Here is a 142,204-nt window from a genome sequence, read left to right on the forward strand (position 1 = left end):
GAAAAACCGAAATATTAAATTTCTGCAGAGAAAAATGCTTTAAAAGCAGCGAGGATATTTAGCACACGTTACAGGCAACGAGTGGGTAGGTCACATAAATAAGAGCATCAAAAAAACTAGATCAAAACTGCAGTTTCAGCTGAAACTGTGTGGGGATGCTAAGAGCTGAATTGTGAAAGAACTGCTGAAAATAGCCAAAAGCACAAAAACTGTTGAAAATAGCATAAAATGGCACAGAAGTAGCTAAAAGTAGGATATAAATAGCTGAAAATAGCCTAAAAATAGCTGAAAGTAGCCTTAAAATAGCTGAAAATAGCATAAAAATAGCCAATTTTGGCCTAAAAGTAGCTGAAAATTGCATTCAATTACTAAAACAGCATAGAAATAGCTGGAAATAGCATGAAGTAGCTATAATATAAAAATTATAAATGTGAGAAATGAGAAAAGTCATGTCACTCAAATGACGAAGAAACTGAATTTTTTAAAGTTTAAATGGTGTCAATACAACAAAGTATGAAGGAGGAGGTAGCCGGCGCAGAAGAATAAGAATAAACAAAATGGCTGATGCAAATATCAGTAGTGTGGATGCTCAGCATCCCCACTAATTAAAACATTTATGTATAATTATGTGAAATGAAATTATTATTAGTGTTATTATTATTACTACTATTATTTTTTTATTATTATTACTATGCCATTGACATAAATGGGAAATTAAGTGACGGGGTAAAACTTTTAAACTGTAAAAAATCAGTGTAAAGACAATAAATGACATGCAGAGGCTGAATTAAACTGAAATAGTAAAATGCTTTGTGATTATTTCAAAGTTTGAATTGAGTTTTTAAGTGAAAGTAAGAATGAGTTATGCAGGTTCACTTTCATTTGAATAGTTAAAATTTTTTATGGAAAAAAATGCTGAATATCTTTTAAAGTTCAATGATTATAAATTTGAGAAGTATTATTTTGATATTGGCAGCTGAATTTTGTGGAAGGGACCAAAGCGAACCAAAAAAGTGGGAGGAACAATATTAATAATAATAAAAATAATACTATATAAAGATTTTTATGCAGAATAACAGTACCGCCTTAAATCATTCAAAGCAATTAAAATGAATGATCAGATGTTAGAGGGAGGAGGCTAACTTTAAAAATGTTTTTGGTATTACAACCCAAATCCCAAAAAAGTTGGGTCAAATCCCATGAGCCCAGATTTTATTCACTATAGAACATAAACAACATATCAGATGTTAAAACTGGCATTTTACCACTTTTAGAAAAAATCATGGCTCAATCTGAATTTGATGGCAGCAACTCTTTTCAAAAAAGTAGGGACTGGTAGGATAGTGATTAATTGTTTGATAGCGCTAAACGTGTGGGTGTAATGGATTGATATGGCAGCAACCAATCACCTCTGTCGATTATGTTTACCTGTTTTCCAGGAGATTTTTAAAAAGTGGAACTCGAAAAATAAACCCAAAGAAAACCTGTATCATTGCATGAAAGCACCCATAAAAAGATTATTCTTCAAGTGTTCCTACTGCTAAAACAGTTAAAAAAAGGTAAATAAAAGAGGTCACAGACTGGTTGAGTAGGGGAAAGAACTGCTTTATTCAGTCAGCTGAAATATAGAAAACATACAAAAATCAGAATTTTAAAGTAGTATCCTTTAGCTGGTTGTACATCCAATGCTTCCCTGACTCCTTTTTCATATAGAAAGAAGGAATAATGTGATAATAAAATCCCCTTAACACACGTCAGACTGAAACAACTGCAGGGAACCATGTACCATGATCCTCACTGACCACACAGCTTCTCTGTGTATCATTATAACCTTAATTAAACAGGTATACGTTTACCTGTATGAGTAAATGTGCACACATCACAGCCTCCCCATCTCTTTGAACCTGCTGAGCAGGCCGTCTTCAGCCCTCAGGGGGAAGTACAGGGTCCGGGTTCTGTAGTACTGGGGGTCAGACTGGAGGTTTTGAATGATGTCAGCCAGGAGGTGGGCCCGCTCTACGTTGCAGCCAGGAGCCTCATATCCCAGCATGGTGAAGTGGACGTGAAGGTGGTAGTAGGATGGCTGGTAGTGCAGGTAGACTCTCAGCTTACTGGCTGGGATGTTGTATCGCTGCATGATAGCCTCCTTAGAAACAGGAGAAATAAGGTCAGTCTTTGCTGTGATTGTACCAGCAGGTCCACGGTAGTCTCTTTTTTATATCAGTAAATGTACTTTCCTTTCTCTACTATCTTTTAAATTAATTCTTAAGGCAAAAAAATTAAGGCTGCCTCTAAATTAAATGCTTTATTACCTCTTTTTTTTATCTAAATTACCCTGAGAAGCACTGGATCAGATACAGGCTTATGCCCTATTCGCACAGGACCCAAATCCTAACTAGGGATGTGCACGGTTAATTGCTAAAGCGGTTAATTCGTTTACCAAATTAGCTGGTGAGGGATTTGCGAGTTGTTTAAACTAATTACCTATCATTTCTTATAAACACAGGCTTGAAATCTCGGTCTACAATGCTCTTTTAAACTGTAATGAACCTCCTGCCACTAGAGGCCGCTGTAGCTTCAGTGAAGTGAAAAGAGACCTCATATCAGAGCACCATATTAATCTACAAAGAGGAACGAAGGCTAACGGCGCTAGCTTGCAAAGTTAGCCAAGCTGTAGAGAACATCATTAACTCAATGACCCTGTGAGGAATTTGACTGTTTTCTAGGAATTTTCTAGACTAGTTGATTAAATTCGGTGAATTGAAATGTAAATGAGCATTTAGCCGAATATGTAAATAGAGGCTTAGGACCATCCTTAATCCTAACCCTCATAATATTGTGGAAAGTCTCTGTAATTAGGGGGCATTTTATTCAATAATTTCTTAGAAATAATATGATAATTTTCTATAAAAGTTGTTTAAAATTTCCCGGTTAATTTCTTCATTTTGGCCCACTAAATTACAGTGAGTCCTTCCTCAATAATTTTCAAATCATTTTTAGGGTTAGAGAGTTAGGGTAAGTTACCGCCTAACTGCCACATAATCAGAGGTGTCAAAAGTATTCACATTCATTCCTCAGGTAGAAGAATAGATACTAGAGTTAAAAAGATTTCAGTAGAAGTTGAAGTATCAACTCAAGCTTTTTACTCAAGTAAAAGTGTAAAAGTACTGGTTTCAAAACTACTTAAAGTACAAAAGTAAAAAGTAATGTAAGGGGGAAAAAAGCCATTAAGGACAAAAGCTTAGGCCGCACCGCAGGGTCCTAGAGCACTACCCCACCTCCCCAATAAACAATTTTTCTAAAGGCCATAATAACTATAATGTTATATTAAAAATGTCAACGTTGAAAAATTTGGGATGCACCTGTTTCAGCCGCATTTATGCCCATTGAAAATGAACGCATTTTTACTACAATGCAAATACATTCAAGAACCACATATGTGTGCTACTGAGCAGTAACATGTGTTTCATGGAGTGGAAGATATGATGACTAGTTGCCTGTAAGTATTGGTCTTCCTGGCTACCAACCTCCTTGCTGGTGATTGGTTGGGACATTTCGCTCCAGTTCTCTTGAGTCCCTGCCACGGACATCTTTGTACTAGGCTACATACGTCTGCTGTTTCCTTGCTGGAGTGTGACGTGATTTGTGTCATGTGCGCAGATGCGATGGATTGCGTACAAACCAACAGGGTGTCGGAATGGTATTACGTTTATACTTCTCATCCAACCACAATAAAATTCACACTATCTAGATGGCGCGATTTATCTGGATGGGTTTCTGGGGGTTTTATTTGTGTTTTTTTGAATGATGACAAGCCGGGATGAACAAGCTGAAATGAAATAGCAGTAACGAGGCTATTTTTAAAATGTAAGGAGTAGAAGTAAAAAGTAGGCTGAAAAATAATTACTCCAGTAAAGTATAGATACCCAAAATTTCTACTTAAGTAAGGTAACGAAGTATTTGTACTTAGTTACTTGACACCTCTGCAGATAATTGCCACCATATTTCAAGGACTTAATAATCACTTGATATGCATTACCACTAGGAAAATACTTCCTTAGTATTACTATATTTCCAAGTGATTACTTGGTAAAATGCCAATTTATTACTAAGTAATAGAAATTACTATATCATTGCACTTTTTACTATAAAATTACTAGGTAATTAGGGCCAACTAAAATAAAGTAAATAAAGAATTAAACTTTTAAAGAGTTTAATTTTCCCTCTCTGAGATTAGAAAAAAAAGGCTGGTTTCCTGCATATGTTCTCCACCAGTACTGCACAGTAAACTGGCATCAAACCCAGTAAAAGACGATACAACAATCCTACAAATATGTGACCAAAATATCTCATCTGCCCTCTAGTGGCTGGCTGCAGGATCGCTGATCAGGACTGATCTGCCTGCTAAAGACAAAAATGATGAACAGCTGGAAGAATATGAAACTATCTAAACAAAAAAATGTTAATTGGACTAAAATCCTCATTTAATTTTGTATATTTGAACGTCTGGCCCCTATAGTGTCCATCAGTGAAAAAGCTGGCCCTTGTATGAATGTAACTGATGACCACTGATCTATGGGGACATAAAAATAAGAACACACAGACCCTGCACTACACCACTGGATCTGCTAGAGAAATATAAACCAGGCTTAAGAGGATGATGTCCACTGATCTATGCAACTCAAACTGCATCTCTGTAATGAGAAATTCATCAAACATTCTCATGTAACAGCTCTTGCTGTTGTACTCTTTTTAATGTTTGAAGAAATTTCCTGCTCTCCTGATTGACCTCGTAACCTCACCTTTCCTTTCTGAAAGATGTTCTGCAGCAGCGGTAGATGCTCAGACTTCAGATCCCTGAGACTCCTTATGCCTCTGCAGTGAGCTATGGCAATCAGGTATAAATCATCCACCTGAAAAACAAAGACCGATGACACACAGAGCATCAAATATTGTGGAAGTAAAACTGCAGGAGCAGCCGAGTATGCCTGCAGCAGACTCAGCAACCAGGGAGGCGCAAACACTGACTGAGCTCCACTGTGGAGTGGTAAAAAGATCTTTTGCACAGTAAGGGCAGAATTTCTTAAATTACTCTGCCAACTTCACTTTAGGAATGTCTCACCATGAGGGTGTTCATGTTAAAGCACTTTGAATTGCCTTGTTGCTGAAATGTGCTATACAAATAAACTTGCTTTGCCTTGCCTTGCCTTAAAAGAGGAATGTCACCATTAACAGCTGATAAAGGATTAAATATACTTGACAGCCACAATGGCCCAAATACAGTTGAAATAGATTTAAGCACATTTCCATGAAAGCTGTTACAGGTTTGTATCTTCCGTTACTATACCATTAAAGACCTGTATACGGTACATGAAACCATGGGATTCTTCTGCTGTCCATTTTTATTGTACTCACCTGTTTTTGATCCCATTTGAAATCTGGAAGGAGGACAAAGCCAACCTTTGGGTCCGGATCTTCAAAAACAATCCGGTCACACTCTGCCTTCTTTTCCAGGATGTTGTACACCCACTGGATGGAAGAAGAGGAGGAGGAAGAAAGTGGAAGGATAAGTAGAAGACTTTTATTTAAGACCCTGTAGAGTAAAAATAAATCTGTATTTAGGCCACCGTGTTCTGAACCCCCAGGTCAGATTTTAGTCAGATAAAACATCTCTAAGTTTATAAACTTAAACTTCAAAAATCATGAAAAATGAGGCAAAAAAATCTGCTCCAGTATGGTGTGGCTGTGTCTGTTGAATGACCTGAAGCCACGCCCACTCAGGAGAAATACCATCCTGTCAGCATTAAGAAGTGCTACATTCTGAATGGAGGAAAGCTCTCATGCTGTTAGCCCCGCCCCTTGACCTTATGTTAAGATGAACTGCTCTGTGATTTTAGATTGTAGTGTTAGAGGGGCGGGGTCATTCCCCGCTGATGACATCACCAGTCCACATGTTGGCCCCGCCCACATTAAATCGACCCAGGAAAGAGGTGAAAAACTTCCTAACAGTCTAAATCCAGAATTCAAGCACATGTAGAGCTCAGTGTTCTCACATGGTTACAGCAGCCAGATTCACACATTTTTAGATTGAAATATGGGATTTCTTTACAGCGTCTTTAATATTCAGAGATAAGGACAGGTGACATGGAGAAATATATCATCTAATGTGTTTTATGTCTATCTTTGTTATCATAGTATGACGACATGACTGAAGGAGGATTCCTGCTGTTGATATTGGGGGTTTTGGGGAAATTACATAAAGATTTATCTGTTACAACAAAACTGCATGCAAAGGCACAGATGTTAGTGCTCTGACCTGCAGACTGAAGCTCTGCTGCTGGATATATGGCAGAGTGATGGACTGATAATCGTCTCCAGTCTCCTCCACCAGGAAACTCTCCTGACGCTGGTACTTCTTCACATGCTTGTCTGTGGCTGGACACACCACTGTAGTCTTTATCTCTGCGAATCAGGAGACAGATTATCTAACTGTAGCTCACATCAGTGGCTGTTGGTTCCACACAGCATCTTCTATCACAGGGGTTTTCAAAGTGTGTGAGAGTGAGCCTCACCTAAGAGAAAATTATTCATTCGGTGGACCCCCACCCACATAAAGATTCAGATTTAAAAAAAACAAAAAACTTAACCATGTTTTCAAACATTTATGTTTAATTTTAAATATTTGTAATATTTTTAGATCTTTGATATTTTGGTCTGCAAATGTTCTTAAACATCCGTCTTTACCAGGTTATCAGTTATTTGGTTTCAGGATTGAATTTACTGCCAGTACTACCTGATTATTCTGCTCTGATAATCCTTAAAGCAGTGGTACTCAATCAAAGAGCCAAACTGCTGAAAAATACCTTTGCAAAAGTCACAATCTAAGTGGTGAAGAAAAAACAGCTTGAAGTAGCAATAAAAATAAGTTGAAGATGGCCAAAATTTTCAAAAAGCTGCAAAAATGGGTGAAAATTGGCAAAAATTGGGAAAAAAGTGAAAAAAAAAGATGGATGAGAAGTGACAAAAAAATGAGTAACAGGTGGCAAAAACAAGGCAAAAAAAAGAGTAAAAAAAAAAAGCAGTCAAGAGTGGCAAAATTGGGCGAAAAGTAGGAAAAAGTGGTATTTAATGACAAAAGGGTGCTTAAATGGATGAAAATCACTTTTTTCTGGTCTATGGTTCCGCACCTCCCCTGAAGTTCTGTGGCGCCCCCCGGGGGAGGCCCGCCTCACACTTTGAAAGCCACTGCTCTATCAGGTTATTTTCTGACCGTACCATTGAGATGATGGGGAGCCTGTAATCGATAAGTGCTGTAAATGTCGTTCCTCATCTCCAGCTTCAGCACGGAGTCAGTAAAGAGATCATCCAGGGTATCCTCTCTGAAGGGAGTCTTCTCCAGGATCACCACAGCCTCCTTTTCAGCAAACTGTTGACGACATGTTTAATGTCTGCCTACACTGGTCATTTATACAGCTATTCATACACCAGTTTTCCCCGAAACATTCTAAACTTAGCAAGTAAAGCAAGGAATTTTTTGTTTGGAAGATAATTTCTTTGTTGTAACAATGTTTCTTGTCATAAATCTTATACTGTTGGAAAGTCTGTTTATTTCTCTTTTAAACGGAGCCACATTAGTAAGGAACATGCATTTGTGGGATGAGCAGCAGAGCTGAGTATGTGGGTTGGTCCATGAAAAATCTGCCACATTTCCTTGTGTCATGCCAAACAGCTTATTCTGCTACTGACTCTTGTTTTTAAACTCCAAGAAGACTGTTTCCTCACCCTGTCAGCACTTAGGAACCGTAGGCTGTCTTCCACAGATTTGCAGGACGATACGGCCCACGGCTCTCTGTCCAGACTGACTATGGCAGTTGGATCATAGGGAAAAAGTGTGGAGAGAACGTGGAGAATGCTATGCTGATAGAGTATCATCTCTGGGTGGAGGCAGTTTACGGTGTGGGGCGGCATCTCCCTCTCTGGAAAAACAAGGATCATCATTGGAGGAAATCTCAGCGCAGAGAGATATGGAGAGGATATTCTTCAATCATCCAATCCACCAAACAAGAGTCAGTGGAGAATCAGCTGTTTGGACTAACCCACATCCTCAGCTCTGCTGCTCATCCGACAAAAGTATGCTCCTTACTAATGTGGCTCCATTTAAAAGGGAAATAAACAGACTTTACTACGGTGTAAGATTTATCATATAGAAGGATTGTTACAACAAAGAAAAAATCTACCAGAAAATTAGTTTCCTTACTTTGTGTGTTAGATTCATAGGTAGTTATTCTGGCGTATTATTTTGAAGGATCAAACCAGAAACGGTTTCGTCTTTTCCTCCAAGTTAATCTGAATGAGATCTGAAACTTCTCCCTGACTTACTCTTCATTTCATGAAGGTAATTTAGACTAGTTAAATTCATTATAATCCCGCAGTTGAACAGGATAAATTAGAAAGACCGTGCGCCTACCTGTCCATGAATGAAGATGGTTTTCTCCCGGGCTGAATCACTCAGGATCTTTGTTGTTTTAAACCCATGAAGAATATTTCCGGATTCATTTCCATCTTCTCCTCGACCTCCATCATCGCCAACCCTCGCCTTTTTAACTTTGTGGGTAAAATGATCGGTTTCTACGCCGTCAGTTTCACGTTTCACCGGTGTTTCTGACATGATCGAGCAGCACAGACTGTGGTTTAAGTCTTCTTCTCCACTCAGCTCTATGGCGGGAGGCACTCAGGTTTCAGGACCATTATCGCCCCCTAATGTGTTGGAGTGTTCCTCGCTGAACCACACGCTCAGTTGTCTAAACCAGTGGTTTTCAAACCTTTTTCACCCAAGGCACACCTAAGGTTGAGCTAAAATCTCAAGGACCACCATATTTAAATCAATACAAAATAGACTTTTTCAATAATGTTACAGTCAAGGTGGCCTATGAGGGCAGATAAAGGGGAGAGCTTCCTGGGGCCCAGCCAACTGGGGGATCATGGAGATGGCAAAAGGGGGCAAAAGGTGGCAAAATAAAGTCAGAAATGGGTGAAAATTGGTAAAAGAGTGGCCAAACAATGGGTTGAAATTGGCAAAAAGTTGTTGAAAGTGTCAAAGTGATGGCAAAAATGGGTTACAAGTGGACTAAAAGAAGGGTTAACTGTTGTGAAAAGGTGGTAAAAATGGGTTAAAAGTGATAAAAAGAGGGCAAAATTTGGCAAAAAAAAAGTGGTCAAACAAAGGCAAAAGTGGGCAAAAATTGGCAAAGGTGGCATAAATAGGTTGAAGTGTCAAAAGGTGACAAAATAAATCAGAAGTGGCAGGAAATTGGAAGAAAAGGATTAAAGTTGCTAAAATGTGGTATAAAGGGTTAAAAGTGATGGGAAAATAGCCAAACAACAGCAAAAATTGGTAAAATGTGGCAAAAAGTTCCAAAAAAGTGGCAAAAAGTGGTCAAAACAGGAATTTATTTATTTTTGATTTTCCCCCTGACGCTCTCCTGCATGACTGGTTGCTGCATTTATCAGCCAGTAATTAGAGGTGCGGGGTTAAGAAGCAGTCAGAATCTTTCAAATCCTGAAAGACGTTGATCCAGTGCATAGTGTTTCCTCAAAAATCCCCACCAGTTCTCTATGTGCTGGTTATGATTGCTTGAGCCATACAAAAAGCATCTGCGTGAAAACTCATCCACATGATCACGTCTCAGGAATATCTGCATCTGCTCCATGTAACAGTTCTCTGACCCTAGGTCGGATCGAATTCTGTTTTTACGAGTTAGTATCTCGTAAAAACAGGGAATTCAAAAATAAATAAATTCCTGTTGATCTAAAATAGCTGGTTGGTAACCTAAAACGTTCCATAATATTCAACTCATTTTTTCAGTCCAGTCCTAGAAGATTCTTAACATTAGAGGACAGTAAGATGTCCCTCGGCTGGGTTACAGGGAGTATCAGTGACTCTGAGCCAGACCCCTGAGAGCACCTTAGTGGTGGTCCACTGCAGGATGAGAGTCCAGCTGGAGATGACCACAGACCTGCTGAGAGTTCCCATGATTGTGTCTTGTTCTCAGTGATACTGACCTCATTATGAAAGCTCCATCCTCCCCTACAAACATCAGACCCTGATGAAGACCCCATCCATCCCGTAGGACGAAGGAGCTGTCATATGCAGGGATTCATTCAAAGATTAGACCATCATCACCACCCAAATAAAAACAAACAAGTCACATTTATTTGGTCGTCTTTATTTCCTAAAAACAAACATAAAACTGTTAGTTTTATTATCATATTGTCCCAGAGCTTAAACTATTCCCCTGTGATAATGAACCCACCTCTAACTGGTGCTTTAGTATTTCTATTTCCAGATCTGCCTTCTGAATCTGCCGGTCCAAGAACATCATTTCCTTGTCAGTTTTCTTCATCTTTTTGATGAGATGCCTTCTGTACAGTTCCTTCACTGGTAACTGGGAACACACAGGGACATTAAATCACAGTTCAACCACAGTTCTACACACAGATTTCACCGCTGGTGTTTACTGAATAACTCACTGTGTTTATCTTTGCTGTGGGGGCTGGAGCCTCCTCCTGCTTTACTACCATGCTCTGTTAAAAAGGATAAAAATGTCTGTTAGTATTACATGTGGGCTAACATGTCTCCCTATATCAGGGGTCATCAACTACATCTGTACAAGGGCCAGCTTTTACCTAAACAGGCACTTTGGGGGCCAAACTTTCAAATAAACTAAAGAATTTTTTAATGGTCTAATTAACATATTTTTGTATATACATTTTTATTTTATTTCATATGTATGCTGTTTTTAGGCTCCAACAGTGAGATCAGTCCCCATATCTCAGCCAGACGTTTTTCCTCTAGACCAGTGATACTCAACGCGTGGCTCTAGAGCCACATGTGAATCTTTTTTGACTATTTGTGACACTTTCAAGTCTAAATTTTAAATATTATTCCCAAAAAACCCTAAAGGGAAACTTTTTTGCCCTTTTTATCACATTTTTTGCCACTTTACACCAATTAGAGCTACCTTTTGCTTTTAAATACTACTTGTTTCCCATTTTTTGCCCATTTTTGCAACTTCTTTTTTTCTAATTTTTGCCAATTTTATCCCTTTTTTTCAATTTTTACCATTTTTAGCCACTGTTCACCCATTTCAGCTATGCTTTGCCATTAAATACCACTATTTTCCCAATTTCTTACCTATTTTTGCAACTTCTATCCCACTTTTGCCTTTTTTCCACCATTTTTTGCCCATGTAAGCATCCTTTTGCCATACCACTTGATTTCTGTTTTTTGCCCATTTTTGCCACTCTTGACTGCCTTCTGCCCATATTAGTCAATTTCCACCCATTTTTTGCCATGTTTTTGCCACTTTTGGACCATTTTTGCCACCTGTAAGTCTTTTTTTGTTACTTCTCACCTATTTTTGCTGTTTTCTGACCCTTTTCCACCCTTTCCTCCCCATTTCACCCCATTTCACACATTTTTGCTGCTTTTTGACCATTTTTGCCACCTTTGATTTACTTTTAACGCTACTCATGCCGTTTTTGGCCACTTTTCTTGCAAAGGTATTTTTCAACAATTTGGCTCTTTGGTTAAGCAGGGTTGAGTAACACTGGTTTAGACGTTTTCCTCTGCACACATTTTGAACTAACTTTAAGTGTGATAAATATAAAAAAGGAAATCACAAAGGGGTCAAATCCCTTCCACAGCCCTGTATCTTTATAATATTTACAGGTTACCTCTATGGGTCTCTCTGGATCCCTCTCTGTGGCAGCAGACAGCGCGTCTTCCTCATCCTCTTCTTCCTGTTCAGATGAATGTGACGTTTCAGTAAAACACTCACAGACTTCGAGGCGTGTCTCCAGTAAGTGTGTTAGTGCTGGTGCTGTCTCAGTGTGAACACATTAAAGTCTTGGTTCCCAACCTGGGGTCTGGGACCCCCTTAGGGGGGTGCCAGAGATCTCAGGGGGGGCCTGAGGCTCCGTCTGCCCTGAGATTGTTAAAATTAGATTGCACATATCAACAGAAATCCTTATACAACACTTAAAATAATCCATAAAATGGTTCCTGGGTAAAGAAACCAGTGTTTATGGCTCCTTTGTTTGGATTTACACTGGTGCTGTACCTCCATTAAAAAATTAACCAAGCTAATCACATTGCTATGCTGTGATTAATCATTATTTGCATATTTGCACAAGGGCCAGATTGAGTCCTGACAGAGTCTCTGGGGGCCAGACTTCCAAATAAAGACAAATTAAATCAATATTTTGTTCTGACTAACATATTATTTTATTAGTTTTTGTATTTTCTTTGAAATCACAGGACATTTTTAAGCGTTACCAGTGAGGTCTACCCTGATAGATAACGCCATAGACCAGGAGACAGGCATGCCCACAGAAGTGGCTGGAAGGAATGGCCCTAAACATTTATGATTTAGCACAAACATGAACTCATGTTTCACACTTTTCACTACTTCACTGCTTCATTCTGACATTAATGCAACATTTTGCGCCACTTTTGTCCCATTTTTGCTATTTTTATCACTCTTTAACCCACTTTTCTGCCTTTTCACTGCTTTGCCATTGGCTATTTTTGCACCTTTTTGCCCGTTTTAACACATTTTTGACACTTTTTGCCTTTTTTGCCCCTTTAACCCATTTTTTCCCCATTCTGTAACTCATTTAAGCCACTTTTATTGTGTCTTGTCCCTCCTTTTTCCATTTTTGCCTCTTTTTGTCAATTTTTTCCACTTTCAACCCACTTTTGATATGCTTTTTGCCCCTTTTTTCCTTTTATACTAATGGTTTGCCACATTTTAACCTCTTTTCACCTCTTTTCCTGTAAGTTTTTGTCCCTCTGTGCCACTCCACAACCCATTTGGATGCTTATCACCCCTTTTCACCACTTTATTCTGCCAGTTTTGCCAGTTTTAAAACAATTTTGATACCTCTTGCCCTTTTTTTGCCTCTTTAACCCAATTTTTTGCCATTCGTTAACTCCTTTAAAACACTTGTCTTGTTTTATCCCTTCTTTATCCATTTTTTCCACTTTTCGTTACTTTTTTCACCACTTTTGCCACTTTTATCACCCATTTTTTCCACTCTCTAACCCCTTTTTACTCATTTTCCAGCCATTTTTGCCAGTTTTAACACATTTTTTTATTATTTACTGATAATGGCTGACAAGTGAATTTCTGTAAAAACAGATCAAATGTTATTCATTTTTAAAACTATTTAAATATTAATTGTTTTTGGGGTGGAGTTAACAGCTGCAGACATTTAAAAACGAAAGATACTCTTAAAACCACAACACTTTCTTTTCTGCTTTTCTGAATTTAATGATCTTCTGGGGGCCGGACAGGAAGCTTTGGGGGACCTGATTTGGCCCTCCGGCCACCAGTTGATGATCATTGCAGTAGAGGGTTAGGAACCTCCGCATTAAATAAGGATTTCTCCACAGCTTTCCCACGGGATTTACCCAGGGTTCATTGTAAAATTGTGAAGGTTGTGATCATCCGGGCTCCCAGTAAATGGTAACAGACTCAGGTTTTACTGAAACAGAGCCCAATGATGAGGAAAAAGGATAAATAAAGTCTGTTATATAACTTTTTTATTATCATCAACATGCTGAAGTAGAGCTGCTGCTCCTGCTCATCGTAGGAGATAGTTGAGGTGGTTCAGGGACCTGATCAGGACGCCTCCTGACATTTCTAACTCTTGAAAGCCAACTACATCATATTTTGACATCTGCATTATTTTAAATATTTCTTTTTAAATCTGTTTTTTTATTTTGTGTGTGTGTTTTGGAGGTTCTATATCTAATATAGTGAGTTAATGTTAAAAATAGCCATGACGCTGATTTAGTGCTGAAAACACATGCTACCAAATATGAGCATGGTGAACCTTTCTGGGTGTTTTATGTTGTTAGAAGAAAAAAGTTAACAGAACGGCAGAAAAAGGCTTGTGGACTTCTACTGGTTAAGCTTCAGGCAGAGATTGGGATTGGAGCTTTATTTTTTATTTATTTAACCTTTATTTAAGCAGATAAAACCCACTGAGATCAAGATCTCTTTCAGGGTGACCCGGCCAAGAGGTCAGCAGCACACGTCACAAAATAACGTATTTCAGAGACAGATTACAACAATAATTAAAAAAAAAAAACAAAAACAATTTTTAAAAGTGCATAGGACTTTAAACTAGTCGGCATAATCTCTGGAATTATAATTCGTCTACTTACAGGTTGGAGGAGTTCTGATGCTCCATGTGGCTCCACCAGGTAGAGAACACCATCAGGATCTGTCAGGATAAAATGCCCACATCTACTACATCACCATTTAATCTGAATCAGACCCAGACTACGTCCGTGGTTCTTTACATGTAAATCAGATTAGAATCTCTTACTACTTATAAAGGTCCTGGTGTCGGGGGGGTTGGCTGGATCAGGGGAGCTCCCTGCAGGGATGTCTTCGGCCTCTGGTATCTCCATGTTTAGACTGAGGATCTGGTCCTCTGGGGATGCTGGTCCTCCTTCCAGTCTAAAGAGCCCGGCCCTCTTTCTGTTGACTGAGAACAGTTCAGATGTTAAAGCGAGTAGAGGAACATTAATGTGTGTGAAAAAAGCCTTCTGACCGGGATAGATAGGGTTAGCAATCAATCCTTCCTTGTCTTCATAGTTTTAGAGTTTCAGCGTCCCATCCTCCACTGGCTGAGTTCAGAGGATTTTCTCTTCCATGTAAAATAAATGAACTGATGTCCAAAACAAGAGCTCTGTTGCACTTATGAAGAGTGAGCTGATGGTCACTCTGAATTAAGATCTGATATCAGCTGTAAATACTGGCTGAACAAAAACAAACCAAATTCTGCTGAGGGCCGAATAATTTCGAGTCTGAATAAATAAATAAAGATAACAGGGTGGATATTTAACCATAAAATGTCAACCACCAGCGATGAACTATGGGGGTAAAAAACCTGGCACTGATGATAAATGATTTTGAGATTAAAAGGTGAATATGATCGGTTAAAAACTCAAAATCTGAGATAAAAAGTCAAACTTAGAAGTTTAAGAGGCAAAAACATGACATTCAAAGTCAAAATAAAGTTTTTAAAATGCAAAATATGAGATAGAATATTAAAACCATAAATTTCAAAAGTAAAAAAACTGAGATAAAATTCCAAATCATGATTTTTAACAGTCAAAACATGAGATAAACATTGAAATCATGAGTTTAAAATGTCAAAATATGAGATAAAATTTCAAATGAATGAGTTTTAAAAGTCAAAAATCGAAATGAAATTAAATATCATGGGTTTTTAAGGTAAAAAAATTAGATAAAAGTCAAATTCAGGCCAAATCATGATATAAAAGTCAAAATCATGACTTTAAAAGGTCAAAATAGGATTTAAAATTTAAAATAATGAATCTAAAAGATAAAAATATGAGATAAAAGTCAAATTTATGCGATGTAAAGTTTAAAATAATATATCAGCATCAGATATCAGCAAAAATCAGACATCATGCATCCCTAGCCTAGATGTTTACACCGTTACTCCATCACTATTATTGATCTTTGATACACAGTGTTTTTGTTTGCAATCTTTAAATATTTTTCGCACTTGTGATTTTTATTTAAATCATAATATAATAATTCTGAATTCAGAATACATAAATGCCATTATTTTGACTCATTGCAAATCCAGTATACATCGTTGTATTGAAGGGAAAGATAATTTTTTTGTCTTCCTTATTTTTAATTGAAAAAGGATATTTTTGGAAATTTTATTCTAGAATAAAATGACATTTGTACAGTGGTATATTGCATTCACTTGAAAATAAAAAAAATCCTCCTGTTTTTACGACATAACTGTCTCATAAAAACAGGATTTTTTAATTTATTTTTGAATTGAAAACAGGAGGATTTTTTTATTTTCAAGTGAAAGCAATACGCCACCGTACCTTTGAATGTTTGCATAATAATAATTACATTAAGAAATTTAATGGCATCTTTCATTTTATTTATATTTTATCATTATTTTGCATTTTAAGTTCTGCATGTTAAACGTATTACTGTAACTAGTTAAATAAAATCCTGTTGTTGCTAATATGATCCATCCCATGAATGCATGCCCTTCCTTATTTTATTCCTGGTCCCTAGAGGTAAAACTAATGCACATTTAAAATGACTGAACATTAACTTTGATAACTCAGAGTGACTGAAGTGTTGCAGAGGGGTCTCACCTGTCTGAACTATGTTCTTGTATTTCATCTTCACCTGCTTCCAGGTCCGGGTTTCTCCGCTGGACTTGAGTCTGAATGAAAACACGCTGCAGTTTCATTGACCTGCATGGATGTTAGCTGAGTTTGATGGCAGTAAATGTGAACTTACGCGTTGATCCTGGCTGCTATGTCCTCCCATGCTGCCTCTCTCTCCCTGGCTGCTGCTGCTGTGTTGCTCTTCCTCCTGAAGATGTGCTCGTACTCGCTGTAGGACTTCATCAGGATCTCCAGCTCCAGCATGGTGAAGTACGAGGACCGTTTTTTATCTCCTGCTGCCATCATGAGTCCTCCTATTACTCTTGTTTTATAGTCTTTACAGTGGAGTCAACTCCGAGTGGATGTACTCAGAGTTAGCTAACTCAGACTGCTGATATGGAACCGGAAACTCAGGGTTTCCCATTCCAGGGTGAATTAACTCAGAGTCCGGGGTTGGACCTGAAACTGTAGAAACCCGGGGTAGAGGAGGGGTCTGCTGAAGAGGGACCCTCAGGTTAAACTCCTCATCCACCTCTCTGACGTCGAGGTTAAAAATGTCAGAGAAAAAGCGCGAATAAAGACAGAAAACCTTGGCGATAGAGGAATCCTCACTGGGCGGATGTCAGGGCGGTCACGTGGGTTTGGGTTTCTTAAAACTACAATCTACAGATGATGGACTACAAAAAACGGACTTCGTCTTGTTAAATCAGGACGTTTAAAATGGGACTTTCTCCGTGATAATTATCATTTTTAGCGTAAATGGCTTTTCTTACTCTGAACGTAACGTTTTTATTTTTATTTTTTGCACCATTAACAACGAAACAGGAGCATAAAAATGTTTCTAACAACCCAAATAATACAAACAGCACCAAAGATGGTACCAAATAAAGAAAAAACACTGTCAGGTCTGAATCTCAGGTACTTTCTGGTCATTTTCTAACAAATGTGGTTAGAGCTCAGTCAGAGGGACCATCAGGTTCTTGGTCTCCTTCTCCCCTGATGGTGACCAGGTCTAGAAGAGTCCTGGTTGGTCCAGACTTCATGTGGGAATTCTGGAGGCCCCTGTTCTCTCTGGAACCTCCAGAGCAGCAGAAATGTTTCTGTAGTCTTCCCCAGATCTGTGCCTGTCAACAATCCTGGCTCTGATCTCTGCAGCTCCTCTGACCTTTGACCCTTGGTTCTGCTCTGATATCACTGTCAGCTGTGAGGCCGTCTAGAGAGAGGGGCGGGGCTTTAGAGCCATGTCCAATCAGGTTAATTTAGCACAGGTGGACTCCAGTCAAGGTGTAGAAACATCTCAGCACAGACCAGAGACATGGAGGAACCTGAGCTACATTTACAGTCTGAATCCTGGTGTCAGTGTGAGATTTAGGTTTTTCATTTTTAATAAAAATGTCTAAAATTCTGTTTTCAGTTTTCCATAATATGGCACTGAGGGTAGATAGATAAGAATAAAGCATTAAAATTATGTATTTGTGCAACTTTTTAACCGCTTTTCACCACTGTCTCTGCCTTAGTGCCACATTTATTCTCACATTAAACCCACTTTTAAAACTTTTAGCTGACTTTTACTATTTTTAACCCTTTTAACTAGTGTAGCTGCCTTGTTTGACCCTTTTCTCCACTTCTTAACTGTTTTTTACCATTTATTCTGCTCATTTTTGCCACTTTTAACCCATTTTTGATCCTTTTTTCACTTTTTGCCTCTTCAACCCAATTTTTTTGCCATTTTTTAACTCCTTTAAACCACTTTTCTTGCCTCTTATCCCTCCTTTATCTATTTTGCCCCTTTTTGTCCATTTTTGCCACATTTTGTCTCTTTTTGCCACTTTACTTTTTTCACCGTTTTTGCAACTTTTAAGCCATTTTTGATATACTTTCTGCCCCTTTTTTCCTTTTACTTTAATTTTAACTTTAACAGCTGCAGACATTTAAAGACGAAAGATACTCTTAAAACCACAACATTTTCTTTCCCTGCTTTTCTGAATTTAAAGATCTTCTGGGGGCCAGACAGGAAGCTTTGGGGGGCCTGATTTGGCTCCGGGCCGCCAGTTGATGATCAGTGCTCTACTCTATTCTCTAGTGTCCTGACATTTTTGTACGTTATGGTTCATCTCTGATGTCTGACATTATTCTCCAAATGTTTCAGTCAGTGTGCTCGTCCACATAACACCAACAATAAAACGATAATTTTACTGCAGCATAAATAAAATTCATCTCTGTTGCTTTGATAGGAGAGAATACTGTTCAGGTTAAATATAAAATGTGGTTATATAATATGAATATGGTTATCACAGCTTTACTTTACAGTGGACCAGGATTTTTCTGACTCTGTGGCGCCACCTTTTGGCCGGGCCCCAGAAAGTTCACCCCTTGTCCCTGCTTAGTGGCCCGGGTCACTTCCAGGTTGTACCACCCAGAGGGACCCTCCTAACCATAAAGGAGTGTTCAAACTGCCCCCTCCTTTCTGAGCAGGGCCCCTGATCCTGACCCTGATCCTGATCCTGATCCAGGTCCTCATATGTGAGCCGACTGTGCGACCCCTGGATGAAGCGGTGCTCCTCATCTCTTTGCTGATTTCGTCCTGGAGATGCTCAGGTGGAGTTATCTGAAAACGGAACACTTGCAGCTTCTTTTACCGGTCCCCCCTCATCAGGACTCTGTAGTCATGGAAACTGAACCTGAATCACGCTGATTCAAACTGAGCCGAGTCAGATCCAAGTCCAGAGAGAGTTCTGTGTCTGTTTGTGATGAACAGATTCTGACTCACAGCAGAAGAAGGTGAACATCAGGATAAACCACTTCAGAAATTCATCTGGGCTGAAATGTTAAAAGCTTATAACTCCCTGTGAACGCTAGGTGGCAGCACTGATCCCTACAGTAAATATAAAGGCAGTTAGACTGTAAAACTATCTTCTCTGAGGGGTTAATAACTGTGTAACTGCTCTCTATAAACATCCCTGCAGAGGAGGCTCTTTAACACTTTACTCTCACTTAACTTTGTGGTTGTATAGTTTTATTTTTCAAAAATTTAAATACTTTTCTGCCTCTACAGGTGGTTCTCATGGAGTGTCCTGGACATGAGTGCAGCCACACATTAATCTTTGACTGATTGTTAGCTGATTGGTAGAGATTGATTAGTCTGATCAATAAAATCAGAAATACTGTCGCTGTTGTTTGATAATCTTTGATTTATCAGCTGTTTTGGGGTAGGTTAGCTGCAGTAGGGAAAATTCCGAGTCGCCTATGAACGCAGCATCACAGAGCAGTGAACTCCCTGGTTAGACTGAGACCATTAATCCAATCAGAGATCCGCTCCAGCACCCATGTCTTGGTTCCAGGCTCTGAGGGATGAGTTCACCCTGGGACCGTTTGAGATCCAGCAGACACAGTAAGTCTCTCTGAGGTGGACTTTCACTCAGACCGGGTCTGGGGGAGACTTAGGGGGGTTTGAGGAGGTGTTGGCTGGGGGTTGATAGTCTACGTGTGGTCGATGATTTAACCCGCTGTGCTGCTTTAGTTTTAGTTTGTCTGATGAAGTCTGAGAAAGGGGGACAGAGTCTTCTCTGTAGGAACCAGATCCATGATGACCTACGACCTACGGTCATCATGGATCAGCACTTTTCTATCTACTCAAGTAACTTTTACCCAGAGTAACGGTACTTTTATTTAAGGACTCGCACTTTTTCACAGCAGCACAGAGGAAGGAGGGTTCACACTGTTCTCACCATGATTTCTGTATTAGCAGGTTAAAAGTGAATTATCTCTGTCAGATGATTCTCCTTTATTGCACAGCCGTTTTTATTGTAAAACATTTTTTCTCCTGTGCACAGAGAGGCTGAAGAAGGTGGAGCTGAGAGAGGAGCAGGGACGTAGACAGTCTGGTTGTTATTTTATGAGCCCTGAACATTTAAAGTGTCCAGGACTCTCAGGGATGGGGACCACCTGTACCTGATGGTACAGGCGTGTTTGCTGGTATTTAAGGCTGAGACATGCTGATGTGTGTGAATAATACATCATTCATCAGTGAAAATAATCATTGATTTCACATTCACGCTAACATGCTGTGATATCCTGCAGGACTTGTACTTAGGGTTTAAAAAGGGTCAAAAGTGCACAAAAGCGTGTAAATATAATAGTGTCCAGGAAGGACTGAACGATTTACAAAAATAATCTAATTGAGATTTTTTTTTTCCCAATATTGTGATTTGATATGTGATTATTATTGTTAGGTTCCTCATCTCATGTATGTTTCAAAAAATTCAAGCAATAAATCATTCTGTATTAAAACCAGGGCTGTGCGATTTATCAAAAATTAGATTAAATTAAATGTAGTTTTTAAATTGCAGAAGTGCGATATTTCTTTGACCTGAAATTTGTGTCAAAAATGAAGTTTTAAACTTTTTTTTGCAGCAGAGATGTTTGCATGACATATCATCCCATCATTCAAGTGCCAGTTTTTTAGAACAGTCTATAAAAGATCTTCATTTTTGGCTTTTTCTTATTGAATATATAATGACAAAAACCCTTCAATGCAACTGTTCATATCCAGTTTGCAATACCAGTCCGAATAATCAGAATGAGACACTTTCAAAGAGTTGTTCAGTCCTTGTTAAGGAATTAAAGAGTTAAAGAATAATCGCATATAATATCACAATATTGGAGGGAAAAAAAATTGCAATTATTATTTTCCAAAATCGTTCAGCCCTTCTTACCACCTATGTACATTTAGTCAGGAGCACTCTCATCACACATTTAACCGTTTTATTGTAAAATGGATCCACAGTTTCTAGAGACGCTCCCTGGGATAGTCAAGCATGCTTTAACTTTCCAGAGAGAGCTTGGCTAGAAGGCCCCATATAGATAGATGTAATTATGATGGTGTGCATTGAAAACAATGAAAGTAATTCATTCATAGTGGCATGAATCTGAATAGGAGGGAGCAACAAGCTGTAAGCTATAAAGGAGGAGGCTGGGGTGGAGGAGGAGAGGCTTTGCCAGCAGCAGCAGGAATTAGAAAGAAGTACGCCATCTTTAAATAGACTGCTGTGTTGACAGGAAGAGCTGTGATTGGCTGTGGGAGCTGGGAGGTGATAATCGGTGTCAGCTGGCTATCAGCCAATTGTAGCATGAACTAGCACTTAGCTTCATCAATATTAGCATGAACTCAGGCAGAACGATTAAAAAAACATCTAACTGCAATTATTGTGGCTCATATTGTAAATCTGATATCAACTGCTTTATTGAATAAGGATTTTTGCTTTTCTGTCATTCGTTTTAATTTAGAAAAACACATAAAAAACAAAAAAGGACAATTTTTGTGAAACATTTGAAAAATGACACTTGAGTGCAAAATGTGCATAAAATCTCTGCAGCTGCAAAAGAATGAATGCATTTGGTATTTTAAGTCAAGTTAAAGCAATATTGCAACATCTGTGATTTGTAAATTGCAGCAGGCCATAGTGTGATTTAATCTCATTTGTGATTAATTACCCTGCCCTAGGAAGGACCCCCTCCTGAGTTCAAGCCCCCAAAAAGCCCCATGTTGTCCCATATCAAAGAAATTATTGCAGGGTAGGGCTGGAAAATTTGGGAAAATATTGTAATTGTGATTTTTTCCCCAATATTGCCACAGCAATTTGATATGCAATTAGTTCTTTAGTTCCTAATTTTATGTATTTTCAACAAACACAAGCATTAAATCATTCTATATTACAACCAACAGAATATTAGGTTTAACTAAGGATGAATAATTTTGAAAAAAACATCTAATTGTAATGATTTTGACTCGTTTTGCAAATTGGATCTGAATTATTGTATTCAGGGAGTCATCTTTTTTGTCATTTGATTAGAAAAATGTACAAAAATGAGGAAGGTAGGATTTTTGTTGGCTATTTTGAAAGAATGAGTGAGTGGATCATATATAATGCATGACATTTCTACTCCAACAAAGGTTAAAAAAAGTTAAAGGAATATTGCAACTTCTGCAGTTTGAAAATTGCAGCAGGCAATGTTGCAGTTTAATCTAATTTGCGATTAATTGCCCAGCCCCATTGCAGAGTATTTGCATGGCATAAATGAACCCATCCTCTGTGGCAGAGGCTGATCTGTGGCTGGCTGTGGATCAGTGGAGGTGGTTGTCCTGCAGCCTGAAGGTCGTGGGTTCAGCCACGTGTCGATGAGTCCTTGCCTCGGGTGAGACACTTAACCCCAATTTGCTCCCAGTTACATGTAATTGCTAATGCTGTTGTCCAGTCCTCAGTGAGCTTCTCCATCAGAGTGTGGATGTGGACGGGTCTGAGTGGGTCGGTGTGACCCGTGGAGCTCAGAGGAGTCAGACCGTAGAAAAGTATGAGTCCATGTTATTACCTACTGCACGTTTAACATCTGTCTCTACTGAGCTGCAGAAACTTGAGTTTTATTCTCACTCAGGTCACAAGTGTTACAGAGTATGGTTAGAAAAGAAATGCTGAATGCTTAAACAGAACATGTTTCTCTGTGAACTGTTTTTATGTCTCTGTATTATATTGATAACGCTGACGTCAGGCTGTTTGAGTCCTGCTCGTCACTGATCCTCTCATCACCATCGTGGTGTGACTGTGAGATTTTATGGCACATGTAAACAGAAAGGCTTTGCTAGCTCAGTCCTGTCATAGCTGAGGTATCTGCTGAGAGTCGTTATTTTTCCTGAGCTCCTGCAGACGTGAATCTCTCTGCACTGATGCATCAAGGCAGCGTCATCAGACGGCCTGGCTCCAGATGTGATGCTCAGTTTAGACAGCAGAAACACTCAGAACCAGTCTTGTTGGATGTTTGATCTGAGACGGGCTTTAGGATGGACTAACGGACCTACGTCAGCTGGAGTCTGCTCTTTGCTCCTTCTGTTATCTTAAATTTAAAACTGTGACCTCAGACCTGAAGTTTGTTTCTTCATCCTTAAACTCAGAGTGTGTTTTAAGGACTGAAGTTTAGGTCTGAGCTGCGTTTATACGGCTGCATCGATAACGGCGTCAGCAGGGCCGCCCGTAAGGAGGAAACTCTCTGAGGCCCAGGAAAATGGGGGCCCATGAAAGTCTGCAAATCACCATCCACTGTAAAGTGAAGCAGTGATAACCATATTATATTTTTAACCTGAATAATAGCCACTCTACTCAAAACAACAACAATTCATTTCATTTATTATTTGTCATGTAGTGCAGTATTACCTTTTTTTCTTAAAACAGAGTTGTGTTTTTATTGGTGATGACAGCAATGTGGATGAGCACACTGAGCTGAACTATTTGAAAAGAAATGTCAGATGTCACACTGTCAGAAAAGAAACTAGAGGATACTGGGACAACTGTAGTGGGGATATAAATGATTGTATTATGCAAAATGGGCAACAAGTGGTGAAAAAGTGGTTAAAAAAAGGGAAAAACTGTGGCAAAATGGGCTGAAAGTGGCAAAAATGTGCCAAATGTGGCAAAAAAAGTGACAAATGGATCAGTAAAATGGATTTAGAGTGGCTTAAAATAAGCTTAAAGTGGCTAAATGGACTTCTAAGCATCTAAAATGGGTTAAAAGTGGGTAAAATTAGCTTACAGTGGCAAAAAATGGTGAAAGTGTTAAAACTGGCCATATGGCAAAAATGGGCGACCAATATTGGCTAAATGTGGCAAAAAAAAAACAAGTGAAAGTTTTTAAGTCTAGCAATAAGTGACGTAAATGGGTTAAAAGTGGTAAAAAACTAAAAGACTTGCTTCAAAGTGATGAAAAAATGGGGCGAAATGGGTTAAAAGTAGTGCTGTCAAATGATTAAAATTTTTAATCAGATTAATTACAGGGTTGCTGTGGGTTAATTTAGATTAATCATTATTAAATATCATTCATTTTTAATCTTTATTAATCACGTTTCATTTTGTAAAAGCAAACAGACTCCAGAAAGAAGGGAATCCTGAATATACACTTCGCGTTAATGTGGTATTTTAAGCTGAAAGTGCTTCAGTAAAAGGAAAACTCCTTCCTGCAGAACGTGCATAATGCTTTATGTCTGTCGACTGTTCCGTCTTGTTTTTTGTTTTGTTTTTTTCACTCAAATTTCCAATCAAGAGGGCCAACGTGCTCTTTAGTGTCTTCCATATCGAGTTGGTTGGTCACTACCGGATCAACGGCCCATTTGCACATGAGCGGCGGCGTGCTCGCCAGCATGCTCGTCAGCATGCTCGCCGGTAACCCTACTTGGACAAACTGCCCGAAATGCGGTGCCAGAGACATTTCAGGGATTTTGAGTCATTCTGCTCTGTAGATGAATCTGTAGAATCTGCATTAACCTGTTAATTTTGACAGCCCTAGTTAAAAGTGACTATAATGCGGTTTAAAATGGTTTAAAGTGAGTAAAATGGGTTAAAAATGACAAAAAAATAAGCTAATCATGGTGAAAATGGGCTGAAAGGGGCAAAACTTGGATGGAAGCACCAAAATGAGCTAAAAATGGCACAAAATGTGGTGAAAATGTTTCGCTTAAATGGGTTTAAAGTGACAAACAGTGGCCAAACAGGTGGAAAGTGGCAAAAGATGGTGAAAGGTGTTAAAACTGGCAATAATTGGTAAAAATATGTGGCAAAATGGGCCAAAAGTGGCATAAAAGGGGCGAAAAATAGATTACTTGTGGAAAAAAGGGCTAAAATCAGAAACAGCAGTGGAGTTAACGTGTTCAAAGTGTTTGTTTGAAGAAAAAACTGGTTAAAGTGGTAAAAATGGGTGAAAATAAGGAGACTACCTGGGGTAGTGGTGGTGGGATCGAGTCCCGGTGTATGTTTGGTGCACATCCCCCCCCATATTTCCTGTCTCCCCTCAGCTGTCCTGTCCAGTGAAGGCAAAAGCCCCAAAAATAATCTTTAAAGGGGTTTTAGAGTCTAAAACGGCTGTGTGGCTTTCACAACCATATTAAGCTGACATGGAGCTCTGACCCTGAGACCAGAGAGCTGCGTGAAAATCTCACACACCCACTACACGGAGCAGCACGTCTGATTAAAGGAACATTACAACACAGAGGGTGGGACAGAGTAAAGGTAGAGAAGGAGCAGAGAGGACAGAGAGAGAAGATGGTTTCCAGATGTGAGTGTGAACTCAGAGCTGCAGAGCTGCAGAGCACCCTCCCCCTCACTGTGGGAGGCTGGGTTCAGCCCATGCATGTTTTAATATAGAGAATGGGAGAAACCGCAGCGCTGTGATGAAGGAGACTGTACTGCAGGGTGAAGGAGAGCTTGAACCATAGATGGAAAATAAGGGGCAGAGATGTGGAGATTCAGCTCCATGTCTGACATCTGTTGGACTCAACTATCTTTACTCTCCTCTAGGGAGCGATTAGTGCTTTCTCAACACAGAAACTTGGTGGATTTAGACTTTTGACACATGAGATAAGGGCTGACTGTGTATCCGTGCTTCACTGTTTACAGCTGATGACAGAAGAATAAAGATTGAAGATTTAAATTTACTGGATTTCATTCTGGCCGTCCCATCACCAGGCCTGGGTTGTTCATCAGGAGCCCCGGGACGTTTTCTGGTGTCCTGAGAGTCTTTAGGCCCGTCAGTGGAGACAGGCAGAATGAGTAATTAGCCCTCTTTAAATGTAGGCATCATCTTCCAAGTGTGACTCCTGCTCTGAAATAGACAGTACGATTTAGGAAAGTTGGAGCAGAGAGGGACGAATGAGAGAGAGAAGGTTCTGGACACAGACGCAGCCAAAGCTTGTCGGTCAGTAAGAGACCTTGTTAGTCAGCCAGCATGGTTAGCTACGTAGCTGATAGATATCAGACTGACTACACAGCATGCAGGCTAATGCCTCCTTTAAAGAATCATTATTTATTTATTTATATGAAAAGAAATAAGTGTTTGGTAGATTGTGTCTTTGTTCTAATTATGCTTCATGCTAATAAATCTTATACTGTTGTAAAGTCTGTTTCCCTTTTAAGTGGAGCCACATCTGTAAGGATCATGTGTTTGTGGGATGAGCAGCAGAGCTGAGTATGTGGGTCGGTCCAAACAGCTGATTCTACCATTGACTCTTGTTTGGTGGATCTGATGATCAAAGTCTGGTGACCCCTCATGCTGGTCACCAGCCTGGCTCCTTCCCATCATGCTGGTCACCAGCCTGGCTCCTCCCAATCATGCTGGTCACCAGCCTGGCTCCTCCCCATCATGCTGGTCACCAGCCTGGCTCCTCCCCATCATGCTGGTCACCAGCCTGGCTCCTCCCCATCATGCTGGTCACCAGCCTGGCTCCTCCCAATCATGCTGGTCACCAGCCTGGCTCCTCCCCATCATGCTGGTTACCAGCCTGGCTCCTCCCCATCATGCTGGTCACCAGCCTGGCTCCTCCCCATCAAGCTGTCACCAGCCTGGCTCCTCCCCATCATGCTGGTCACCAGCCTGGCTCCTCCCCATCAAGCTGTCACCAGCCTGGCTCCTCCCCATCATGTTGTCACCAGCCTGGCTCCTCCTCCTGATGCAAGTCTCCAGCCTGGCTCCTCCCTCTCATGCTGTCACCAGCCTGGCTCTTCCTCCTGATGCAAGTCTCCAGCCTGGCTCCTCCCTCTCATGCTGTCACCAGCCTGGCTCCTCCTCCTGATGCTAGTCACCAGCCTGGCTCCTCCCCATCAAGCTGTCACCAGCCTGGCTCCTCCCCATCATGCTGGTCACCAGCCTGGCTCCTCCCCATCAAGCTGTCACCAGCCTGGCTCCTCCCCATCATGTTGTCACCAGCCTGGCTCCTCCTCCTGATGCAAGTCTCCAGCCTGGCTCCTCCCTCTCATGCTGTCACCAGCCTGGCTCCTCCCATCATGCTGGTGACCAGCCTGGCTCCTCCTCCTGATGCTAGTCTCCAGCCTGGCTCCTCCCTCTCATGCTGTCACCAGCCTGGCTCCTCCTCCTCATGCTGGTGACCAGCCTGGCTCCTCCTCCTCATGCTGGTGACCAGCCTGGTCACACACTGCTGTGGGATGGCATCCCATTCTTCCACCAGCATTTGTCACCAGTGAGGTTGTGTCGGTCGCTCTGGCACCAGCAGCACACCCAAGCTGCTCCCAGAGTTCAGTGGCGTTGAGGTCAGGACTGCTGGCAGGATGATCCATCCTCTCCACTCCCAGATTCTGGAGGTAGTCTCTGATAAACCCCGCCCAGCTATGTCATCCTGGAGGATAGAGTTCAGTCCCAGACTGTGGAGATTTGGGATTACCTCTGTTTCCAGAATCTCATCTCCAAATCTCTGCAGTGAGATTTCCTTCAATGATGAAGATCAAACGCCTGACTGTCATCACCTGAAGCTCAAAACAAGAGTTAATGGTAGAATCAGCTGTCTGGGATTGACAGAGAAGATTTGGAACATTTTTTATGGACCAACGCTCATACTCAGCTCTGCTGCTCATCCCACAAACACATGATCCTTATAAATGTGGCTCCATTTAAAAGAGAAATAATCCGGCTTTACTTCAGTATCCACCTTATTCCTGGGGCCGCTACCGTAAATCTGAATATGGGCCAAACTTCTGGTGCTAAAGCAGAATTACATTAAATACATCTGTTCTAATACAGCAGCTAACGATAGATGCTAACAAAGAACGACAGCTGTTTTGATAGGAATTCAACTCAAATTTGTAAATATTTATTTATTTTTGTATTCACATGTTCACATTGTTTGTATTGTAAGCTGTAAATAAGTAAATAACGTGGACACCACATTATTTCTACTGTAGTTATGATTGTGGGTGGAACTTCCCATACAGTAACAATAATAGCAAAAACACGATTTTCCAAGAGCTTACCAAAGTGATTTAGTGTCAACAGTGGTTGTTCTGAAATGAATAGATATTTGCTGCATTAAATACTGCTTCATGTTTGTTAATCAGTATGAGGTGAAAGTTTAAAATAATATTTTCTGTACTGCTCAGTACCTGTTGCTTCTTTCGTGGTACCAATAACGTGACAAAGTTAAATATTTGGATTGTTTGGTTTTATGAATATAATTCCCACATTTTAAGAGGTATTAGTTTGTGAAATGAACATTTCAGCAACCCCACAAACTAGAAGTTTATCTGAAGGTGGTGTCCAAACTCCTTTAACCAAACATGATCGTCTCTTTCTACACTAATATGAAGCTAAAGTTAGCTGAATATGCTAGTCTAGGTTATCTGAGGTAATGTTGTCACTTTGTGCTCTGTAGTAGAAGGCGGAGAAGTAATAAAGTTATCCTGTTTGAGGTAAAGCAGTCAAAGTTTACATATTTTGGGATCCAAATTGCTCTTATAAACACTTTCAGTGTCTCGTTTCTATGCAAAGTCCAATTTAGATAGAACGGAGCGAAGTTGTGCCCATATTTCACGCAAAGAATCATGGGGGATGGGAATAAGGTGGATAAGATTTACTGACAAGGAGTTTTGCTACAACAGAGAAGTAAGCAGTCTGGTTCAGTTTGGTACGGCCCGGTAAATGTTTTTTCATATTGCGTTTTTCAAAATGTAACCTCTTTATTTATTTATTTATTTAAATTTTTGGTCCTTTTTCGTGCCTCCTTTAGATAGAGGAGGACATGAAAACAAATAAACATGCAGCGTACCTAACTGGACCAGGCCGCCTGGTGGAAACAACCTATTTTATGTGATTTGGTACAGAGACAGCAGAACCATCTAGGGACTGCTCACTGCCTGTGATATGTAGAACCAGGGTCCTGGTGGTTCATGTGGATGGGACGGCCAAGGATGGAGTCCTGGTCTTGGATTATATCACTGTCCAGCCCTTTCTGCGACTGTCTGCGTGTTCAAATCCACCGATCAGGCTCTGATAACGTTTATTCTCTGGTATTTAAATGCCTCCACGCTGGTTTTACTCTCGACGTTTTCCTGTACTCTCTCACTCTCCCAGTCCCTTTGCTCCAGTTTTCACTTGGTCCAGACACGAGGCTGTTTCAGGAAATACCAACATCCACTTTTTTTCTTGGAGGAGAAACTGACCAACATTCCTGTGGGGTTTATCAACAGAGAGCTGTGTACATAGATACCCATAGAAACATGAGTATAGATGCTAAACTCATAGATTCTAGATGCTGTTGGATCTGTGATGGCGTGCCAGCGCTGTGAAATATAAAACCAGACTCTGCAGCTCTGGTCTGAAAATCTGCTGTGGTTCAATGTCAAAATAACAAGTCAGGAGGAAACCAGCTCTGAAATAAAGACCATAAACCACCATAGGGGTATTTAGGTTCATCTCTGTGGTTTTTCCTCTCACTGATCCATTAAAGCCAGTCTGATTAAACTGATGTTAAAGACAGTAGGGCCGTCCCGGCTGATAATAGAGCTCTGACTGAGCTGATCTCTCCTGCTTTTAAAGGCTTCTAATTTCAGAGAGAGAGAGTCCAGAACCATTACCTCCATGCTGCATGCTGTAATTTTCATGGTATCAGGTTTCCAGTCCAAACTGAATGTTTTTAACTGTTTCATTCCCAACAAACGCTCCAGGCTGCTCTGTGTTTCTCAGTCAGATCAGCCTGGGAGTCAAAGGTCAACCCATGTGAATCTGTTCGTTACCTTCAGGTAAAGGTGGCTGTCTGGGATGCTACATGTGTAAGAGGCCAAACACCAGGTGTTTTATAATATAAAGGTGTCAGTTATTTATTTAGTTATCTTATCAGTGTCAGACTCAGAGCTGTGGAATCATCAGTTATCAGAATCTGCTCTAAAAATACCCATCATGCATCACTCCTTACTAAATTCATCACCATACTGAGGCTGATTAATGTGGCAGTGTGAGGCTACCAGCCACTGAGCAGGTAAATAAAGTCTGATATTAAGAGTACCGATCCATCAATGAACCTCTGAGTCAGTTATTTAAGTCTGACTCATTATCCTGTTTGTGTCTGAGAGGATGGCGGGAGTCCCTGGATCAACCCTTACGTCAGCCTGCAGCCAGAAGCTCTGAGCTGGAACGACTGCAGGCTGATAAGCTCTCTTATACTGATTAACAGCAACAGGCTGTTTCACATATTCTACCCCCCCATCTATCCAACCATCCATCCGTCTTCCCATCCATCAAATCATCCATCCATCCATCCATCCGTCTTCCCATCCATCCATCCATCCATCCGTCCGTCCGTCCGTCCGTCCGTCCAGCCATCCATCCATCCATCCAGCCAACTCTCTGGGGTTATCAGGGTCATTCTCTGGGTTTATCAGGGTCCATTCTCTGGGTTTATCAGGGGCCATTCTCTGGGTTATCAGGGGCCATTCTCTGGGTTATCAGGGGCCATTCTCTGGGTTTATCAGGGGCCATTCTCTGGGTTTATCAGGGTCCATTCTCTGGGTTTATCAGGGGCCATTCTCTGGTTTATCAGGGGCCATTCTCTGGGTTTATCAGGGGCCATTCTCTGGTTTATCAGGGGCCATTCTCTGGTTTATCAGGGTCCAGTCTCTGGGTTATCAGGGTCCAGTCTCTGGTTTATCAGGGGCCATTCTCTGGGTTATCAGGGGCCATTCTCTGGGTTTATCAGGGGCCATTCTCTGGGTTTATCAGGGGCCATTCTCTGGGTTTATCAGGGTCCATTCTCTGGTTTATCAGGGGCCATTCTCTGGGGTTATCAGGGGCCATTCTCTGGGGTTATCAGGGGCCATTCTCTGGGGTTATCAGGGGCCATTCTCTGGGTTTATCAGGGGCCATTCTCTGGGTTTATCAGGGGCCATTCTCTGGGTTTATCAGGGGCCATTCTCTGGGGTTATCAGGGTCCATTCTCTGGGTTTATCAGGGTCCATTCTCTGGGTTTATCAGGGGCCATTCTCTGGGTTTATCAGGGTCCATTCTCTGGGGTTATCAGGGTCCATTCTCTGGGTTTATCAGGGGCCATTCTCTGGGTTTATTAGGGTCCATTCTCTGGGTTTATCAGGGTCCATTCTCTGGGTTTATCAGGGGCCATTCTCTGGGTTTATCAGGGTCCATTCTCTGGGGTTATTAGGGTCCATTCTCTGGGTTTATCAGGGTCCATTCTCTGGGGTTATCAGGGTCCATTCTCTGGGTTTATCAGGGTCCATTCTCTCGGTTTATCAGGGTCCATTCTCTGGGGTTATCAGGGGCCATTCTCTGGGGTTATCAGGGGCCATTCTCTGGGGTTATCAGGGGCCCAGAGAATTCTGTGGGGGGGCCTGGTTGTAAATATCTGGATAAATTTTTCATATCTGCCCAGTTTACCATAAGAAATGATCTGCTTACCTCCCCTTGCTTAATTAATTGTCAGTAATAAAGAATGATTCTTAAGAGATCTAGGTCATTTTTCTTAGGACGTCGGTGCTGTCAGTCATCACTGCTATAATAATTTTTTATTTAACGTCAGTGAACAGACAGCTTTAAGGTTCACTACAGCCACTGTCTGAAGAATCACATTACTACCAGGCACTGATAACAGTAACGGAACAAACTTAGTTTTAAACTGGTATAATAAAGTCATGTGATATCATTCATTTTTAATATAAATTGGTGACTTTTCATACTTTGAACAATCATGAATAATCATTATGTAGTTAGACTGTTATAGAGGTTTAAATATATACACACTGATCTAATTCTGACAGTCTACTATCAGATCAGCCTTGGACCCCCCACAATGGGAGTGAATGGTTTCAGAAATGTTGGGACATACACTAATCACAGCCGTTTTTCCTGCTAGTGCTGAAGCTCTGACTACCCAGACTGCTCCAGCAGTCATAAGACCTTGGCTTTGTCCCATTACTTACAGTCTTGTTTGCTCTGCTGCTGCTGGATTAAGTACTTGTTCAGATTAACAAGTAAATCGTTCAGGACTAAGAGGGTGAAACGCTGATGCTGTCCAGTGTTTGTTTTAATAAACTCTTTCCTCTTGTAGGGAACTGAGAGTCACAGTGACGTTTCCGGATTTCAATGATGAGTTAGGATTCTTTACTGGATAAAGTCAGACTTCATAAAAGATGGAGCGTGAGACTTTTAGTTTGACACACTTGGTCAAGCATCAGCGAAAAAATCATGCAAGTGATGCAGCACATTACCTTCCATCATCTTGTTCCTATTTTCCCTCTCTGGCACCCATTTAGATCAGTGAGGAACAAGGAAAGAGGGAGATGACAAGGCATCAGGAGTGTCTGACAGGAATATTTCCTTGATGTTCTTTTATTTACTTTTCTCAACAGTGACTGTTTGCATTACCATTTACATCCTTGACTGAAAGTTGCACCACATTTCTGTTTGTCTGCACCCTAAATAAGGGGCCATTCGTCATCTCACTACTGTAATTGGTAATATGTTTGTCCGTGTCCATTTGCATAGCACACCGTCGCTCCAGTAGTCCTTGATACCCCTCAGCAGACTTTTAGGGTGTACTGGTTCAAAACTGGGGTCATGAAAACATCGTAAATATGGACCGATTGTCTATAAAATACAAAGTAATAGCACCTTTCACTTCAGTTTGCTTCCTCCTCCTCCCCTGTTATGGACAATTCTGTCCCTTCCTCTGTATAACACAAAGGCTCAGTCCACCTCAATGCCAAAAAGGAGACAGCCTTCACTCCCAGACACTCTAAAAGAGCTAAACTACACGGTGCTGATAACTCTGATTTTTCTTTATAACCGAGAGAGAAAGTGACAGAGCTCGAAAAAAAACTGGGCTTTATTCTTAAAGATTTATTTTTGGGCTTTTTCATGCCTTTATTAGAGATAGGAGGACAGTGGATAGATTTGGAAACCGGGAAGAGAGTGGGGAAAGACATGCAGGAAATGGTGCCACAGGCTGAATTCGAACCCGGGCTGCCTGCGTACATGGTGTGCGCCCTAACCCCTCGACTACCGGCGCCCAAAACTGGACATTATTGAAACACCCACAAGGAAACATATACAGATGGGATGATAGACCTGCTCCACGGTTTATTTGCTGTTATTTGCCAGTTGTGGCTGGCGGTGCTGAGTAAACATGTTTGAATATGTGTCTGTCTCCATGCAGCCAGACGGTGGGATTCTATGTTAAAGCTCCACAAACAAAGGTTTGTGCACCAAAACTTAGTAAATAAATCCAAAGGCACAGCTTTAATGCTCCCCTTATTGCGTTGTAGGTCTTTAACTGCACATGCACACCAGCGTGCAGAGACGCTGAGCCATTATGCAGTTTCTTTGGGAAAAATCAGCCTTTCCATCAGGGGTGGGACAAAAAATTGCTACACTAAAATATCGTGATATTTCATGGCTCAAGATTGTATCGATATTTTAAAAAGCAGTATTCTTCTTCACCTCAGTCTGTGTCCAGTTCTGTGAAATTGACTACAAATTGCAGTGAATAAATTGAGAAATCCTGCACATGACTTTTAAAAACTACTTTGTATTCTCTAGTTAGACATATTTTGACAACTTTCTAGCAATATCCCTCGCTCCCTTGTAATTCTAAGCATGGTTGAGGCCAGTATGTCCAGAAATCAGACATGCAGATAAGTGTTAATAAAATAATCATTTTTCAACTTTTTTTTTTAGTTTCACTACTTCTTCAACAACTTCAACCCTGACTGCTACAAAAAAAAAAAAGAAAAATCAATGTTACACCCTTTTTATGCCAGTTATTGTACACCATGTCACTGTTATTTTTAAGGTAAAAAAAAAAAAAAATGCCATATTTCCCATATAAAATGGTCTAGAAAGAAAAACTTTTTGAAAATAAATACAGTCTGGACCATGTCAATGATGAGTAGTAAAACTGATTTTGATGCATTGAAATTTTTTTGTAGTGCCATCTGTCCTTGTTTGTCCGTATTCTGCACACACAGAAAACTGTTAATAAAAACCCTTTTTTCAATTGTTTTTTAACTTCCGCTGACTCAAATCTCCTCAACAACTTCAACCCTGACCACTAAAAACATAAAATCAAAGTTTCACCCTTTTTATGCCACTTATTGTCCACTATGCCTGTGAATTGGATTCGGTGAGATAGCGTCCATGCCAAACAGGTGAGTCTATCAGAGCCAAAAACACGCCAGTTTTACCATCCTTTTCTCCAGCCTCCTCCTCTACCAATCATATGTGAGCGAATGCATTTGTCCTTGTTAGGTTTGTTTTACGTACAGGCATAAAAAATCAGAGGAAATATGTAGGATATGAATCACCAACACGCGCATTTCCACCTCTAACCAAAATGTGACCGTGATTACGCTGATTACGTGCAGATATAAATTTACTGCAGATTTGAGATATGATATATTCTCTCCTATTGATGGAAAGGACCCATGCATCCTCATGCATGTCCATCCACTTGCTATGAAGTGAGGGCAAAGTTGAAATTGTCCAAATGTCCCCCTTTCTTAGCCTGCAGAACCCAGAAGTAGCATTTCCAACTGTAAACACTCCACTTACAGCATGTCCAGCTGTAAACACAGATGCAGATTCTCACCCGAGCACACACGTAGGAGCACACAAACTTTTCCTTACACATGTAGCCCAGTCTCAGACATCCATATCTAGTGGCACCAATTGTTTCATTTAATTCTGATGATGTTTAGTGGGAGAAATAGCGCTTCAAACACTCTGAGTCCATGGAAGAAGTCCTGCATGTGAAGGGGTTAAAATGGTGCACTGGCACTATCTGCTGGATCACTGTGGGATGGTGAAATTTAGAGCTCTGGTGATCGACTGACTGCATAGAAAAGGTTGCTAAATGTTGTTTTGTTGCCGTAGACACACAGTCAAAAAGCCTGTTTTTAATGGAAGTCTATTGTCCAGATTTTGGACAAACAAGGATGGATGGAGCTATTTGGCATCAGTAGAGTTCTATTTTTTCACTTTTTCTTTTTGTTTTAATATGAAGAAAAATAATAACTTTGGCCAAATTTGATGCCTCAGTCTATAAAAATGTGACTATCAACTCAAAATAATGATGATAAAGGAGTGGGTGGCACACTGCGGGGGTCGGCAGGAGTGGGATTAAGAAAGGAGCCCTGCACAGGGCTCTAGTTTTTTTCAAGAAGAGAAAACTCAAACTGAAAACAGGGAACTACATTTTAACAGACTCAGTGTGGACAGCGAGCTTCATCTGATGGTTGCATGCTGTTAGGACTTGGTGAGGAAAGATAATTACCAGAATTTCCTGAGTTGTTTGCCTCCTTGTCTTTTCCAGTTCGTCCATTAATGAAGATATAACAGCCGTGGTCTGTCTGAGATGAACTATGGTTATGTTCTAGCTCATTAAAACAGAGACTTCCCTTTTTTGGAGCTACTAGCGGTCTGTCTGGCGAGTCCATGCAGCTATAAATTTCTGAGATTGTTTCTGATGAGCCAAGGAGGCAGATGTTAGATTTAGTGTGTGTTTATGTTGTGGGGGGGGGGGGGGTCTAGTTTTCAGTCTGAAATGTTTATCTCCTCTCTGTAAGTCCAGTGCATGCTAACTGTGTGGTAATAAGGTTATGTCAGCGTCTATAAAAGGCCGACCTCCCACTGCTTCACTACTTCATTGTGCTAATCCACTCTTACATAACGAGGTTAATTCACTCTCACATCTGAAGTCTCTCGAGTTCACAGGTTCACATGAGCTAAAGGTGAGGCCAGCTTTTCCCTTCATACCATCATATCAGCAGGATGATTATCTACATGAAGACAAGGTTAAACACCTCAGCGCAAATCAATAAAAAACAAATAGAGATAAAGACATGCATGAGCATCACTCGTTTCTGGTTGTCTGACCACTCAAAGCACATTCACACACTGATGCCAGGCCTATGAGGCATTATCCATCTGTCTTAGCTAATCCTATTCATTCTCATTCACACTCCACCAGTGCAGCACTGGGAGCAAACTGGAGTTAAGCATCTCATTCAAGGACACATTGACATGTGACTGGAGGCTGTGGAGCAGTGGGTAGATTCAGCTGTCTTGCAGCTGGAAGGTTATGGGTTCAATTCCCATCTCCATGCCGATGAGATCTAGTGCCACCGTAGTCCTTAAACGCTCTCCTCCAACCTAAGGCACCGCTCTCAGGATCAATCCTACACACGATTACCGGACTAGCTCGTCAGGCGTTCATCACTCCTTCATGTGTCAGCGGGTTCATGGGAGTCAGGATGGTGGACTGCTTCTCTACTGAGAGATTACACTCAGTCATGAGACGCCTGGTTATTTTAGGGTACCTGGAATGTGCTGGTCACCTGAAATCAGGACTCAAAGCTGTGACTGCTGTTTCACAGTCTGAGAAATAAACAACTGTGGACAGCTACCAGGAATAGAAACTCGAACACAATAACCAAGAGTGAAACTGGTTCAGTTCACCTGAGAACAAGTACTCAAGGGCCCAGAGCAAATCTGGACCTGGTACCACAGGGCAGTGGTTCTCAAGTCAGGGTGTGCCTTGGGGATCCGGCTGGGCCCCAGATAAAAAAACCCAGAGAATGGACCCTCCCCAGTTATGATTTATTGATAAGTGTGTGTTGGATCAGTAGCATTGGTGCTAGCATCCTGGCTAACAGTTAGCTCATTTGGCAAGCTGTTATTGAGTTGAAATTGATGTTGAAACTATTGTTATTCATGCTAATTTGAACCAAGTTAACCAATTTTTCTACCCATTTTGCCACTGTGTTAGTCAACTTAAACCATTTTTGCTGGGTTTTTTTGCAGTTTTGCAACTTTTTAAAATACTCTTGACCCATTTTTTGCATCTTTTTTTAAACTTTTTGACATATTTTTGCTACCTTTTTGGCGGTTTTTGCCTGCCTTTTGCCTGCTATTTGGACATTTTTTGCCAATTTTCATCACTTTTTACCCCGTTTTAGCAACTTTAACCCATTTTTGACACCTTTTTGACACTTTCAACATATTTTGCCACTATTAACCCATTTCTTTGCCCCTTATGCCAGTTGTTAACCATTTTTGACTTTGTCTTGCCACTTATTACCCAGTTTTGTCATGTTTTATCATCACTTTAACCAATTTTTGCCACCTTTCAGGCACCTTTTGCCCACTGTTGCCACCCCCAGTTGTCTGGGCCCCAGAAACCTCTCCCCTGTATCCCCCTCATGGGCCACCTTGACTGTTATATTATTTAAAAAGTCTATTTTGTATTGATATGAATATGGTGTGCGTTGAGATCTTGGCTTTAACCCTAGGTGTTCCTTGGGTGAAAAAAGTTTGACAACCACCACTGTAGGGTTTGTAACTCTTCCTCTGTTATGTTGGTGTGGCATCAAGGTCGCCAGTAGGGGGGGACAGAGAGGAGGGCTGTGTCGGGTCTAGCCAAATGTGGGGCCAAGGGACGTCAGGATATCATGATCCATGGATTAAAGTTAATCTGTGATAACCAGATTTCATATTAAACCTAAATAAAACCACTCTTATCAAAGAAACAAAAATTGATTTTCTTATTTATTCCTGAAAACAGAATGACCTCTTTTTGTTAATGTGGACTGGCACATTGACGAAACTACTGAAAAGTAACGTCTGAATTCAGAGCTAAACTGTGATCTGAACAAATCTTTGAGTGCTAGAAAACAAAGTATAAGGAACTGAAGTAACTGTAATGTAATGAAATAACTGCAAAAAGAAAAAGATAGAAAATTGGTAGGATGGGTAAGGTGGCAAAATTGGCAGAAAAAATGGTGAAAAGTGGCAACAATCGGTAAAAGAGGGTAAAACTGGATGGAATCTGCAAATGTGGGTTGAGAAAGGCCAAAAAAGAGGCAAAAATGGCAGAAAAGTGGTTAAAAAGTGGAAAAAGGTGGAATGAATGGGAGGAAATAGCGATGAAAAGCTGTTAAAAAGTGGCAAAAAATCTGTTAAAAGTGGAAAAGCTGGAATAAACAGGAAAAAACAGTGATGAAAAGGGGTTTAAAAGTGGTAAAAAATTGTTAGAAGTGGAAAAAGGTGGAATAAACAGGAGGAAACAGCAATGAAAAGCGGTTAAAAAGTGGCAAGAATACCTCATTTGAACATCCAAACCCGTTATAGTCTGAGACACTTTTCAGCTCCTGAAGGGAACTGAGGGAACTGTTAGCCAGGACGCTAGCATCAATGCTACATATCCAGCATACACTGATGTCATTAATAACCTCTACAGGCTCTTTCTCTGGGGTTTTAGGCCCAGCCAGCGCTGTAGACGGACCTGTGTGGCTTTTTTTGTATTGAATCTGAACCATGGTGGTACTTCAGATAAAAAAAAAACATGATCCAGCCAGCCTGGTCCCCTACCAGTGTTCAGTCGTATTCTTGTGATTTAAGGGAGACCAGTGAAGATATCCACAGCAAATCCCTGAACCTGTGAGGTCTGAGTAATGGTTTACTGTTGTCTCTGTCTCATCGGTTCTCTCTCCATCTCAGCAGTGGCAGTATCTCCATGGCAACAGAACATCCAGATGTGGTGTCCAGTCAGGATCCTGAGGCCACAGAGGAGTTCTCAGGTAAACCTTCAATCACGTCTCTAATTATGAGGGTTTTACATGACTAAAGGGAAGAGAGGCATTTTTCTCCATAGGTGAACTGTTCAGTGTTTTTTATTGGGTGAGAACGGTGCAGTGTGTAATATTTAGCTACGTAGCATTTAGCAGAGCAAACCTGGTAAAAATGAGCCATAGTCTGTATGAATATAAAATATAACTTAAGTAGTGTTTAATCACCTGAATATATAAAATTGTTTTATTTCTATTAACTTGGTTTTAGTGTTTTATTCATATATAGAGAGGGTTCCCTCCATGGACGCCGTCGTCTTGTATTTTTGTGGTTTTCATGTTTCTACAGGACCACAAAGGGAGGAAATAACAGGATGCTATTTTTTTAAGTTCCTCTGGTTACCATAGCAACCATCAGACGTGAGCATCGCAGTCTAGAATCTGACTGTCTGATGTGGCTGAGATTCCCAATTTTGTACTGCACCTTTAAGGCTTTTATATGAAATCATGTTTTTTAAAACACCATTGTGACTTTCAAAAGTGTTCTCTCGATCAGGCCAGAAACACAAAAAACACAATGAATGCATAAATAAATAAATAAATAGATCAAATAAATAAATAAATAAATGGCTAAATAGATAAATAAATAAATAGATTAATAAAAAGATAAATAGATTAGATAGAAAAAAAAGAACAAATAGATAGATAAATAACGCTAAGTCCAGCATCTTTGTATGGGATTGTGCCTTTGTGTCTGGGTCATCCAAATGAACCTGATATCTCAAAAATGCTTTTTTAAATCTCCACTCTCACAGAAACATGAATTATAATATTTTTGAGTTTTTAGGGCAAAGGCCAAGGTGACTGGCTTTACTTTCATCTCGGCTTTTACTCCAGAAAACTCTGAGGAATTTTATTTAAACTGTGCAAAAAAAACAAAAAAAAAATCTCCACTACTGTGACTGGAGGACAAACTTAAAATACTTGGAAATTTAAAGGTCAAAAACCACCCCAGTCCTACTTCTGACCCACCGTTTACTTCTTCTGTTGGTAGGGGTGTAACAGTATTTGTATTTGTCCTGATGGAATGGAAGTACCTGCAGTTTTTATGAGCACAAACTTTCCAGAGACCAGGGAACAGTTTCAGCTCTGTATAACTTTAAAATAAATGTTATCTAAATGAGGACCATGCCAGAAGAATATCAGCTCTTGAGGAGCATGAGAAGAATGTGCAGGGATTCCTCTGGAGATCTGTCTGAGACTTTTTTTTCCGATGATACAAACCCTTAACGAACTGTGACCCCAAAACCAGGGTACAAGCTGAACTGTGACCTCTGTGACCTTAGAGGACTGTTTTCTTATATTTAACTCCCTCTCTTTTTTTTCATTTGTGTTCACAGGGAAAAAGAAGTCCAAGTTCCAGATGTTTAAGAACTTCTTCACAAGGAAAAAGAAAAAGGAGCCGTCGGCTGCAGTCGCAGACGTGGGGCTGAAATCCAGCCAATCCAGTGAAAATATCAGCAAAGAGTCTGAGATCAACACGACTCCACCAGAGAGGGATGAGGGCTCCAGGTAAGATCATACACAAATACATAAACAGCAGCACACTTTAATGAACTCATGAAGCCTTAGCAATGATTCACACGAACCCAGCGATCTTTAAACGGCTGGTTTAACAGATCTGGTTACTGAGTTCAACTCCTAAGACTTTTATGAAGGTAGTTTTCTGTACATAGAGCATAAATTCTTCAGGTTTATGGTTAGCAGATTTAATCCTTTTAAACTCAGAGAGTTGTTTGCAGATCTATTACGAGTTTCCTCTCCTGCAGCCCTGCCCTTAGGTCTGTTTCTGCGCTCCTCTCCAGTCAGATTACATCTCCTCTTCATGGAAGGAAACCGATAATTTAAAAAGGAAAATCATGTTTTATCATCCATCTCCTGTCCCTCCTCACTCCAGCCTGGGATCTTCCTGTTTTCCTAACTGGTGCTGGAATGTGTTCTGTAAACTGTTTAATGTCTGTGTTTCTGAGATGTGTCACATCCTGCCGGTCGGCTCTTGACTCTCCCACAGGGACAGAAATATCTGTCCTGATTTAGTAAAAGACGTTATGTCGTCCTCCATGTGATCATTGACAGAGATCGGCTCTCCTCTCGTAGCTTTTGTGAGGGTCATCCACTACTCAGCCTCTTAAACTACAGACATTAACCTCAGAGCTGTTCTGTCAGAGCCAGGTTTACTTTTAAACCATTTTTAATCTCTGTGTTTCTGCAGCTCTGTGTCTTTGTCCTGTCCAGTCAAATATTGAATAGATTAAAAAGATTTCCACTGTTAAAAATAGAGTCAAAATCCTGTTTGACAACCTGGGAAAAGGCCAAACTTTACCAGTTACATGTAAAGACTTCACTCATCTTAAGTTCAATAAAGTTAATCTGAAAGAAAAGAAACTCTCAGCATGAAATCTTCATGATTTTATCTGTAAAGAACCTCAGAAGCTTCTCTTCTTCTTTGTTTCTTTCGCTCCAAAGATCGAAGATCAGCCTGGGCACCAAGGCGCTGTCCCACGACTCCGTCTTTGTTTCTGACTCATCGGAGGCCAACGAGCTTCTGGGAACTTCTCAGGACAGCATTCATGGGAAAGTGAAATCACTGCAGGTAAATGGAATTTAAACACACCTTTAGATCAAGAGATTAGCCACAGCTTGAGCTAGAGCTTTATACTGTATGGTAAATGTGCTTGAGCTTGCAATGTGCTCTTCAAGTCATCCAACGACTCAAAGTGATTTTACACTGCAGGTCACACCTACCCATTCACACACACATTCATTCCCTGATGGCAGAGGTTGCTATGGGAAAGTGGCCATCAGTAAAAGCTGATTCCATTTGTACGCCTCCATACTCATTTAAAGAGATGTTCAGAAGCCAAGGTGTTGGTTAGTAGCTGTTATCGAGTCCTGATCTGATACCAGTGTGAACTTTCTAGACTGACTGTGCAGACCAGCAAATTATTTTAGACCTATATTTGTCTCAGAACATGGCTGAACAAACAGAATCATAATGGACACCATCTCTGTGAGCCTAAAGTTGTTTGTCTGCTGGTTATTAAGTTTTACTGCTAAATATTAAAATATCACTAATACAGGGGGCTGCAGCACTGCCTCTGTCTCTCTCCATTATGCTCTATTCAGGCAGCATCACATGATTACAGAACAGCCTGCCATTGGCCAGCAGACCCTCACAAAGGGTACACAATATGGTGGTAAGCATTTGAGTTAGCATTTGAGCTAGCTGTAATAAATTATCGTAGTTGGATTGAAATGGATAAAAAGACGTTCAATATTATGTTTACTCATGTGGATTTAATCATTAAAGTCTCCAAAAGACACACGAGCTCCAGGCTCGCTGAAAATGCTGCTGTAAGGGATTCAAAGGCATCAATAGCATCAATGGGAAAACACAACGGCTAGCTTCAAGAGGAAAAACAAGTAAGAGGCAATGATTTATGGTTCAGAAATTATTGAACTTGATAAGCTGTGTGACTTCTTGTCTTGAACGACAGCGCCGGTCTGGGAGGCATTTTAACGATCACATTCAGAAAAAAACTGTCACACAGACACCGTTCTTTGCTGCTGCAGGAGGTCCTTTGGTTCTTCTTCACTGCTCTAAAAATGGTAGTTCATGCATGCAGCTAAGAAGAATTTTTTTTTATAGCGCTAACAGTTGGTTGGCATGGTTAAACAAAGACAAATATAAAGTTAAACCAAACGGTACCAGATCGGTGCATAAACTCGTGTATTCACTGATACCAATACCTGCATTTAAAGCAGTATTGGACATATTTCTGATACTGGTATCGGAACAGCTCCACCCATTTACCACCCACTGCCACTGGCGCAACACTGGAAGCAAACTAGAATTAAGTGTCTTCCCCAAGGACACATCGACGAGTGACTGCAGGAGCTGGGGATCAAACCCACAACTTGCTCTGTGATGCTTAAGGGGATCCTCATAAAGACAGAAGGAACCATACCGGGTTTTCTTTTGTGGTATAGCACGACCACAAGAGACAAGTGGTACTCAAGTGTCCGGGACTATTCTTTAAGAATGACCAGGGGTCTGAACCAGACAAAGCAAGAGTCACTGAGGGCATTTACATGGACTGGAGTATCCTACTTTGGAGCTTCAGCCCTGCTTTGGAGCTTCAGCCCTGCTTTGGAGCTTAGGCCCTACTTTGGAGCTTCAGCCCTGCTTTGGAGCTTCAGCCCTGCTTTGGAGCTTCAGCCCTGCTTTGGAGCTTTTGCCCTGCTTTGGACCTTCAGCCCTACTTTGGAGCTTCAGCCCTGCTTTGGAGCTTTTGCCCTGCTTTGGAGCTTCAGCCCTGCTTTGGAGCTTCAGCCCTACTTTGGAGCTTCAGCCCTGCTTTGGAGCTTCAGCCCTACTTTGGAGCTTTTGAGACTATTACACAGGGCCCCCCTTTACTGTCTAACCAGTCATTTTTACAAATTTCTATGCATTCAAACATATTTTTGAACCATAACTTCTGGATTTATGAGCCATATTTTTACTGTGGTTGGATTAAATTTACTTGCATTATTTTGCAGTGGTGGACTATACCATTTGGACATTTTTGAGGGAGTAGCAGGGGCCCCCACTATTTTATTTCACTCTATTTTATACAAATTTCACTCTGTTGACTGATTCATGTAGTTGCTTTTGATTCAATAATGACTAAAAAATAAAAACAAAAACACAGTTTTCGTTGCAGTCTTCCTTACTCTGGGCCAATCAGTGCCCTTTCCCCCCTCGTGCTACGCCCCTGTCCACTCATGCATTTAAAGTACAAACTTAAACTGTTTCTCTGATTTCCTTTTTTTATAGAGACTCCCGAAATAAATCCGTTCAGCCTCTCCTGCAGGTCTTAAATGTGACTCCTCTTGGTGTTTTAGTCTCCTTCAGGATAATTTATCCCAGCACAGATGACTCAGTCTCTTTTATTTTGCCTTTTCTTGTAGAGCCAGCTGAAGCAGGCCATCAGAATGGGCTCTCCCCCATCGCTCATCTGTGTGAAGAAAACAGAAGATGCTGGAACAGTGTCTGAGGATGATGGCCTGCCCAGCAGTCCTCCTGAATATACCACGCCTCACACAGTCATGGTTACGTTATTAGTGAACACTGTCTCCTTCTAGAGCTCATCCTTTAGCTGCACTAACGCTGCTATCCTAACAGCCTCCTCCCTGTTTTATTATTAAGGTCCAGAGCCAGAGCCTGATCAGTCTGGAGGGACCCGACAGCGATGATGACCAGGTAAAAGACGGTTCCACTAACGTAGCGGTGCTCTGCTACAGCTGTGGTTTCACTTAAAGGGATTTCCCTTCCTCCAGACCTCTCAGTTCAGACTCTCCCTCTCCTCCCAGCTATCCTGTGCTGCCTCCAGCCGAGCCGTGAGCCCCCTGGTGGTTCCAGCAGACTTCAGTCAGCCCGCCACTTCCTCTGGCTGTCTGGATAACTCTGCTGCCAAACACAGACTGGGACTAAGGAACAAAGCCTGCAACAGGAGGAAACCGTTGGTAAGACCTGCAGACAATAACGAGATCATGACCTGTTTTATACTCCAGTTAGAGGATCTACAGATGGGGTTAGGGTTAGACTGAGGAGGTTTAGGCTAATGAACCTTCTTCAGCAGGTCAGAGGATAATGATGAGGTGGTTTTGTTTGTTATGGTTATACAGAGCACTCTTAGACATAACAGTAACCGTTTGTACTGAGAGTCTCGGCTCATGCCTTGTGTCCTTGCAGAGACTGGATGGAAAAGCTGAGAGAGAGAAAGAGACCCTGAACACATCAGTGACTAAAGCTGTGGAGGAGGAGGAGCAGCCAGAGACAGCAGGAGGTTGGTGAACTCTTCAGCTTTTATTTGATTCTTCTTTTCTCTTTAAATCAGGGAGAGACATCTCTGGGTGGCTGATATTAAAATCAAATCTTAAATCAAATCTCAGGTCCAGATTTCATCTTTGTGTTGGTGTGAATACGGGGCGCTGGTTTGATTTAGTTGGTAGATCAGGCACCCAAATCCAGATTCTACAGTCCTCGATGCCCTGGTTGCAGGATCACATTCATCATTCATTTTTTCAGACACAGTTATCCTACTCTGTGCACTGCCTGCTCGCTAAAAAGACAAATTAAACATGGGGCAACAAAAACTGATTCACAGTTTTCAACACAACGTGGGAACAGGCGCATGCAAAGTGTTACAGTACTGTTCAGAAGTTTTAGGCATGTAGAGCGCTGACAGTTCTTCACAGGTCCTGATGTTCCACAACCCGGGGCTGAAGAGAGGAGGGAGGGCGGCCAGAGTCAGTGTCCACACATTTGACATGTACGTGTGTCACTCAGCAGCCAAGGTCGAGCTTAACAGCATTTCTTTTGTCCAGGCCTTTGAACCCTGGTAATACGCCCAGCAACCACCAACAGTTCTCAGGTGTTTAGAACATACACACGACAACCAGGGGGTTGTGGCAACCCTCCTACCCGCCCCAACAGAACCCTAGGCTATGTTTAAGTGCCACATCTACCCATAACTCCGCCCTAAAGCTGTGGCTTTTGTTTTGCTTTCATCGGATTATTTTCCCATGCCCTTGGTAATGTACACAGACATCCAGCGCATGATCTGAATTATGTCAATCCTCCTTCCCTCCTGATGGGGCCCTCAGGTGGGCGTACTCACTATTACACGCCTTCCTTCAACCTCAAATTTCAGCCTAAACATGCCGTTCTGCTACGCCTGGCAGGTGACATGCATCTTAATCCCCGCCCACTTTTGGAACGACCATACAGCTCTATTAAACACAAGCGCCCCACACAAGGCCAACGGAGGACCTGATCCCGCTTGGTGGAGGCTGCGAGGTGTGTTTGTAGCTACACCTGTTGGTGATTAGGCAGGACCTGTGCCACACCCACAAGGCTTTGCTTGGTGGTGATCGGCCTTAACCTCTCTGTGCAGCGTGTCAGATTCATGCTCTGTTATTTTAAACTGCATCATCCCTGTCAAATAAAATAAATCCAGTTTAACTCAAAATCCTGATCCTGATCCTGTCCCTGTTGGGTGCACATCTTCCCCCCCGTATTTCCTTTCTCTCTTCTGCTGTCTGAAGTCTAAAACCGACTGGCCAGCCACACTTAGGAACAAATATTCAGGCCCGACATAAAGAGTTAAGTTAAAGTCTCACAGATTTTTTGAGCTCAGTGGCCAAACTCAGCATTGATGTGGCCACCTAAAAGACATCACTGATGGAAACTTACAGCCCAACTTTAATCAAAAACACACAGAAGACTGAGAACCATGAGGGTTTATCCTCAGAAGAGCAGGAACATTATTTCATAGACTCAGCTTTTATGTGCACTTTTTTTTAAGACTTATTTTTGGGCTTTTTCATGCCTTTATTTGACAGAGGAAGGACAGCGGATAGATTTGGAAACAGGGAAGAGAGTGGGGAGAGACACGCGGTGAAGGGCCACAGGCTGGATTCGAACCCAGGCCGCCCGCATACATGGGAAGCGCCTTAAACCACTCGACCATCTGCGCTCCCTTATGTGCACTTTTAAGGGAATTTATGCAGTAATGACTGCAGAATGTGATGTGAAAGGTCCTGTACATGTGGCTCTTTACTATTTCCTTAGACACTTTCTAGTATGGTTTTATTTATTGTGCATTTTTATTATGTGTTTTTTATAAATATGATTTGAATTACTTTTGTTATTATGGCACCATAATGGTTGCATCTATATTAGTTTTCTTGTGCTCTTATTCTAACCTCTCAGTTTTTCTTTGCTCATCTTAAAAAAAGGGAAATAAAAGTTTTTGCCTTTTGATCAAACTTAAAGCTGATCTCTTCACGGGCAGCAGCCATTGTTTACGGGCTTGCAGGACAACTAAACCCCACCCATCGCTACTGCCTTATTCTCCTCTAATCCAATAGAAATGAGCTAGATCTGTGTGATGACTGGCATCGGCTCTGTGAGGTTAAAGGGTTTAAAGGAAGGATTTCTTTCATGACTGATCCAGTTTTATCCAGCAGGGAGATTGTTTCTGAAAGCTGTTTTTCTGTCGTAGGGATTAACGCTGATGAGCAGAAATCACAAGAGGAGAGCGGAGATGAAGAGAAAGGTGAGAAGAGGGAGGATGAGTCAGAGGAAAACCAGATTTCTGAAGGCCTGAGTTCTTCTTCTCCTGAAAAATGTCCTGATGCCCAGCCTCCTCCCTCCAGCCACACAGCTTCCTCTCTGGAGAGTCTCAGGTGATCAGATCTTATTCTCACCTGTTATCTTCTCCTTATTTACCTGCAAATGAACTCCTCTGTTAATCTGATGTTGTGATCTCCTCTTCTAGAGAATCGCCCCCTGATTCAGTCCAAGAACACTCACTGGACCCTTCAGACCTCCTCTGTAGAGCTGAGGAGGTTAAAATCGACTCTTTAGTAACAGAAGAAGAAGAGACGGAGCAGGGAATCAGGGAGGAAGATGGTACCTCAGGAGAGCTGGACTCTCTGCTGTGCTCCCTAGGAGATGGTCCTGAAATGATCATAGAAATGAAGGAAGAAGAGAAGGACGAGGAAAGAGAGCTGCTGGAGGAGGAGGAGGGTGAACCTGGTGATGGATCATTGAAGTTAGATCAGACCATGACAGAGGAGGAGGAGGAGGCCAGGGCGCTCAGGGAGGGAACTCTTTCTTGTCAAGAAAACACGGACGGAGCAGCAGAGGAGGAGGAAGACCAAGACGTGGAGAAAGTAAGCATACACTCTGATTTTCATGAAAATCCCTAGAATAAAGATTTTAATTACTGGAGTATCAGTCTTTTTGTCTCTGCCTTCTCTTCTAGCCAGAAGAGGACGGAGATGACGAGGAGGCGGAGGAAGCTCAACCAGATAAACCAGAGGATATTCCCACAGGAAACCAGACAGAAGTAGAGAGGAGAGGAGAGGAAGAGGAGAGTGAAGGAGGCCAGGAAACAATGAGGCTTGAGAAGGAGGAGGCAGACAGTAGTCCTGGCAGAGAGGAGGATGAAGATAAGAAGGAGGAAGAGGATGCAGGAGCAGGGATAGAGGTCAAACCTGAGGAGACACATGAAGGTGAAGATATGGCTGTGATTAGCCCACAGAAACCCCACAAGGATGAAGAACCAGACCAGACCAGAACAATTGAGACCCAAAGCCTGGCTGAGAAGGTCTCTGCAGAAGGAAGTGAAGAGGACGGCGAGGAAGTTTACCACATAAAACCGAACCTAGACCACGAGCAGGAGGAAGACCTGAGCAGACCTGGTGCAGATCCAGCTGTAAAGATCCACAGTTTAGACATGAAGGAAACAGAAAAAGACCAGACTGAAGCCACAGAACAGTCCCTTACTTCTTTAGAGTCCCACTCTGAGGCCCAGTTACCAGAGAGTGACACCAGCACTCCCAGTAAGACAGACTCAGCAGATCTCCACATTAACGTTCTCTCTCCGAGCTCAGAGGAAGTCCAGATTCTCTCTCAGCAGTCTGAAACACCTCCTGGTGCTACAACATTAACAAGACCAGAACCAGAAGAGAGGTGTTTGTCCCAGGAGGATGTAGAGAAGCCTCCATCCTCTGAGGAGGAAATGGTCAAAAAGTCTTCCAGTGGTTTCTATCAGAGTGAACTCAATGCCATATCACGGTCTGTAGGAGATTCCAGAGACGGTTTTACTCCTCCTTCCTCCACATCCACCTGCACCTCTTCATCTGCTGCAAACACAGAAGGTAAGACCGGAGCCTTCATCACTGAACCTCTCTAGAACAGTCCTGAAGAAACTCTTCAGCAGATTCATCTGTTAAAACCTGAATAGCCGACACCCACATTCTTAAAGTCAGAGACACACCCCTTCAATGCCCATATAAGGGCATGACACTGCAGGGCTGTGTGCACACAGGTTGGTTAGAAAGGAGAGATGTCAGAAACGAGTCAGCTGAAAGATTTTAAGGATTTCCCACTGGATGCCAGGTCTAACCAAAGCGGGCTGGTTGGATTATATTTGGCTCCTGCAGTGAGGATAAACCAATCAAAAACATGCATAAAGGAAAGGGGTTGATGATGCAACCCTGCTGAACCTTGTTGTCGGGTTTAGAACACATTCACGTCTGTGTTCTTCATCTGTGTTCAGTTTTTGTTAAATAGTGTGATGTCTGCTGCTTACACCTCAGTGTGTCTAAAACAAAAGAGATGCTTCCTGTAGAGACGGAGGGTCAGTTTAAATACTAACGCACCATCCTAGATGATAAGACAACTTTGGCACTAACACTGATGCTATTCACAAAAAAGCCAGTCAGAGACTGTTGAGAGGGATTGATACATTTCTTTAAAATATTTTATTCATCTTTTATTGAGTCCATTTTTATCTAATCTAATCATACCGACGGTTAATTTATTTATTGACAGTATTGTGATCAGAACAGTATGAACATCAGATGAAGTAAAATAGTTGCAGAAATCTTTAGCAGAAAGAACAGGAAACAGAGGAGAGAAGCTGATCATTAGTCTTATTTTTCAGAAAGTTAAAAGGATTTGACAAATAAGATGTTTATTCTGAAAAATGTTGCAGTAAAACGATGGAACATGTGGCTGATCTGACGCTTAAATGTCTGTGTGTAAAAGTCAGTTATGCTGGGATTAAGAGTAATGAATTATATATTTAATTTCTCTTAGCCTAGTACAGGTATGTCCAAACTACAGCATAATAATAATAATAATAATAATAATAATTATTATTATTATTATAACAAATAATAATGATAAAAAATAATAGTAATAAAATAATCATTATAAAATAATAATAATAATAATAAAATGATAATAATAATATGACTTCTTCTTTCCTCCTGCAGAGAGCTGTGTCTCATTAAAGAGGAGCTCCAGCGGTCCTTTTGGAGTTTGGTTGAGGAAGACACCGGTTCTGCATCGCTTCAGCTCAGAGGAGGAGCAAAATCCACAGGTAAATACCTGCATCATCAGACTTTTGATCGTCTGCTGTTCAGGAAATGTTTCATGTTTGAATATATTTGTGCAAGGGTGCAAAACGTCCATGCTTTAAGGAGTTCAGTTTTTAGGGTGTCAGTAGGAAGCTAGGTACATTCAGCAGAAGTTACTGTGGTTCTAAGAATTCAGATGACTGCACGTTTACCTGCATGTAAAAAAGCAAACATAGCTTTGTGTCTCTTTGAGGGTTTTGTTTTCAGGCCTTAAGGTGACGGGGATTTGCTCCAAAGAGGCTCAAAAGTTCTGAGGATTATTGTTTAATATTTTTTTCCTTCTTATAATTTACTTTTGTATTCAGCAGTCCTTCAAGCCAGCAGCTCAGCCAATCAGCTGTCAGACGGAGACGCCTCAGCCAATCACTGCAAAGCCATCAAGCAACAAACCAGCACTCCCTAAGAAACCAGAGCTACACGGGGACAGACGAGGGAGGACCAGGCCCGTCTCAGGTCAGTACGAGGATTTATGATACACAGCTTTCATTCAGGAGGAATTATACGGCCCATAGACTTTACCTTTTTATCAGTAACTAAAGAACAAGTGATCAAAAAAGTTAAAGTCCACTTACAAAAGTAATTAATAAATATTAGCTCTTTATAAAGTTTAATAAATATTAGCTCTTTATGAAGTTTAATAAATATTAGCTCTATATAAAGTTTAATAAATATTAGCTCTTTATAAAGTTTAATAAATATTAGCTCTATATAAAGTTTAATAAATATTAGCTCTATATAAAGTTTAATAAATATTAGCTCTTTATAAAGTTTAATAAATATTAGCTCTATATAAAGTTTAATAAATATTAGCTCTATATAAAGTTTAATAAATATTAGCTCTTTATAAAGTTTAATAAATATTAGCTCTTTATAAAGTTTAATAAATATTAGCTCTTTATAAAGTTTAATAAATATTAGCTCTTTATAAAGTTTAATAAATATTAGCTCTATATAAAGTTTAATAAATATTAGCTCTTTATAAAGTTTAATAAATATTAGCTCTATATAAAGTTTAATAAATATTAGCTCTATATAAAGTTTAATAAATATTAGCTCTTTATAAAGTTTAATAAATATTAGCTCTATATAAAGTTTAATAAATATTAGCTCTATATAAAGTTTAATAAATATTAGCTCTTTATAAAGTTTAATAAATATTAGCCCTTTGAGTTTTGTGCACAGGATTTTTTTGCAGAGTTTCTCTTCTAACATCAAATGAAAATTAAATTTTGTGTCATGACTGGAGGAGTTCATCGTCTAAGAATAAATGCGCCGACTCCTCCAGCATCAGGATCGACTCCTCTGTTAACAGCTTCCTGTCCTCATTGGTCGCCTGTATCTGTCCAGACTTTGAGTTTAATCAGACGTGATAAAAACAAGTTTCCATCCTCCTGTCTGTCTTAAAGTGATCTGTTTTATCAGTTCCAGCTTCAGCTCCTGGCGTTGGTAGCAGCTCCCCCAGCTGGATCTCCATGGCCAAACAGAAACAGAAGATCCATGAAGACGGCTCAGTGGAGGAGACCGCCGTCAGCACCGTAAATGTTTTTTTGAGAGTTTTCTGGATCCCAGAATAATAACCAGTCAACAAAAAATGATTTTATTTAAATATTCATTTATTCTGTGGTAGAATACAGGCGTTTTTTTAAATCGTAAACCCCTTCTTTTTAAAGAAACGTTACTTTTTTTGGTAACGTTGACGATGTGGATGGGCACACTGATATAAACCATGAAGAAAAGTAATCTCAGACTTCATGACTAAACTGATGTGAACAAACATCAGGATACCAGAGAGTAAAGCAGAAGGAACTGAAATAGCAGGGGAAATGAAATTGATAATATTGTGACATAGGCAAAAAAAAAGCTAGAAAAAGGTAAAGTTGGTGGAAAACTGGTGAAATGTAGTTACAGAGTGTCAAGAAAGGGTTAAATGTGGCAAAAATAGGCTAGGAATGGCAAAAAGGGAAGAAATAGGCATAGAAATGGTGAAAAGCAGTTAAAAAGTGGAAACACTGGGTACAGTGGGAAAAACATGGCAAAAATTGCAAACTGGTTAAAAGATGTCAAAAAAAACACACCAAAAATGTGTGACTGAAGGATAAAAGCAGCAAAAGAATAGATAGTGTCAATAATTGGTTGAAAGAGGCAAACATGGGTTAAAATTTTGAAAAGAAAGCTATTAAAATGGTCAGAAACAATGAGAAGGGTCTAAGAGTGGCATTAATACGTTGTTTTTATTTTTTTATTTTATACTAATATTACATTATATATAAATAAAATATCATTAATATATAATATAATTTAGCATATAATAATAATGATATAATAAATATAATATAATAATAAAAATAATAATATAAATATTATTATTATTATTATTTTTTTTTTTTAAGTTATTGTATTGTATTATTGTATTATCATTTAAAGCCATCAGACCTCAATAATAGCTTGACCCACTTTTCAGGTCCAAAAGGAGGAAACTGTTAGCCAAGATGCCAACACCAATACTCCTGGTCACACAGGGCCGGTTCTCTGGGTTTGTCAGGAGCTCAGCCGTCTCTGTGGCAGGCCTGACCCCAGTGGGGATTAGAGTTTGATGGTTTAACCTCATTAGTTCTAAAATGACCAGAGAACTTCCTGATATTCAGACCTGACAGGTTTCAACCTAAACTCAATGTTCAGATCCTGGTTGGTGCTCAGTGGAGAGAGAATCCACATCCATCCATCTTCTACACCGCTTGTCCTGTTGGGGGTCACGGGGGCTGGAGCCTATCCCAGCTGTCATTGGGCGAGAGGTGGAGTTCAGCAGTCAATCACAGGGCTGACATAGAGACAGACAACCAGGCACGCTCACACTCACACCTACGGGCAATTTAGAGTCAACTGACCTAACAGGCATGTTTTTGATGGTGGGAGGAACCCGGAGTACCTGGAGAGAACCCACACATGGACAGGGAGAACATGCAAACTCTGCACAGAAAGACCCGGGAACCAGGGACCTTCTTACTGTGAGGCAACAGCGTTAACCCCTTCGCCGCCGTGCAGCCCAGGCTGCATATCAGTTCCTAAAAACAAACCCTGACAGCAGAAAATTCACAATAATAAATGGAACATTGAGATTTGGTGATCGTCTGCTCTGTTTGTGTTAAAGTGTCTGAATATTTCTGTTTGTTTTCAGGAGGAACAAGAGAGGAAGAGCTCCAACAACAACACAGCTGAGTCCACCTGTAAAGGTAAGGCTTCATCTATGCAGGTCATTAACAGTGAAATAAGGTAAAACTGTTTTTTTTTTTGTTTAGTCTCATTTAAATGTTTTTGGCTCTTTTACTAAAATGCTTCTGCTGAATAAACACGAGAGCTTGTTTGTCCTCTTTCTAATCTTCTATTTGAAGTTTTAACGCTGCAGTTACATCCACACTCTGATGGTAGAGAATGACATCTGAAATTTATCAATTTATTATTTATCAGTATCAATATAATTTGTCAATTTATTTATCAATCAATTCATCTTAAAAATCTTTAAAAAATGTTCATATAAAAATAATAAAGCACACATAATAGATGACAGTGCAATACAGAAATATCCAAACAGTGATTTGGCCTACACTCTGAAAGGAGCGGGAGGAAGAGGACGCTTATACTCCCTCCTCTTCATAACTGTCTTGTAAAGGTTCAGACTGGTTTGTGTACTTTTATCAAATACTTATGCACATAAATCTGTTATATACTCCAAATCTGTGCTGCTATTTACCAAAAGTAGAAGATCCACCATTGTGGTCTGGGTAATCCAGGAGATCATCATCGTGCTCTTTGAGTGAAACCAGGAACTTAAAACCTGAACCTGACCCATGGGAGCTAGTTCTCCAGTCACAGACTGGATCCAGCTGGTCTCTATAAACCTCTGAGAACATCTGCAAACTTCTGGAACAACTCCTGAAAAATCTACTTTCTGTTCCACGTCAGGAAAGGATTTTTCTTTGTAGCTGAGTCCGAGTCCAACTCCAAGTCTGAGACCATGGGTCTCTGCCGGAAAACGGCGGATTGCTCCCTCTAGGTGAGGAGGGTGAAGGAGTTCAAGTATCTCGGGATACAAATGACTTTTTTGGTCGTTTACGACGGCACCATGTCAGACTGTGTGACCAAAATCTTGTCCGGTCTTGGCTGACAGCCTGGCCACACCACAAGAGTGATCCCGACCGCTCATCGTATGCTTACGTTGCCACTGTCTCCGTGACTGAGCGCGAGTTCACAGGTTGACAGGGAGGGGGGCGGGGTCAAAGAGTGTCAATCACTCCACAACAGAAGCGCTCTGTGTGATTGTAGCGGTCTTCTGCTCGTAAAAAAGGAAAACTAGAAACAATTATGGATTTGGTTATGGATAATAAGTATGGATGAGTGAAGAAGAGGACAACATCGACCGGCTCTCCTTCAGATAGAACTTAAGGTATGCATGTGATAACGTAAATAAAACAGAATAAAATGTACACATCAGTTCTCTGAGGGAGTAAAAAGGGATTCTTGTAAATGATGCAAAAATAAGGAGCAAATGTTCTCCTGTTGGTAGACGTCAGCAATCGAAATGAGAATCGTCAGGAGGGAGTCTGGGCTAAGAGCTAGGGTGAGGAGCTCGGACAGCTTGGTTGAAGCTTGGTCCCCTTCCTGTGGAGGTCTTCCAGGCACGTCCAACTTGGAGGAGACCCCAGGGTAGACCCAAGACTCGGGGATTATGTATCACATCTGGACTGGGAACACCTTGGAATCCTCCAGGAAGAGCTGGAAAATGTTGCTGGGGAGAGAGATGCCTCGGTGGACTTGCTCAGCCTGCTGCCTCTGCGAGCCGGCCCCAGATGAAGAGAAGCCAAAAACTCTGAACATCAAAATAAATATGATGTAAATCCTCTCTTTTGCCTCGTTTTGAACCAGATTACCTCTCGTTTGTGGGACTCTACCTGCTGAGCCTGTCGCCCTAACTGAAATGCTCCCCTAAATTAGAACTGATTTTTTTCACTGAACACCTTTTGTATGGAGGACCAAACCTGCCAAAATTATAAATAAATAAATAAATAAATGTAAAAATGAAAAAAATAAAAAACAAAAAAATAAACTTCAAAAATGAAATACAAAAAAATATCAATGTAAATAATTACAAAAATAAAAAATATGTACATAAATAAATAAAAGTAAAATAAATGAAAAAATTAAAAATAAGACTCAAAAATTAAATATAGATAAATAAATAAAGTGAAAATAAATACAAAAATAAATATATAAAGAGAACTAAATATCAGTAAATAAATTAAAAAAAAAGCTCTGCTCTCACATTTATTTATTTCATGCTGCAGGCACTATCAGCATGAAATGCAGCAGGAAATGTTATTCAAATGAGGGGGCGGTCCTTAGTGTGTCTTGGGTTGAACTGTTCTCCTATTGGTTGATGGACATGTGAGTGCAGAGATCTACTTGGCATGGAAACACGGGTAGCTGATGTTTTTTTTCTCTAAGAATGATTCGTGCAGCGTCCATCAGTATGAATCAACCAATTTAAACACATTCACTCAGCACAGCTGCAGCTCCGCCCACTCATCTCCTTTGAGATCCAGAACAAGTTCTTTTTGACGTGTTTAAATTCATGTTAAAACATCGATCTACCAGTAAAAGGTGGTCTGGATCCAAACAGGAAGTCAGTTTCCCTTAGTTTAAGACAGAAAATACAAAACCACATAATCAGTTTTTATGTGAAACAGTGGAATTTTAAAATGCAATAGAATGATTATCCCCTCATCATTTTTCATATTGAGTAAATTCTAATAATCATATTATTATAATAATAATAATATTATTGTGTCCCACTGCAGGAGTAAGTCTCTGTCTTTATGCTGCACATGCTCGTGAATTAGCAGAGAGAGATTTTATCCTTTTTTTAGTTTTAATGCAGAGAGATTTTTATTTTAAAATTTTGATTTTAAAGTCATCAGTGCATCTAAATGTCTTTATTGTTTTTTCCGCAGTGAGTCCAGAGGTCAGTAACTCTGCGGTACCTGCTAACAAAGAGGAAAGTGGGACTCCCTCTCCTCAAGCTGTGGTTCCATCTCCTCCTAAACCCCAGTCTCCTGTCCTGGTCTCTCCTGTCAGTCTAAAACCCAAAGCACCTGCCAGCTCCATTCTCCTGTCCCCGATCCCCTTCTCCCCCCACAGAAAGATCTGCCAAAAGCCGATGTCTGGTGCTGCCCCTCCACTGCTCTCCAAAGGTCCTGGTCAGATTCAGACACCCGAGCCCAAGAGTCCAGCACTGAGCTCTCCTCCTTATTCACCAAGAAATACCCCAGAGAAGGCCGACGCTAGAGCTAACCAGATCCCCTCCTCCCCGCGTTTCCTGCCTCCTGCTCCAGCATTTACCCAGGATGAGCCTCCTTGGATGGCGTTGGCCAAGAAGAAGGCCAAAGCGTGGAGCGAGATGCCCCAGATCGTCCAGTGACAAGAAGAAAAAAGCTAAAGTCTTACAGAAGGTGGGGGGACTGATGGACCAGTACGCAGTTTGCACACAGAGTTCTTTCCTGTTAAACTTGGCTTCTAATGTCCTTGTTGTTTTAGAAACCCGCTCTCAGTGAAGTCTAGGCCCAGTCTAACCAAGTTTGTTATTAAGTTGCACTTTCATGTTTCAAAATGACAGGATAGGAGGCAAAAATAGTTGAATACTTTTTTAAACTTTAGTGATTAATACAGTGCCTTAATGTGAGAGAATACCTGCTGATGCACACTAATAATTCTGACTTTTTATGGAGTAGCTCAAAGATTTCACCTGTTACTTAAATTCCATTCAGGTAGCAGAAGAAACTGTCTGCTCCTTGGTGTTATCACAACCAACCAAAGGTTGTGCATGGGGTTCTTGAGACTGATCTATTTCTTAAACCCTAAACTAAGGATGTTTGTCGTGTCACACTGTGTGTCAAACATGCAGCTGCCGTTATAAATCAGGTTTATTGTGAAAGTTTACAGACTTTCTGCAATGATCAAATTAAAAAAATGGAACTTTAATAGCTCAACACAACAAATGCTTCAAGTGTTTTGCTCAAATTCAGCTGAAAATGCAGCTTCTAGTGACTGCAACCCTTCATGGCTGCATCTTCAGTCCTCATAGAGCAGCTTTAGTTTCTCTGACCTGCTGCACACAGATGCATATCCAGACTCCAGCTTCTGGCAGCGTTCCTGAGGAATCTCAGCCCAAACCTCCAGTTCAGTAACACTCTTAGATCTGCACGCTGCAGCCGCCTCCAGAGATTTTCTGCGGGGTTGAAGTCAGGCGACTGTGATGGCCATGGTAGAATCTTCCAGGACTTCTTCTGCAACCAGTTTGTACTTGTACAAAAAGAATATACCCACTGTTAGGACATTTATTCAGCTGTCTTGTAGAAAATCTGCTGTAAATACAAACTGTAAACATGTTTTCCTCCTCCAGTTTCATCTTGTTGGTGAAATTTGTCCTAAAAACATGTCAAGAACCAAAGCATGCAAAGAAACTAGAGTATGTATAAAACAAAGCAGATAAAAAACTCTAATCCAGTGTTCCAAACCCTAAAAAACAGTGAAAAGTATATTTTAGTCCTGATCCTTCAGGAGTAATTCAGGGTTTCTGCAACGCTGCGACATGTGGACTGGAGGGGAAGGAGAAAGACCCTCAGTGTCTTACCGATAAAAACAGTAAAGTTATTTGATGAATAATGCCATAAATGCATGCTTACCCTGACATCTGCATCAACATCTTTGTGTCTTTCATGTAAATAAAGTCATTTTTATTCTTTATCTTTGAGTCACACGGTGACTTTTTTGTTCTCTGGTTATAAAGGTGCATAAAAAAATAAATCATGAAAAGTTCATTTTTATTTCCTGAAATTAAAAAAAAAAATCAGCTTTCATATATTCTGCATTTATCACTCACCAAGTGAAATATTTCAGGGTTTTTGTTTTGTTTTAATCTTAATTACGGCTCACAGCTTATGAAAACCAAAATTCCACTATCTAAAAATATTAGACCCCCCAAAATTAAGGTGCCAGAGACTAGGGCTGGGCAATTAATCACAAATTAGATTAAATCACAATATGGCCTGCTGCAGTTTTCAAATCACAGAAGGTGCAATATTTCTTCAACCTGAAATTTGTGTCTAAATACCAGTTTAAAACTTTTTTTACAGCAGAGACGTTATGCATTACATATCATGCAATCATTTTTTTCTATTTTTGTATGTTTATCTTGTTATATATGAGAATTATATTAAATTTATCATTCCCTTTAATACATCAGTTCATATCCAATTTGCAAAATGAGTCAAAATCATTACGATTAGATATAGTATATGGGTTATAGGATAGAATAAAATATTGCTTGTTTTTGTTGGAAAATACATGAGATGAGGAACTTCAGAAATAATCGCATATTAAATCACAATCACAATATTGTGTTAAAAAATTGCAATTTGTTTTTTCCCGCATCGTTCAGCCCTACCAGAGACCGGGGACCCCCACTGGACCTGAAGGTGGCTGAACAGCCAGGAACATTCAAGAATAGCCGTGTGCAGACAAGGCCGTCCATAAGGGGGGATAAAGAGGGAGGTTTCTGGGACCCAGCCTAGCTGGGAACCATGGAGGTCAGCAGAACCATGGTCCATTGTGAAGTTAAGCTGTGAAACCCATATTTTATATTTGACCTAAATAATAACCACTCTTCTCTACAAATATCTTTATTTATTCATTTGTGTAGTAAATAGCCTTCTTTAAATGAAAATAACTAGTGTATAAAAACATAATTAAAATGGGTTAAAAATGCTAGACTTGGTTAGTAATGGCAAAAAATGGTGGAAAAGTGTTAAAAGTGGAAAAAATGTATAAATGTGGCAAAAATGGGCACAAAAAGGGATTAAAAAGTGGCTGAAATGACTTCCAAGTGCAAAAAAATGGTGGAAATTTGGTGAAATGGGATGAAATATTGATCTAAACTGGCAAAAATGGGTTAACTGTGGTTAAAATGGACAAAAAGGAGTGTAAGAAGTGGTTGATAGAGGCAACAATAGGCAGAAAGGGGCAAGAATTGGTTTAGAAGTGGAAAAAACTCTTAGGTGTGGAGGTGTGTTGAACCCAAAGGCAGACGAGGATGACAAGTTTTAACAGATTTATTGACAATATTAAAGTGAAGGGGGGGAATCCACGAGTCCAGAATAGTGAGGGGGGTCCGGCTAAAGAGAGTGCGCTGGGTTTGGGGCGGGGCAGGAGTGAGGCACACTGTGAGAGGTAGACATTTCTCTGGTGCTGAGGCACGAGACTGCAGCCTTCTTCAAGGGAAGCTTAATTGGAGAGCGGTCTCAGGTGTGGGTAATTGGCCTCAGCGCCGCGGGGGGAAGGGAGCACCTCAGGAGAAGCAGAGTGATGTTAGCCACCAAAACCCAGGGAAACGGAACCGGAAGTCACCAAAATAAAACAAGAGTAACTGAAAACACCACAAAAACAGGCAGAAAAAGTGATGGAAAGGGTTTAAAATGGACAAAAATGGGTTTTAAGTGGCAAAAATGATCTAAAATAGACTAAATTGGTGTTAAAAGTGATTTGAAAAAGTCATATTTAGTCAACTGGCAACAGTGTATTTAAAAAAATATTCCTAGTTTTTTAAGGCATCTGGTGACCCTCTTGGAGTGTCTCATGACCCCCAAGAGGGTCCTGACCCCAAGGTTTAGAACCACTGCCTTAAAGAGCTAAATAATTCCAAAAACCTGCATGGGAAAGACTGCCGACTGGACAAATGTCCAAAAGATGACCACCGATACTCTCCACAAGGAGAGTAAGCCACAGAAGGTCACTGCTGAAAGGACCGGCTGCTCCCAGGCTGCATCAGAGCAGATTCATGAAAGCTGACTGGAGGGACAGGGAGGTAATGTGGACATATGACACAGTAAGAAAGAAAAAGTCAAAAACAAAAGGACCCGACTGATAAAGAATCATGTTCAATCAAACGTGTTTAAAACTAAAAATCTTTCTCATTTTCAAATATGTAAAAAATCACAATTTTCCAGCACAGTTTCAAAAACATGTTTTTATTGTCATGTGTCTGGTTCTCGCTACATAATCTGTAAAACAGTTCCACATGATTTTAGCTTTGAATGGGAGGCACTTGCCTTTACTTGCTGCATACATCGTATAAATTCACATGAATGGAAACACAGGGGGATGCAAGTTATTCAAATATATTCCAATATCCCAAAATGTCTTATGTACAAGGTAGAATAATAATAATAATAACCCTGGCGACAGTGAGACTACAGATCCTGAGGCCTGTCGGTAATGTCTTTCCCTTACTTAAACATGGAAGAGTAAAATGTGGATAAATGGAAGATAAATACATGAAGAAAGCAGCATCAGAACTCCAGATGATGCTCTCCTGTTACTGACAGGCTCCATCTTTGACTGGGATCACAGTGACTCCTGATAGCTCTGGATTCCAAACGGCTACGAGAGGGAACCTGCTCTAAGTTTTTAATGGCAGCTATCTTTCTCAGGGGAGGCTCAAATCTCTGCATGCATGTCTGTTTGATTACCAGCATGCTACAGGAACATGGTACTGATGGATTTTTGTTGCAGCATTTAGAAAGTGAGCAGCCCAGCATCTCTCAGTGAAACATAAACACTGTCACTGCATGCATAAATAATGACAAAATAAATAACGGGAAAAATACCAAAAGAGCAGAAAAGGATGAGTAAAAAACAAGAGGAAGAGATTTCAACCACGCTCCATGAAGAACAGGTTTAGATGTTTTTACTGGGATGGAAGGACAGAAAAGCTGTCAGACTCACTAAACTTCTACTGGAGTTTAAAAATCTGCTGTTCTCGGCTTACTGGTGGCGTGTTAACACTAAAAGGCAAATATTATAGTGAGCTGCAGGGTAACAATCATTTTGTTAGTAGGTGAAGTTGCCCTGAACTAAGGATGGATTTACTAAGATCCTGATTTGGAAATTTGCCATGTATGGAGTCATTGTTGTTGCAAAAGTCAGGAGTGCATTTTAATGTTCTGAGATTCATTGATTTAAGACTTAGATTTTCTTCAAACTTTCAGTAAAAACGTCCTTTTCATTTTTTGATGAACCAACCAATAGGAAACAGGAAGAGCACAGACCAATCACGTAAGCTCTGCTTGTTGCCATGCATTTGCTTTGATCCCACTAAGGCCTTGCCAGACGGAGATGAAAATATTTCCGTTTTGTTTTGAAAAAGTTTTCGGTAAAAATGGGATCATTTCAGGAAATGTCTGCGTAAGCACAGAACCTCTAAAAACGCTGTAGTATATATGCCAAGCCTGTAAGTGGCGCTGTAACACTGCCACGGAAATGCACCAAAAGAGATAAGAAGTTTACGGAAATCTGCCACAGACTTTCTCTTGGTTCTTCTGGTTGTTCTCTGGATTTAAGAACGTCTGGTGTCTGCTGTTCTCGGTGGTAAAGGAACATCAGAGTTTGCTGATAAAGCCTGAATTAGCTCAGTAGCTTCTGCAGCATGAACACAGCCCTATTATCCGCCATTGTTGTGCTGGTTTGATTCGTGCATGCGCTATGGGCTTACACCATGTATGACATTATCATTTCAAGAAAGATGTGGTTGGCCGTCCACACAGAGACGACACGGGAAGCGTTTACAGATTTGTTCACTCTGGGACCTGGTTTCAAAAAGTAGCGTTTACAGTCCCCCAAAATGTTGTTTCAGTGTGGATGAAACGCAAATATGACAAAAATATTTACGTACACTCCTGAATTCATCTCCATGTGGACAGGGCCTAAGAGGGTCCCAACATTCTGTCACATAGACACACGGTAAAAGTCTGAGAACCAGAAATCCTCATCAGACTTTTACAGAAATGATCAAAAATCTGTAAACAATAGCAAAATAGTGGATCCAGCGTAAATAGCTGAATAGTTAATTAGCCTAAATTAAGTCTGTATGAGGAACTGAGTTGGAGTTATAGGACTTAGAAGTGGACTGAGAACACTGTGGATTGTTCTGTTTTGTGCTTTTTCTTTGTGTTTTTTTGCACCAACTGAAATGTTTAATTTTCTCGAGTATTCAGGTAGCTGGTTCACTTGGTTCATGCTTTAACCCTTTATGCCCTCCTCAGGCCTTTTTGTACATTTTTCTCAACATTTTTTTTTAATTTGTGATCATTTTGGCAGTTTTATCATGAATTTCTGCAGGAACTTTTCTTTCTAGTTTAATTTTTGAAATCCAACACGTTTTACTCTTACATGTCATTTATACGCTATTGATGCATGTTTTTGCAATAACAAATTAAATATTTCAAATATAATATTTGAAATATTTTTTGTTAAAAGTATTTGTTTTGTTATTAGTATATTTTTGTTAAAGAGATTTATGAAAAAAAGTAGAAAAAAGTATTGATGATTGGTGATATAACAGTGTCTTTTTTTTGTACATGTATATTTTTGCCTCAAAGGTGTCCATAGGGTTTCCTAATGTTAAAGCTGGCACTACATAAAAAATACAAATGCAATCAAATCAGTTTTGTTGCTCATCTTTGACCCATTCAAGACTCCTATCACCACCAAAGCCCCTTCTTTTTACTAGTCATTATATGGAAAATAATGCATTTTTTGTGTTTTTGTAGTAAAAAATAAACTATTTCAAATAATTTAACTGGCATTTAAAGAGTTAAAATTCTGAAAACGAATGAATGTTTGGTATTTTCGAGCAGGTCTGAAGTTGTTAAAGAGATTTATGAAAAAAAGTAGAAAAAAATATTGATGTATGCTGATTTAATGGCAGTTTTTCTGTATGTGTACATTTTTTGCCTCGATGGTGTCCAGAAGGTAGTAAATTTGAGGGCGGCACAGGGGTTAAAGGTGTTGATTTTGCAAAATGTTTATGAAGGATTTGGGGGGGGGGGTTGCTACCAGAACCAGAGCTGCTGGAAAAGTGTGAAGACTTTGAGCTCAATATTTTGATCACACAGAGAAAGTCTGCACACAGATAAAAATCAGAGAGTCGGTTTCACGAGCAAGCAGAATCAACCTGAACGAGACGAGAATGATGGTTGGAATACCAGAGAAGGACATTTGAGCACGCACAAAAAAGATTTGAGAGCATGCAGACATTTTAGTATTAATCTCAAAATCTAAAAAAAAAAAATGCTGTTGAGTTTTGTAACAATAATGACTCCATAGCTTTGACTGCTTAGAGTCTTCTTGGGAAAATTAACTGAGATTTTAAGAAAACACTCCCACTGAAGTTTTTTAAGTGTGTGGGGTGTTTCTATGTGCACCATGTAAAGGAGGAAGACCATGAAGCTACAGAAGTGGAATAGAGCAAGAAAGGCAACAGATTCACCTGGACAAATTAAAGAGCAATCATCAGAGACGGTAAGATCTGAAATTTGGTATTAGTTTGTTTTTCTGAATGATGTGGAAGGAGTCATACAAAAAGAGCATCTCTATGGTCACTTTATTCGTTCTTCCAGGTGCGTTTGTTTTCTCTCTGCAGACGTCCTGCACGCTCTTCGACATTTGGGCACTGTGTGTGCAGACCCTTAGATTTGAGAAGTACTGCATGTAAGAACGAGGTTTCAGACCATAAGCACGTTTAAAGGAAGCTACTAGTTTGGTTAAACTGGGTAGGAGGGAGCACAGTCTTACTCACACTGCCTTAAAGCAATCAGATTTTCTTCCTGCTCAGCCCTAGTTTACACGTGCAGGAATGCTTGGCTTACTTCCTGGAAGATGAAAGTAAAAAATGAGCATGGATGTCATGGTGTCTGTAAATATAGGTCTGTTACGTGTATATAGGCTGCTACCTGACTTGGCAGTGCTACAACAGATAAGGTGCAACAACATCATCAGTTCTTTGTGCATCAAGGAAGAACAACAGGTCAACTGCTGCTTTGGATAAGAGAGTTCGTCCAGCAGGTGATTTACTGCATTTTTAAGGTGGGCTCATGCTTGAGAGGCATGTCATCGATGCCTGCTGTGGGCCATGAAGAGCAGCACCTTCCGTATGCCACTGAGGCGGTCTTTGAGAGAGGTAAGAGCCAGGAAAGGCAGCTGGGCTCGGCCTTCTAACGGAAGAACAGCTAGTAACCACCAGCACCAGGAGGGACCGTTGGGACTGGCCTGAGAGAGGAGAGAGAGGAGGGAGGGAGGGCACAGAAAGAGGGTCTTAATTACAGAATAAATAAAGGTTCAATGGGCTCTCCCACCTTTATTCATGTCAGGCTGGATCATCTGTTTCTCACCAGAACGTAAATTTGGTTGTTTGAGTGATTTTTAACAAATCAATTATCAGGGGAAACCTGCTTTCTCACCCCGTAACAACAAGATAAGTTTGATCATGAAAATCAAGCCAAGGTTACACATCATCATGGAGCAACAAGGATCAAGTATTCAGACTTCGTTCATTTAAATGCACTTTTGGTAAATTTGCTTCAAATTTTGTAAATGTGTTTCAAACTTTGTAATGTTGTACCAGACTGTTAATTTATAAAAGTGTTTGAGACTTTGTTTATTTAACTGGACTTTTCTTACATTGTTTCAAATTTAGTAACTGTGTTTTAAAATTTTAAATTTTGTATCAGAATTTGCAAATTTTGTGAAAGTGTTTTTAGACTTTGATTTTTTTTTTCAGACTTTAGGAATTTGTTTTATGTTTTGTAAAAGAAGTTCAGACTCTGTTTATTTATTTGGACTTTTTGTAAATTTGTTTCAGGTGGTGTAAAAGAGTTTCAGACTTCCTGTCCATCAATTTTTTAAATTTTAAACTTTGTTTTGGAATTTCTAAATTTGTTTCAAGTTTTAAAAAGTGTTTCAGACTTTGATTTCTTTATTGGCCTTTGGAATTTGTTTTATGTTTTGTAGAAGGATTTGAGACTTTGTATATATATTTGGACTTTTTGTAAATTTGTTTCCAATTTTGTAAAAGTTATTGAACTTTGTAATGTTGAACCATAATATTTTAATTTATTTAAAGTTTTATAAAAGTGTTTCAGAATTTTTTTTATTTAATTAAAGTTTCGTACATTGTTTTAAATTTAGTAAATGTATCTTAAATTTTTACATTTTAAATTTGTATTGGAATTAGCAAACTAGTTTAAAGGATTTTAGACTTTGAGGTTTTTTTTTTTTATTGGACTTTGGAAATTTTTTTCAATTTGTAATTTGTTTTGTAAAGGAATTTGAGACTTTGTATATTTATTTGAAGTTTTTGTCAATTAGTTTCAAATTTTGTATTCAACTCTATTTTTTAAAGTTTTTTAAAAGTGTTTAAGACTTTGTAATTTTAATTTTTCTATTTCTAAATTTGTTTAAAATTTTGTACCAAACTATGTAAATTTGTGTTGTCGTTTGCTTAATTTTCCTGCTAATGTTATTGTGTTTTATAAAACTTATTAATGCTTTGGTTTATGTAAATCTATATCAAACTTTGTAATATTGTATTTCACTTCCAGGCCACTGTCGAAGTATTTCTAAAGACATTCTTTTTTCTTGATATGTGGCAATAAAATTATTAAATGTGATAACCAACAATAAAACTGAGACTTTCCAGCATAACCTTTATGACTGAAATAACTCACCTTTTATACGATCATGACAATAAAATGATATCTGTGCCTCTTAGTTGAGGTTTAATAGAAGTTAAATCTGCTTTTGAAGAACTGGCTGCACCAAAACTTTAACCAGCCTCAAAATAATACGAACAAGAGGATGCATTATTTTCTTTAAAAGTTGAAAGATTTCTTTTTGTTTAACAGCTGATAACTTGAATACCAAAAAATGTGAGTAGCTGGTAAATTAACAAAGCAACAGTGGCCATGTACTGTACATGCTGTATTAAACTGCAAATAAATTTACTTATATATGCCACAAGTCACAGCTTAGCTCTAAATATTGGCCATATTCCCTCATTAGTGAAGTATTTTATCTACAGATTTCCTTCTGGGCTCTTTAGTCTCTCTCTGTTAGGACAGTCTGTGTAGGAAATCAGAGAGAGAGAGTGGGGACAGACTGGGAGGAAAGGAGCTGTAGATCAGACATCAGAGAAAATTAAAGTCTGACTTTGTACGTGCGTGTTCACCTGAAGCACAGAGTCCTTTCCCGGCATGGGTCCGAAGTGTCCTTCGATGCGTTCCTTCTGCTCCGTCTTCAGGGAGTTGACCCACACCAGGGCCTGGTCGTACACCGTATCATGAAGAGACTGCAGCTCCAGCTCTGCTACACCCTCCACCTGCACACAGAGATCCAGAACTATGACATCCTCCTGTGACCCTGCATCAAACCAGCCCTCATCCATCCTCATAACCCCGCTATGACCCGGTCTATGTCCACCTAATACCTTCACATCCTCTAGGTACTCTATATCAGCTGTATTGTATCCATCCCTCTTGCTATGCTGAATAACTTTAAACCTCCGTCTGCCAATGGTGTCCACGACTGAACGGCCGTCTGAGAAGAATTTCACATCCCGGATCTCCAACAGGCACCCGTAGTCTGCAAACCTGGAAACACGAGTAGAAAATAAACGTCCTTGATGCATACTGTACTCTGGTTTTATATACTTAATAACAGCCCCGTCCCAGCACTCACCCTTTGAGACTGTCTTCCAGACACATCCCAAAAGAGTTGGTTCCTGTCTCCATGCATCGTCGGATCATGAGGCGGTAGCAGGGCTCGAATATATGGAGAGGACAAGGGACAGTGGGAAAGGCCATGGTGCAGACGAATATAGGCACATTCTTGTTAAGACTGAAAGAGACAAGAGGAGAGAAGAAGGTGAGCCGATGTGTAGTAAAGGAAAAGCAGAAATATGTCTACAGTTTTAATTACAATAGTTTTCTATGATCATAGAGGAACTCTCAATCCCAACGACTAAAAGGGAAATTTTACTGTTTCCATCTACAAATCAGTTTTTTATTTATAATCCAGCTGTCCCTTCAGATTAAGATCTCTTTGACGTGGGAGACCAGGACAGCATCGCAGCTATAGAAAGCAGAAAAAGCTGCACTGCAAAAGCAAACAAGTTAAACCATCTCAAAATGATTGTTCAAACTGATTACATCAATGTTTTTAGGTAGTAAAAATACATTTTTGAGAAGACTCCAGTTAAAAAATATAATTTACTCTTCAGTCTGGGAGGAGTTAAGACATCATTAGAGGTCACTTAAAGGTCACATATAATGCAAAAATCCCTTTTTCAGACTTTTGTGACAAAAACATGTGCCCCTGGCCTGTCCACAATACCCTCAAGTACCAGGAAAATCCACCCCCCAACACCTTTAAGACAATGTGTGCTGAAACAAGCCGTTCTCAGATTTTCCCCTCATGATGTCATGTGGGGAGTTAGCCCCGCTCCCAGGTTCAGTTGACCCTCCCCACTTGGAAGAAAGTTCCGCCCTCCTCTCCTGATAGAGAGCAACATCCATTAAGCCACATCCATTTCCTGAGAGGGGCATGGTCAGGGGCGGAGCCAGACAGTTCAGTAACATTTAAAGCCACAGACACAGCTCATTCTGAGCAGGGCTGAACCAGAGGGGTTTTTAGACATGCAAACATCAAATACTGGAGTGTTTTTCAGCAACAATCTTCACAGGCATGTTTCGGGGACCTCTGAGACTGATATAAACTTGTCTTAAAAGGGTAAAATATGTCCTCTTTAAAAACAGTATTTGTTAATTAGCAGGAACTTCGCCTTTTTAAGTTACTTATCTCAAATTTACTTGTACATTTATACCAACTAAACTTTTTAAAGTTATACGCTACACTTTCGTACATTTAATTCTATTAAATGCAACTTAAAACAACGTGTTTAAATATTTTTCCTAAAGCTTAATGTTCTTCATCTGCGGTATTTTCCCTTATCTTTATCACAGACTTTAACCTTGAACATTTATGTGACTCCAGGAGACGATTACTGAAAGATGCACACTGGACCAGGAAGTCCTCTTCCATCATGTCAAGTGTACAATCCCACTTCTCTGAGTCAGTAACTTCACTCAGTGTCTAATGCCCAAAGGCATTCTGGGAAAACTGCAGATTAAGGGATGATTGCCAAATAATTTGAATACAAGAACAAAAAACAGAATGATTGCATATTGTTCACTTAAAACTAAAAATGTATTCCATCAGCCCAGAAAAATAGAGCTGAATGAGCTTTTTTGGATTCTTAAGTTGACACAACTCAGTTCTTTTAAAAACCTTCTGCTGTTCAGTGCAGCATAGCTTCAACAAACCTGGATTCATTCATTCATCCATTCATGTTGTTTAAAGCACATTGAGGGAGAACCTTCATTATCAGTGGGGAAATCATGACTGCAGCTTACGCCCAAACTGTGCAGCCACTGACAAATAACAGCAGTGACCTCCAGTGGTGAAACAGTTAATTGCATGAGATCATTTAATGGCACTGTTCCATGGTATCACATGGAAACCAAAGTGGGAGTCCCAAAAACGTCACACATTTCTGAGGGATAATTCTATCGTAGAGAATACACTGCTGACATCAGACAGCCAATAATACCGTCTGCTCCTCGCCATCCTCCAAGCACCTAGAAACAAGACAAGTAGCCTGGGCATAAAGACGAGTGAAGGAGAGCAACACTTACTTTGAGAGCTCAGCCATCTCCTCCTGATGCATCTTCTGTCTTTCTGTGAGTTCAGTGGAAAGATACTTGGATATCAGGTTTTCCATTAAAACCGTCTTACAGTATTGCCTCTTCACCAGGTACTGGAAAGAGATAAACACAGAGAATGAAGTCTAAAAAACAGCAGAGACTGAATGATGTTGTGGCTGATGAGGGACAACAGGAAGAAGGAAGTGGGCGTGTCTAATCCCCCCTCACTCCCAGCCATGTCTGACATTCTAAAGGCGTTTAAACAGCACATCGTACCTCTGACAGCTCCTCCTTACAGAGAGGACATTTGGGGTTGTGATCCAGACATCTCTCAAGACACTGAAGACAGAAAGTGTGGCCACATGGTGTCGTCACTGGCTCATAGAAAAGTCTGGGAGGGAAACGGACAAATAAACACATTTAATGTGGGCATGTGGAGGAACAACTGTGGAAATGGTGGATACAGTACGTCATATCATGAAAATGTACAGAAGAAGATAAGGGAGCACTCATGTCATAAATTTTAACATTTTATTGCAAAATGGATTTATAGTTTTACTTGGTGAGGCTCTAAAGATTCTCCCTGGGTTAGTCAACAGCATGCTTTGACTTTCCAGGAGTGCATGGCTAGAAAACCCCATACAGATGCATGCATTAATGAAAATATGTACTGAAAAAAAAAATTAGTTCAAAAGCAATTAATACACAGTAGTGTGAATCTGAATATGAGGGTGCAACAAGTTTTATGCTATAAAGGAGGAGGCTGGGGTGGAGGAGGTGAAGCTTTATGCTATAAAGGAGGAGGCTGGGGTGGAGGAGGTGAAGCTTTATGCTATAAAGGAGGAGGCTGGGGTGGAGGAGGTGAAGCTTTATGCTATAAAGGAGGAGGCTGGCTTTTCATATTCTAAAATTAAAGCCAGAATTCTGACTTTAATCTCAGATTCAGTGGCCCTAATCCTCTTCCATGCAACTGTTTTCATGAATAATAATTGGTACATACTGTGTTTCACTGAATCAAAATCAAACCTCACCTCATACAAAGCGAACACTCCAGGTCTGTTGGGTCAAAAACCTTGATGACCTCGGAGCTCAAAGAACCGGCCACATTCTCTGTCGCTGAAAAGGGAGGGTTCCACATATGAACAAATCAAACATACACGCTCCTGAAGGAAAAAGTGAACATGTGATGACTGTCTACCAGTCCTCACCCGTCTTGGATCTCTTGTAATCGTCCCTTCTCGGTTGTCTGTCTCCTTCCTCCTCTGAGCTCCTCCGTTTCCTTTTCAGCAGGAAACAGTGATCCAGCCGTCTGACCTCTGGCTTTTCCCGACCATCGACTTCACCGTCATGTGAACTCTTGGTCGCAGGAGGAGCAGAGGCAGAGTTTGACAGTGATGACACCAAGCTTGGACTGTTTGACTGAAAAGGAAGATAGAACAGGAGAATAAAACCAATTTCCCTCAATGGCATGATTTAATAAACTCAGGAAAATGGTTAGTTATATGGGTAATTAAAAAAAAAAAGGCAAAATGTAGTAAATTATTAGGTTTTTGTAGCATTGAGCTAAAGTGTGCAGACATACTTTATTTTATTTCATGTGTTTTTAAATATCAGAGATATAATTGCTCTTACCTGAGATGGAGTGTTTATGTTTTTTATGTGCGTTCGTAAAGAATGAATACTGGAGAACTCTGAGATCTGTCCTGGGACCTGATCTGTAACAGGAGCCAGGAGGTCACTGAGAAGCTGAGAGAAGACAGACAGACAATCATATGACAGACGTAGGCTTTGAGTCCCTGGTAACATGTCGGTTCTCTTTGCTCATGTTGTTTCATCTCTAATCTTCACAGGAAAACAGGAAACGTGGAGTTGTTTTGACTATATTCTGAGACAGTGGCCCTCATTGGTAACGATGTTTTTACCTGTATAAATTTAAACAATAATGATCTATAATTCCAGTGAATGAGTTCCCTTCAGTTCTTATTGCTTTCATTAAAGTGCAGTGAAGTGACTTTGTGTTGTGTTCAGACTTCCACTGCTGCAGTTCTCCAAATTTGTCAACAATTTGCCTCATTTTTTCACTTTTCTCACTACTTCATAACAAGCTTTATCTCTAGTTTGTTTGATCAACGAAATTGGAAATTCCAAGTTGGCATCACCAGAAATGCGCCCTGAACTCATAATTCCAACTCTGCCATGAGCTTGTAGCAAATTAAACATATTCAACCGGGGTGTTACGTCATTCCCAGTTCTGACATCTGACTCTCCAGGTAAACAGAAGGCAGCATCAGATCTGTAAAAGCACTGGGTTTTATTGCCCTCAGTATAGGCTCACAGGCACAGCTGCCTTCCTCTTAGCTTATCAATCACACGGACTAGTATACGATCCAGAGCTAGGCAGCAGTTTAGACCAAATTGAAGCTGTAATGTCAACATGAAAGGAGGAAAAAAATCACGGCATTATACTGTTGATTTAGTCATATTTTCATTGAAAGAGTGAAAATAATGAGGATTTAGTTGCACATCTCCAAATCCATCCTACAGCTGTGGTTGAATTGCTATAAATTGCTCAAATTAATTCCTCTACATTGACACATTTGAAGATCTGTGTACGCATTTGCAAAACTACCTACGCGTTGGCAAATAATCTTCCAACCATTATAGCTCCATAATAGGAGATGGATTAATTCAAAAATTAGGTCATTTTCAGAATTGCATTAGTAAGTTGATATTTATACCAAGATTAGCTGAGTCACCAGTTACCAGGTGAAGCGCAGTGTGTAAACTGAATATCAACATCTAGAAGTGGGTTCTAGATCGCATTTCTCTGCTGGAAACTGTGGCAACCAGTTGAATTTAATGTGTTTCTGTAATGTCAATACAATACAATAACTTTATTTATCCTTTTTTCCTCTATGTTACCATGGAAACATGTAAAAATCCAAGATGGTGGCATCCATGGAGGGGACCCTCCCTATGTATGAATTAAAGGTTTATTCTGAGTTATTTTTTTCAAAAAAGTTATTTTTGAATATAGATGACTAAACACTTATTCAGAAATGTTTTGCTTTACTTTACCCAGTTTGTTCAGCTAAATGCTACTAGGCTAAATATTACTCACTGCACCTTTAAGTACCCACATAAAGCAGGATAGAAGGATCCTTGCCTTATGAGCAGTTGGTCAACATTGAGGATCTTTCAAATGAATAGTTGAGTATTTGACTCCTAGTTATCTTAAAACACCTAACATAAACAGCAGTTATAGCCTCTTTGTTTTATATGATGACTGCAGTAAAACATGATTTATTATCAAAATAAAAGACTTCACAAACTTTGATATAAAAATGCATGATTTTGAAGACTGAGCGACTGGATAAAGACATTGTACTTCTATCAGCAGGTCCCCACTAAAATATAATGTTAACTTACCTTATGAGCCTCAGTCTTGGCCAGTCTGCAGTCCGGCTCTATGGACAAACAGACCAGGTACTCTCTCAGAGCCTCCTCTGTCCTGCCCAGCGACACTAAGGCCTGCGCTTTACGAACATGACCCTGCAAGAATGTGGAAATATATCTTAGATCTACATGGGAGACTTTTACAGTGAACAGACCTAAACAGGCCATTGCATATCCTAGCATACTTCAAAGTGAATTAGTGTTTATTCTGATGTACCTTGGACCAGTCCGGCATCAGTCTGCAGGCCATCTCTGCATCCCTGAGGGCCATCTCATGGTGTTTAAGACTGGAGTGAATCTGGGAGCGATTACGGAACAGTATGTGGTCCATCGGTGCTGAGGAGAAAAGAAGGGGTTTCAGTTACTCAGGTAATTTGTTGCTAAATACCACTTTGCCTGCGCTAAAATGCCTTTAAAATGTTCACAGAAAGATTTACGACCCTTATATTGTGGCATTTGTCTCAAACATACTGCAGAACTTTAAAGAATCCATTGCACCACTTTAAGTGTTAAAAGTGTTAAGTGTTAAAAAAACTAAAATATATGGTGGCATATGTTTTAACTTCCATGAAAGACTGCGACTTTAAAATGGATCCCTCCCTACATTATACAACATGTTATGAAAAAAAAGCACTGACTTACAAAACCATGCAGTAAAATCAAGGTCACCCACATTTTCAGTTGCATAACTTTAAAAGTGAATGCAAATGTCACCCTGGGGCCAGGAGATAAAATATATAACCACACACCATATATACATAAAAACCAGACAATTGATAAAACATTATGTTAGCACAGGCTGCACCTCCTCTGCTTTCCTAAACTTCCACAAACTCAGCGCATTTATTCTTCAGTTAAAAAAGCGGCCAGAACGATGCAGCTAATGGTGCAGCTTTTACCAAGATTTAGAGCAACAAAAACTCCAAAATAATTCTTTTTTTTTGGTTTATAATTTTAAGTATAAATATTTTTAACCTGTGTTTTATATGATGAATGAAAACAGAAGAGTCTAATTCAGTTAGGTCAGGCATCTCAATCAAAAGGGATTATTTCTATAATCTAATTTACGAACAGGGAGCTACAGAGTGTGTTACACTAGAATTTGACATCTAATCCCTATATATGCTGTTTGCAGATAAAAACTGCTAGTGTTCACTATCTAGACCAGTGGTCCCAAACCTTTTTGTCCTTAAAAGCCTCCAGTCTGAAGAGTGGAGACTGTTAGAGCTGCAGAAGGAGGGCCTATTCCTGTTGGTGTGATGGTCAGGTGGCCGAATACTATTGTCCATATAGTGTATGTAACAGACCAGGGGTGGGCAACTTGCAGCCTGAGCAGGGATGCCGATAAGGCAGGAATTAGGGAGAGCTTTCTGGGTCCCAGCCACCTTGGGAGTTCATGGAGGTCCACCAAACCATGGTAGATTATATTATATATTATAGATGCAACCACAACAATTATTTCTCACCTTCTTAACAATGCAACAAAAACATACTCTGCATCGATGCTTCTGTTAAATTTGGCTTGTTCCAAAAGTTAGCCTCTTTTCTTACTATGGCACTAGCCCTTTTGATTGGTCCGGGCCAACTGTACTAAACCATTTGGCCATTAATATCAGACTTCATAGCGATGCCAAAGCCTGCAGAATAAGAAGACAAACGGAGGCAACTTTCTAGGATACTTTAAACCCAAAATAATTCGGGCAGCACCCAAAGGTGGTGAATGTCAGCCGTTCCTATAGGCAGGTCTGGGCCCAGGGGTCACATATGTACCCCCTTCTAAGCTCAAGAACTGATCAACAAAATATGAACATGAGGAAAGAAAGGACAAAATCAGCCACGAAAACATGAAAAATTACCATATTATTAACTTTATTATTAACTTTATCACTGGATAGCCCCTTGAGATGAACCATCTCGTTTTAGAGGGGGTCCAACACAGAACATAGAAACAACACATTTACATAAAAATACATGTAACAAAGTCTGTGATTAATGGTTTATATCTCAAGTGGGGCTGTTAATAGGTTAATTGAATTAACTGCAATTATTTGAGATCCATAACTAGTGCACACATTTATTTTAGCAGTGATTAATCTCGTGCTTTATTTCTTCTTTAATCACACTGGCTAAGTCATGTTAGCATCTCCCTGCAGCTGCAGTGATGTAAAATCAGTCATGCCTCATTTACCAGTGGACGAGTCAGAAGTCATCTCATCCTTTTATTATTAAACATTTACCTTTTGGCTGCTCACTAATTTTATTTAAGATCCATAACAAACAGTGTCTGTGTTCCGTATATCATTCCAGGAAGTGGGAACTCCTCAGCGATAGGCAAGTGATTCTTAGGATGCTTTTCTGAGCACAATATCTGCACGATGTTATGCAAATGAATATTAAAACCATACTAAATGCTTATGCCCTTTCTTTCATATTAATTCTTCATATTAATTCTCTGATCCCAACATTAACAGCAAAAGTCAAAAAGATGAATCATTTCTTGTTTATTTGATTTCGTTTCAGAAATGTAAACAAGAAAATGAACCAGCTTTCATTTATTTGTAATTCAATTATCAGTCAAATATTAAATGAATGGATGATACAGGGATTACTGGGGGTTGGTATGATGGCATTAAAACAGTGTGATCTAGGGCTGAATGGTTTGAGAAAAAAATCAAATTGCGATTTTTCCCATATTTTGCGATTGCGATTCAATATGCAATTTTTAGGCTCCTCATCTTATGGATTATTCAGCAAACATAGGCAATAAATCATTCAATATTATAACTAACACAATATAAGATCAATTAAACTAGGGATAAAGATTTGAAAAACAATGTCTAGTTGGGATTTGGGCTCAAATAGAAAATTTGATATTGACTGCTATCCTGAAGGGAGGATATTTTTTAAGTTATTCTCATTTTGATTAAGAAAACAAATACACAAACTGGAAAAGTAAGAGTTTAGTAAACCATTCTGAAAGAAGACACAGGAATGTTTGCATGTAGAGCAGTGTTACTCAACCCTGCTCAACCAAAGAGCATAGTTGTTTAAAAAAATACCTCTGCAAGAGCTACAACGTAAATGGTGAAAAGTGGTAAAAAACTGATTAAAGTGGCAATAAAAATTAGTTAAAGGTGGCAAAAATAGTCAAAAAATTGACCAAAAAAGGGGAAAATAGATGAACAATGTCAAAAACTGGGTGAAAAGTGGAAAAACAGGGAGAAAAGGTGGCAAAATAGGGCAGAAAGTGGCAAAAACTGATTAAAGTGGCAATAAAAGTAAGTAAAAGATGGCAAATGATGGTCAAACAGTGGTAAAAAGGGGGAAATCAGGCAGAGAATGGAAAAAAAGTGGGTTAAAAGTGGAAAAACGGAGAAAAAGTGGCAAAGACAGGTGAGAAGTTACCAAAAAATGAGTTACTGGTGGCAAAAAAAAACACAAAAACATGACAAAAAATTAGTTTAAGTGACTAAAATGGACAAAAATGTGAGAAAAATGGTCAAAAAGCAGCAAAAAGTGGCAAGACTGCTGAAAACAGTGGCATTTAATGGCAAAATGCAACTTAAGTGGGCAAAAAGTGGAAAAAATTGCAAATAGCAAAAAGCAGGATAAAAGAGGCAAAAAACTGGTGGCAAAAATGTGATAAAAGTAGTAAAAATGGGCAAAAAATGGCAAAAAGAAATGTCAAAAGTGGGCTTAAAGCAGTAGAAATGGATAAAAAGTAGCAAAAAAATTTACAAAATATTGCAAATAAGGGCAATGGAAATACATGTAAAAAATAAAGGTTGAAAATGAAAGCCAACTGTATTAATGTGGGGATTCAAACTTTTTAATGTGACTGTAATGGATAATTTCTGAGGTCATAGTTTCCCTTTATAAAGGTTTTCTGGGGGAATAATATTAAAATTAAGACATAAAACAGCCAGAAATCATCAGTAGCCATGTGTTGAGTATCACTGGTGTAGAGCATTAAATCTCTGCTGCTGCAAAAAAAAATCAGAATGGTATTTTGACAAATTTCAGATTTGAAAATATTTCACTCTGCGGTTTGAAAATTGCAGCAGGCCTTATTTTGATTAATTGCCCAGCCCTTATATGATCAATATAAGTCAGGTATCTTTAGAATCATTGAGCCAAATTCAGAGAGTGTTAGGTTGGGCCCCGCTCTCCCCTACTATGTTTATAGAATTAAAAAGCTGAAATTCTGTTGAATCTTGAGTTTACTCCTTAATTTAAGTACTGATGTTTGCTTTTGAGTTTAGAAATATAAACGCTGGTATAATTAAGTCATCTGAAACCTTTTATTTCTTGTTTTGGTGAATTATAAGAAATCAAACTAATAAATTGTTAGTATCCTACATTTATCAGACATGTGTCCCTGTGGCAGTGAGGCCGCCCCTCCCTGTAGTGGACGGTTTAATAACAGGACCATAAACTACTGCTGTGAACATCAGTGTCTCTAGTGGTGACCTGTAATAATACCCTTGACCCACATTTGCCTGAATCATTGTTTGACGTTGCACAATGAGGATTCAGGAGGAGGTGGATTACGTAGTTACGTAATGTTTGGTTCACTAGCCCAGCCTACATAACGCCGTTATCCAACGCATGGAGAGCAGACGGCTGTTAGTGGCAGCAGCAGTGAAACAGAGACTGTGACACAGTTTATAAAACCGAGTCATGCTATGGCTCCAGTTATGACCAAACACCTGCCATATTAAACTGTGATTATAAACCCAGAGCTCCAACCTATCAGTACACCTGCCATATTAAACTGTGATTATAAACACAGAGCTCCTACCTATCAGTACACCTGCCATATTAAACTGTGATTATAAACACAGAGCTCCTACCTATCAGTACACCTGCCATATTAAACTGTGATTATAAACACAGAGCTCCTACCTATCAGTACACCTGCCATATTAAACTGTGATTATAAACCCAGAGCTCCTACCTATCAGTACACCTGCCATATTAAACTGTGATTATAAACCCAGAGCTCCAACCTATCAGTACACCTGCCATATTAAACTGTGATTATAAACCCAGAGCTCCAACCTATCAGTACACCTGCCATATTAAACTGTGATTATAAACACAGAGCTCCTACCTATCAGTACACCTGCCATATTAAACTGTGATTATAAACCCAGAGCTCCTACCTATCAGTACACCTGCCATGTTAAACTGTGATTATAAACCCAGAGCTCCTACCTATCAGAACACCTGCCATGTTAAACTGTGATTATAAACCCAGAGCTCCTACCTATCAGTACACCTGCCATGTTAAACTGTGATTATAAACCCAGAGCTCCTACCTATCAGTACACCTGCCATGTTAAACTGTGATTATAAACCCAGAGCTCCTACCTATCAGAACACCTGCCATGTTAAACTGTGATTATAAACCCAGAGCTCCTACCTATCAGTACACCTGCCATGTTAAACTGTGATTATAGACCCAGAGCTCCTACCTATCAGTACACCTGCCATGTTAAACAGTGATTATAAACCCAGAGCTCCTACCTATCAGTACACCTGCCATGTTAAACAGTGATTATAAACCCAGAGCTCCTACCTATCAGTACACCTGCCATGTTAAACAGTGATTATAAACCCAGAGCTCCTATCAGCACACCTGCCATATTAAACTGTGATTATAAACCCAGTGTTCCTACCTATCAGCACACCTGCCATGTTAAACTGTGATTATAAACCCAGTGTTCCTACCTATCAGCACACCTGCCATGTTAAACTGTGATTATAAACCCAGAGCTCCTACCTATCAGTACACCTGCCATGTTAAACAGTGATTATAAACCCAGAGCTCCTATCAGCACACCTGCCATATTAAACTGTGATTATAAACCCAGAGCTCCTACCTATCAGCACACCTGCCATGTTAAACTGTGATTATAAACCCAGAGCTCCTACCTATCAGCACACCTGCCATGTTAAACTGTGATTATAAACCCAGAGCTCCTACCTATCAGCACACCTGCCATGTTAAACTGTGATTATAAACCCAGTGTTCCTACCTATCAGCACACCTGCCATGTTAAACTGTGATTATAAACCCAGTGTTCCTACCTATCAGTACACCTGCCATGTTAAACTGTGATTATAAACCCAGTGTTCCTACCTATCAGCACACCTGCCATGTTAAACTGTGATTATAAACCCAGTGTTCCTACCTATCAGTATAGCCTGGTTGTATTTCTCCAGCGCTGCTTCCACCTTCCTCTCCGCGTACAGACCGTTTCCCTCCCGCCTCAGCCGGCCAGCCTGGTGGAGGACCGGGAAGCATTTGGCCAGCAGGCTGCTGAGGACCACGTTGACCCGGTAACTCTGCACGTCTGCTACCCTGGAGCTGTCCCTGCACTCCTTGCACATCACCGGCTGCTCCCTCTCCTTCCTCTCCCTCTCCAGGCAGTTTTTGCAGAAGCAGTGCCCACATGGCAGGGTCACCGGCTCGAACAGAAAGCTCAGACACATCCGGCAGGAGAAGTCTCTGAACCCGCAACCTGTAGCATCATCCGCGGGGCTTCCAGGCTCCTCTGCCGCCTCTCCCTTCACCTGCCTCTTAATGTTCCCGGACAGATACTCTATGAGGTTTTCCAGTTGTGTGGGTCTCAGTCTCTCAATCTCAGCGGCTTGTCTGTACACATCGAAAGCTTCGGCGAATTTCCCCCCGAAAGCGAGCGCGTCAGCCCGCTTTATCATCAGCCCCCGTCGGCTGCCTACATCTCTGAGCCCCGCTAGCTGACACTCGTAGATATCCGCTGCCAGGTCGAAGTTTTTCGACTGGAAAGCCTCAGCTGCAAGCTGCAGCATACTCTCATCCTCCGTCTCCATGCTCCGAGTCCATCCGCTCAGAGAGCCCGCACTGCGCATACCGGGACCCCAGAACTGGCGCTCATGCTCGCGCATGCAGCCCGGACGCACTGACTGCGGTGTCAGTCATAGTCTGGTCCAGCAGGAGCCGATGTAATTCTCAATGGAGCAGAGGAGGGAAAAAAAAACCTTACGTAAAAGCCGCGTCATGTGATGCCATCCAACTGCTCTCATTGGCCGAGTTTAGAAAAACTGTTACAAAACAATCTGCCATGTAACAGTTTCGTAGTCGGGCCAGGGGCAGGAGCATGTCTGACCTGCATGCAGGAGTTAGTAGTGGAATGAGGTGTCTGGACTGGAACCTTCTGTTGAAGACAGCGGGACTACAGCAACACCTGCTGCACACACAGGGGGCATTCTGGGTAATTTATGTGAGCTGGTTTATCAGGATCCTCAGAAATGTTTGGATTCTCATAAACTAGCGATTTATTTAGGCTGCATGATTTAAAGACATACCACACACTCAGTGATAACCAAACTAACCCCATATAAGAGCTGTTTAGTTTTTAATAGAGCTTTGAGGACAGTTGTCAAGGTCGGCCCCATTCAACACTCCAGACATTTGCATAACTTAATCCCACCGCCTAGAAAATCAAACTGTTGGCTAAAGGGATTTTTGTAGTGAGACAAGCACTGACCAGGTCAGTTATAGTAGAGGATATATAGGTCGGCCAGTCTGGCCTGTGAACTCAATCCAACTCACAGACACAAGCAGCTATTGACAAATAAACCACAGACAGACATTTATGTAAAAGAGGCAGATTCTTATGTTTGAATGAAAAAGTAGGCCTACTGAAGATCCTTTGGCCTTTCAGACATAAAGGTCTGAACTGCATGTTTTAAAGTAGGCCAACAATGCAGTCTATCCAGGTCTGCTACCATAGGACATCTAGACCTCATTTATTAGGTTAGTAGCAGTTATCCTCACCGTCACCTCACTGACTTCTATTATGTGACTCCAATAAAAGTAGAGCTTGGCAACAGCAAAATCAGGAACACCGGGATCGACAGGGAATTTTGCCAATATCTGACATACATATATGTTCAAATTCATTTTAGCCAATACCAATATTAAAGTACAGATTTTAGATTTAAAGTCAGCCCTTCAAACACACTTCTAATCCTAAGGAGGTGTTCCAGTCAGTGTACTTTCTGGTAGTTCATTTTCCTGTTTGAAACCAAACTGAAGAAACAGGAGAAACTCCCATTATTCTGTTTTTTCGTTTTTGGTCAAAAAACGGAAAAACTAACCTTGCAAAGCAGATGGATACACCCGTTTCTGTGTTTCTCACTGGTGAATCAATCTTGCAAAGCTCCCATCTGAACCGTTTGGGCCCGGTTAGGAAGTGACGGGACCAATCAGTGACGAGGGGCAGTATGCGGGCGCAGCGGAGTCGGGGACGTTAGCAAGCAGCAGCAAGAGCTGGTGCAGTTATGGAGGAAGAGATTAGCGTGGATGCTGCTAAAGCGCCAGTTTTATCAGAACTTGAGAGCATTTCTCCGTTAAAAGAAGAACAAAGAACAGCAGTGAGATGTTTTCAAAAACGACAAAAGTCAAGTACATATAGTCGCCATATTTCGCGTTATTCCTCACTAGCTGCGCATGCACAGCTCGATAGCAGCTATGTGACAGAGATGTGACAGACAGAACGTTCATCCAATCACACTCCGTGTTTTTTTTTAAATCTTCTGCCTTTTCTCAGACGTTTCCTATTGAAGCTTTCCCAGATGGATGTGTGAAACAAATCCATCTGGCGTGTCTGGTTACGGAAAAATGGAAAACAAGCTGTTTTTCCGTTTTTTTTTTCGTTTGTTTGTTTGTTTCTTGACCAAAAACGAAAAAACAAACAAACAGCTCATTTTTCTGAGTGCTATTTAATGTAACTTATCTTTTTATTACAATTAATTTATAAGTTTGGATTTTATTTTGGTAGGGAGTCCATTTACCTCAGGGTCACGTGCTTCTGTTTCTTCATTTCCAGACCTAAAACAGCAAAACAAAAAAGAGAAAATCAAAAAAAAAAAAATATTGGGCTGTTATTTGATTTTCTTTCCTTTTTTTCATTTTTTGTTCAGAAAGAAAAAAAAATGTTTTTTCATATTTGGTTGAAAACAAAAAAAAAGGAAAAAGGGCACCATTTTTTGTTTTTTCGTTTATCGGTTTTGACAGAATAAGGGATTACATTTTAGACTCCTGACCTGAAACATCTTGGCATGTTTTTATGATTCCGTAGCCCTGATGAAATAAAGGCTGTTTCCCCGCCCAGCAAATATTAGTTGAAAAGACATTAAAAAAAACGTCTCCACTATGTCTAAACAACGTCTAGATTTAATTGAAAAGTGAAAGGTGAAAAGCTGTAATTTTCAGGTTGTTGAAAACACGTCTTTATGAAGACATCGCAGTAATGTGGTCATATTTTAAACTACTATTATTGGGTTAAATTTGGACCAAATCAGACAGACAAAACACAGCCCAATTTTCTACGACTGTCTTTTGACTAAATTAAGGCCGTCTAGATTTAGCCTGAAAAAAAGACATCTAAATGACGTCGGGTGTTTGCTGGATCAGATCTCCTTCATGAATTTAAAAGGAACCCTGCATGATCAGACAAGTTCATCTTGTTGGATAGATATTTGAAAGAAATTCCCAAAACCTAACAGATAGATTTCCCAAATGTTTCTGACAATACCAAAAAACTTGAAAGCAAATTCCTCCCAAAAATTCCAATGAAATTACAAAAACTTTACACATTTCCCAAATCTGCTTGAAGATGTCTGAAAATTTCCAAACAAATTTTCCAAATTCCCTTCACAATATCCCAAAAATTCCCCTGAAACTTCCAATGATGTTCTCGAATACACTCCTGATCTTATGACCAGTTGAAAAATTGCAAGAATGCACATTTTCCGCTGTTGGATCTTAAGAAGGTTCTAGATCAGTGGTTTTCAAAGTGTGAGGCGGGCCTCCCCTGGGGGGCGCCACAGAGCTTCAGGGAAGAACCATAAACCAGAAAAAAGGTGATTTGCTTTGCGAACCTCTGCTGTGCATGGAGCTAAATGGATAGACTTATAGTTATGCTACAGAGCAGTGTTACTCAACCAAAGAGCCACATTATTGAAAATACCTTTGCAAGAGCCACAATCTAAGAGGTGACAAGAGAAAAAAACAGCTTGAAGCAGCAATAAAAATAGGTTAAAGGTGGCAAAAATGTTCAAAAAGCAGCCAAAATGGGGGAAATTGGGGGAAAAGTTGAAAAAAATGTCAGAAAGTAGCAAAAATTTGTGAGATGTGACAAAAAATGAGTGTAAAGTGACTTAAACGGGCAAAAAGCAGTCAAGAGTGGCAAAAATGGGCAAAAAAAATAGGTAGTTTAAATGGACAAAAAGTGGCAAACAACTGAGAAAAAGGGCAAAAATGGCTAAAAGAAGAGGCAAAAATCGGGGGGAAAAGGAAACAAGTGGTATTGAATGGCAAAGGTCGCTTAAATGGACAAAAAGTGGTAAAAAAAAAAAATGGTAAAAAAAAAAGGGCAAAAAATGGGAAAAAGTGGCAAAAAGATGTCCCAAAAATGAGCAAAAAAATGGAAAAAAAAAATGAAAAGGGGTATTTAATGGCATTATAACTGAATAAGAGGGAAAGGCAGATGTTTAAGGGCATTTACGAACCAAAACATCCAAAATATATTAATGTTAAAAATGTTTAAAGATTAGACATAAATGTTTGAAATGTTGTTTAATTCTTTTTATTATTTTTATTATTATTATTTTTGTGGGTGGGGGTCCACTGAATGAATAATTTCTTCTTAGGGGAGGCTCACTCTCACATTTTGAAAAGCCCTGATCTAGAGCTTCAAAATGCAAAAAGAAAAAAATGGGAGTCAAAAAAACGTGACCGAGTTTGGAGAATATAACAGGATATTAAGCACCAAACTAATGCGGGATTATTAAAAACGTACCTCTAACTGACTCTGCATGTAATCTTAGAGTAGTGAGTAGTAGATAAGGAAGTCAAAGCGGCTTCATAATTACTGTTTTATTTATCAAACTCAGACTATCTTCGTTTCACAGTGTGGCGTCCAGCGGGCTGCGAGGGAAACGTCCACACTTCCGCACAGACACGCGCCAAACTTTTCCCTGCTCTCTAAACATCCGGTAAAATTCGCCGTTATCCTCATAGATAGACTGTTTATATATCTATGGTTACCCTTCCCTTCGTCTCCGTTTTAGAAGGCAGGAACAAAGTCGCACCACGAAGCTATTTTTGTTCTTTTACAAAAGTTTATCTCAGCGTTCCTACCTGGAGGTGCGCTGCATTTCCACCCCGTCATGTCCCGTCTGCAGGTGAATCTGAGAAATCCGAGGTAAAGCATTTCCGCATTGTAAATAGGCGGGAAGGCGCGAAATGATAGCTTCCTGGTTTGAAAAAAAAATACTTCTTTGTTTGTTTCATGCATTTTCTCAGCAAGTATGACTTCGTTGTCGACTAACAGTGACAGACAAAATGCACTGAACTATGCTGTAGACATTGTTGGGGGGTTCAAAGTTTAAACTGTGTTAGAGTTATGAGAAAAATCAGTTTTTGACAAAAAATATGACTAAAAACTTCCGGTGGGAGGAGCAACAGGATATAAAAAGGGCAGCTCCAGCGTCCTCAGTCAGTCTGGATCATGCTGCCCTGCAGGTAAGTTGGTGTTGGTGTTGGTGTTGGTGTTGGTGGCGGTGGCGGTGGTGGTGTTGGTGTTGGCGGCGGTGTTGGTGTTGGCGGTGTTGGCGGTGGTGGTGGTGGTGTTGGTGGTGTTGGCGGTGTTGGCGGTGGCGGTGGTGGTGGTGGTGTTGGCGGTGTTGGCGGTGTTGGCGGTGGTGGTGTTGGTGTTGGTGGTGGTGGTGGTGTTGGTGTTGGTGGTGGTGTTGGTGGTGGTGTTGGTGGTGTTGGTGGTGGTGTTGGTGGTGGTGGTGGTGTTGGTGTTGGTGTTGGTGGTGGTGGTGGTGGTGTTGGTGGTGTTGGTGTTGGTGGTGGTGTTGGTGTTGGTGGTGGTGTTGGTGTTGGTGGTGGTGTTGGTGGTGGTGGTGTTGGTGGTGGTGGTGTTGGTGGCGGTGGTGGTGTTGGTGTTGGTGGTGGTGTTGGTGTTGGTGGTGGTGGTGTTATTTTCCCATCAGGGTTTGTTGGTGCTGTGAATGTGCTGCTTGCTAATTTTCTGTTATGGTTGATAATTGAGATGCAACAGTCAGAATAGCGCCTTTGTATCCTTTACCTGTCTGTTTAAATTCTTTAAATGGAAATTTCCCCTGTTGTTCAGTGACTAACTAACTAAAGCCCTGTAGCTTTAGGACTGTATGTTATATTTATTTTGAAAGATTCAAAGCTTTTTGAGTTCAAGGAACAACAGTGACATGTGGTGGCACAGTGAACTTACAGAAGCTGTTATAACTTTTTTTGTATAGCACTTTTACAACATCATTTCTTTGACTTGGCACAAAAAAAACAAAGCAAAAAGACAAACCCCCCCAAAAAAGAACCCATGATAAGTTCTGCTAATACTGTTAACCTAAACATCATTTAAACCCAGGACCATTCCATTTAATATAGTTTGATTTTAACCACATTTATTAAAAATTGTAGATTTTTTGCAAGAAAGAAGAAAGAAATGCATTTAAAAATGCTTTTTCACTGAGGGTCATTGCCATGCAAGAGGGGGCACATGAACTTGAAGGGAAAATGGAGGAAAAAGGATAAACATAAGCTCAACTAGTTATATTGTTTATGTCTGTAAAACCCTTCACGTGTATGTGTCTTTGATGCAATGAATTACTGAATCGCTGTCAAAATCCATGTCATTTTTATATGCACGGCCACTGGTGGGGATGGTGTATAGAGGAAAGCTTTTTTTTTTAAGTCGAATGAATCATTTTCAATATACAACAATACTGTGTGTTGAATCATTACAGACTCGGATATGTCAGTGATTTGCACTAAAATTAATTTCGACAAATTATTTGTTTATTTTCATTTTGCAATTTCACATATTCCATCTAAAGCTGCAGAGAGCAAAAAAATCATATGGTAACTATGAAAAAAACATTAATATTTTATTCTACTTTGATCAAGCTATTTTTTCACCCACAACTAACCTAACTAGATCAAAATTGCAATTTCAGCTGAAATTGTGTTGGGATGCTGGGAGCTGAATTGTGGAAGAACTGCTGAAAATAGCCAAAGAGTACAAAATAGCTCAAAATAGCATGAAAGTAGCTAAAAAGGAATTAAAAAATAGCTGAAAGTAGCCTAGTTAGGCTGAAAAAAGCTTAAGAATAGCTGAAAGTAGCTTTAAAATAGCTGAAAATAGCATAAAATTAGCTGAAAATGGCCTCAAAGTAGCTAAAATGGCATCCAGTAGCTAAAAAAGCATAGAAATATCTTAAAATAGCATGAAAATAGCTGAAAATAGCATAAAAGTTAAAGACCGTGATACCTGATTTGTGAAAAATGTGAAATCATTGCTCAAAATATAAAATTTTAAAAGCAAAATAGTTGAAAAAGTATAAATAGTATAAAAAAGTTTTTAAAATAGCTGAAAATAGCACAAGAAGCTGAAGAGTATGATAGCAGAATAGTAAAAATAGCCCAAGGAGTGCCAAAGTTATGAGGGGTGGAAAAAGTGCATATTTGTGAAATTTTGTCATCTTCTTAACATTGTTAAACAAAGTTAAATATTTTAAAAATTATGAAAGTTAGAAATTAGAAAAGTCATAGCAGTCGAATTATGAAAAAAATGAATTTTTTAAAGTGTGAACGGTGTCGATACAGCAAAGTATGAAGGAGGAGATAGCAAACACGGAAGAAGAAGAATAAACAAAATGGCCGATGCGAATATCAATAGTGTGAATGCTTACTCAGCATCCCCACTAACTGTTGATATCAAATATCAATTAATTTTTTATGGATTTTAACTCTTTGAATGACAGTTATTTGTCATGATGCCACCATGTTTTTTAATGAAAAACAAAACAAAACAGAAAAATTAATTAATTAATCAATTATAAATGAATTATTTTTGTTTTTTGTGTTGAATAATTACAGCCTGAGATATGTCAGTTAGTGGCAGCAACATTAATTTAATGCATTTGTTTTCATGTTTAGCATGTTTTTCTCCCATATGCCAAATATGGTCAATATGGCGCCATCAGGTGGATAGTAGTAGAAATGATCAATTCCAAGGCAAAAGCCCAGATTGATACCCAGCTATAATAAAATGCATGTAATATGCTTTAATGGAAGTGAGATCAAAAATGGCATTTTGAATGGGTTCCAATGGAGCATTTTTGGCCTTAACACAGGGGTGTCAAACTCAACCACAGCAGGGGCCGAAATCTGAATTTAGGTCTAACTTGAGGGCCCAACAGGGTCAACATTTAACCATAAACTGTCAACCTTATTTTCATGGGTAAGGGGGAGAAAAACTGATGGTAAATGTTTGGAGATTCAAAAAAAAGTCAAAATGATAAGTTTTACAATGGTCCAATGGCAACAAAACAAAATTCTCAAAGTGTTTTCAAGGAAACTTGAACCAACAATGGTCCAACGGCAAAAAAAAAAAAAAAAAATTCTCAAAGTTTTGAGGAAACAAAGACCTACAATGGTCCAACAGCAAAAAAACAAAAAAACAACAACAATATTCTCAAAGACCTTTCAAGAAAACTTGGACCAACAATGGTCCACAGAAAAAAAAATTCTCAAAGTGTTTTCAAGGAATCTTGGATCAACAATGGAACAACGAAATTCAAATTGCTCCTAGGAAAATAGCACATCATCAGTAATGCTCACGATGTACTTTTTAGGAAACAATGGAAAAATGCCATCAAATTCACAAAGTACTCTTGGATCAACAATATGACAACAAAGTTTTGTTTTTGTTTTTAAGAAAACTATCAAATGGCAACGAAACAGTTCACAAAGTGCTCTTGAAGTAACGACAGCCTAACACTGAGGGAGAATTGTGACAGCCAGTGAGGCATCAGACCTGGTTTCTATCGCTCCTGCACAGTGACCCAGCAATATAAAGACAACCAAATGACGATGATAACCTGGATGATGAGGAAGGCTTTAATAGTATGACCCAGAAGCCATGGCATATACTGATAACTTGTCTTGTTTATGTTTGTACTGTACTGGTCATGTTTGCAGTCCTTTGTGTATTTGTATACTTCTGCTGTTCTTAAGAAGTTGCCAAAATGCTCATTGCTGCAGCATTGGACATTTTGGCAGAAGTTTCAGGGATGCACTGCTGCTGTTGTACATCCCGGCCTCTACAAGGAGATGGTCTTTGGTTCCTACATCCACATGAGAAGTTGAGCCAAGCATCTTCGTGCCAGGGACCACAGCTGAAGGTAAGTGGAAGATGGGACTCTGCCCCCTCATGCCATATTTCACTCAAATAATTTCTAACTTAAGCCCAACTTTGGATGGGTTGCTGTAATGATGCACTTTTGAAACATTTTTGTTTTGCCCAATTTATTTGTTTTGTCCAATTTAAGGTCAAAACCGCAGCATTTAATATATCTTCGTGGTTGAAATTCTTCAAAAATTTTGGTCAGGATCACTCTTTTTGGAGATGGTGGGTCCTGAGTTTAGTTGATGACCCCTTCTGTCTTAAAGGTTGGACAGATGAAACAAATAATGCACATGAATAAAGCAAATTACTCACTCTTCATTTCACTGGCCGTCTGTCAAATCCTACAGCCTTGGTTTGTTATCGTATGGATCTCAGGAAAACTCTTTAATTTACAATTAAAAACATGAGCTTCAGAAACAGAGGAGGAAAAACTGCGTGCACTGCAGGAGTCAGGGAGGTGGAGAATGAGATCTGAAATGAACGTGATCACTTAAATTTAAATCAGTAAAGAGCACATGTAAATGCACTTATGACTGTTTTTGAACCTTTAGCAGGGACCTGAGGAAATATCGACTTTGCAAAGAGAAGTTGATGACAAAACAACTTCTACAAGCAAAAACAGATCAGCGGACCGGAGTGAAAGAGAGCGATGCAGTCTTTCTCCAACACCGGTCCTGATGCTGGAAACTGTAGTGAGGCTAATGAGCGCTCTAACGGTGCAGCTAGCAGCCAGCTTGTCTCAGGAATGTTGGATACCAACACCATCATGTCGTGAAGGTTGACCATCAGATTTTATAATTGAAATGAGAACATTTTTACAAAATTACACTCCATGTGAAAAAACAATAAAAGAGTCCAGTTAGAGTGCATCAGTCCTGGATCTGAAGAATGCTCCTCTTCTCCAGGTCGTTCATCTCTTTGAGAATCAGAGCCGTGTTGTAGCGGAGCTCCTGGAACTTCGATGCAGGCACCTGAACAAGAAAACAGACAAAGACTGTAAACCCTACAGCAGTGGTTTTCAAACTTTTTTTGCCCAAGGCACACCTAAGGTTAAAGCCAAAATCTCAAGGCACACCGTATTCATATCAATACCAAATAGACTTTTAAATATAACAGTCAAGGTGGCCCATAAGGGGGGATAAAGGGGAGAGGTTTCTGGGGCCCAGCCAACTGAGGGTGGCAACAGTGGGCAAAAGGTGCTTGAAAGGTGGCAAAAATTGGTTAAAGTGATGATAAAACATGGCAAAATTGGGCTAATGGTGGTTAATAGTGGCAAGACATGTTGAAAGTGTTAAAAAGGTGGCAAAAATGGGTTAATAGTGGCCAAAAGGGTAAAATGTTGTAAAAAGGTGGTTAAAATGGTTTAAAAGTGATTAAAAATGGGCAAAATTAGGCAAAAAAGTGGCCATTGGTTAACTTGGTTAAAAGTAGCACGAATAATGATCATTTCAACACCAATTCCAACTCAGTAATAGCTTGCCAAATGAGGTAACTGTTAGCCAGGATGCTAGCACCAATGCTACTGATCCAACACACACACTCATCAATAAATCACAACTGGGGAGGGTCAATTCTCAGGTTTTTCCTGAGCCCAGCCAGATCCCCAAGGCACACCTAGACACCCTTTGAGAACCACTCCTCAAGAGTATGTGTCATTCTTATTTCTGTGTCTTAAATCCTTCCAGGTTGAGGTTAACCTCGCTGAATATCAGGGGTGTATAAATTAAATATTCAAACATCAGGTGGGGTTCAGTTTTCAATGAAAAAGCTGTTTCCAGCAGCAGTGGTTTTCCTCCAGATGTGGTGTTTCTGATTCCCTTTAATAAAAGTTTTCAGGCACTTCTTTGGCCACTTCTCTCTTACTTCTGTTACTGCTATTTCAGTATCGTTTTATCTTGAAGAGAATGCAAAACTTGCAGAATAATTGTTTAAGTACCTCAAAGCAGTGGAGGCTCCCATCTGAAAGCTTCATCTTGATGAGAACAGACGGCTGCAGGGCCCTAGCTAAAGAGCTGGAAACAGAAAAACAAGGATTTATTACCCAAAATAAACTTTTCAGCATTAGTTAATCAGACATTATTTTCTTTACCTTGTAGAAATAGCAACATCAACTCTCCATTTAAAATCCTGTACTGTGGGGAGTTGAGGATCGTTCTGGGAGGTTGCTGCCTCTAAGGCTGCACGCCTGTAAAGAGGTGATAATGAGACACATGCTGAAAAACCGGCAGATTTTTCCTCTCTGACTTTTCCCAGAAGTTTATTTCCTCCCACTCATTTCCAGATCTGTTTAGTAGACCTAAAGTCCAGGTCAGACTAAAGATCTTTTGGGCCTTTTCATGCCTTTATTTGATAGAGAAAGGACAGTGGATAGATTCAGAAACAGGGAAGAGAGTGGGGAGAGACATGCGGTAAAGGGATCTGAACCGGCTGCTGCAGCTCAGATGGAGCTGTCTGATAATGTTTCCTGTGATTCAGTTTGTCACAGAAAGCTGGTTAGGAGACATTGCAGGGAGACAAATGTAAGATGCACAGCGCTATATGAGCTAAAACGTGAGAATTTCAAGGCTGAAGAAGCTAAATTTGTCCGTAGAAAATTCATTTTTCTCGGCAGATATCTTTATTATGATTAGACTTAGCTAGCAATTCATTTTAGTGTTTATAGTTTGCAGTTTTTATGTTATTATTGTGTCATAAATACAACAATCATCCAACCTATCACCTCAAAACTTTACCTAAACAGCCTTTTTCTTTAGGACTATGTTACTATTGACCCTCTGGGCCCCGGGACCCAGTTGGACCCTTATATACAAATATTTTAAAAATAAATAACTCTTTAGTTCCGGTTAGGACTGAAGTTAATTCAAAATTACTGAAGCTTTAAAAGAGGAAAAATGATGTTACTTCATGTGACTGTTTTAACATTTTTTCCAAGGGTCCTAAAAGTGAGTTTTTGGTATAAACCTGTACTGCTAGGGGCGTGCAAATGGCTTAGTGGTTTAAGGTGCGACCCATGTACGCGGGCGGCCCTGGTTCAAATCTGGCCTGTGGCGTTTTGTCGCATGTCTCTCCCTGCTCTCTTCCACATTTCCGACTCTATCCAATAAAGGCACAAAATGCCCAAAAATAAATCTTAAAAAAATTAAATAAAATAAACCTGTACTGCTCAAAAAATAATGCAACAAAATTGGTATTGTTGTAATTTATTAACATATACAAGGCTCAAAAAAATTCACCTAAAACATTCCACTCTGAAAATCATAATCTACTATTTTTTTTTTTTTTTTTAAAAGAGGAGGAGCTGGGAGCGCAGATGGTCGAGTGGTTTAAGGTGCTACCCATGTACGCGGGCGGCTCGGGTTTGAATCCGGCCTGTGGCCCTTTACCGCGTGTCTCTCCCCACTCTCTTCCCTGTTTCTGAATCTATCCACTGTCCTTCCTCTATCAAATAAAGGCATGAAAAGGCCTAAAAAATAAATCTTGAAAAAAAAAAAAAAGAGGAGGAGCTATTGTGACAAAAATGACATAAAAGGGGAAATATATTTTTAAAAAGAATCAAAATGTTATAGTTCTGATTATGGCCGAAGCCTGTTCAAAGATTTAAGCTTTAAAAGTGGAGGGAAATATTCATTTAGATGATTTTTAAAGCAAGTTTTTCCTGAAGGGATCTTTTGGGTCCCCAGGGTCCTGAGTCAGTTTTCTGGAGAGAGCCTAGAGAGTAAAATAAAAACCCTGTGTTCTCCTACATGCAGTATCAGACCAGCTACTCAGAATTAATGATAACTAAGACATGTACAAGTGCTAAGTACCTACAACCAACTGATGAAGCATCCTTTTACCCCTCTCACTGGCTTTAGTTAAAGTCAACAGTATTTCACACACAGAACAACTCAAAGTCAGCCTACCGATTGCCAAAAACAACGCTGGAGAAATCTGTGATGAAGTCTTCAGGGATCCTGAATAACAGACAATAACAGACATGACAGTCAGAGGTGTTGATTCACATTCTGTTGAGTAAAATCAGGACTGATAAAGCATTAAAACTCTGAGTGTAATCAAAATATAATCCTTGCCTCAGTTCTCTGAGATCTTCTTTGAAGGCCTAAAATAGTAAAAAACAAAAACATTATTGAACTTCTGTAAACTAATATGATTAGTTTAGTGTTTGATCCTATGGAAGTGGATTTCTGCCATCAGTAGCCCCTCCCCAAAGTGCTCATGAATAGAAACTCCCATATGGATAGATGCATTTATGACTGAATACAACAATATGAGTTCAAAAGCAGTTAATCCATAGTAGCATGAATCTGAATATGAGGGTGCAGCAAGCTTTATGCTATAAAGGAAGAGGCTGGGGTGGAGGAGGCTAAGCTTTATGCTATAAATGAGGAGGCTGGGGTGGAGGAGGTGAAGCTTTATGCTATAAAGGAGGAGGCTGGGGTGGAGGAGGTGGAGCTTTATGCTATAAATGAGGAGGCTGGGGTGGAGGAGGTGAAGCTTTGCCAGCAGCAGCAGCAACGTAGTGCATCAGCATAAATGCAAGCAGGTATTAGTGAGACGTACGTCATACGTAAATATGAGAGGAGGGGCTGAATAAAAGAAAGCTGTCTATATTTTCTGTTTTATTTAAGAAACCACAGTGTACTGTATATTGCAGGAAGAGTATTTTTCCCAATAGTGTTCAGCTCAAATGAAAAGTGTATGCTAATCAATTCCAAGACATCCAAATCTTCATCAGTGGGTCATCCAGACCTGATTGAGGCTCTTGAATATATTTTGCCTCTCATCCAAAAGGCTTCACCAATTCTGAGCAGAGGAGAGGCAAATCATCCTCAAGAACCTCAACCAAGTCCAGATGCTTCCTCGATGAAGATTTGGACAACAATGACCTGGATGACTGAGGACCTACACAGACAAGTTTTATATTTAGACAAGTAAATGTAGATGTCCTCTCCTACATTTATTTCTCTGGGAAATGAGGATAAATAATAAAGAAAAGAAGACAAATGGGTTTACCTGATCTACACAGATAATTCGAAGACATTTCATTGTCCCAAAAGAGAAGTGTGAGCGTCAGTGCAGCCATTGTTATCAATAAATATTTTCAAAGCAATTTCTGATGCAACATGTCTAAATGTGTGGTGTAGAAAAAACTTTTCTTAATGTAATTACAAACCCGTCTTAACCTCGGATGGTTATGGGTGTCAGTCTTACCTCCTGTTTTAGTGATGATGGCGGGATGCGGATGGCCTCAGACAGCACTCTGTGCATCCCGGCTACGATGTGACACAGCCTCTCCTGTGGTACGGTGACACTCTCTGCTATAGACGTCATCAACGCTCTGCAGTCCTTCCCCTCCAGAGAACTGACCACGGCTGGACACAGAAACATTCACATTTTACTCATGAATCTAAAGCTGCTGGTTTTAATCAGAGAAGACACAAGCAGTCAGCAGTTTCACGCCTGTAACAATAAGGTTCACTCCTTCAAATTAAATCTAACGGTTTGGATAGATGGTCCTTCCATTATTGATTATAACTTATTTTAAGGTCAGATACGTATGAAATGTTTTTATATGTTGGTTTGGAAGCGGCTGGCCCATAGGAAGCACTAGGACACCTCCACCATCACTCTCTCCAGAAAGAGATAGACAGATGTTAAGTTCATGTAATAAAAATGCTTTAAAATAAATACACATCTTTAAAAATGAATTCTGTGAAGTGAATATCAGCATAATATGTCAATACCAATATCATCCAGCTGATATGGTACATCCGTACTTTTTTGGAGAAAGCCAGAAACACACCAGCCAGCTGTGTTTTTAATTTGTTCACAAACCAAATAAACGCAGACGATTAAAAGGCCTATTCATACTTTAACCCCCCAAAGAAAAATGAACCTGCCACAGTTTATGCTCTGTTTAACATCAGTACCTGCTGACAGACACTGGCCCGGCAGTAAATGATGGGGCCAGTGTCAGCTACAGGTGTTTATCTGTTGTGTCATCTCGCTTAAATATGTTTTACATAAATAAAAAATCAGTCCTTTAAACACAATTAAAGGTTTGAGGATGAAAAAAAACACCTTCTTTTTCTTAAAACACACTTTAAAGTTTAAAGAATGAGGATGAAAAAGAAAAACACCCCAACTTACATAGATCTGTTGGTCCAGCCTACAATTTCCCTAATTCATCAGTATATATTGACAAAATTTGTCGTCAATATATGCTGAAATACACAGGCAAAATAGGCTATATGATGTAAATATCAGCTGAAATGTTGATATCTGCAGATACCGCTAAAAGACCGATAATATCATGCATCCATATTTTACCCATTTTTGCCACATACTAATCCAATTCCAACATCTTTTATGCTCATTTTGCCACTTAAAACCAATTTTTTGCCACTTTTTCATCCCCATTGCATCACTTGGAAACCCTTCCTATCACTTTTACTACCCATTTTTGCCACTTTCCAGCTTTAGTCGCCTATGTTGTCATATCTATGCCACTGTTAACCCATTTTCTTCTTTGTCAGTTTTTTGCCAATTTTTACCACATTTCACTTCTTGTAATGCCAATTTCTACCAATTTAAACCCATTTTTACCACTTTTTTAACATCTAAGCTGTTTTTGCAACTTAAAACCCCTTTCCACCACTTTTTCCACCCGTTTTGCAAACCCTCCAGCTATAGTACGCCTCAGTTGACTGACTTGTTTTTCTTCATCACTATTAACCCCTTTTCACCACTTTTTTCCATTTTTGCCAGTGTAAACCACATCACACTATTTGTTAAGCTCATTTTTGCTACTTTTCCTCCATTTGTATTCTGTTTTAAGGGGATCTACATTTTAAAGAAGCACATAAACTATAAAGCAAAAATAGATTGGAAAAAATGTGTTACTTTGATAAGAGTGGTTATTAATGTAAAACAACAAAATAAATAAATAAAATAAAAATGGATATCACTTCTTAACTTTACAGTGGCTATCATATTGCTGACACCATGCATTTGACTAGGCCCCAGAAAATTGTTTCTGAGGTGAAATATCGTTAAAATGTTGGCAGTGTTACAAAAAAATAAAATAAAAAATAAAAACATCGGCATCGGAATTTCCTTATGGACCCCGTTTTAAAAACTGAGAGGTCCCTAAATCTACAGAGAGCTGAGCAGGCCTGCAGTCAGAGATATTAATGTTTGGAGATATTTCAGAGGGGAAAATCTAACCTCTCAGACCTTGACAGAAGCATTTTTCTACCTTTCAGTATTTTCCTGAACATCTCCTGGTCCACATCCTTCAGGTTCTTCGACAATGACTCGATCTCTGGTGGTATCCTTCCTCCCATGAAGCTGGAGTCCTTTGCATGGCTGGTCGACATGACTAACCATGCACTTTTAATCTATTTGTGTAGCAAATTCAGTTCAAACCTTCTGTTTTCCTCGCAGCTTGGTTAGTTTACCATTTGAGCGACCACTTCCGCCTTCTTGTCACATGACCCGCCCTGTCTCCGTACGTAGTCTCGCGCTGAGCGCTTACATCATCATCGCTGCTGGAGAAGGGGATTTGCAAATGGAGGCTGCTGAAATGTCCATATTTTGATCAACAAAAGGTTGGTGTTTGGTTACAGATAGCTTATTAAACTTTATTCTGTGAGGTTGATACATCATTTGGACCAACAATCCTAATGAAAATATTAGTCAAGAGTCGTTTTCTGGCTCTCTAAACGCTACGCGGACGTCTGAGCTGAAAGCTAACGGCTAACTTCTCTAGCTGCTCTGTGTTGTTGTTTAGTCCCAAACTAATCTAGCTAGCTTCTATCTTTAGTTCTGGGTTATTCCGTTAGCTCTCATCTATTTAGGTACAGAGATTTGTCTTCAATCAAGCATTTCAGCCGGTTGTTATGAGGAAACCAACATTCATTAGGACTGTTAGAAGGGACCAAGCATCATTAGATAGCAGTAAAAGTATTTTATTACCGTGATGCTAAAATTTAGATTTTAACCCTCATTACTTTGAACAGCAGAGCTGGAAACAGTGAAATAGACCGTCAAATCAATAATCTGGAGCAATGTCGTTGTTTTTGTTTATTCTGAAACGGGCGATTTTAGGATTAGACCTTCAGGGGGACTAACCATTTTAATAGAGACATTTAGAGTTATTATTCTGCTCAATAAACCACTGATTTCACTTATCATAATAAAGTGTCCTTTATTTGAGAATCTTAATTAACAACTTTAGTACAAGCAAGCCTTGGAAACTATATTTAAATGTATTCTATTTAATGAGGTATGATTATCATCACTGGGGTCATTATTTTAAGAACAGAATAGATGTTTATTGACATTTGCAAAGGTACAGGACAGTACAGGTACACTGGAATTTTTGTGCGTTGATTCCTGAGTCAGCTCTACAAAATACTTAAAAGTATAAAAATATAAATTATAAAAATATAAACAAGAGAGACTTGTGATATAAATGAAGTTATATTACCAGAAATACACAAGGAATATACACTGTACACACAAACACCCTTATAAATATGAAAAATAAAAGGGTAAATAAATAGAATGCAATAAAATAAGAATAAAAATAGATTTAAAAAAGAAAGGAAAGATAGATAAAATAACACGTCTGTAAAAATGTTCGAGATTACTTCATCCGTCATTGTACCTGAGATTCGTTGCTTGGTTATTGCAGATAGAGAAATAATTTACACGTTATTGCAGACTTCAATTATTGCACGTATTGCCAGTAGCCACAAGAAAAGCACTCAGAGGGTGCATACCTCCGCCATTAGCCCTATCTCCCAATAGTGAAGAATCCTTTAAAAACATTCCTGGATCCAGACAGCGATCCGGATCACTCCCAAAATCTAATTTGCTGATTACTCCCTCCCTGGGGTGGAAACACGGTGAAGTAAAGCGTTGGCTTTGCTATGTGTGGACTGTCTTGGTGGAAGCAGTGCCTGCCGGGGCCATAGATGCACTGACAGTCATGGCAGAGGGTGAATATTCCTCTATTCCTCCCAGCATTGTGAGTGCTCTCGCTACAATTTGCTGTCTTTCTCTCTGTTACGCTCCGACTCATCTCCTCGACCGGGCGTGCATCTTTCAGACTCTATCTTTCAAACTCTTCCTTATGCCATTTCTGACATTTCATGAAAAATTTCATGAAAATCTGTCTTTGACTTCTTGTGTTATGTTGCTAAAAAACTAACTAACTAACTAACTAACTGTGTGGATCACATAACCTCCTTGGCGGCGATAATTATTGCACATTTGTTACTGATGTGTTCTGACCAGAGAGGTAAACTGTCCACTGAGTAGGAGATGTGTGGGGTATGTTATGTCCTTCCCACCTTAATGTTCTGTGAAATGAGTCTGACAGCAGCAGTGAAGAAGCTGTTGTAGCAGCGTCCTTGTGAGGTTGGATGCTCTCTGGTCTGTGGCGTCTCAGGTTGTACCCTGAATCTCTTCCCCTGAACAGAGGTGGTGGGTGGTGTTTGTCCCGAGGATGCTCTGTGCTTTCCTCCTGCAGTGCGGTTTGTAAATGTTGTCCATGGAGGGGAGGTTGGTTATTAGTGATGTAAGATAAGCATTTTTATTAAACAGATGCCAATAATCAGTAGTTTCCTACTCCTAAGGGGCTATACCAACCTACAACTTTTCTAAACTGATGATTTAAAGAGACGTATTTGTTCACACCTGAGTTTGTTTCGAGCTGCATATATCTTGGTATTTTGATTGATGAATCTCTGTCTTTTACTGCTCACATTCAGCAGCTAGCTAAAACTAAAACTGGGTTTCTTATTTCAGAATCAAATCCTGCCTTTACTCTGAATCTAAAAAGAGACTGGTTTCTGACACCTTTATGTCTGTGCTGGACTATGGTGATGTATTGTACATGAAGGCTTCATCTCAGAGTCTACATGCTCTGGATACTGTGGACCATGGATCTCTGAGGTTCATCACTAACTTTAAATCCCTCACTCATCACTGTTTCTTGTGTGAATGTGTGGGATGCGCGTCTTCGTCTACAAGTCTATTCTTGGTCTTCTTCCTTCCTACCTTCTAACCTCCAATAGTCAGAAGAGCACAGGAGCTTACAATCTTCATTGCGAGGATTTTTACTTGCTGGCTGTCCCATAGGTCAGGACTGAGCTGGGAAAATGCGTTTCATTTTCTGCCCCCTCGGCCTGGAACGATTCACAAAAAAAGTTAAGCTCAAGGAACTGATCACACCTTTATGAGAAAGTTGGAGGCAGACACAGATGCTTTGATTAATTCACAAATGTGGCTGTTTCTGGTGAATATTTGCTGCTTTGTTATCGTGTGCTTTTGGTGCATTTGGACTACGTATCTTGTATTATCGGTACGACTGCTTTTTGTTTGTCTGCTGCTGTCTTGGCTAGCACTTAAAAAACAGATTTTTAATCTTAATGAGGTATTTTCCTGGTTAAGTGGACGAAAAATCAGGGGATAAGATGCATTGATTTGTAGTGATCAGAGATATTTATAACCACTCATGTTTACGTAAAAAACAAAGAACAACTCTGACTAGGAATAGGCAGTAATACAGTGATACCAAATCCTGGGGTATTGAAAAACAGCCACAGTTTTGCCTTGATTACTTTCATGAAGCAGCGCCACTGTCTGTGAGTGAGGATGCTCTAAAAGTGATGACAAAAGTCCTGTTATTGATGTCAGGATAATTTGGCAAACTACAAACACAGCACATAGAAACTCATGCACCATGGCCTGGTGCAGTGATGGCACAGGGCTTCATGACACTGCAGTATAGTCTTCTTTAACATCCACCTGTTAAACGAGCACTGCTGGCTGTACTGTGGTCCACAATGTGAGTTTAAACACTTACTCTGTTTCTGGGTGTAGATCAGTGATGAGAAATGATCAGTTTATTCATAAATTAATGCTGCATCAGCAGCAATGCTAATTTCAGTTAAATCCATCTAAGGTTTTTAATAACATACTTTTACCCCTTTTTAAGTTGAATAGGTTAAGTTAATTATGGCTGGTTGGTTATTTTAGGCACTGAAATCTTCTTCAACTTTATAAGCTTTCTGTAAAGTGATCTCACGGCAGGACGGAGCATGGCATTGTTGCGCTAGGCGGAAATTATATTTAAGGCTAATCTGCATCTGTTTAAAAGCACACTGAATATTACAAAACAGTCCCAGATCTTACGTGATAATAGTTGATTTGATTATTATTTCTCATTTTACCTCTGGGAAGAGGGGAGAGAAGAGAGAGGAAAAGAGCACACATATGTGTCACAGATGGAGAGGAAAAAGAGAGAGACTTCATTTGCACCTCCTCCTGAAGTTACTTTCAAATTGTGTGACAGTTCTTCTGTAAGTCACTTCGAACCCTCCTGTAAACATCATCCTATAGACTTTGTTTTTTTGAGCTGAAGCATTTTGGTAAAGGATCAAATAATGCACCTGTAGAGGTGTGTGATCTGTTCATGATGTTTGCACATGCATGCTTACAAGTAGGGCTGGGCAATTAATCGAAAATTAGATTAAATCGCAGTATGGTCTGCTGCAATTTTAAAATCGCAAAAGATGCAATATTTCTTTAACCTGAAAATTGTGTCAAAATACCAGTTTTAAATGTTTTTTGCAACAGAGATGTTATGCATAACATATCATACAATCATTCAAGTGACATTTTTTAGAATACTCTACAAAAATCCTACCATCTTCATTTTTTGTACTTTTTGCTTATAAATTGATAATTGATTAATTTAAGAATGACAGAAACCCTTCAATACAATTATTCATATCCAATTTGTAATACAAGTCAAAATCATCAGAATTAGACACTTTTAAAGAATTGTTAAACCCTTGTGTAGGAACAAAAAAAGTTAGGGAGTAATTGCATATCAAATCGCAATTGCAATATTGGGGAAAAAAATCACACATAGATTATTTTCCAGAATCATTCAGCCCTACTTCCAAGTGCCTGTAGAGTGTTTTTTAAACACCTTGTAATACTGTACATATACCATATACCCCAGTAAAATGCAGAGAGAGTATGAAGGTGTCCCATCAGGGTCTTTCTGTGCAGAGTTTGCATGTTCTCCCTCATGCATGCGTGGGTTCTCTCCAGGTACTCTGGTTTCCTACCACCACCAAAAACAGGCTAGTAAGGTTAAATAGTGCCATTAAATTGGCTGTAGATGTGAATGTGAGCATGCCTGGTTGTTTGTCTCTGTATGTCAGCCCTGCAATTGACTGGCGACCAGTCCAGGGTGTACCCCGCCTCTCACCCAATGACAGCTGGGATAGGCTCCAACCAATACATATGGTCTTATTTATGGAATCATTTATTGAATTTGTCGAAAAATACAAAAGATTAACCTAAGAATAATTGCATTTTTAATCACAATATTTGGGGGGGGGGAATCGCAATTAGATTATTTTTGCAAATTTGTTCAGCCCTACAACATATCAGATGTAAATGTTGTCAGAAATGTCTGCCTGTACTTATAATTAGCTTTAAGCCAATATCTGCTGATACAGACATTTTAATATTGAGAACATGCAGCTGTACAGCTGTTTTCACCATTTGAAGTTTGCAGTCCTGCCAGCAACCAGTTCATCAGTTGAACTCCCAGCCTACCGAGAGAGTTGTGAAGAAAGGACCTACAACCTGCTAATGGGGCTGCAAACTGCCGCTGGTGTCTTAAACTGAGAATTTCAGTTGTCAAACCGGCACTCCACAGAGTTTATTTACCTGACTGTATACCCCTGTGTCATTTAGATGCTGGAATTTGACATACTGAAGGACATTAGCAGTAAAAGTGGCACAGCCACTGATAACAAGGTTAGAAGTGACTCCCAGAGGCTCTGTTTTTATTTACTGACACATATTAACATCTGTATTGTTCTTGTCTCTGCCTTTTCTCTGTGCCAGGTACTTTCAGCCATGTCTGAATCTCTGTATGAGAAGTTTTTGGCCCCGGAGGAGCCTTTCCCTCTCCTCTCCCAGAGGGCTAACCTCAGTGATGTGGGAAACCTGGATGTCAGTGACTTCAGCTGCCAGCTCTCATCATGTCACAGAACAGATCCTCTCCACCGTTTTCACAGTAACAGGCAAGTACAGAGAGAGAGGGTGTGTTGATAAAGGTGCACACCACCTGTGTGACAGGTACACAGGCTTAAAGAACAATAGGCAGCACAGTCTATACATTCCTTTCAGCTAGTTAGTGCTTGACCTTCTTATGGCTGACCAACCATGTTAACAGATTAGCGTGCATGTACTCATTCTTACCCGTGGTTCTCTCCCAGGTGGAACCTTACTTCCTGTGGGACCAGTGTTGCCAGCTCAGAGTGCAGTGAGGAGCTTTTCTCCTCCGTGTCAGTGGGAGATCAGGACGACTGTTACTCCCTGCTGGATGACCAAGAACTAACGTCTCTGGACCTGTTCCCTGAAGGCAGCGTCTGCAGTGATGTCTCCTCCTCCATCAGCACTTACTGGGACTGGTCAGACAGCGAGTTCGAGTGGCAGGTTGGTGGTTAAATATGATTCTAATTTAGTTTACTAGAGATTTTCCATGATACTGTTGATATCAATGTTTGCTGGGATGTAATGAGAACCGGATGGCTTTCTTTGTTTGAATCATACTCGGTTGTTGAAGGTGTTATGGTGATTAATTAGCAAGTTTCATAAAACATCTTTGTCCCTCACTCTGCACCTCTGTCTTTGCTGGTGTCCTCCCAGTTGCCAGGAAGTGACATCGCCAGTGGCAGTGACGTTCTGTCAGACATTATCCCAAGTGTTCCAAGTTCACCCTGTCTGTTTTCCAAGAGGAAGCCGAAGACCCACCTGCATCGAAACTTGGATGAGCTGCCATGGAGCGCCATGACCAATGATGAGCAGGTAAACTGAAGTAGTTTGTTAAAGAAAAACCTCGCTGTGAGCAGATTGCTGTAGTGAATTCATGAAACACATTCTAATAAGTAAAATAGTTTTTCTGCTTTTTGTCTCACTAGTTCAGGCAGTGATAACTGGACAAATGATGCAGAAATCTGTATTACATGTCTGTGTTTGCACGTCCAGGTTGAGTACATCGAGTACCTGAGTCGGAAGGTCAGCACAGAGATGGGCCTGAGAGAGCAGCTGGACATAATCAAGATTATCGACCCCAATGCGCAGATCTCTCCCACCGACAGTGAGTTCATCATAGAGCTCAACTGTCTGACCGACGAGAAACTCAAGCAGGTTGGTAGGAACTACAGCTGCAAGCATCTCTACTTAATACACGAGTGAAAGAAGGTTGAGTACATCGCCATTTGTATCCTGTCTGTCTTGATTAGGTGCGAAATTACATCAGAGAGCACAACCCAAGACAGAGGACTGGCAGCACAAGAGAGGGCTGGAAAAGAAGCAGTCACAGCAGTGCCAGCACGGGTGGAGTGAGTGGAGCCAGCAGCAGTAATGCCAGCATGGTCAGCTCTGCAAGCTCCTCCACCAGCTCTACGGCCTCCAACTCTGTAGCAGGTAAGATGCTATTTAGACCAGCTAGCAACAATGGATAAACATGTAAGTCCATCCACTTCATCAAGTGATTCTAAGTCCAAATCAGGTAAACTTAGAAAATATGATGACAGCTGTCTGGAGTTTGGTTTTATTGAGAACAGTGACGGAAGACCAAAATGTGTTGTGTGTCTTTATGTAAAGCCATTAAGCAGCCAAGCTAAAGTGTCATCTGATAAAAAAGCATGTAGAGTTTTAGGACAAAACAAAAGATTTTTTCCAACGAAAGGGTGAGGAATACACAAATGGTGAACCTGACCACAACCTCAGAAAAAGCAGAAGGATTCTTATTTGGCTGCTCAAAGGATTACAAAAAGGGAGAAGCCACACTCAAGAGTTGTATTTAGGTTGAAGGGTTTAAAATACAGCATCTAGGAGTACAAATGGTAGTTAACATATGTTTAATCAGTGTGAGGGTTATGTGGGGGTCCTTGGAAAATTTTCTGTCCTGTAAGGGCTTCCTAGCCCCCAAAAGTTTGAGAGCCCCTGACTTAGACTAAGCATAGGGTAGAAATAAGGCTGGAGATAAACCTGCTGTTAACTACAAGCTAAAACACATCTGTGGTGAACGCAGCGTATGATGACACTGAGAATAAATGAAGCAAAGTTAAATTAATCACAGACACGCTACTGCTGTAAATTCCTTCACAATAAAAGTCTTAAGTTGTTTCCCGAGTGCTTTTATTTTGAACGCCCCCAATAGGAAATATGGTATAGTCAAAAGCACCTCGACACACTTCAGCACTACAGAGTGAAACTTAAAGCAGCTACAAAGAAATGAACACAGAGACTTTCTAAATCATTGTTCTGTGATCTTAACCTCAGACATGAGTTGATTTTATCACCACAGGTTTGTTTTAGGGAGAGGAGAGGTCTGTATCACTTGAGCATGCATTTATATGGGTTTTCTATCTTATTTATGTAATACCACAGTATAATACTGTTACCATATAGCAGTGATTTTCAACTGGAGGCCTGGGGCACACATCAGGCCCCCATGGCTTCCAGAAGTTCAGAAAATTTGAGAAGGCAACAACATGGCATGCTTTTGTTTAATTTTTTTCTTGAAGTTTAAATAAAACCTTTAACCTGGCAGCTTGTCAGACAAGAAGCAAACTTGTATTTCTGTATTTTGGCATGGTAAACATATACTTACTATTGTTATCTTCATTAAAGTTGCACTTTTTGGCATCAGTTTTCAACAAAACGCTCTTTAAGAGTGCCATTTTTCCCTCTTAGACTCTTTATAGAAGAAAAGTTTCCTGCACATGTTTGCACGAGACAGCATATTAGCATCAAACTGAGCGATAGACATCATCAGGGCTCCAGAAATATGTGGTTAAAATATTCCCCTTGCAGCTGGCTGCAGAAAAGCTGATAGGGACTGATTTCAATGTTACTTCAAAGTCTTGAAGTCCTATTAATTTTGTAAGGATGTTTTTACGAGAATAAGTTAATTAGACAAAAACATGGATTTTATTTCTGTTTATTTCAATGTTCAGCCCCCACAGCATCAGTCAGAAGAAAGCTGGCCCTTGTGAAAATGGATTTGATGACCCCTGCCATACAGGACAAGAAAAATACTAATATGTGATAACTGGGGCAAATCCAGACCTACTTTAAGTGTGTTTATAATTTACATCCCACTCATCAGGTAGTTGTATACAGCCTCAGCTCTCTCATTTTCCCTGTAGCTTTGTCCTCTGGTATCAGACATCATCTGTCAGCAGGTCTGTGTTCAACAACACTCAGACGCAAACGCAATCTCCAGCCTAATCGTGCCATGAAGGGACAAATCTTAGTCCATGGGGCAGTGTCACTTATGTTGTCTTGATTGAACACTGGCACAGAGGCACATCTTTTGTTTTTAAATGCTGAGAACTTCTAACCTCCAATTTCCACATACAGCGACTGTGTTGCTATCCGCTGGCGAATCGTGCTGCGGACCAAATTTCTCTCTCCAAATTTGTCTACCAGAGCATTTCCACAGCCGGCGCTCTAGACCGGCAGCGGCATGTGCCTGGAGCACCACCCCGCTCCGCTTCGTTCGAGACGCTGCAGGTCTTTTTCAGCGCCAGCCGCTGCCAAACCGTGCCAGTACCCTGATTAGGTCCATTAGGTCTTCAGATTAGATTATACTGAAGTTTCATATGAACAGACCTCTATTGTTTCATACCTTGACAGTTTCGGCTGCGCTCTGCTGCCTTCTTCAGAAGTATCACGTGATGTTGCAGACCAGAAGACCTGTATAAATCAGCGGACCTGACATGTCACTGCAACATCACGTGACACTTCTGAAGAAGGCAGCAGAGCGCAGCCGAAACTGTCAAGGTATGAAAACAATAGAGGTCTGTTCATATGAAACTTCAGTATAGTGCCAGTACCCGTCAATCAGAAAACAGGAAGTCACAAGCGTAGAATTTCCAGTTTTTTCAAAACACAACACAATGCACGGACTCCCGATCGTAAATCATCACTATATCAACATTACATCTCATCCTGCAGTGAGAGCAAAGGGTCACAGAGCTACAACAGTGCCACTGATGAGGAAAAGTTTACTTTTGAGAACATTTAGCCAAAGGATTTTACATAAAACCACAGATCCTTTAAGCAAACATGAACTTTTTAACTTCCTAATGTACTCACCCAATGGAGGAATAAATAATACCATGGACTTATACCGGAAATCATGATGAATTAACCCCAAAAGCTAAAATAGTCTGCTGTTGACATACCATTCCTGCATGAACTCACAGTTGTCCCATGATCTCTGCCCGTTGATCAGGGCTGCGTGCCGCTCTAGGCTCACTTCCAGTAGGGGAGGTTGCTCACCTTCGGTCGGAGCAAACCTGCAGCGCTTCAGTGCACAGCGCAGTCGTTATATGTGGAAATTAAGAGTAACTCATCCTCTAACTTGGTTGAATACTTCAGTCTTCCTCTGTTGTTGAAATTTCTTTGCTATCTAGGTGGAACAGCATCGGCCTGCAGTGGAAGTAGCGTCGCCAACATAAGCAGAGCTCACAGCGATGGCAACCTTCCCAGCGCAGCAGAACGCATTCGAGACTCCAAAGTAAGAATCAAGATTATCAAAGTGGAGTCTTCATGTGTATTTAATCTTTATGTTTTCTGATTCTTCCTTACTCAGCATTTTAACTCGATGCGTTTCAGATAAACTCATTAATCTGAATTTCCCACTCTGTCTCTCAGAAACGTTCAAAGCAGCGAAAGCTTCAACAGAAAGCCCTTCGTAAGCGGCAGCTCAAAGAGCAACGACAGGCCCGTAAAGAGCGTCTGAGTGGACTGTTTCTTAATGAGGAGGTGCTCTCGCTCCGAGTCACAGAGGAGGATGACCACGGTGATGACCTGGACATACTGATGTGACACCAGTGAATAAATCAGTGCTCCCTCTACGCCTGCTCTCCCACCACGCAGCCACTGCTATCAAGGTTATAGACCATGTTAGTGCAAATCAATTCATCCAATAGCTTCGCTCACATCCTTCTAGTATATTTTGATGATCTGCAGTTACAGGAAGTAATCCTTAACATCTGTTGGCCAGTTACTCACTTATTCTTCGGTGGTAACTGAAGACAGCAGTGTAGCAAACACCTTTAAGGTACAATAATACTACATTTCTTTGCATGCTATAATCAGATAGCTATCTCATGCTAGTCAGCTGTCTGATTGCTTTAACGTTTAAAATTTTGCAGACACAAAAATTTCTGCAGTATGTTTAATCTTCCTCAGTTTAACACAGTTATACTTGTAGATGCTCTGACTACTGTAGCACCCATAGCTGAAGGACAGATCAGGGAAGACCTGCAGAGCTTTGTGTACGTGGTGATGGTAGAAAGTGTATTTCTCCTTCATGAAGGGGGGTCTGTGTCCAAATTGGCAGCATTTCAGCTAATTTTGGTCAAACTGGTCACACTCTAGACAATTTAAACAAATTAGAATCTATCTTTAAAAAAATGGGAGACTGCAGACATAAGGACAGTTACACACAAGATTATTCAGCACAGTGAGGATTCCCCACACCTCAGATCTCACCTGACCAAACAGGACTCCAGAAGAAAAACAAACATGGAGGACCTCTGAATTCCTCTGCTGGCTGTCCTGGCCATCCATCCATCCATTTTCTATACCGCTTATTCCGTTCCGGGTCGGGGGGTGGGGTGGGGTGGGGGGTGGGGGGGTGGGGGGGTGGCTGAAGCCTATCCCAGCTGTCATCAGGCGAGAGGCGGGATACACCCTGGAGTGGTCGGCAGTCAATCGCAGGGCTGACATATAGAGACAGACAACCAGGGGCTGTCCTGGCATTGCAGCAAAAATCAAAAAGCAATGAAATTAAGGCTGTCAAGATTAATTGCATTAATCACATTAATCAGGATTACCAAAGATTCACAACTAGAGCCTTTTATGGTAAATCTCATGCTTTATTGTCCTTATTTGCACACTTTGGTGAGTCCATATCAGTGTCTCCCTGCACAGTGGTGTAGAATTAGTCCACTGCATCTCCTCAGTGTCTCATTTACCTTTAAAAACTCAGTGGACACGTCAGAAGAGTTCATGTCATAAGCTTCACTCTACCTAAAATTCCTTATTGTCCTTCAAAATAAAAGCAGATCTGTTCAACGAAACCGCGCCCATAGCTACTGCCTCATTCTCCTCAAATGATGCTGATTGGTCAGGTCTGTTCTCAGAGCTGGCAGAGCTTTAGAAATGCATCTGTCTGATGACAGACAAGGAATCTGGAAATCCATCTGCTTTGCACGGTTAATTAGAACCTAGAAATGTATATAACTTGTTTGATATATGCATTTTTAGGTCGAGGAGACTCTTGCGTGATTTGGATTGGTAAAATGATTGCATCAACTCCACACACTCGAGGATTATTTAGACAATTTATCTTTTGCGACGAATCTCAGCTCATGACACACACCCATGATCATCCTCCGTAGGCAAATCTGCCTAAAATTAGGTTTAAAATTGTGTAGTGTGTGGCCAGCCTTAGAGTACTAACTCACTAACATGCGTACTCTACACAAGCTCAAGAGTTCATCTACAGTTGTAGTTTAAAATAGTATGTCAGTATTATAACATTAAGGTATGAAATGGCTAAAGTGTTTTTATTGGTACCCCATTGGTTGCCAGTCAAGGAAAGATCAGTTTAAACCTGTTTAAATTAAGAAGGAAACCTCATATATCTTAGGGTGTATTTGCAGCCTGCTTCTTAATAAAATCATGTTTGGAACTGTAAAATAATCTAAAAGCTCCAACAGCGTTAAAGAGATTACTCGTGCTTTAACTGCTAAGTTTTGAACTGGTCTGTCTTTCCATGTGCTGAGTGTTGTTCACCATTTCACCTCCAAGGCTTAGAGGGAGTACTGAAACATGCATGTCTCAATCTTCATCCACACCGAGTCCGTGTGTGGGCCACCAACTAACTGCAGTAATATTTGCAAACAGCAGTCAAAATGTAACAGTGTTGTACATAAATGAGAAATCTCTGCGGATTCACTGATTGTGTTTAGTTTTTCTTAGTGATAAAGTTTTGGTATGATTCTGCTGTCCTCTCTTTTTCTCCCACACCCTCCATGTATGAATATTTGTTAGTGCTGTCAGTCCATCAACAAAAATACTCTTCTTAATTACAGGTCATGTATGTGAAGAAAGGCATTACAGGTAGAAGTAGTGATAATAGCAGGGATACACAGCTTCATTCTAAATGTTCAGGCAGCCAGCTTTACCTGATGGTACAGCTTTACATTTTTCATATAACTGATATATGATTTATACTGCTGATATATATGGTCTGTAAATACGGGCAGAAATGTTTGTCTACCAACACTGATATCATGCTGATAATGTTGTAAATCCATAAGTAAGTAATGAAACAGTTGGAAAGAACATGCCTCTGAATAGGCAGAACACACACTTATTGATTAATCTCAGATTATGTTGATTTTTATTTGAATAAAAAATAGATATATAGAGTACAGAGCATTTTTGATGTGTTTACATCAAATCAACAAAGCTGCTGTGGAGGATTGTGTGATGATATTGGAGCGTTATTAATCTGCAAACATTTTTTATAGTGTTATATTTTTCAGTGATTAATTTAAAAATGAATCTCAGTTTTTGACAGCACTAACAGATATAAATACCCTCGCCCTTAAGCACCTATGCTTTAGATATGCTTTTCTATGTCCTCTGTGGTGGACAGTGGTACTTCACCATTTTTCCCCTTTTATTGTGAAAGTAATCCGATGATCTCTGAGTTTAAGTAGAGAACATTTTCCAAGGATTGTTGATGCTTTCAAAGTCTTGACTCACTTTCTTTGTGTATATCTTAAAACAGGAGTGAAACCTGGATTACAGTGCACATTAGAAAAGATTTTTTTTCTTATAAAGATTGAGTTCAGGCATTAAATTAGGTTATACCTACTGCTAAAAAAGTCCATGATCGTGTTTGTGCTGGATTCTGCTAAGCATTACTGAAACTGCAGAAACACAAATGTGAAGAATAATGACAATAATGTCGTTAAGTCCACTACAAAGGGCAGTTTCACTCTGAATGCAATTATATATATACTCAATAACACTAACATTGCAAAAACCATTAGTTTAAGCTACTTTTCTGTTTTTCTGTTTTCAGATCTAGGGATGTATGTTTTCTGTATGTTTTCTGTTTTTTTATTTTTCCCTGTACTAGAAAGACTATGTGCAGATTTTCAATGGTGTAATGAACCATTTCCAACCCTTAATGTGTACTGAGCTTTGGCAATAAAGTTATTAATTATATCAGTTATGTTGAATGCAGCCTTATTTGTGACTGGGGGGAATTTAGAGTATGAATCTTGTGTTTGACTGTGTTGTATTTTCTAGTTTGGACACCAGGTGGTGCTGCTGTGTTCATTCTGTAAACAAGCATTTTGATATGACGTGCTTTTTTTTTTTTAAACTGAAAGGTCTCAGCACATTAAATGGTACACATATTGACAATGAAAACAGTAATGAAATCTTCATTTGTAATACCCTGATGTATAAAGACGAGTGCTGTCAGTCGCCACTTTACTGCCCAGCCATAGTCGCCTCGTTGACCTCTTTTACCACCACGCTCCTTGTTGATTTCTGCTCATTTTAACCACGTTTGAGGATTTGTTATGCCTATTTTTTGCCACTTCTGAATCCATTTTCACCACTTTTTCTGCCTGCTACTTGAACCCTTTTCTGCTACTTTAAAAATGTAATTGCACCACCTTTTCTGCCCATTTTTGCCACTTGCAGCCCCTTTTGATTCTGTTTTAAGACAGGAATTTTCATTTTTGAGAAGGTTATATACAGTAGCATGAATAAAAATATGTGTTGCTTTTATAGGATTAGATGAGATTAGATTAAATTTTATTATTGTGTCATGCATAAACAATCTGGCCAGCCCAAATGTGCTTACAAGACACCGTTATCTTTACAGAAAGACCAGAAACCAAAAGTAGACGCTCAGTAATATAGTAGACTAGTTAAACCATCCTGCCGCTTCTTCCAGGCTTTTGCAACGAAAGTGGCCAACTTATAAATATTAAAAGTAAACAACTATTCCATCCTGTCATCATCATTGCTCCAGAATATTTCAGGATTTTTTAAGTACATTTCAGTCACCAAAGGTAATCTTAATTCATCATAGAAAGGACAGTACAAAAGAAAATGGGGTTTATTCTCAACTTCTCCTAAATCACAGAGTTCACAGTCTCTGCTCCACAGGGATGTTTTAAACCTGGATTCCTGTTCTTAGCTGGGCAACCAAAGATCTCTGACTTCTTGTTATGTAAGCTTTAACATAAAATTCAGTACCATAATCATGCTTGATTTGAATATATGTCCTCAGTTTAGGTTTTTCCAAGACATCATTTAACCATTTATATTCAAATCTAGATAGTAACTTCTCTCTAATTGTTTTAACGCTGCATGGTAAATTCTTTCTATATACATATTGTAACTCAGCTTCACCAAAAATAGCATGAAGCTCTGCAGCCCATGAAGAATTTTTAACTCTCATCCAAAGAAAAAATTTCTTATTGATCCTATTATCAGGCGTATTGATAAAACGATTCCATAGTCTTATCATATCACATTTCCTCCTGATTGAACCAGGAATCCAACCCATGTCACCCTCAGCAGCCAGGATAGGAGTGTTAAATCAGGTAAAATAAAATATTGATATTACCGTTTAACTCAGTGTTACTCAACCAAAGAGCCAAATTGTTGAAAAATACCTTTGCAAGAGCCACAATCCAAGCGGTGAAGCAAAAACAGCTTGAAGAAGCATTAGAAATAAGTTTAAGGTGGCAAAAATGGTCAAAAAGCAACAAAAATGGATGAAAAGGGGTAAGAATGGGGAGTAAAAGTTAAAAATGGGACAGAAAGTAGCACAAAAAGGATGAGAAGTGATAAAAAAAAACTGGTTATAGATGACATAAAATGGTCCAAATGTGACCAAAAAAAGAGCGAAAAGGGCAAAAATGGGTAAAAAAAAAAAAAAAAAAAAGGGGGAAACAAGTGGTATTTACTGGCAAAAGATAGCTTAAATAGGTGAAAAGTGGCAAAAACTGTTGAAAAAAAGGAAAACATGGGATAAAGTGGCAAATAGAAGTGGCAAAAACGGGCAAAAAAAGATTAAACAAGTGGTATTAAATAGCAAAAGATAGCTTCAATGGGTGAAAAGTGGCACAAAAAAAAATGTGAAAATGGGCAAAAATGGGATAAAAGTGGTAAAAGGCGTGGCTAAAATGGGGTAAAACTAGGAAAAAGGTGGTATTTAATGACAAAAGGAACCTAAATGGATGAAAATTGGAAGAAAAATTGTTGAAAGGGGCAAAAATGGGATAAAAGTTGCAATGAAAGTGGCAAAATGGACAAAAAAAGTAGGAAAAAAGTGGTATTTAATGGCAAAAGGTAGCTTAAATGGGTAAAAGGGGCAAAAACTGGTGAAAATGGGCAAAAATGTTTCCCTTTTTAAGGTTTTCTGGGGGAATAATATTTGAAATTAAGACATAAAAGAGCCACAAATAATCACAAAAGAGCCACATGTGGCTCCAGAGCCACAGGTTGAGTATCACTGGTTTAACTGGACCATCATATTGATGACCCAGAGCCCTAGAAAGTTCTCCCCTCATCTCCCCTCATCCTTTCTCCTCATCCTCTGCTAAAACTTCTCTGACAAAGCGAGGAAGCCGTTCAGGGACCCAGGATCAGCTGGAGGACCTGTCTACAATATGAGAATATCATTAAATCTGGGTAACTGATGTAAAACATGAAACAGTACTGGACTTTACAGGGCAGGTGAATGACGAACGGCAGGGGGCAGCAGCGTCGATGCGTCAACCCTGTAAACCAGAGAAGAAGAAGAAGACGGCTGGACAAACACAGATGCTAACGTCGCGGCCGATATGAACAACTGCTAACAGTTTAAAGTCACTGAAATAGGTCGTCTTAAAACATTTTACTCCCATCCATGTAGCCACTCGGGATTATGTGAGCTGTTATTTTACTCCCAGGACGACCACATAGCTTTTGTTAACGTAATGACTAATCTGTTGTCAAAGATCAGGTTGTTTTCTTAGCATTAGCCTCAGAGCTACTGTCTGACAGACATGGAGACCCGGGGGGTTGAAGAAATGTTTGATTTTCGTCGGTAAGTCCATCATTTGACTTAAACTCTGCTTTGACACACATCCTGTTACATGGAGGGGGTTTATTTTGTGCTAAACTTGTTGTATTATCTAATCAGTGACATCTGGCTTTAGCTATCCAAGGCTAACGACGCTAACTGGTGACATTTATAAACTTTTTCAACAAAAGCTACCCTCTCAGCGCAGTTTATCGACGATGAAGATCACAATAAAGCTGATTTATCAATTACAAACACCACAGTTTATCTTTGCACTATGTTACTTAGAGCCAACAGTGGTATTAGTATTGAGAGTTGGTATTTGAGTCGTTATATTCTAGTCTGATAGCAGACAGTTAATTCTAAAACGTTGGAAGCAGATCCTTGACACTTTATTTAACCTTTGACCTTGTTTTCTACAGAGCTGAGCCATTACCAGCGCGGCTGTTTTGATTTAAAGTGTGTAATTGTGCCTCGATCAAACATTTTAAAATGATCAGATGATTTATGAGAGCATGCTGGGTCCGTACTGGTCTTGGTTTTAGATCTTTATCTGTAGGAACCTCTGAGTCTCCAGCAGCTGACTGCCAAGCATTTAGAGACACGTGTAATAACGACTGAAGGAGCAGAGCTGCGGACGTCAGTGACTACAGCGGGCGCGTTGTTCTAATAATCACCGTCGATTAATCGTTATGAATAATGAACTGAAAATAATCCTGTTGATGGTCAACAATCTGCTTGCGCGTTAATAATTTAAAACCTCTTATAACCTCCTAGGAGACCAGGATTCATGCTTTATTTGTGCATGGGGCAGATTTTGTTTGCACAGACACTTTGGGGGACAAACTTTCAAAGAACAAAATCAAATATTTTGGTTTAATGAAAGTATTAATGTTTAAGTATTTATATTTACTTCCATTTAAAGCAGTGTCAGTGAAAACAGCCCTACTGCCTCTGCTACAGCCGCTCACAGGAAAGGGAGTGAATTAATGTAGCTCCTTATTTCTGGGTTTCTCTGATGTCTATCACAGGGTGGGGGACACGACACCGCTTTCAACTTTGTTAAGCAAATGACATTTTTCTCTTATTTTCCACAATATTAATGCAAATGACAGTCAGAGTATTTTTCAAATCGTCAGCCGTTAGAGCATAATTCAAATGATTTTGAACAAACTTCATAATGATAACCATTATTTTAAAAAAAAAAACAGAATGGACTGTTTCACATTATTTAGCACGAAAGAGTTTTAAAACATTTTATAGTTTGTAAAGAACTGAAAATGGTCATTCATTGAATTTTCAGCATTAGGAGGTCATATTTACTGAAATTAGGGCTGCAACAAAAGATTATTTTTTATGTCGACTAACCCAACAATTATTTTTGCGATTAGTCGAGTAATCGTGGCTATCTGGCATACTATTATGGATCCCTGTTTTACCTTGCCTTCTTATGCATGCACATCTGTGAAAACTTAATGGTTTAGCAAACTGACATGACATGTCAAGTTCCTACATCATCAAGGTTTGTTTTTCCTCTAATATAAAAGTATTGAACTGATAACTAAAGTAAAATGCACACTAAATAGCGTTACTGAAAAACCGTTACCCTAGCAAATATCAAAGATGGTTTTCTGACTGATTAACGTACGGCACTAACGTTATAAGTAGGCTACTGGAATTAATCCTCGTACCTGAGGCACAAAGGGCTCAGTAACTAAATGCAAAAGACCTAAAAGATAATCATGCAACTTGCAAACTTACCCACTCGCAGTATTTGAAGCCGCGGCAGCTACAGTGTGTGTGTTCGTGCCTTGCCGTAGTGCTGCCATGGTACGAGAGTTTGACTTGACACAGTTTGCAGTTGACTTGTTTCGCCAATTTGTTTTCTGTAAAATGTTCCCAAACTTTAGAAGCTCTGGGTCAGCTTTTTGGTGTGTTCTCCGTGCTTTCCACCATGCTTAACTTCTTCTCAGTTTCTGTGAATAATTTAAACAGTGGGAGCGATACTGCCCCCACCACTTCCTGTAGTGAACTGCAAGTACAGATGAGTCCTTACTGGCCAGTACTAGATTTTACCAACATAAAAAACAATAATACGACGCGTCAACACTTGAATTCCTGCGTCGACAAATTTTTATAGTCGACACAAATGATTATGTCGACCAATCATTGCAGGCCTAACTGATATCAAAGCTATTTCAATCAAAAACATCTGAACAGGCCAAGTTCCATGTTAACATAGGAGCCCTTCTCTGATATCTCCTTCACTATTCTTGCATCCATTGAACTTGTGAGTTTTTGGAGAGTTTCTGCTTGAATTTCTTTGCAGGATGTCAGAATATCCTCCCAGAGCTGCTGTTCTGATGTGAACTGCCTCCCACCCTCATAGATCTTTAGCTTGAGGATGCTCCAAAGGTTCTCAGTAGGGTTAAAGGTCAGGGGAGGATGGGGGCCACACCATGAGTTTCTCTCCTTTTATGCCCATAGCAGCCAATGACACAGAGGGATTCTTTGCAGCATGAGGTGGTGTATTGTCATGCATGAACATAATTTTTCTACAGAAGGCACGGTTCTTCTTTTTGTACCATGAAAGAAAGTGGTCAGTCAGAAACTCTATATACTTTGCCGAGGTCATTTTCACACCTTCAGGGACCCTAAAGGGGCCTATCAGCTCTCTCCTCATGAATTTTGCCCAAAACATGACTCCACCCCCTTGCTGACGTCATAACCTTGTTGGGACATGGTGGCCATCCACCAACCATCCACTACTCCTCCATCTGGACCATCCAGGGTTGCACGGCACTCATCAGTCAACAAGACTGTTTGAAAATGAGTCTTCATGTATTTCTGGGCCCACTGCAACCGTTTCTGCTTGTGAGCATTGGTTAGTGGGGGCTGAATAGTAGGTTTATACACGACTGCAAGCCTCTGGAGGATCCTACACCTTGAGGTTGGTGGGACTCCAGAGGCACCAGCAGCTTCAAATACCTGTTTGCTGCTTTGTAATGGCATTTTAGCATCTGCTCTCTTAATCTGATGAATTTGTCTGTCAGAAACCTTCCGCATTATGCCTTTATCTGCGTGAACCCGTCTGTGCTCTGAATCAGCCACAAATTCCTTCACAGTATGATGATCACGATTAATTTTTCATGAAATATCTCATGTTTTCATTCCTTGTCCAAGGCATTACACTATTTGACACTTTTCGGCAGCAGAGATCCTTTTTCTTTCCCAGGTTGCTGAAACCTGCGGCCTGCTTAATAATGTGGAACATGTGGAAAAGTGCGTTTAGGGTTTTTATTTAAAAAAACAAATGGTTATCATAATGAAGTTTGTTCAAAAACATTTGAATTATGCTGTAATGGCTAATGACTTGAAAAATACTCTGTCATTTGCATTAATATTTGGGAAAATAAGAGAAAAATGTCATTTGCTTAATAATGTGGAAAGCGGTATAAAGCAGTGGGTTTCAAATTTGCAACATGAGCAGAAATCACCAGTTCATTTTGTCTAATATTGATGAAGACTGCTATTAGTTCATACCCCCAGCTAACCCTAACCCTAGCTTCACCTCCTCCACCCCAGCTGCCTCCTTTTTAGCTTAAAGCTTGTTGCACCCTCATATTCAGATTCATGCTACTGTAGATAAATTGCTTCTAAAATAATTTCTTTGTTTTCAATGCACATTGTCATTCATGGATCTATTCATATGGGGGTTCCTAGCCATGCACTCCCTGAGGAGTCAAAGCATGCTACTTGACTAACCCAGGGAGCATCTTTAGAGCAGAGCCTTCTCTGCCAAGTTAAATTGTATATTCATTTTGCAATAAAATGGTTAAATGTATGATGAGTGTTCCTGACTAACTGTAAGTTATAATATAGAATGTTTTATTGCTTGAATTTGTTGAAAAATGCAGAAGTTGAGGAACCTAATAAGAACCGCATATTAAATCGCAATCGCAATATTGGGAAAAAAAATCGCAATTAAGATTATTTTTGCAAATCATTCTGCCCTAGTTAGTAGTTGTATTTCCTTCCATTTTAAAGCAGTGACAATGAAAACAGCCCCTACTGCCTCTGCTACAGCCACTCAAAGGAAAGGGAGTGAATTGATGTAGCTCCTTATTTCTGGGTTTCTCTGATGTCTATCACAGGGTAGGGGGACTCTACTATGCTGTGTCCTGATTAGTGAGAAACACACAGGCATTAAGTATTTTCTTTTAAATCTCAGGCAAGGAAGATTGCACTCTCAAGATCCTGAAGTGTTACGTTAACACAAATCTTACCGATTGAATTAAGACTTGAATGATGAGTAGGCCATGTGTTTATCATGCATCACATTTACTAATGATCGCTGACACATGTATTTCTGATAAGACTGTTTCAATAATATCCATTTTTAAGGTTTGATTTGATAGCTATAGGGATATAAAGACAAAATATTCCCTAAAAACCACACGTTTTCTAAATTCTTGTGAAAAAAAGGTGGTTGATGCGTATTTTTAGTCAGAGCTTTAGTTGATGAAATGAACATTTCTTCACTATGCGTATAATCTGTGAAAACACAAGCAGAGATTAGGTAGAAAGCATTCAAGGTATGTCAGTATTTTCTTCAGATTATTTTAAACAAGGGGTGTCCAACTCAAGACCCAGGGGCCAAATCTGGCCCGTGGTACAGTTGTATATGGCCCGTAAGATCATACGATCTTTCATACCATCAGCAATTTATAATTCTACTGTAAATAGATGAGAGAGACTCCAGACAATTGAATTTCCCTGTGGGGATAAATAAAGTTATTGTATTGTATTATTCTATTATAACCTACTAGTATGAGGTCTGTAGCTTTCCTCCGTTAAAACGTGTAAACTTTACCATGATGATTTAAAATATCCATGTCAAATTATAAAAGTCTGAAAAAGTAAAGAGTAAAATAATTAGATAAATAGTCAGGAAGGTGGGAAAAGACAGCCATTATCATATTTTTACCTTTAAAACTTGTGATTTTGACTTGTGTTTTGACCTTTTGAATTAATACGTTTGACTTTTTATCTCAGACGTTGAGCCCTTGGACTTACCAGTATGATTCTTTTTCATCTTAGAATGATTTATTATCAGTTTTATTTTTATTTTTTTCTTATTTTACTATGTTTAAAAGTTGACTTTGTTAGGCTCTTAGGCTAGGCCTAAATTCAAAATCCATGATTGACTTTCACACCCCTGATTTAAACCAATGAAAGTATGGATCTCACATTAATGTGAGTGTTGTACATTCATATAAATTTAGCCGTATGCACATGCTTTTAGAATTCAAACTGAATGTTTAGTTAGTTAATCAGTTTTTTATGTTGTATGGCAGCAGTATGAGCTGGTCTTGGTTCTTCAGCGTTACATCTCACTCACATGTCAGCGGTTACTCTCTGGAGAACAAAGCTACTAAAACCAAGAAGAGCTACTGATGCATAAGCCTTTGGTGGTTTAGTAGAACTACACGAGTGTTTGAGATGAATTAAGTCAACAAGGCTTGTTCAGAGTCTGATTTATTCACACTTTTCTTATTGCTTTAGTGTTTTCCACTGTAACTGACACGGTCTGTTGGCTCATTTCAGATGCCGATGACTACGTTTCTGTAACTCTGTTTCTCTCTGCAGGTTTCCCAGAGACACAGTCATCCTGTTGCTGTTGCTGGTTTACTTTCCTGTTGGCGTTTGTTTGATGTTCATACGGATCTTTATCGGCGTTCACGTGTTCTTGGTCAGCTGTGCACTTCCAGAAAGTTTCATTAGAAGGTAATTATTTTATATCATCCTTTTTAACAGAACTCTTAGCGTGAATAATAGCTTTACTGGGGCACCATTACTATGGTGGTAGACACGGGTTTGTCAAAACAGTACTGAGTGTGCACAGTTGATATTGATGTTTTTAGAAACGGTTAATTATGATTAGTGCTAACATATGGAATGAGATTTGTGTCAAAAAGATTCAAACAAAACTTTTTCAGTATCAAACAAAAATTAGCATTTGAGAACAAAAAAATGTTCACATCAAGAGAACAAATTTGAAATAGCAACCAAATCATTTTTTCATTTTAAGATAATTTTAAAAAACATACAGACATCGTTAACTATAAAATAGCAGGATGCGAACCCAGGTTCCCTGAGTGACAGTCATCTATAATACTGCTGAGATGATGGACAAGCTGATGACTTAGGCATAGTTTACGTTCTAACTGAAGACGACACCTGAAGTGGCTGGAAAACTCGATAAAACACGTATGTGTACGAAACAATACAACATCTACTACTGCACTGACAAATAAACCTGTTTCATCAACAGTTAGATTTAATAAAGCATCAATGATTCAGTCAAGCTGATGTAAAAACCATAGTCCTCTGGTTTCCTTAAATTTCCCAGACGTGAGCTGAACAACAGCTTCCGGTGCATCTGGAGTTACTCAGCTGTTACTCAAAAACTCATTGGCCAATAGGGATACACCCCAGAAAAGCCCGCCCATATGTGACATTTGTGTCAGAACTGAGACCAAAAACTCAAGAAATGCAAATGAAGGATCAGGCAGAGCAAACGCAAAACAGAGGAGCGAGAGCAAAAGTCTGATCACTGAGAGAAAACCAGAAACTGTAAACAGAAAGATAGATGTTCAACATTCAAAGACTAATAATTTGGTTGGTATTTCAAATTTGTTCTCTTGAAGTGAACAGTTTTTTGCTTGGATCACATTTTTTTGTTCTCAAATGCTAATTTTTGTTTGATACTGAAAAAGTTTTGTTTGAATCTTTTTGACCCAAATCTCTTTCCATACTAACACACTTTCTGTGGTTATAATACAAAGAATTGGCAGCATGACCGCCTCTTTCAACTAAAATGACTACACATAAGAAAAATATTGTAGCTGGCTGCTTCTTAATTTTAATGGTTTAGTTTGTGCTCACTGAGCTGTTATGCTGTATCCTGTAGGACTGAGCGGTAACTAATTACATACCATTAAACCTTTCCCAAATTCTTTCAAGGTCCCAGAAATAACAGCAGCATTGAAGTGTTTTATCTTAGTTCAGTCAGATACTTCAGTGTACAGCTGAAAACAAGTGTTAAAGTGTTTACTACAGCTTTGATGTTTTTTAAACACACCTGTCCACGTTTCTCGTCTTTCTTCAGATTTATTGTTAGAATAATGTGCTCCGTCCTGGGGATGCATGTGAGACAAAGAAACCCTCGCTTCAGAGACAAGAACACCAAGCTCTACATATGCAACCATGTGACAGACTTTGACCACAACATCATCAACCTCCTGACCCCCTGCAATACTGTGAGTTTCTGTTTCTTAATGAGTCTGTGATAATTACCTTGTTGAACTGTGTGTCATTTTTAAGACTACTGCCTGCCTCCTCTACAGTCAGGAAGACTGACATCAGGTTTATGACGTTTTTATCATATCATGCTTGGTTTCCAAGGTTCAGATGTTGCAGTACAATCTTTAGCATAGATTTTAAACTCAGTTCTTAATTATAAATGAGAGCCCAGGATATCTATCTAGTCTGATTTTTGTTGATCAAACTGCACCATGCTTTGCTGTGTTAACATGCACTGTAGTGTAAGACAAGCTCGCTTTGTTTCTCCTCATCAGCCCCAGCTTGAGGGCTCAACAGGCTTTGTGTGCTGGGCCAGAGGCTTCATGGAAATCCACTCAGCATCTGCTCCAGGTGCGATAGAAGAGTCTCTGCAGAGATACTGCTCCAGTGAAGGTATCCCACCATTGCTCCTGTTTCCTGAAGAGGATACCACAAACGGCCGCGCTGGCCTGCTCAGGTTCAGGTTAGTGTCAACGATTCTGATAGAGGATCTCACTTCTTAATGTAATGGCACATGACGCATTGATCAATAACTTTGACTTAAATGGTAACACTTGCTGACTGGTCGCTGCTCAAGTATTGATAAGTTCAGGAAATGTGGTGCTGCTTTCACTGTTGATGTAAAGGTAACAGCACAGCAGAGCAAAGCTGAAGCTTTCCTGTCCTCCCTCTAATGGAAACTGTTTTTGGTGGAAATGCCTGACATTAGTAGTAGTATCAATAAGAGCTCCGATCAATAAGGAGTATCAATAAAGCCAGGCATACACTGCAGTTTCAAGCCGACTTTGTGACAGTTGTGGTGGAATGTCAGCTCATACTGAGCAACTGAATCGCCAACGACCCACGACTATCACGCACAATTTATTTGCTCACATTATACAGTATGAAGCTTGTGCAGGGTCGTTGTATCCCCCGGTACACAGCACGACAAATGATGCACGATCTGACTGAAAGTTGGCGCAACTTCCAAGTGAATCGAGCGACTCAACATTGGTGGCTGATTGGATGAAATTCACTCAGTGTCCACCCAGCTTAAGGGTGTAATTATCAGTCAAAATGAATGATTTCCAAGGATTCAAAGCCTCCTCCCCATGCTAGATGGTTGAAGGATGTCATGTTCCATCTAAAGCTAGAAAAGATTAAGTATACCATAAGGAGCTAAATGGAAGAGTTTAGAAGAATTTGGTTTCCATTCATATCTTATTTTACAACTGTTACTGGGATAAAGACTCAACTTAATGATTCTGGGATTCAATGTGTGTAGCAGCTCAATCTTGATTGTTTGTTCATTTATCTTTTTAAAATTTTCTTTGTGAACAATAGTAGCCTTTTTGGGGTGGGAGAGAGGGATGGGATTGGGTGGTGGGATAGTTTGGGAGGAAAAATGTGGAGACATTTGGACTTCAAGAGAGGTGTTGTCTTTTTGTTTGTTTTGTAATTTGTATCTTATTTTTTGCACTATACTGTGATACGCAGTGAAATTCGTTTGTGTTGTGTTTAAATTGAAAACTCAATAAAAAGATGTTTAAATTTTTTTTTTTAAATGAATGATTTCCATCCCTACCTCTGAAGATGTACTAAAGCTCCTCCAGCTGGTCTGAGCCCTTCAACAAGAATTTCTCATTGCCTGCCTCTGCAGGAACTGAAGTCAAACTGCTAGTTTTAAAGTGACCCGCCAGATCAAAACTCCAATGTGCCGTTGACTAAACACTGCTAGCATACTCCTTTTTGCCCTGTGACTCTCAGGACTTTGTATATTGTACTAAATGTCTTTTGTTTAGAGTCCCCTGTAGTTTAAACATGGAAAGATTTTACTTATTCAGCTGAATTAACTACTGAAATATTTCGTCTTCACTCCCAGCTCCTGGCCTTTCTCCCTGACTGATTCCATTCAACCTGTGGCCTTAAGGGTGACCAGACCGTTGATTGCTTTGGTAATGTTCATTGAGCTTGCACGTTGGGATGTTTTATTATGATGGTATTTGTTGTTTATTTATGGCATTCATTGTGTAAATCTTTAATGCTGAACAGAATGCATTGAGTGTTTAATGATTGGTACAAAGAGACCGTTTATCAGCCTGTCAGCCTCCACAAAACAACAGAGTAGTGTTAACTAACAGAGGAAGGAAGAGAATCAATAGAAGTAAATAATTAATCTGGAGTACCATTTATAAATGAGCTATATATCTTGGATGTAAGCAGATTAGCGTGGGCTGCTTTCTTCTAATCCAGAGCCAAGAATAACCCAGTCTTGTGTTGCAGAACGTAGCTGTGTTCAGGAGATTATATAACATTATAACTGACTTTTTGTTGTATTTGTCTGTCCTCAGAGTACACCAGAGTCCAGCTGGCTGATGGAGCTCTTGTGGACTTTTTTTGTTCCGTGTACAGTGTATCATGTAAGGTACTAAATAATTGTATCATAATCTCCATCCTCTATTAGAATCCTGATACTGTGCAGATGCATGATGGGTAGACATGCTGCTGGTGTGCTCCTTTTATACTGAGATGTTAAATTTTTATTCATGGCACACAACAGGAAATAGAAACCTGTGGTGTAAAAGCAGCTCAGAAGCTCAGGCCCATTAACCACGTTCACCATTTCACTGTTGATGAATGAACACTGTTTAAAACAGTTAATGTAGAAGGTTTTCAGCTGAGTTTGAACATCAGTGATGTAGTTGTACTGGGCTTGTTTCCAGAGTAACTTTCCCTGTTTCTTTTGTTCATTTTTATCCCAGTTGGCTCCCACCCATATCCAGACAAGACGGCGAGCCGACGCAGGACTTTGCCAACAAAGTCCAGGAGGTAAAATCAGTGTTTTAGTTCAGCTTAAAGCATGAAAGGTTAGATTTCTATCAGTAAACATTGCTAAAAAAGGGCTGTCAGGATCAGTCACGATCAATTCAGGTTCATTACCAGTGCGGTATATTTTGAAATTGTAATTGTTGCACGCTTTATTGTCTCCTTCAGAACACTTTGGTTCAATATGATTTTATTTGTTGAGTCTTTTATTCAGTCATGTTTTCCCCATCTGAGCTTCAAACTGCAACATTTTTCACTCAGTAAATCTGAGTGGTTGAGAATTTTGGGTCACAGTTTCTCATAAAGAAGGTCCTGTGTGTCCTGAGACTAAATTATAAACCCCCCTATAACAATGTCAGTATTTCAGAATATTTCAAAAGTGCTGCTAAGAAGAGTAAGGAAATGTTAACGCAGTTTATCTAAACATCCTAGGTTTATTTAATAGTCCAATATTATTTTACTTTGAACACAGAAATAAAAAACTACCAGGGTCTAAATGATGACCCCCTTTAGAACTACCAGGGTGTAAATGATGGACCCCTTTAGAACTACCAGGGTCTAAATGATGACCCCCTTTCGAACTAAGCCTGAACCTAAACAGCGTTAGATTTTTGTTTCCTTTGAGAGTTTTCCTTCCATATCCCAGCGTTCCCACTTCCTCCTCTGCTGCCCTCGTCCTCTGAAGTTGTCCCGTCCCACTCTCTAATTTCAGCTGCTAGCCAGTGAACTTGGGTTGGTGTCCACTAAGATCACTAAAGCTGATAAAGCAGAGCACATCAAAAGGAAAAGACACACTTTACCACAAGCATCAACAAGTAAGTGGAGTAAATGCGGATTCCCTCTGTGTAATTCTTTATGTCAGTATCAGGCTGATAAGGTTTGAGTTTTGTGGGGGTGTCAGATGGTCTGCTTCTTTCTTCAGATGTCAGACCTGCATCTATTGGCCTTGGTTTCATGGTCCAGAGTTTGGGCACAGATGATCACAGGATCACCAAAATGGCCCAACAGGTGAAGGACGTGCTGCCTCATGTCCCCCTGAATGTCATCATGAAGGACTTGGGTAAGGTCCAGGTTCTGCCCTGAGCTCATGAGCATGCTAGTCAAACTCTGTTCCAGTATGGTTTTGTTTTCTGTATCTACCTTTTCTTATTATAACCCCTCAGTGCCATGCTCCTTCTATTTTTATCTTCTGCAGCAAAAACCAACTGTGTTGACACGACCATCACAAATCTGCTTGAGAACAAGGAGGAAACCCAGATGGAAGCAACTGGGACGTCAACATTAGGGCCTTCAAGGAACATTTACTCCTCTAGTTCTGCTCCCACCATAAAGGTTTGACTCTTCAGGCTTAATGGACGTGTGGTTAAATCAGATTTAATTTTATTAGAAAGTTATCTCTGATGAAGCTGACTCGTACATCAGATCAGCTGATTTGTTTTTAAATGTGATTTATTTGGCTTTTTATTTCCAAACTTATAACTATCCGTCTTCTCTTTCACAGCCTGCTGCCAAATCTTTTGGAAAATCACCAACTGATAGACATTTATCTCTTCAGGAGAGAAAAGAAGCACTGTATAATTTTGCTAGAAGGTAAATGTTCACTGTCATTAACTTTGATGCACGACAATGACATTTCATCCTGTGCCAGGAGAGCAAAATCTGTCTGACTGTTTTAATCAAATGTTTATAGACTCATTGAACAACCGTTATTTGTATAGCCGCCATTCATAACCAGAGTTATCTGAGGACATTTCACAGAGAGGGCTGAGACCGTACTCTCTCTTCTGTTAAAGATCCAACATTAATGCACCATGAGCTCAGGACTAAAATATCTAGAAAAGTTTCAGTGGCAAGGAAGCTGGCAGAAAGGGAGAGGAAGGAGGTGCAGAAGAATTTTAGGCCATAAAAAGTCTGATTTTTACCAGTGAGAGGTCTGACATTTTAGCAGGCACTTCGAGAAAGGCATGTCCTTATCCAGTCTTTGTTTTTTAGCCAAGCTGATGAGATTTTAATCATCTTCCCCCATAAATTGTTGCATAAATATTCTTTATAATTCAGGGAATTCATCATTGGATGTTCTGAATATCCTGGTGGACCCCAGACCATCTCTGATTTTATCTGACACTCTTAGATTTAATCAACTCTGTTCTGTTGTGAAACACTAAAATAGTTCTCCAACACCTGGTCTACCAGGGTTCCCCTTTAAACTTTCCTGCAGCCTTATTTGAACAGGTCCCTGACTAAAATTATTCTGATTTTTAATAGTTCAACTGTTTAGAATCAGCCCAGCACCACAAATGTGTTCTGATATATATCAGTATACTGTATATTGATATAACAGAGGCATTAAGTGTGCCAGAAATCTTCACATTCGTGTGTTTATGACCAAAGTCAGTCTTTTGCTCTACACCATATGACATTTCATAAACACCATTAAATCAGAAAATTCTCATCCTGGTCAAGGGTACCCTGAAATCTTTATACCTCTCATTTTTTCAGTTCACCATGCAAAAAGTGGTATTTGTTTTTCTCCGTTCAGGTTTGAGTAGTCTTTAAATTAATTTTAAATGTGTGGAGGAACGCTGGAGGGAGAGGTAAATGCTCCATATCCTCTTGGTGATTCCTAATAAGACATTTCTGCTTCAGGATACGTCGTGTGAATGATGGTCCATTGTTTTCAGTGCTGTAGTATGTGCATGTCCTAAATGTCACATATTTTACCCTTTTCAGACAAGTTTAAATCGGTCTCGGAGTCCCCGAAACATTCTCTCTGTTTCAGCCCTGCTCACAACGAGCTGTTTCTATGGCTTTTAATGTGACTGAGCTGTCTGACTCCGCCCCTGACCACACCCCTCTCAGGAGATAGATGTGGCTGAATTGATGTGGTATTCCAGGTCTTCCTCCTAGCTGGAAGCTGATTGGAGAATCAGGAGAGGAGGGCAGAACTTTCTTCCAAGCAGGGAGCACCAACTGAACCAGGGGGCGGGGCCAACTCCCCACATGACATCATGAGGGGAAAATCTGAAAATGGCTTGTGTCAGCACACATTTTCTGAAAAGTGGAGAAAGAGAGGGGGAGAGGGAATGGATTTTTCTGGTACTTGAGGGGATTGTTGACAGGCAGGGGGCACATCATTTTGTTAGAAAAGCCTGAAAAAGTGATTTTTGCATATGTGACCTTTAAAAAGACAACAGGTGTGTTCTAAATCACACACATCTGTACTAGATATGAATTATTCTGGGTGCATAAGTGCAGACCTTCGGAGAATTAAGTGTAGAATGATGACACGTCTCACCCACAACAAACACCTTCTTAGAGACGCCGCTGATTTGGTACTGGTTGTGTGCTAGCTGATGAAAACATCCACTTGCTAGCTAACATGCTACTAGAAATGCAGTAATCAGTGCATCACTTCTCAGCAGTCCAGACCGCAGTATCTGACAGAAAGACTCTGAATGACTGATAATATCTTTACTGCTGGTCATGTTAGAAGCAGCTTTTTCTATTTGCCACTCTAGTTTTTATTTAGTGTCAGTGTTGTAGATTTATCTGCAGGGTACCAAAAACATGTAAATCCTTTTTAAACTACAGCTAAAACGTGTTAAATAAATTCCCAGCATGCCTCAGCATTATTAAGATTACTAAATATCCATCATTAATGGTAATAAATAACTTAAAACTGTTTGTTTGTGACACATGATCCTGATACATCAGCTGTTGGTCATAGAATGTTACCCTAAAATAAACCCTGACTCCTGGTTTGATCTGCTTCCTCCTCCAGACGCTACATTGAAAAACATGGACTGGATCAAGAGGACACGCATTGAGCACACTTTGGGTCAAGCCATCCACTAGCCTGAGAGAAGCATATTCAACCTGCATAGCGTTCTAATTTGAATGGTGATTTTTTATATTCTGTCGATACGTTTCATTGGAAGACAGATTTTGTTTGATGAAAAAAACAAGTATTTGGAAAATCCATGGAATGGTGGTACTGCATGTTTTTGATTCTTCATCCTGACCGATGCATAATTTTGATATCAATTTGTATTACGATCCACTGACTGTGAATCATCTATTTATTTTTATAATGTCCAGAGACGTCAGTTCAAAAAAATAAAGATCAGCTTGACCATAAAAATGTTTGACTGTGATTCTGTTTATCATAACTACAGTGTCTGCTGCTCAGAGAAAATTATCCTGGTTTATATTTACATCAGATTTAATCTGTAGGAGGAATATTAATTCTATCAACCAAAGGACAACTGTCAGAAAAAGTCTGAAGTACGTTTTTCTGTAAAACTATTAATTACTGCCAGAAGAGGGAGCCACAGTCACAGTACCAGCCTCTAAAGTCTGGAGGTTCTTCACTCTAGTGGAAAAATAGTATTCATCAAGGATGTCAAATCTAAGTATAGTAAAGCACATGAACGTTTCCCATTATTACATTTCTGTTCTGAATCAGCACCACAGTTAAGTTCTATGTGTATTCATAGTTAAACACTAAAATGTGACTATTTGAAGCATTCTCAGGGACACAGCCAATAAAATACTGCATGCGGACTTTATTTTATAATTACACGTACTTAAAGTGAAATTAAGATAAAGTTAACTTTAGTAAACTCTGTTTGCTCTACAAATGTACTTTCTCACATTGCAAATGCACTTGAAACGATTAAGAAATATAATTTTAGGGATGCACCAAAACCACATTTTCCAGACCAGGATGAGTAAAAGTACCAACATTTGAGTACTCACTGAACCACGGTACAAATATAAGTGCTCAATAAAACCATAACTGTTCTTGGAATAATTCAGAAAGTTAGTTTCACTTTGATCAGACGTTCTTTATCCCTCCACGAGAGTTTATCAGTGAAGGTTTAATTCTCCACTGCTGTCGTCATCCTGGTTTATGTTCAAATATCACCAAACTGCAGACATGACTCCAGCTCTGACTACATAGTGGAATAATGAGAGGCTAACATCAAGCTTTAACATGATTCTGAATACAGTATTGCAATATTCTATAAGCACAAGTTCGACTACTCAGGCCTGGTATTGGTTCATTATTTTACTATTTAAAAGTATAATAATTCAATTAAAATTAGATAGAATAGAAATTTATTTTGAATATGTAAAAATGCAAGATGTTCATAAAAATAGTAATCTCACATGAAATAGAAAAGTACAGTACAATACAAATGTCAAATACAAAAGTTTGGTTTACATATCCAAAATGGAGTGTGAGGAAGTGCACACTTTAATCCCACTGCATCTCAGTGATCATTAACTATCCAGCTTCCATACATACATTTAAACTAATATATATTTATTTTCATGTATCTTGTTTTTATACACATTCTATAATAGTCTTATTTTAAATAAGGCCAACAACTGGTGATCACTCCTCTGCAGAAATACAAAACAGAAAAGACCATTTTTCCTTGATGGTAAATACTTTATAAAAACGGGCAAAAAGTAAAAATAAATAAATAAATAAAGCACATGAAAATATTAATAAATATACAATATACATCATCGTATTTCTAATGTTTTGCCATATCAGTTATAAGGAACCTGCTGCAGTTGCTTTTTAAGTATTCTTTTTATTAAATAACCTGGTTGGAGTTTCATATTTTCTTCTTAGTTTTGCATCACGATGATAAAAATAATGGGATTTGAATTTTAACACTGAAAAGAAAAAACTTGGTAGATCCCAGACTGGACATTCTGGAACCAGCCGTCCTAGAAAGCCGTGTTTCCCACGGTACCTAAAGGCGACGCGATCACTACGCCGGAAGTTGCGTTGTTGTGCTTCCGGACGGAGGACCCAGCCCGGCTAAGCTAACTGAAAGTGAGTTAACAATGTCAGGTGTGGAAGCTTTAGATGAACCCGTGGACGTCAAAGAGGATAAAGCGTTTGATATAGAGACCGAGGACCACATCGGAGAGGATTATTTCATCGACCCGACTCGATACATCTTCTACAGGTAGAGTTTAGCTCTACTTTATCAGTGTTTGGGGGTTAGCTTAGCTCTGACTCTGGCTAACATTTAATCCCTGCGATTACAGGAGAGTTAATGAGAGGCTGGACTGGTGTAATTAAGGCATTTAGTTAATATGTACAATTATAACTGTCATACTAGTCTAATAGCATCATTAACCATGCTTCAGAGGTCATCTGTGAGGACTGATTGTTGCTGGAAATGTTCTGATTTAAAGCTTTATTTTAATGTTGACACATTCAGTAGAGAGTTAAACTATTCTTCAGGTTTCAAACCAGGAAATGACCTCCGTGTTCTGTGTTTCAGAGACAGGAAGGAGTGGGCTGACCTGGAGCCTGTTCCCCAGGATGATGGACCAAACCCTGTAGTGAAGATCGCCTATTCTGAGAAATGTAAGGAGTCACACAGAAAACAACAGATGCTGAGCTCCAGCTGCTACCATTACCCCTCCTTCATACAAGCTGATACCAAAAAGGTTTGGTCGCTGTGTAAAATGTAAATAAATAAAAGGAAGCCAATGACTGAGAACTCTCATAAACCCACATTTGACTCACAGTAGAACATAAACAACAAATCAGCGACATAAAACTGAGACATTTTAACATGTTACTAAAAATATCTCTTAGATTTGATGGCAGCAACACATCTGAAAAAAGTAGGGACAGGGCCGTGTTTACCTTTGTGTAGCATCCCCTCTGCTTTCAACAAGAGTCTGTAAAAGAGGAATGTTGTCCCATTCTTGTCTGATGTAGCTGTTCAACAGTCATGGGTCTTCTTTGTGATGGATGTGGTCTGTGGTTTAGCACCGTCTCACAGAAACAGTCAAGGCTTTCTTTGAAAGAGACACTGTCTCAGTTACATTCATGAGTACAGTTGTTCATAGTTATGTTTTTGCCCCATGCCGATGATTGTGTTGAGTTTTAGAGCATGTTGGGAGGTGTTCCAGCTGTGTGGTGAATATTGACTTTTGGGTCCAGTCCATGGAGAGTGGTAATGACTGTCAGCCCACTTTAATAAGGAAGTGATGTAAAAGGCAGATTTTCAGCTTTGTAGATCAATAGTAACCAATGTCTCTCACATCTCACCATCAACCAAGGTCATCCAACATTATAGATAGATAGATAGATAGATAGAGAGATAGATAGATAGATAGATAGATAGAGAGATAGATAGATAGATAGAGAGAGAGAGATAGATAGATAGAGAGAGAGAGATAGATAGATAGATAGATAGATAGATAGATAGATAGATAGAGAGATAGATAGATAGATAGATAGATAGATAGATAGATAGATAGATAGATAGATAGATAGATAGATAGATAGATAGATAGATAGATAGATAGATAGATAGAGAGATAGACAGATAGATAGATAGAGAGATAGATAGACGGACAGACAGATAGACAGATAGATAGATAGATAGAGAGATAGATAGATAGATAGATAGATAGATAGATAGATAGATAGATAGATAGAGAGATAGATAGATAGAGAGATAGATAGATAGATAGATAGAGAGATAGATAGATAGATAGATAGATAGATAGATAGATAGATAGATAGATAGATAGATAGAGAGATAGATAGATAGATAGAGAGATAGATAGATAGATAGATAGACAGATAGAGAGATAGGCAGATAGATGTTAATTGTCATTGTATTGTAAAATCACAATGAAATTACGTCTGGCAGTCTCTGTAGCAGCAAACACAGTGGTTAGAAATCTGCAGCCTCACGTCGTCCATCCTGCTGGCGAGGGAGCATCTGGGAGAAAGATGCTTGGTAGGGCAGGTGTGTGTGTGGCGCCGCTCTTAGCCTGCAGCCCGGCTCGTTTGCCCTGTTTCTGCCTTCTCGCACAACGCCGTCTCTGCCTCCTCCCCACTGGCTGTAGGTGATGTGCTGCTCCATGTCCTCCTCCTGTCAGTCTCTGAGCGCTCCATTCTCCAGATAATCTCCATCAGGAAAGATGTAAACTCTATGGGCACGCTGTCAGTTCTGGTGTAAGTGTAGGGCTTTGTTTTGCTGCTACTGATGGAGCGCTGGGCCCCTGCGTTCGTACACACCGCCCCATGCTACCTCAGTAGGCAGCATTCAGTAGTTTCCTGTTGATCAGGCAGTGTTATGTGTTAGTTACTGATAGTTGTTCGCTTTTAAGCTAGCCAGGAGCTGTAGTGGAGACTAAAGTCTTCTTTTCACCTTTTTGGGGTTTTTCTTGATGGAAATTTCCCGTTCTTTCTCTCAGAGGTGTCCTGGACCATCCATCTTCTTTGTTTTCACAGGTTTCAACATATGTTGTCAACTTGATTGTAAAAAACACTACAAGTCCAAGAGACAACTCGAGAGTGCATCCTTCTTGCTGCCAACTGCTCTGGTTTCCCGGCAACAGTCTATTATTATTATTATTATTATTATTATTATCTATTAATATTATTGTACAGGATGCAGTGATGAGTGGAATAGTGGTCACCTGTGAGAAATCTGAGGGCAGAGAAGGATTTTAGAGTGGTGGCAGAAGCGTGTCTGAAAATGACATCTCCATAATCTAAAACAGGCATGAAGACAGCTTCAGTTATTTACTTTCTACACATCAGTGGGAGATCCTGTTTATTTCTACACAAATATCCATAAACATGACAGACTTTTAACATCAGTATGACTCTATGACAACAGAGATGAGACCTTGTAAATACTCAGCAGTGATTTCTCCAACAGTTGCAGATGTTTATGACTACTTCCGTGCACTCCTGAAGAAAGATGAGAGAAGTGAGCGAGCCTTCGCTTTGACTGCAGAGGCCATCGAGCTGAATGCTGCCAACTACACGGTTTGGTGAGAAATCAAAGGATTTTTAAGTTTCAAAACATGGTGGGATTTAAGAAAGAAGAGATCTTATTTTCTATTTGAAATAGTACTCCATACTTAAGTTTGGAAAAGCATTTTAGAGAAAGCTGAAAAAAAATTCCTCAAACCACTCTGAACACAGCCTTGTTTTTTATTTTTTCTGTAGGTGCATTTCAGAAAATAACATTAAAAAGTCCATTCTTTCTGTAATTAAATCAATAAAGTGAAACTCCCACATATTTTAAATTCAACACACACAAAGTGAAATATTTCAAAGTTTTTTTGTTATAATTTTGATGATTATGGCTTACAGCTCACAAAAATCTAAATTTTCTAAATATTTAAATTTTACAAAACATAAATAAAAAATATTCATAATTGACCCTCTGTTAAATCCTCCTCATTTATCCCTCAGTGCTTGGTCTGGGCTCCTTTTTCATGTATTCTTTCATCTCTGCTCGTGTCATGGAGCCGGGCAGTCCGCGGTCCTGCTGGGGGGTTATGAAGCCCAGGTTGCTCTGATAGCAGCCTTCAGCTCTTTGCTCTTCCTCTGGACATTTCCCCAGAGATTCTCTCTCCCTGAGACCACAACGGTCCAGTTCTGTTTGTCCTTAGTCCAGGTGAGACTCTGATGAGGTCTGTGATTCAGGATTTGCACCACACTAAGAACACCACACATGTAGTCAATTTCCTAGACCCGTCTGTGTGGTGGATCTTGATCCCCTGACTCCAGTCTCAGTCCAGTCCTCGTGAAGCTCCGCTAAGTTCTTGAATCTGCTTTGTTTGACGATCCTCTGAAGGCTGAGCTCATCCCTGTTGGGCGGTCTCCTTGTCTTGCCACACTTTCATGAATCTGCTCTGATCCAGCCTCTGAGAACAGCCTGACCTTCAGCAGGGACCTTCTGTGGCTTACCCTCCTCGTGGAGGCTGTCGGTGATCGTCTTCAGCAGTCTTCTCATGATTGTGGTGTGAACTGAACCAGAGAGAGAGAGAATGAAGGCTCAGGAAACCTTTACAGGTGTTTGGAGTTTATTAGAGCTGATCAGAGCTCTTTAAGGACTGAAATAACTGACAAGTGTTAGACTTTTACACAATATTATCATATTTAGAGATAGCTGATTTTTTATTTTCATAACACGTAAGCCATAATCATCAAGATTAAAAGACACTTAGTGTGTGATTAATCTAGAACAGTGATACTCAACGCGTGGCTCTTTTATGTCTTAATTTGAAATATTATTCCCCAGAAAAACCTTAAAAATGTAAACTTTGACCTCGGAAATTATCCATTGCAAGTCACATTAATCAGTTTGTTACCCTACACTTACACAGTTGCTTTTACAATTCATTTTACTATAAAAAACCAATAATAATTATTATTATTATAATATAAAATTGATAATATTATATAATATTATTATATAATATAATAATATTATCATTATTATATTATAATAATATAATAATGATAATATAATATAATTTTAATTTTTTCAGTTAATTTTACAGTTAAAGAATTGCCAACCTTATTATTTTGTATATTTTTATTACCCTAATTTGCAATTTGTTGCCTCTTTATTTACATTTTCTTGCCACTTTTAATCCATTTCTGCCCTTCTTCACCAGTTTTAGACACTTTTATCATGCTTTAAAAAAAATCCCCATTTGTGTTGGTTTTTGCCCATTTAAGCTGCCTTTTGCCAATAAGTGCCCCTTTCCTCCCATGTTCCCACCTTTTTTCAGCTTTTTTGCCCATTTTTACCACTTTTTGACCACCTGTAACTCATTTCGTTGTGACTTTGCACCCATTTTTGCCACTTTTCCCCACTTACATTGTGGCTCTTGCAAAGGCATTTTTCAACAGTTTGGCTCTTTGGTTGAGCAGGGTTGAGTAACACTGATCTAGAATATGTATTTATTATATTTGTATGTATTGTTTCAAAGTCCTCTGAATGAAACTTCCCCTCTGAGTCTATATCTAAGCAGTAGTTTGTGTTGGATGTGTGCAGGCACTACAGGCGAGTGCTGCTTCAAGCTCTGTCTAAGGACCTGAGGGAGGAAATGAGGTACATTACTGCAATCATAGAGGAGCAACCCAAGAACTACCAAGTCTGGTGAGTGCTGACAGAGTATGTTGAGGTCACAGGCATCATTAAAGATCATTAATGATTCCTCAAAAACCAGAACTTACTTTACAAACCTCCTTTCCCAGGCATCACAGACGTATGGTAGTAGAGTGGTTGAACGATGCTTCGGAGGAACTGGAGTTCATCGCAGACATTCTCAGTCAAGATGCAAAGAACTACCACGCCTGGCAGCACAGGCAGTGGGTCATCCAGGTAGGTTTCTGCAGTTTGAACATCCTCGGAGTACAGTGGAACAGCTTCAAACTGCCCATGTTAAAGACATGTTCTTAAATACGATGTTTGTCTGATGCTGCAGGAGTTCAAACTGTGGGACAGCGAGCTGGAGTTTGTGGAGAATCTTTTGGAGGAAGACGTGAGGAATAACTCAGCATGGAACCAGAGACATTTTGTGATTTCTCACACGACGGGCTTCTCTGACCCCGCCGTTGTAGAGCGGGAGATAGAGTAAGTTAACTTTCCTAAAGTCTGACAATTAGTAATCATACTGGTAATAATGACAGTTGTCTTGGATGATAAGCATCATTTCCTCTTTACTTTCAAAATAAAAGAACATCTGAAAACTTACTGCCATTCACCTCCCTCTTTAGCATGTGCAGAAGCAGAGTGTCTAAACGGGCGTCTTCTCTTTGTTTAAGGTACTGTCTGAACCAGATCCAGAAGGCTCCTCACAATGAAAGCGTATGGAACTATCTGAAAGGGTACGATGAGGATTTCTGTATTTATACTAGAATCTTGTTTTATTTTTAATGTTACTGCCTTTTGTCAACCCAAAACATTCAAATCTGAATGACTGTCAGTCTGTCTAGTGAAGTGCTCATATGCCGGCCTGCTCACAGAATCGTCTGGCCCCTCACAAACCCAGAGACTCATCCCTACTCTGCTGTGATTTATTGATAGCCTAGAGCATGTGTGTTGGATCAGTAGCATTGGTGTTAGCATCCTGGCTAACACTTATCTCATTTTAGAGCTGAAAAGTGTGTCAAGTGTGTTTTTGCCACATTTTAATCCAATTTCACCACCTTTTCTGGAGCTTTTTCTGCCCATTTTTCACACTTTCCAGCTATAGTTGTCCCACTGACCCATATTTTTCACTACTAACCCCTTTTCATCACACTCTTCCTTAATTATTGCTATTTTTAACCATGTTTCACTATTTTGTGCCTGTTTTTGCCACTCTAAACCCACTTTTTAACCCATTTTCAGCACCTTTTTTGCCCATTTCTCTATCTTTAAATCCATCTATGCTACTTTAAAAAAATCTTTCATTTTTTGCAACTTTAAACAGCTTTTTTGCCATATAACCCATTCAGCACTATTATTTGCCACTCTATCAATTTTGCACAATTTTTAAAGATTTTTACTGATACTTAGCAATTTTTTACAAAATTTTAATCCCTTTATACGACTTTTTTTTCTGCCCATTTTTCACACTATCCAGCTATAATGCCCCACTGACCCATATTTACCACTACTAACCTGTTTCCATCACACTCTTCGGTAATTATTGCTATTTTTAACCATATTTCACTATTTTTGGTGCTTGTTTTTGCCACTCTTAAGTCACTTTTAACCCGTTTTCAGCACCTTTCTGCTTATTTCTCCTTCCTTAAATCAATTTTTGCTACTTTTAACCCCCTAACCGTTTTTGCTAGTTTCACCCATCTCTGCAACTTTAAAATTCTTTCATTTTTGCAACTTTAAACAGCTTTTTTTGCCAAATAACCAATTTGCCACTATTATTTGCCACTTATTATCAATTTTGCACAATTTTCAAAGATTTTAGCTGATCCCTAGCAATTTTTAGAACATTTTAATCCCTTTCCACCACTTTTTTCTGCCCATTTTTGCCACTTCCCAGCTATAGTTGTCTCTGTTGACCCATTTTTATTACTTGTAATCCCTTTTCACCTTCTTTTTGTCAATTTGTGCCAATTTTAACCAAATTTCACTCATTGTTATGCCCATTTTGCTTCTTTAAAACCCATTTTTGCCACTTTTAATCCATTTTCAACACTTTTTCTGCCACTTTCTGCCTTTTTAACCCATTTCTGCTACTTTAAAATTCAGTTGCACCACCTTTTTAACCCATTTTGATTTGGTTCTAAGGAAATGTATTTAAATTTTTAAGAAGGCTACAAACTACAGCATAAATAAATAAATAAAGTGTTGCTTTTTAAGAATGCTTATTCAGGGTTGGCTTGGCTCCAAAGAGCTCACCCCTTTATGTGCAGCTTTGCCTACAGGTAAAAACAAGTGCAGGCCTTTGTGATTCTAACCAACAGTATTCCCTCTCCTGTGTTTTTCCCTCAGGATGCTGCAGGACCGAGGTCTGTCGTGTCAGCCAGGTTTGATAGAAAAGATCGTAAAGCTGAAGGAGACACACTGCTCGCCGTATCTTCTGGCGTTTCTGTTTGACTGCTACGAGGACGCTCTGGAAACCAGCAACCAAAAAGAAAATATGGAGGAAGAGGAGCAAAAGCAGACTTTACAGAAGGCTCTAGAAGTAAGTCCTTATTTAAATGTTTTCATGACTGCTCAGATTCTAGACATGGACTGCTGAAACTTTTATTTCTGGACTTTTCTTTTTTTTCTTTTCTTTTCTTCAAGATTTGTGAACTTCTGGCCAATGAGAAGGACACCATCCGTAAGGAGTACTGGCTGTTTTTGGGACGTTCGTTAAAGAGTAAATTTGGGATCATTGATTCCCCCAGTGAGCCGATGGCGGATTCTTCTGAACCATCAGTCCCTGAATCTGGGAAACCGGCCGTCAGCTAGACCTCTACAAGCTTTGCATCATTTCCACTCATATCCTCCCTCATAAATACTGTCGAGAGCCACCTTTGAGTCTGATATTTAACTTTCCACGCTGTATGAGTGAAGAGTGATCACTAACTTAGATCTGCTAAAGGGAGAGAGTTAGACCAGACAGGGGAAAGCTTAGCTCTGTTTTAAATGGAAACATCGAAAAGTGGATTTATTATTCCGGTCTTGTTTACCCAGAAGAACGACGTAATAATGAGGTGGTTAAAGATGTGATGTATCATTTTTCAACTTTAATATCAGCTTTGGAATTGTGGGAGTAGTTTCTCTGTATGTGACTGATAATAAACGTGCTCATGTCTTTTAAACGAAGAAATCTGTTTTTGACTGAAGTTCTCGTTTCTGTGAGTAAATCTGTGTTTCTAATAAAGATTTCAGGGATGGCGGCACAAATTCTTCAGTTTTAGATAAATAAACTCAAAAACATGAGCTTTTAATGTAACAGTTCAACATGAGATGACCTGGGATATTTTCAAAGATCTAGATTGAAGTTAAATAACTGAATCCTCATGATGGCTTTTTGGAGGTGCTGACATGTAATTGGTAGAGCTAAAACACACACCAGGTGAGGGTGTGGGAGAAGCTAAAAGTGGCTGATATGAAAAACACATCCAGAAGAAACGAGGCAACAAAAACTAGGGTTGTCTGCATTAATGCATTAATAGTGATTAATTAAGATAATAATTAATGCATTCATTTTTTTATTTCTTAATTAATCTAATGCTTTATTGCTCCATCCAGGACGCTGTCTCTCTGCAGCCACAGCGATCAAAAATAAGTCTGCCACTGCTCTAAAGATCCTGTAAAGTGAAATCCAAACGTTATGTCTGAACATTCTAGAAATGCTGAAATCTGGTTGCTGTGAACACTGAGATCTATGTGTGACTGAATTATGGATTAAACCTGGACCTCCTGGGCTTAACTGCCAGGCCATCTGACCCCCTAGGATGGTAGTTTTGATACTCATGGCCCCTGTAGCAGTAGTTCTCAGAAGGTCAGACGTCAGGACCTACAACCTCCTCCTCGGCAACAAACTGATGACAGGAAGGAATCTGGACAATCAATCTGCTTCCCAGGGTTACTATTCTGGTTGCTCTGTCTTAAATCTGCATGCAAATGTGCAAAGGTAAATGTGTTTTTCAAAGTGTGGTTGTTAAACTGAGATAGCTTTTAGCACAGTCGTTTTAGCATGTTGACATCAGAACCCCCTCTGCAGACTTTATAAATAAACCCAGCATCTTCCAATTTAACCAGAAAGTTGTTAGAATAAAAGCTCCAACATTTCCTCTGAAGCTGTGAGCTGTTCAAAGTCTATTAGTCATAACAGCATCAACCTCAGATGACTCACCCAGCACTAACTTCATTTCTTTTGTATCTAGAGATTTTCTCCAACCACCTTTGTTCTTTCCTCCTTCTTCTCTGTCTGTGGCTTTCAAAATCATCAACACCATGTAGGCACTAAACAAAAGTTTGTAGAAACAAAAAAACAAAAAAAAAAAACCAAGAGAAAGTGTGTCTCTACCAACATGAATGTGTCCTAGATGAAACGAGGAGCTCAGCCTCTCCTACATCTACAAACGCCCGCTGTAATTTCAGGTTGGCTGAGTGGAGAGCTGTAGAGGAGTCAAGTCAGCTGCCATCTGGCCCGGACTGCAGCGTTCAGCACCATGGACAGAGCACAGCCTCACTGCTTTATTATTAATGCTTTTCCAGAAAGATCCACCTTTAACGAACATGATGAAGAGTTATGCAATGATTGAATATGTTCACTGGCATTGTTCAGATGTATACTGGGAAGTTTTGGTTGCACTGCCTGTTAGAAACTCGATCAAAACAATCAGCTCTAGCACTGATATAATTAGTGTTAATATAAATAAATTACATCTTATGGGGGCCTTTTTGCTGTGCCATCAGGGGCCCAGGCATTTCTGTGGGTGGACCTGTTTACCTATTTATTTTTAGTCTGTGCCCACTTCATTCAGGAACACTCTCATCACACTTTTAACCATTTTATTGCAAACTGGATCTACAGTTTTACTCGGTGGAGAATGCTCTGCTCTAAAGATGATCCCTGGGTTAGTCAAGCAGCATGCTTTGACTTTCCAGAAGGCATGTGGCTAGAAACCCCCAATATAGATAGATGCATTTATGACAATCAATATCCAATACAATAAAATTAGTTTTAGAGCAATTAATCCATAGCAGCATGAATCTGCATGAGGGTGAAAAGCTTTATGCTATAAAGGAGGAGGCTGGGGTGGAGGAGGTGAAGCTGTAATCTATAAAGGAGCAGGCTGGGGTGGAGGAGGTGAAGCTTTAGTCTATAAAGGAGCAGGCTGGGGTGGAGGAGGTGAAGCTTTAGTCTATAAAGGAGGAGGCTGGGGTGGAGGAGGTGAAGCTTTAATCTATAAAGGAGGAGGCTGGGGTGGAGGAGGTGAAGCTTTAGTCTATAAAGGAGGAGGCTGGGGTGGAGGAGGTGAAGCTTTAGTCTATAAAGGAGGAGACTGGGGTGGAGGAGGTGGAGTTTTAATCTATAAAGGAGGAGGCTGGGTGGAGGAGGTGAAGCTTTTATCTATAAAGGAGGAGGCTGAGTGGAGGAGGTGAAGCTTTATTCTATAAAGGAGGAGGCTGGGGTGGAGGAGGTGAAGCTTTAGTCTATAAAGGAGGAGGCTGGGGTGGAGGAGGTGAAGCTTTAGTCTATAAAGGAGGAGGCTGGGGTGGAGGAGGTGAAGCTTTAGTCTATAAAGGAGGAGGCTCAGATGGAGGAGGTGAAGCTTTAGTCTATAAAGGAGGAGGCTGGGGTGGAGGAGGTGAAGCTTTAGTCTATAAAGGAGGAGGCTGGGGTGGAGGAGGTGAAGCTTTAGTCTATAAAGGAGGAGGCTGGGCTGGAGGAGGTGAAGCTTTAGTCTATAAAGGAGGAGGCTGGGGTGGAGGAGGTGAAGCTTTAGTCTATAAAGGAGGAGGCTGGGGTGGAGGAGGTGAAGCTTTAGTCTATAAAGGAGGAGGCTGGGGTGGAGGAGGTGAAGCTTTAGTCTATAAAGGAGGAGGCTGGGGTGGAGGAGGTGAAGCTTTAGTCTATAAAGGAGGAGGCTGGGGTGGAGGAGGTGAAGCTTTAGTCTATAAAGGAGGAGGCTGGGGTGCCCTGCATGAACTAACACTAGGCTTCATTCCTCTAATAACGTGGTTTTCAAACTTTTTTTGACCAAGGCACACCATATTTAAAGCGATACAAAATAGACATTTGAAATGATGTTACAGTCAAGATGGCCAATAAGGAGAGAAAAAGGGAACCACTTTCTGGGGCCCAGCCACCTGGGGGATCATGGAGATGGCAAAGTGGGTTAAAAGTGACAAAAACTTTCAAACTTTCAAAATAGTGGCAAATATGTGTTATAAGTGGGCTGAAAGAATTAAATGATGTCAAAAGGTGGTAAAAAAGGGGTTAAATGTGATCCAAAAAGAAAAAATTGGGCAAAAAAGTGGTCAAACAGCAAAAGTGGGCAAAAATTGGCAAAAAAGGTGCCATAAATGGGTTGAAAGTGTCAAAAAGGTTGCAAAATCACAAGTGGCAGAAAAGTGGCAAAAAAGCTGCTAAAAGGTGGTAAAAAGGGTTAAATGTGATGGGAAAAATGGCAAAAAAGGCCAAACCATAGTTTAAAATTGGGCAAAAAGCAGCAAAAAGGGGGCATAAATGGGTTAAAGGTGCCAACAAGTTCCCAAAAAGTGGCAAAAATGCTTAAAAAAAAAGAAAAGAAAAGAAAATCAGCAAAATGGTTTAAGTTGTCAAAAGAAGTAGTAAAATGGTAGAAAAATTGGTTAACTTGGTTAAAAATAGCATACTTTTATAATTCCAACCCAATAATAGCTCGCCATGCTTCTCAGCTCTTAATGAGGTAACTGTTAGCCAGGATGCTAGCACCAATGCTACTGATCCAACACTCATACACTGACATCATCAATAAATCCCAGCTGGCTAGGTCCCATTCTCTGGGGTTTTTCAGGGGTCCAGATCTGTGGGCAGGCCTGGTTGCAGTACTCGCCATAAAGTTGTAGTACGTTACAAATTCCCACGGCACACCTAGACTTGCCTTAAGGCACACTAGTGCGCCTTGGCACACCATTTGAGAACCTGATCTAACACACATCACTCAGTAATATGCTGCACTGTTTTTTCTTAGCCTGATCGGCCGTACGTACTCTGGTTAGTTATTTGGTTAAGGATAAGGGTTAGCCAGCCAGAGGTAAAGTAGGGTGGGTCATAGTTTCTCTGGGATATAGTATCACGACCTGAGCCAGTTTCTTCCATCAGCATTCTTCCCTCATTATAATTTTATAAAGACCCTCTCTAGCTGAAGCCAGGCAGCAGGAGCAGAGTGTCATCGTGCAAACATGAAGCCCCCTCAGGTGTACTAAGAAAAGAGCAGAGCAGACTTCCATGGGAACTTTACCCTCTGATGGGTCCCGGACCAGCTCTGGTGCCCTGGGTGAGACTACACATTATCTACAAAGGAAATAAAGTTTCTCACAGAACTTTTGGTGCTTGTTTTTGCTTCTTTGCCCACAGTAAGAAATATGAAATGTAAAACAAGCAATCAGTAGAGGCCTTACATTATGGCTTAGGAGACGAATACTGTGAAAAGCTACAAGCACGTCATTGGACCCATTAAGGCAGTGTTTCACAAGCATGAAAAAAAAACTAACACTTACATGGAAGGGAGACCCTGCCTTCATTCACAACATCATTACACCAATGAGCATCCCCAGCATGCATCTGTGTTTGTAAGCCTCCTACCTTTACAACACCACTATACAAAAGTCATTTCCTCACAAGATCTATTTCTACTGCTTTCTTACAGACGTTAACAGACAGCTGCATGCACATCCATGACCAGCTTTCCTAAATAACATGGATAAAACCCTTACTGTCCCAAAAACACGCTTAAATCCCCTCACACCACAGACACAGAGGGGTTGAAGCTTTATGTTGGTGTGTTCTGTTCATGTTCTGCAATGCATGCATGATCTGGCAACTTTGGTGTCCTCAGAGAAACCAGCAAAATGCTTTATTCTGCATTTTAGAACTCATGTATTTCTATAAGAAACACAAAAATTACAAGAGTGACAAAACAGAAGGTGGGCGGGGCCTAGAAACCCGGGCAAACAGGAGTGTTGGCAGGTATGCAGTTGCCCACCACTGTTTTATATCACTGTATCATTGGGGGGGCGGGGTAATTCCCCATAGCGACCGGTGATGTCATGGGCTCATATATTTGCCCCGCCTAATTTAAACCAAGCCGGGGAAAGAGGTGACCAACTTTCTAGCGGTCTGAATCCAAAACTCAGCCCCACATAGATCTCAGTGTTTTTCTCATGTTTACAGAATCTTTATTCTAACATATCTAAGATGTTTGGATGTAAAGTTTGGGTTTGACTTTACAGGGACTTTAAGAACATTCAGATAGTGGTGTGGTTTCACCACACATTTACTGTCTAACCTCTCATATATCAATGTTGCATGGATAAAGCTCTATAAAATAACAACCATATGTAAAGTAATATTTATACTTCTAGTCTATTATTGCATTAATGTGCTTTTATTCTCTCATATTTCCCAATGTCTCTCCACTATGTAACGCTGCAGAAGCTACTCTTGCACATCTCTTCTGGACCTGCCCGAAATGACACAACTTTAGGTCTTTCATTTTCCAGTGGTTTTCCTCTGCCTTTGACATCACTGTAACAGCTGACCCTGAACCTGCTCTGTTAGGACACTCCAATACTTAGAAACACTTGGACTGTAACATACGTACTGCTCTGATTCATGGTATGATTGCTAAGTATCCTGAAACTGTGGAAGTCTAATTTAGCTCCCAACTTTGAGACTTGGTTGAGGGAACTCATGAGCATGCTAAACGTGGAAAGACTAAGATAGGAGCTCTCTGGTAATCTTCTGAAGTTCTCCAGGATATGGAGTCCAGTGCTAGAGCATGTGAACGACCAATGATACTCTCTCTGCCCACCTACCTCGCTTATATACCTCCTTTGTGAGATGGACAGCTTTGTGCCCTCTTTCATTCTTTTATTTTTAAATTTTTTTTATTTATTCATTTGTTTAATTTTACTTGTTTGTGTCATTGTTGGTTTTTTATTAATATTTCATATTACTGTTTATGTATTTGTCATTGTCTCCTTGCCTCTTACTTGATGTAATTTGAAAATGTTCATAAATGTTTAAAAAACCATGATTGTGACTTTCTATTTAAAACATTATTTTAACATCTAACTTCGTATTTTCACCTTTGGAACAAATAAGTTTGATTTTTATTTCAGATTTTGAGCATTTTAACTCAAAATCCTTCATCATCATTGCTAACTTTTTTCCCCATAATTCATTACTGCTGAAAAATGAAGTTGACAGTGGGACCCTGTTAGACCCTGTTAGACCCTCAGGTCAGACCTTAATCCAGACTCTGACACCCCTGTTTTAGATGAAGAGGTGTTAATAAAGTTAGGTTGAATAGGATGACCCCCCCCCCCCCCCCCGCACACATGTGAATGCCGTGTTGGTCTGCAGACCGTCTCTCTCTTTAAGAGGAGGCAAAGGGACTAACAAAGTCTGGGAGTGAGTGAAGCATCTGGTGGTGGACTCTGCTCATTGATCCGGGAGGAACTGTCGATAAGATGCTCCGTGAGGAGAGCCTTCTCGGAATTAAAGCGGCGGAGATGAAGAAGAGACGCCACAGCGGCGAGTCTCCCCATCCTCACCCAGAGGAGTCCCCGTCAGACCATGTCCCGGTGTGAGAGGGCCTCCAGCACGGACCAAGGAGGATGAAGACTGGGGGAGAAGGCTGGAGAAAGGCAGAGGTGGGATATAATGAAGTTGAGTGGGAAAGGCGCGTGCACCGTCTTCTCCAGCAGCCTCCTCTT

The 142,204-nt window shown here is 39.9% G+C and overlaps 9 protein-coding genes across 11 annotated transcripts in view; 5 read left to right on the plus strand and 4 right to left on the minus strand.

The window, feature by feature from the left end:
• Positions 1-1,589: 1,589 nt before the first annotated feature.
• On the minus strand, positions 1,590-8,725 carry dcps (decapping enzyme, scavenger). 2 transcript variants are annotated; one of them, XM_041797802.1, is made up of 7 exons: positions 8,468-8,725; positions 7,276-7,426; positions 6,317-6,462; positions 5,416-5,529; positions 4,803-4,913; positions 1,857-2,146; positions 1,590-1,618 (listed from the first exon to the last, which is right to left on the minus strand). In XM_041797802.1, exons 1-6 carry the CDS (start codon positions 8,666-8,668, stop codon positions 1,880-1,882), a joined length of 990 nt encoding a protein of 329 aa, XP_041653736.1. In that variant the 5' UTR covers positions 8,669-8,725; the 3' UTR covers positions 1,590-1,618; positions 1,857-1,879. The 2 variants fall into 2 exon arrangements, with proteins under 2 accessions (XP_041653736.1, XP_041653735.1); XM_041797801.1 differs by having other exon boundaries at positions 1,590-2,146.
• Positions 8,726-10,205: 1,480 nt separating this feature from the next.
• Positions 10,206-17,061, minus strand: LOC121516593. Its single transcript, XM_041797953.1, has 8 exons — positions 16,380-17,061; positions 16,232-16,302; positions 14,398-14,559; positions 14,234-14,292; positions 11,737-11,802; positions 10,531-10,584; positions 10,314-10,445; positions 10,206-10,232 (listed from the first exon to the last, which is right to left on the minus strand). Exons 1-8 carry the CDS (start codon positions 16,550-16,552, stop codon positions 10,212-10,214), a joined length of 738 nt encoding a protein of 245 aa, XP_041653887.1. The 5' UTR covers positions 16,553-17,061; the 3' UTR covers positions 10,206-10,211.
• Positions 17,062-19,561: 2,500 nt separating this feature from the next.
• Positions 19,562-57,474, plus strand: zgc:66433 (uncharacterized protein LOC321250 homolog). 2 transcript variants are annotated; one of them, XM_041798062.1, is made up of 16 exons: positions 19,562-19,637; positions 38,573-38,652; positions 40,041-40,212; positions 41,167-41,293; positions 43,651-43,791; positions 43,889-43,942; positions 44,053-44,205; positions 44,435-44,528; positions 46,749-46,932; positions 47,025-47,421; positions 47,514-48,411; positions 49,534-49,640; positions 49,983-50,130; positions 51,100-51,212; positions 52,853-52,907; positions 55,683-57,474. In XM_041798062.1, exons 1-16 carry the CDS (start codon positions 19,573-19,575, stop codon positions 56,147-56,149), a joined length of 3,255 nt encoding a protein of 1,084 aa, XP_041653996.1. In that variant the 5' UTR covers positions 19,562-19,572; the 3' UTR covers positions 56,150-57,474. The 2 variants fall into 2 exon arrangements, with proteins under 2 accessions (XP_041653996.1, XP_041653997.1); XM_041798063.1 differs by having other exon boundaries at positions 49,986-50,130.
• Positions 57,475-59,737: 2,263 nt separating this feature from the next.
• LOC121516286 (LON peptidase N-terminal domain and RING finger protein 3-like) lies at positions 59,738-79,438 on the minus strand. The gene is made up of 12 exons (XM_041797495.1): positions 77,975-79,438; positions 71,995-72,113; positions 71,751-71,873; positions 69,954-70,067; positions 69,530-69,740; positions 69,353-69,437; positions 68,598-68,712; positions 68,313-68,434; positions 66,298-66,456; positions 66,047-66,209; positions 65,789-65,938; positions 59,738-63,831 (listed from the first exon to the last, which is right to left on the minus strand). The coding sequence occupies exons 1-12, from the start codon at positions 78,708-78,710 to the stop codon at positions 63,673-63,675; spliced, it is 2,256 nt and encodes a 751-aa protein (XP_041653429.1). The 5' UTR covers positions 78,711-79,438; the 3' UTR covers positions 59,738-63,672.
• Positions 79,439-87,836: 8,398 nt separating this feature from the next.
• commd5 (COMM domain containing 5) lies at positions 87,837-94,560 on the minus strand. The gene is made up of 7 exons (XM_041796934.1): positions 94,323-94,560; positions 92,276-92,436; positions 91,135-91,163; positions 90,967-91,017; positions 89,154-89,249; positions 89,001-89,076; positions 87,837-88,035 (listed from the first exon to the last, which is right to left on the minus strand). Exons 1-7 carry the CDS (start codon positions 94,441-94,443, stop codon positions 87,934-87,936), a joined length of 636 nt encoding a protein of 211 aa, XP_041652868.1. The 5' UTR covers positions 94,444-94,560; the 3' UTR covers positions 87,837-87,933.
• Positions 94,442-105,786, plus strand: fam199x (family with sequence similarity 199, X-linked). Its single transcript, XM_041798138.1, has 9 exons — positions 94,442-94,514; positions 94,595-94,674; positions 100,004-100,182; positions 100,378-100,597; positions 100,811-100,969; positions 101,150-101,311; positions 101,407-101,590; positions 104,593-104,696; positions 104,834-105,786. Exons 1-9 carry the CDS (start codon positions 94,442-94,444, stop codon positions 105,005-105,007), a joined length of 1,335 nt encoding a protein of 444 aa, XP_041654072.1. The 3' UTR covers positions 105,008-105,786.
• Positions 105,787-111,039: 5,253 nt separating this feature from the next.
• aup1 (AUP1 lipid droplet regulating VLDL assembly factor) lies at positions 111,040-125,604 on the plus strand. Its single transcript, XM_041798231.1, has 12 exons — positions 111,040-111,317; positions 116,943-117,080; positions 118,465-118,615; positions 118,934-119,121; positions 120,520-120,592; positions 120,989-121,062; positions 121,400-121,466; positions 122,176-122,278; positions 122,386-122,523; positions 122,659-122,795; positions 122,965-123,053; positions 125,245-125,604. The coding sequence occupies exons 1-12, from the start codon at positions 111,277-111,279 to the stop codon at positions 125,288-125,290; spliced, it is 1,245 nt and encodes a 414-aa protein (XP_041654165.1). The 5' UTR covers positions 111,040-111,276; the 3' UTR covers positions 125,291-125,604.
• Positions 125,605-127,260: 1,656 nt separating this feature from the next.
• fnta (farnesyltransferase, CAAX box, alpha) lies at positions 127,261-135,585 on the plus strand. Its single transcript, XM_041797033.1, has 9 exons — positions 127,261-127,453; positions 127,775-127,860; positions 130,184-130,298; positions 132,320-132,424; positions 132,523-132,649; positions 132,753-132,901; positions 133,093-133,155; positions 134,768-134,960; positions 135,065-135,585. The coding sequence occupies exons 1-9, from the start codon at positions 127,329-127,331 to the stop codon at positions 135,230-135,232; spliced, it is 1,131 nt and encodes a 376-aa protein (XP_041652967.1). The 5' UTR covers positions 127,261-127,328; the 3' UTR covers positions 135,233-135,585.
• A 6,566-nt stretch (positions 135,586-142,151) lies between these two features.
• LOC121515957 (transmembrane protein 271-like) overlaps positions 142,152-142,204 on the plus strand; it is a 792-nt gene continuing 739 nt past the window's right edge. The window contains exon 1 of the mRNA XM_041796948.1: positions 142,152-142,204. This exon is cut by the window's right edge and continues 739 nt beyond it. Within this exon, the coding sequence (XP_041652882.1) occupies positions 142,152-142,204 (53 nt within the window).

This window comes from Cheilinus undulatus, linkage group 10, assembly GCF_018320785.1.
Source record: "Cheilinus undulatus linkage group 10, ASM1832078v1, whole genome shotgun sequence".
In the NCBI taxonomy this organism is placed as follows: Eukaryota; Metazoa; Chordata; class Actinopteri; order Labriformes; family Labridae; genus Cheilinus; species Cheilinus undulatus.

Excerpts from the sequence above, each read along its gene's own strand:
- zgc:66433 (XM_041798062.1), top strand. The coding sequence starts at position 19,573 with ATGTCTTGGTTCCAGGCTCTGAGGGATGAGTTCACCCTGGGACCGTTT. Across the intron at positions 44,206-44,434 it reads GCAACAGGAGGAAACCGTTG|AGACTGGATGGAAAAGCTGA; the intron begins GTAAGACCTGCA and ends GTGTCCTTGCAG. Across the intron at positions 48,412-49,533 it reads ATCTGCTGCAAACACAGAAG|AGAGCTGTGTCTCATTAAAG; the intron begins GTAAGACCGGAG and ends TTCCTCCTGCAG.
- fnta (XM_041797033.1), top strand. The coding sequence starts at position 127,329 with ATGTCAGGTGTGGAAGCTTTAGATGAACCCGTGGACGTCAAAGAGGAT. Across the intron at positions 132,650-132,752 it reads ACAGGCAGTGGGTCATCCAG|GAGTTCAAACTGTGGGACAG; the intron begins GTAGGTTTCTGC and ends CTGATGCTGCAG. Across the intron at positions 132,902-133,092 it reads GTTGTAGAGCGGGAGATAGA|GTACTGTCTGAACCAGATCC; the intron begins GTAAGTTAACTT and ends TCTTTGTTTAAG.
- dcps (XM_041797802.1), bottom strand. The coding sequence starts at position 8,668 with ATGTCAGAAACACCGGTGAAACGTGAAACTGACGGCGTAGAAACCGAT. Across the intron at positions 7,427-8,467 it reads CCATCTTCATTCATGGACAG|TTTGCTGAAAAGGAGGCTGT; the intron begins GTAGGCGCACGG and ends TGTCGTCAACAG. Across the intron at positions 2,147-4,802 it reads ACATCTTTCAGAAAGGAAAG|GAGGCTATCATGCAGCGATA; the intron begins GTGAGGTTACGA and ends CCTGTTTCTAAG.
- fam199x (XM_041798138.1), top strand. The coding sequence starts at position 94,442 with ATGACTAACCATGCACTTTTAATCTATTTGTGTAGCAAATTCAGTTCA. Across the intron at positions 100,598-100,810 it reads ACAGCGAGTTCGAGTGGCAG|TTGCCAGGAAGTGACATCGC; the intron begins GTTGGTGGTTAA and ends GTGTCCTCCCAG. Across the intron at positions 104,697-104,833 it reads AACGCATTCGAGACTCCAAA|AAACGTTCAAAGCAGCGAAA; the intron begins GTAAGAATCAAG and ends TCTGTCTCTCAG.
- LOC121516286 (XM_041797495.1), bottom strand. The coding sequence starts at position 78,710 with ATGCGCGAGCATGAGCGCCAGTTCTGGGGTCCCGGTATGCGCAGTGCG. Across the intron at positions 70,068-71,750 it reads CCAAGACTGAGGCTCATAAG|CTTCTCAGTGACCTCCTGGC; the intron begins GTAAGTTAACAT and ends GTCTTCTCTCAG. Across the intron at positions 68,713-69,352 it reads GAGTGTTCGCTTTGTATGAG|ACTTTTCTATGAGCCAGTGA; the intron begins GTGAGGTTTGAT and ends TTTCCCTCCCAG.
- aup1 (XM_041798231.1), top strand. The coding sequence starts at position 111,277 with ATGGAGACCCGGGGGGTTGAAGAAATGTTTGATTTTCGTCG. Across the intron at positions 121,063-121,399 it reads TGTACAGTGTATCATGTAAG|TTGGCTCCCACCCATATCCA; the intron begins GTACTAAATAAT and ends TTTTTATCCCAG. Across the intron at positions 122,279-122,385 it reads TTTACCACAAGCATCAACAA|ATGTCAGACCTGCATCTATT; the intron begins GTAAGTGGAGTA and ends TTCTTTCTTCAG.
- LOC121516593 (XM_041797953.1), bottom strand. The coding sequence starts at position 16,552 with ATGATGGCAGCAGGAGATAAAAAACGGTCCTCGTACTTCACCATGCTG. Across the intron at positions 14,293-14,397 it reads CACCAGGACCTTTATAAGTA|ATCCTGATGGTGTTCTCTAC; the intron begins GTAAGAGATTCT and ends TTATCCTGACAG. Across the intron at positions 10,446-10,530 it reads CCACAGCAAAGATAAACACA|TTACCAGTGAAGGAACTGTA; the intron begins GTGAGTTATTCA and ends GTGTGTTCCCAG.
- commd5 (XM_041796934.1), bottom strand. The coding sequence starts at position 94,443 with ATGTCGACCAGCCATGCAAAGGACTCCAGCTTCATGGGAGGAAGGATA. Across the intron at positions 91,164-92,275 it reads CATCATCACTAAAACAGGAG|GCCTTCAAAGAAGATCTCAG; the intron begins GTAAGACTGACA and ends TTACTATTTTAG. Across the intron at positions 88,036-89,000 it reads GGAGCCTCCACTGCTTTGAG|GTGCCTGCATCGAAGTTCCA; the intron begins GTACTTAAACAA and ends TTTCTTGTTCAG.